The following is a 144,179-nucleotide window of genomic DNA, read 5'->3' as shown; positions in this document are numbered from 1 at the left end:
AACTTGTGTCGTGTGAACCAGCGGTTATTTGACTAAACATGACATCAAAGCCACCTCTTTGCAGAATCAAAGTAAGTATACGCTTTTACAATATGATTGCTAAGGTAATTCTTGACCTACCAATACATACATTTAAAAAAGGGTAAAAACATATCTAATACAGCGAGGTTACTATACATTTGATGAATTCTTTAATGACAAGGTAGATTGGAAGCAGCCAGCCTCGCTCTCATCTCCCGCAAGATAGAAATTGTAAATGTTGATGTTGGAAAAATACTACTGAGTTTCTTGCCGGCTCTTCTCGGTAGAATCTGCTATCCGAACCGGTGGTAGAGTCACTACAAACATACATACTTGACGTTTCAAAAGCGCTTATAAAGCCTACTTGAAATAACTGAATTTGTTTTTTTTTCTTTTTTGAAAAAAATCTTCATTGAATCTATCTTTCTTTGAAACTTAGATTATGACGCAGCCGTTCTGTCGCTCTAAGTAAACGAACAGTAGATATAAATAACCGCCTTACTCGGAATGGACATAAGAGCATGTGAAAGATGCAGAAGTAATTTGTGGGATTGAGAATATGGTTTGATTCCAAAGGCAATTTCGGACCAATGCATAAGTTTAAACACTGTGCTTAAACAAATGTAATAATAATTCGTGGTTACTATACAATTGATGAATTTCTTAACAACAAGGCTGCTTGGAAGCAGGCTCTTATCCCTCTAAATTAAAAGATTGTAAACTGTAAAATGATGTTGAAAAAGAGCAATCTGCTAAGTTTCTTGGGGCCTCGTCTGGGTAGAATTTGCCTTCCGAACTTGTGGTGGAGTCGCTAAAAACAGACTGACTTGACGTTTCATAAATGCTTATAAACTAGACCTACTTGAAATAAATGAATTTTAACTGGGACGTCCCGCGCTCAATTTCCGGTTATTTGGGAATGTTTGCGAATGGGAGGGTTTGCTATAACTGCCATTCCCTCTATCAGCTTAGCCTGTTACCATGTTAGACTGCAACATCAGTGACCACCAGGTGAGATTGCAGTCAAAGGCTAACTTGTAGTGGAAATAAATGATTAAATAAATAAATATACTACGACAACCACATCGCTATCTAGTCTCAAAGTAAGCTTAGCTTGTGTTATAGGTACTAAGATAAGATAGTTTTATGAGAAATATTCAAAAGTACTTATAAAAACCGAGACTACAAAACATTTATTTTCATCACACACACATTTTCCAGTTGTGGGAATCGAACCTTTGGCCTTTGACTGAGAAAGCAGGGTCGCTGTCTCCTGCGCCAATCGGCCGTCACTAAGGGTGTGTCATTAAATAAATAAATAAACTACTACAATACACACAACGCCATCTAGCCCAGTAAGCGTAGCTTGTGTTATGGGTACTGAGATAGCTGATGAATATTTTTTAATGAATATAATACACATAAATACTTATAGAATACATATAAACACCCAGACACTGAAAAAAACATTCAGGTTCATCACACAAACACTTTCCGGTTGTGGGAATCGAACCCACGGCCTTGGACTCAGAAAGCAGAGTCGCTGCTCTCTGAGCCACTCGGCCGTCATTAAGGGTACATTATGGCCGCATTTTGTTCCAAGACCAACTAAGAAAAAGCTCCATCCATCCAAAATGGCCTAGTAAAGCAAATAAAGGTCCGCATCATCTTTTCTTTCTTATCATCCTGAGCTTTTAAGGGTCACACTTCTGGGCATATGCTTCTCTCTCATAAAAGAGGTATTGGCGCAGGTAAGAGCATAAAGATTGCACCCCAGTATCCGTTTTAGTTAAAGATAAATAACTAAACAAAAACTTTAATAACACCTTAAAACTATGCGCCAATTAGCACGGCCTCTATCCACACGCACGATCCAACCAGTTTGTATACAAATTTTCAGGGTTTCAGTACAGGGTTCCAACAATCAGCTATTACCGTCATCAAGTGACATCACATACCCTTCTCCGCAACACGCAAATATGTTCGGCCTTCGATGAGATGCGTGTCAATTTTTATTAGAGTTCCCTATCATATTTCACGGGTCAATAACAGCACTAAGGCTACAGAAAATGGATTTATAAGCAGGAGACAAAAATTATATCCCATGCTAGTTTCTTCCAGCAAAGAAACTGCTGCTACTGGCGGCAACCCATAATTGCTGGGTGTTCTAGACAGCGGAGTCACAACAGATCGTTATCGATCGACGGAACACCAAGGACCAGGCGTACATAAGCAACAAGCAGCAGACGAAGTATATTATAACCCCTGACAAGGTATGAAATTAACGAGCCCACCTGCCAAAACATGGAAACGCAGTAGGAGAAGTTTAGCCCCGTTTATTATTACATGCTTTTTATTTGGATATTATATTCTAACATGTGCGATGTCGGAGAGTTTATAAAACTATGGGAAAAGATAAAATTTTGTTCTTCGAGAACACTGCTGAGAAATCGCGTCATTTACTTATATTATTTACTTCATTTATTTATTGACATTATTAACTTCTCACGTTATTATAGATTTTACTTACTTACATTATTTACTAACTTTATTTTTGGCCGTTGTTTAATCACATTATTTACTTATTCTATTTCCTACCGCGTTTTATTTTCTTATGTTTATTATTTACTTACTCACATTATTTACTTATTCTAAATACTAACGCGTTTTATTAACTTTCTTATATTATTTACTTACTCCCGTTATTTACTTATTCTATTTACTTACGCGTTTTATATACTTACGTATATTTTTTACTTACCTATATTATTTACTTACCTATATATTTACTTATTTCATGATTTACTTATTTTATTAACTTTTTTATTTATTGACATGATTACGAACTCACGTACATTATTTACTTACTCACGTTATTTACTTATTCTACACAATTACACTTTGAGACTTTACTGCCAAATTTCTTGTGATACCAGCACAGTTGGGAACCAGAGCGAGAAGAAGTCTGTTGTCGTTGCGAGCAAGAGCGAGAGGACTACCTTGGCTGTCTATAAACTCAACCATTTTTTTCATAAGGTCATCCATTTTCCGTAATAGTTGCACATCTGTATGTGCAACAGCTGCATTTACAGAGGAGCAGGGAAAACAGGAGGATGCTGGTGTCTGCAATCTCAGGTACCTTATGTAAAGGTAAATCCCGCTGGGCCATTAAGATCCTCTGCACGTCTTGGAGCAACCTACGCATCGACAACTCTCTTATAATGCCCTCATCATTTTTTGACGAGCCAAAGGGCGTGCGCCAATTAGACTTGTCGCACTCAAATAAACAGTTTCATTGACGAAAAAACTCACGCGTCATTTTAAAATGGGCAAACAGCTCTTTTTCAACCGCAACGGCGAGTACTAAGATACTACTTATCCCGCATGAGTAATAAAAAAAAGTTATAAGACAGAGTTAAGTAATGAAAATACAATCTTGAATTTAATACTAAGCTGGAGAAACAAAACTATAAATTCCTAAAATTATACATAATAACACACACAATAGACGAAATACCTATTAAATTAGTTAAATAGAGGAAAAATGGTTAATTAAACAGTTTTACTGATAAAAAGTCAAAACAGCAAATTATAATTAAGTATTAAATTTTCAAAAAAATTCAAAATTCAAAATTCATTTATTTTAAGTAGGCCTAATACAAGCACTTTTGAAACGTCAAGTCTGTCCGTGTGTAGTGACTCTACCACCGGTTCGGCAGATTCTGCCGAGAAGAAGCCGGCAAGAAACTCAGCAATTGCTCTTTTCCAACATCAAAAATTTACATTTTATATTTTGTTACAATACAATGTTGTTACAAATATATTGTGAGGCTACCGTAAGGATACTTATTTCTTTAAATTTTTCACGGAGGGATTCACGTGATTTAAGTTTATAAATATAGTTTATATGTTTATATAATAATCTTTTAAGTGAAAGAAATGCAAATTGCTTTGTGCGAACGCACAAACGCTACACGGAATGCAACGCTATACGGAACCCACGGAAAGCTTAATCATTTCACACTTCGCCGGTAGTTAAGTAAGTAAGTACCTATCTATTATTTTACAGCTGTTTGTGTAACTTGTTAATGCACTAACAAGGCTTCTTGAGACTAAGAAGCAATGAATAAAACAAAAACACACAATGAACATATTTGAGAAAGTTAGCATGATATAATAAATAAGCGCGCATAGATATAAAAATAAAATGTTAAAAAAACTGTTGCATTATAAAAACAACTGTAGGACAGTATCCGGGTTTAGTGGGGAGTCTGGCATATCATATACACTCATCCAGAATCGGCGAAAACAAATGTTTTACTGTCTATGTCTATCCGAGTCATTCAGTCAGTCATGTTGACCTAGACAATATTTATAGGCTACTGAAACCCAAAATCGCTACACAACTATGGCCAAATCCTCGTCAGACTAAATCTGTCCAATTTACTAATTAATCAGTCCTAAATTGAACCGCTGTGTTTTATGCGTTTTATGTAAATAAAATATCACTTGCCTCAACTGTGAAGGAAAACATCGTGAGGAAACCTGCATGCCTGAGAGTTCTACATAAAGTTCTCAAAGGCGCGTCGAGTCCACCAATCCGAACTGGGCCAGTCAGGTGGACTACAGCCTTAACCCCTTCTTATTGTGGGAGGAGGCCCGTGCTTTGTAGTGGGCCGGAAATGGGTGATTGAATTGACCCGCGCCTGAAATCTAACCTAGATCTAAAGATCTTACTGTCATGGCACACACCGATGTGTCAGGGAGATCCTCAAATTATGCGTTGGACACGTCAAGGGACATACTGTGTCTTCACAACTTCCTTCACAGTAAAGCCGAGCGCACATTAGCTAGCACCGTGCAGTGCAAATAACGAAAAAAAAAAAAATGTTGTATTTTTTAGCGGTTCCTCTTTTTCCTCTTTTTTCTCTTTTAAATATGTAGATCACTGTTCTTCACTAGTATCATATCTGGTGGTGGAGCTCTTAAGTAAGAGTACACAACGAAGATGGGGAAAACCAGAGGCTAAAAGTACTACTAGATAATTGAAATGCGTTAGAATGGAGAAAGCAATGCGCTTCATACACATCCATAGGTTTTTACAACGTAACTAACTTTTTCGAAATACATCTAGTTAAATACAAAGATTAGAACGAAGAGATGGCTATACTCTATCTAACTTGAATATTTATTCTGTGATACACAGAAAAAATATTCAAGTTAGATAGCCAAAGAGTATTGATTCATTCTGTCATTATTCAAAATTCAAAATTCATCTATTTCAAGTAGGCCAAAATAAGCACTTTTGAAACGTCAAGTATGTCTGTGTGTCGTCACTCTACCACCGGTTCGGAAGGCAGATTCTACCGAGAAGAAGCCGGCAAGAAACTCAGCAGTTGCTCTTTTACAAAAAAAACAATTTACATTTTACATTTTAGCATTAATTTTTCTATCTTGTGAGAGATGAAAGCGGAGCAACCTTGTCATTAAGAAATTCATCAATTGTATAGTAACCTCGCTGTAATTAATGTGTTTTAACACATTCTTTAAACTTATGCATTGTTAGGTCCAAAATCACCTTAGGAATCATATTATATACTCAATCCCACAAATAACTTATGTACCTTTCGCAGACGATATGCAGATGTCACTAATTTATGACCATTTCTTGTAAGTCAATTACATATTACATAATATACACCGCTTACCGCTCAGGCAGTAGAAGTCAATGGTGCTAAAGATTTAGCACCATTAGAAAAACAGAGTTTCAGACTATGTAAAAGGCTTAGCTGTACATTTTTTTCGAAAACTGTAACGGATAGCCATAAATAAAAAGTCAGTTAGATAGCAAGAGCTGCTTTTGCAGATGCAGGACAAGTCTGAAACTGTGATATAGCAAATTTCTAAAAGTCGGCTTTTTTATACTTCCGGCAATGTGCAACTTCACAATAGACAACGAGTATACACAAATATCTTTCCTAAAATGACAAAATAAAGCAGAAGTTCAACAGGAAAGCATTGAAAAACCGGAGATCGGGTTGCAAAAAGTACACCTAGCACCACAGAATTAAGAGCATACCGAATCCTCATTCAGCGATTATTGTATACAAAGCATTTTTGTATGATCTGTATACAATATGTTCTACACCCACGGAATGTTGCCAGCGCACAAATTTTTCCATTTTTCCCTTTTCTGTAAACGTTTCGAACATTAGAGGTAAAATAATTACTGTGAACTGCTAAGTGACCTGTTAGAGAAACACTACTAAAGTGGAGTCGTTTTTGATGCTTCAATATAAGTCGGGTACACAGTTTCTGTATGACCTTAATTCTGTGCCTAAGGACTACATTTACACCTGTTATTTGGGTTGAGAGATGTATAAAGTTTTTTAAAATAGTTTTTTTACCCAAATAAAGTATTTTATTTATTTTTATTACCCCCCATGTGCGGCCAACCTCATAGAGTTTACGTTTGATTTATGACGGCACATCATAACTTGATTGTTTGATAGCCCCTTGAATCAATTATCGTAAAGGACACGTGCGATGTCTAGAATTGGACATAATTTACACCAATATAGAACTGCCCTTGAACTCCTTTTTGCTAGTAAACAATATCGTGGTTTCAAAACACAGTATCTTAATTGAATAGAATAGAATAGAATAGAATTTGTTTATTCACCAGAACAACACAATGCATACGTAGAAACTTAAAATTTTGTACTTAATTAATAATAGCTTAAATCTAGTCTCTGATGAGTCGTGCCAATAAAAAGGTTCTGACTCAGCTTAATGTTCCGGATACTAATGTACCCACAACGCTGGTAGTCAGTACCTATTGAGTTGCGGGAAGTCCAGTTATGAAATCACATATAAAAACAAAAAGTATAAACTTTATAAAAGAAAGTAAACTTCATTATGGAAAAGAGATGAAAATTCATTTTTATTTAAGTAGTAATGGAAAAGTATGTTAGTCAGATAATAATTTTTAGTTTTTAGTATTTATTATTGTAAGATAGTGCCACATTAGATTTTGAATGTTCAGTAGATAATAGCGATATGATTTTTTAAAGCAAAACTTTGGATTGGCATTTCTAAAAGGTGGTGGGATGTCGTTCCAGCATTTGGTGGCAAGATATGTAAAACTGCCACGAAATGTTGCAGACCTGTGGCGAGGCATCGATAGTGGTGGCGCTATAAAATTGCTCTATTGCGTTTATATTTCATGGTTCTGTTTGGTTTATTAATCATATATTTATCTCACAATAAACTTATCAATTTCCTTATATTAAATTAACTTTGTCAAATTTCCTTATATTAAAATTTTCCTCATAAAAAATGTTAAACATCATTAAAATATAAAATTATTTATTCATTTTTATACTTTATTTGTTATATTTTTAGGTACGTAATGGCGGTTGAATATTTATTCATTTGCATTTAATTACAAGTATTGTTGTATATACATTACATAATATGGGAAAAAGGTATTGAAATATTTTCTACGGGGATATGTACATATGCACCTACCTACCTGTTTTATTTATTTGTTTCCATTCGCCATTGGTTGCCTGAAAGAAAAAAAAAGTATCGTAAAATAAGAAATGTACCTTTCAATTTTCACACACGTAAACAAAATGTGTAATGTATTCTATCTAATTGGGAAAGCGTGGTGGGCTTTAACTATAGATACCCTTTTGTTCCGTAAAAGGTCTGCAGTGGCACATAAATAAATAATAATAATAATAAATATATTTTGACAGTAGACACATGGCTATCTAGCCCCAAATTAAGCGTAGCTTGTGTTATGGTAACGAAAATAACTAGAATCCCTATCCCTACTAATATTATAATTATAAATGTGAATGTAAGTTTGTTTGTTACGTGTTCATACGAAAACTACTGAACCGATCTTCATGAAACTTTTAATACGTTTAAATAAAAAAACCTAATACCTTCTCATTGATCACTCTGGGAGGAGACCCGTGCCCTGTAGTGGGCTGGTGATGGGTTGTTGATGATGATGATGATACATAAATACTTATAATATACAGATAACTAACCAGACACTGAAAAAAATTCATGTTTATACAAACATTTTCCAGTTGTGGGAATCGATCCCACAGACATGACTCAGAAAGCAGCCCACTGCGCCAATAGGTCGGAAATAGCTCGAGGGTGACGAAGATGAGTATAGGCAGAATAAGAGAGACTACGCAGTAACTGGCTGGACTAATTAAGTAATTCGCAAACATTTTCCATCACAATATAAAGTAATCGATATAATTAGATTGTGGGCAATTATCGTTGAGCGCACATGATCCCCCACCCAATGCCATATGCCACTGGTTTCGCGTTACACTCAATGACAACCGGTCACCGGAGACGTTTAATGCTGCTCCCACACACGCACGCCGTCGGCGCCGCAACTTACGTATTTTTAACGGCATTATTTTGCGGTGGGCAGTGAACCTTTCTGAGTCCAAGACTGTGGGTTCGATTCCCACAACTGGATATGTCTGTGTGATGAACATGTATGCTGTTGAGTGTCTGGGTGTTTATCTGGATATTTATATATATTATTTAAAAATATTTATCAGCTATCTTAGTACCCATAACACAAGCTACTATTTTAGGGCTTCATCAGAGATGACTGACATGGGTAGATGACTGATGAATATTTTTATCAATAATACATATATGAATAATATATGTAAATACTTAAAATATACATAACTAGCTGTTGCCTGCAACTTCGTCTGCGTTTGATTTTGTTTTAGATGTTGCATTAAATTTAGTTGTTGATCTAAAAAAAATTAAAGTATTCAGTATCGCTAAGCCTTAAATGAGTGGTTTGCTGCTGTCCGCTGAGGAGTTCTGTCCTTTATCTCCAACCACAGTTTGGGCAAAATTAAACACATATTATAACCTCTATAGTACAAAAATAATTATTTAAATCGGTTACAATTTGTCGGCGTTATGGTGTAAAACCGTCAAACACCCTCTCCCAAAGGAATCGAGCTTAATTTCGGGATAAAAAGATCCTTTATAACTTCAAACAGTTCCAAGAATATGTGTACAAAGTTTCATGAGGATCGGTTAAGTAGTTTTTGCGTGAAAGCGTAACAAACAAACTTACATTGACATTTATAATATTAGTAAAGTAATAATAAAGTAATAATAAGTAAGTATATATACATAATTATATTATAGTAAAGATATACTATACTAATTTATAAATCTATAGAGTTTTTTACGGTTGTTCCGTTAAAACTATTAAACTATACATCCGATTAAATTGAAATTTTGCATCCATGTAGAGGATACATTGACTTAATGGATAGGCTAACTTTTTTATAAGTGTTAAGTCTCCGAAGTGTATAGTGGGGGCGTTATTGATTAGAAAAAATCAAAAAAAACTAAATTTTGAATTTTAACTCTTTTAGACATGAAATTTGGACAGAATTTCTCCACACCAAACAGACCTTCGACAATGTACCCTCTACGCACGTTTCGCTCTGGAACCGGAGCATCCTCAGAAGATGTTGACTTAACAATGAATAACTATTCAGTTTAGCAGGTTACAAAAATTTTGGATAAACCGGAGCATCCTCAAGAGTTGTTGACTTTACAATGAATAGTTATTCATTGTTAAGTCAACATCTTCTGAGGATGCTCCGGTTTATATATCATGGATTTCCACAAAGTAGCTTCTGCTTCTATCCAATATCCAAAATATTTGTAACCTGCTAAACTGTAAGTAATAAATTATTTGTTTGTTTAACCTTAGCTAGTCGCTAGGATACGCTAGGATACGATATGTTGATATTTAATTACTAAAGATATGTTTAAAACAAACAAACCAAACTAAATTTAGATGTAAAAAAATACCTCTTGATTTTTTGTATATTATTCGTCTTCCCCAACGATACCATGTTCACGCAAACGACATGGATTCATTATTTACCTTGTTTGGCTACGATATAAAACGAAGAACGTTCGAAGTTAGGTGTACGACCAGCTTTAAACATATGGGGTGAACAGTTAATACGTCTGTATTCACATGTAGTCTTTATGATTGGTTGTTCCACCGACCCCGGCCAATTAAGTTTTTTTTAAATCCCACAGGAACCGTTAATTTTCATGGGCTAAAAAGTCTTCCAGAATGCAAGCTAACTCTGTGCAAAACATTGGCCAGATCCGTTTTACTGTTTAGCCGTATTTGCATAAAAAGTATATATTTTTTTAAACATCGTATGCTTTTCTTGTATTTCAAGTATCCATCGTCCATCATGCAACTGTTTCGTGCTATGAATTTCTTAAAAAAGAATTGCTTGTAAATTTTATCTTTAGGTGCAGAATATCATAGGATAACGCTTAGCTATTTAGCGGTTCGATGTCGCTTAGACTCCTATACTCCTAACTGGTTAGCCTGTTACCATCTTAGACTGAATCATCACTTACCTGAGATTGTAGTGAAGGGCTAACATGTAGTCGAATAAAAAAAAACCTAGCGAATAGGTACGTTAATAATTAACTGTAATCTCGATGCAAACGCGTCGGTAACCACCCATTTCCGCGTTTGTGCAAAAACAAACAGTTTTTTTAGGGTTTCTTAATAATGTCGAGAAAACTTATAACTCTTTAATATATTTATTTATTCGATTAGGCCCATAGATGGCACTTTAGTTGTATGGATTACAGAATAAAATGTACATGGTGGCGATAACTACGAGGTCACGAGTGCTCCACATTATATTATATGAGAGCGTGACCGACAACACATCATACAAAATGGTTGGAATTGTCTTGAGTATCCTTCAGCAAAGGAGTCAACTAAGAGTTTGGGTTCATACCCGTATTCACTAAACCAAGGCATCGCCTAAATGGAATGCTTAATGATGTAGGCGATGTCTATTGAAAAAAAACGTTACACCAACTTTAAGGTTAGGTGACATAACTATTGGTGAAGGCTTGAAAGACGCCTAGGAATTTCCCTAGATAAGGCGTTACTTATTTAGGCATTACCTTGTTATTGGTTAGTGAAAACTGGCATTAGACTCTTACTTAAAGACTAAGATAAGATGAGATTCGTCTTTGGAGATAGAGATAGAGATTCCAAATGTACCGTCCAAGAAGTTCAGACATAAGCGCTGTGGCATTTAAATGCGAGGGTCAGGTTCTCTTCCCGTGGTCAACATAAGAATTTATTATTTCTATATTTATTCAGGTTCGGTCTGATATATTGGGAAGCTTCTATTGGAAAATATTACAAAAGAAAAGTCCAAGATCGAAAATGTTTTGCCTGACCAGGGAACCGAATCCAGGAACGACTTAGTAATCAGTAGGTGATCATGCTAAGATGGACGTACTTACTTCAAGTTCTCATTCAAACGAACGAGGGTTCCAAATGTACCGTCTAAGAAGAAGACTTTGGCGCTGTGGCATTTAAATGCGAGGCTCAGGTTCTCTTCACGTGACTCGAATCCATTCTTGAATTAATATTTCTAAATTGATTCGATTGTGGTCTGATCTAATGGGAAGCTTCTATTGGAAACTATTACAAAAGAAAAGTGCATTATCGAAAATGTTTTGCCTGACCAGGGAACTGAATCCAGGAACGACTTTGTAACTCTTAGTTGATCATGCTAACCACTGGACTAAGAGGAAGTTATAAATTATACTTGACGAAGTAGTTATGAGGCCTCAACTGACTGTCAAATAGCTTAGCATTATTTATATCAAGCAAAGTGACCTAAATTTAGTTTTCCTTAAGTGTCACAATATTTTTATTGTCTTTCCTGATCAGATTATAACTGGATTCCTTGGAGTTTTTCCTTCCTACAAATGAAGGTATTACTAGTAGGTAGGTACGATTTTAAGATTCTTCATCTCATAATGGCTATATCCTACTATCTCTGAATATACTGGATGGTATACTGTTAAGTTGTTCGCACGCTTCAATATTTCGCTCAATGCTTGAAACTGTTTATAATTCAATTAATTACAAAAATTAATCTTCTTTTATAAATATTGTTGCAATATTATTCTGATATAGAATATATTATTATTTGAGAGTAAAAGAACAACACCAGCTCTTTCCGGTCTTGCTAGGGACACTGTCGTGTTTGTTAAGTTAATTTGGCTAATATACCCTATCAGTTCGTGTAAAGCGATCAAGCAAACAAATAGCTTGATTCTTACACACCTAATTCCTATAGAAACATATACTCTAAGTCAAACTCAAAAATTCTTTATCCAAGTAGTATAAATATTCAGAGAAACAATTTCTAAACGTCGACGATGGGAACTCCCCAGGCATAGAGAAACACTTCAAAGATAGGAAGTGTTCCAAAATCAAACGAAAAGTTGATTGTTGAAGTTGAGGAACGTCCCATGAGGCTTCTGAAAAAATGTATCACTATAAAGAGCTCTTTTAACCGAGCAACAATTTACAGGGTATGCAAGGAGCACGTGTCCATAAATTTATTTATTGTTATTAGGTACACAAAACAGGTATTAACTAAAGGTAGATCTAAATATAAGTAATAACAAGTTTTGTTCTAAGCTATAACCGAAAGTATGTGAACTTGGAATTAAATTAAACAAAAAGTAAAAATAAAATCAAAGTTTAAACCAAAAAAGAAACGCTAAAAAAAAACATAGTGGTACGTGTTTGTAAATTTTGTGTTAACTGTCGCCAACGTCCATACCATGTTGAATACACCGGTTCTCGTCCGATCACCGAAGTTAAGCAACATCGGGCGCGGTCAGTACTTGGATGGGTGACCGCCTGGGAACACCGCGTGATGTTGGCTTGTTTTGCTGACCTATTGTTTGAATTTTCTTACTTTCATCTAAACTCTCGGTTCATACGGTTAGCGGTTCATTTGCCGTCATTTTTCTCTCGGAGTCTCCAAAACAATAATCAGCACTAAGAAATTTAAAGAACCTGTTTCGAAATAAATCCGTTTCACAAAATAATTTTGCAAATCCGTTTTTATCCGTCCGGATTGCTTGGCGTTTAAAATTCTTTGGCCTTTGACAAAATAGATCTATATTGTTTTTTGCGCGAGTAAGATCATTATAGACACGACTTAGGCGATTTAGAGCGGCATTCCTACCCAAATTCGTTCTACCGCTGTTTACATAAAAAGTTTTGCGCGTAGCAACTCTAGGTAATTTCTTCTTAGCAGACAATGAAAGGGTATGCAAAAGTTCAGGAGCTTCCAAATTACCAATTATTTAACTAGATAATGCGTTATAATAAAACTTTCAATATATTAAATACCTTTTTTCTATTGTTAGTGCCGTTTTTCAGCAAACGCGAAAGGCGATACATTCAATTTTTAGAAGGTTTTATCTTGTTACGCCCAAGAAGTATAACTTATAACGCGTGTACATAAGTACACACAGGTTTTTTTTTATTCAATTTATCCCTGGTGATGATGCAGTATATTACTAAAAGCAAATTCAAAATTCATGTTCAAAATTTCTTTATTCATGTAGGCCTATCACAGGCACTTATGAAGCGTTCATACATATTTGTTTACATAATTGGAAGGGGATAACTTCGTTCGCCAACTTAAACCTAAAGCTGCGAGGGTTCCAAACGCGCCCTGGTCTAAGAAGAGCCCACAACAAACTTAGCCGGGTATTTTTTTTTTGTTATCACCATCTCACAGTAAATTTATATTAAGCTATGAAGCTAGAGCAAATCACACCCAAGCTATTTTATCGTTTAAGTAATCCTTAATATTATAATAGGATTTTTCTGTAAGCTTACGTTTTATATAAACTTTGAACTTATTGAGAGACATCTTAAAGATTTCATTTGGTAATTTGTTATAAAATAATATACATTTTGCCCTTGAATGAATTTGTAATTTTGCGTAGCCTAGTAAACTGCACAACGAGTTTATTTTTGCTTCTAATATTAATATTATTAATGCGCCTTAAATAACTCAATTGTCTGATGGGTAAGCTTACGAAATACCTAGGTCTAAGTAGTTATATAATTGGCAATTATCATATTATTGTCTATTATAAAGGTTGCACCTTCGATGCCGCTGGGATGAGCAAAATGTCTACAAGGATGCGACCGACTGGCATTTAGTGACCTGATTATGATGCAACTTCGCGAACACTAATGAGAAATAATATAATAATATTATTTTATTTTATATTTATATTAAGCGGTGATAGCCCAGTGGGTAGGAGATGCTCGACTTCACTTTCGGGGGGGCCGAGTTCGACTCCAACTTTTCTAAGTTACGTGCGTTTTAAGTATTTAAAATATCACTTGCTTCTAGGGTGAAGGATAACATCGTAAGCAAACTTGCATGCCTGAGAGTTCTACATAATGTTGCCAAAGGTGTGTGGAGTCCACCTATCCACACTGGGCCAGCGTGGTCGACTACGGCCTACAAAATTGTAGTTATTTCTTATTTTTTAGATGTTTTAAAATACTTTACTACTTTTTTAACGTGTATATTGAGATAGGTTTTATCTGAATCAAACTAAAATAGACAACATAAGCACTCCCGCTATAAAATTAACACTCCTGGAGCCCATGATTTTCCAAAAATTAATATTTTTCAGTAAGACGAGAAATGTAGAGAAAAAACTTATTTTACCAATTTATGCATTGTTATTTTTATAACGCAATCAAGAGTGAATACTGGAGTGACATCGCGTCGACACAATTAAGAACAATGCGTGAAAGCGAAGCTGAGGTCACAGGGACCCGCAAAAACTGGCAATGTTACTGTCTCTAGGTTACAAGAACTTCGACTGTCGCCACACAATGGAATTATAGATTATCTTCTATGTTGTATACTGATAGTGAACTTGAGGCTAACATAGCTCAGAAATCCCCATCGTACATATAGTTACTGCAAGATATTTCCCGCCTTTGTCCGCGTCTGCAAAAGGCCTTTTAAAAAATCAGCATACTTCGTAGAGATATAGAAGTGTTGTTGTATAAGTTATTACGTACAATTATAAAAGATTTAGTTTTTGAAGTTCGAGGCAAAATAACTTGACTGGTTGAAGTGTTATTAGTCTGCAAATGAATTCTTTGCCATGACTTAATACGTCAGTGCCACGAAACATTAATTCGGAGTTTTTTTTTTTCTTATTTTAAATTCTGACATACAACAGATACTTTGTATATGACATTCTTATAACTATTTTTTTATTATTTTTAACATATTTACAATTGAGTGGTGAACATGTATAATAAACCGAACCGAAAAGCGAAAATATCAATCACAGAAAATGGCGCGCCGGCTTTTTTTTCGCACGCCAAGGTAAATTCATATACAGCCAGCGACGTGCGCTTTTTTATTAAAAATGTAATAAAGGCAATATTTTCGTATTTAAAACATGTTTAAAATATAGCTAGTTATGAATTGTGAATAATTTGATAAAATTAAACGTTTATTTATTTTATTTATACTCTTTATTTGCACACTAATAAAAATACAGAAGAAGAATAAAATAAAACACAGACTGAAGAAGTATACAAAAGGCGGCCTTATCGCTTTGTAGCGATCTCTTCCAGGCAACCTTAGGATAAGGAAAACAAAAGGAAAGCATACGTAAATATTAAATAAGGTTGTGCATATTAAAAAAAAATACTAATAACTACATACTAATACTTAAACTAGACTACACAAATAAAATAATACATACTTAATATACAAAATATTAAAAAAAAAAATAATAACAAACTAATATATGCTATAACATATCATAAATACGTTAACAACAGTAAATACTATTACAAGTCGTCTTCAATGTAAACTATAGTGGTTTTGACAGCTTTCTTAAAAATACAAAGTAATAATTGAGAGGGTAAAAATATTTAAATTTATATTATTTACTTACTTTCGATGCAGAATCATTGTTCTATCTTGTGTGAGATGAAAGCGGAGGGGATTGCTTCCAGGCAACTTTGACATCAAGAAATTCACCAATCGTCACGCAATTAGGTTTAAAAAAAACTTTATGCAAGCTGTGCTGTGCAATAAAAGAGTATGATAAGAATAAGTATAATAAAATAAACTTAATGGCGTATATACACCTGGACCTGTGCTTCAAAGTTAATAAACATATTGTTATTATTTTTGCCGCTGAATTTTTATTAGAGGCTTCTTCTCGGTAGAGCCTGCCATTGCCTGTAAAACCAATGGGAGAGTAACTCCAAACGGACGGACTAGACAAATAAAAACTGCTCATAAGACCTATTTGAATTGAATTTAAATTTATTTTTCATATCACATTGCTTTTGTCGCGTTGATATGATAATACAGTTCCGGCATTAAATAATACAAATAATTGGTTATGTAATTAATGTGAATGTAAAATGAATTGACATTGTGCGAGGCCGGTGACCGGCGTGCGCTGAACGGATGTGACGTCACTAGTGACATGTGCAGTACGTACCATGAAACAAAGCACTTTATCCTTAGGGGTCACTGTATTACCACCAGACCATGTGAACTAATAAGAGCCCTGCAATATATGTATATTTCTGCCTTGTTGGTCTATTGGGTCGTATGTTCGATGCCAAGCAGTAACCACCAACGAGTCTGCGTGCTTCGGAGAGCATGCTAAGCTGGTCGGTCCTGCACCTGATCTCTCTCCGATCGTGTCGGAGCTGCCGTCCCATCGGACTACGAGAGTGAGGGAATAGAGGGCGCACCTGAGATTGCGCAAACAGTAAAATGTCTCCCGCGTAGTCGGAAAATGTATACTGCTTCTATCTGTTTTTTATTATTCTTCTTCTGATTTTTTTTTTAATTTTAGTGTGCAAATAAAGAGTATAAATCCCTCTCTAGATTGTCCACCGTGGCCAAAATCGGTCAGGGAAAGTTAAATATAGCTAACGATGTTATGGCTTCTACGAAGTCACAATTGATAGTGTTGAATAGCCACCGTATAATCAACACCACTATGGTGGCCACCGACTGCGCCTTTTTGTTAAATATAAGATGTTTGTTTATTTATCAGGATTTAAAAACTGTTTATACGTACTTATTTATTTTCAGCTTTTATATCACTCTGTATTTGTAATATTTACTTTATTTAGTGTAATAATATTGTTAACAAAATTATTCTTTTGTTATATTTTTAACAATTGTATACTATGCCATAACTACTGAATATATATATAAGAGAGCCATGTCATTTTCTATAATGGCATACGAGTTGGTTTTACAATGGCATATAGATGTTTCACATAAAAAGTAATTTTAAAGTTTGTAAAAATTAATAACATTGTTCAAGGCTGGCGACCGTCATGCACAGCGGATGTGACGTCACCAGCTCATGTCAAGTGCAATATAAAACAAAGCGTTATAGCTAGGGGTCACTGTATTGTCCCCGGAGGTCTATGTGATAATAATATTACGTGGTCGACTTTAACTATCTAACTTCATACGCTTCAAGAAGTAATAACAACCCGGTTTTCTCAGTGGCCAACATTTTTTTTAACCTTTATCGGCCCCCTACAGAGCACGGTTTTCCTCCCACAATGAGAACGGTTTAGGCCGTTGTTCACTACATAGCCCAGTGCGGATTCTTTTGAATTATAAATAAATAAATGTACTATGACAACAATAATAAACGTAGCTTATGTTATTGGTACTAAAATGACTGATGGATATTTTTATGAATAATATACATAAATACTTATAATATACAGATATATAAGTATATATATTGGTGGTTTGTTTTTGTCGCTATGGTGGTAACTAGCCACGGCCAAAGTATTCGTACCGTACTGTTACCCCCAACTTTCAATATGGTGCACATTATTCTACTAGTCAAGCCCTTCCATTGGTTACCGATATTGAGGGTGTTGTGAAAGATAAAAAAATTACAAAGACACACACACAAACACACACACGCAGACACGTCAAACTTATAGCACCCTCGTCGTTTTTGCATGGAGGGTTAAAAATCAAGTTGATCGTTTGCTTGCTTAGGGCGTGACAAACAAACAAACTCAGTTTTGCATTTATAATATTAAGAAAGGTTTGATGAAAATAAAGAGCAACATACATACTTAATGAAGTTTATATTGTAGTGAAGTAAGTAAACAGCGAGCGTAGTCACGGCGACCTCGACGTGACCGTCACGGTTGGTGCGCCATTGTTGGTCCATTTGTAACCCGAGAAGTGTTATTACAGTACTTAGTGCACAATGGCTAACGACCAGATCACTAAGCAAATTGTTATTCAACGGAATTGATAATTGACACCAAAACGAATAGTAATAAGCACAATATTAGTCTTTAAATTAATAATACGATGTAAAATAAACTCTCTCATGTTCGCAAAATTGGCGTTCTTAATCTAAACTGCGAGTGGAAAACACCTAATTACAAAAGCATTTAAAAAGTTGTTTTTTCATTTGTACGTTTTAGGACAGGCAAAGATTATTGACCATACAGCCTTTTCAGTTGTATATCTACCTACTTATATTTTTTTAGTAGGTAGACCTATCATATGAGTTTATTATTATTTAATTATCTACTAATATAAAGTTTGAAGAGTTTGTTTTTTTTGTTTCCTTGAACGTGATGATCTCAGGAACTACTGGTCCGATTTGAAAAAATCTTTCAATGTTCGATAGCCCTGTTATCGAAGATGGCTCGTCACGCTACAAAAATAGGAGCATAGCACCTATGTAGAATGTTTAAAATTGGGGGTTTTTTTAGAGCTTTCGCTGCGTGCGCTGCGTAAACGGTTAAAGTTTTGATAAAATCATGTATGACAAAGTTGTTCCCTTTAAAGTCCTTAAAAAAAGTCCGCGACAGCATATATCTATCGTTCAAGTTTGACTTATACGCGGTAAAAGTCGCGAGGGGCTAGTGAGTTATAAAATTGTAATAAACTTACAATCTACAGATTTAACGGAGGTTCGAATAACATTGTCCATCTCTTCTTCAAGTCGATTGAAAATTAAGTATGTACCTTCACATAAAGTGCGCGTCGTGTGAGCTAAATCTTCGCCTTCCGTAATCTTAAATTGTATCACGTCTCATCGCGATCGCTTTGCGTTACTTAGATGCATCGGTAAAATAACTCCGTCCTTGCGCATTAGGCCATGGATACATGCTTGCGATTTACAACAAAAACGAAACTAATGTAAAAACGGTATATAAGCGGGTAAAACTTGCTGTTTCCTCGTTTATCGTATGTTTTTTATAGTTTCAGAGATATTCACAGTACCTTTTCATTTCCTTATATTAATAAATAAATTAAATATACTTACCAAGACAATACACACATCGCCATCTAGCCCCTAAGCCAGTGTAGCTTGTGTTAAAGGTACTAAGATGAATGATTAATTATTTAATGAATTATACTTGTACATAAATAATTATAAAATACAGGTAAACACCCGGACACTGAAGAAAATTCATGTTCATCTCAGAAACATTTTGCAGTAGTGGGAATCGAACCCACGGCTTTGGGCTTACATAAAATTTATAATTCGTTTAAAGGAAATTGCATAAAATTCTACAATAAACTACCCATTGACATCTTGGAGATGTCTCCTAAAAAGTTTAAAGTTTTGTATTAAACGTAAGCTAATAGAAAAGTCCTATTATAGTATAAAGGTCTACGTAATCGATAAAAAGCTTGGGTGTGAATCATTGCTCTAACCAGGTTGCTCTTCCAATAATTTTAAATGACAATGTGATAACAAAAAAAACACCCGGCTAAGTTTGTTTTGGGCTTCTTCTTAGACCAGGACACGTTTGGAACACTCGTAGCTTTAGTTTTAAGTTTACGAATATGGTTATCACCATCATCTCACTACCGTGTAATTTTCATGTGCCACCTATGGGCCTACTTGAATAAAGATATTTTTGACTTTGACTTTAACTTTGACTTTGATTTAGAAAGCAGGGTCGCTGCTCACTGCGCCAATCGGCCGTTATATGGTGCTATTATATATTGTTCTCATATAAATTTAACTTAATATATATAAACTATAACTTAATATATATTTCATATGCTGTGTTTACTTTTAAGAAAACATTACACTTAAATATAATAGTTGAAATTAAAAAAGAAACGGTTTTATTAACTATTAGTGTAAGTGTTTGTAGGTAAACCTAATAAATAAAATAAAAATAAATAAAACAAACAATCTTTATTACGTAATATTTGACGTACATACCAGCTCAACTGATAATTGGAAAACCATCGTCTATATTCCTAAAAAGAGCAAAACTTCGTAGGTAATTGAAGGAGAGGAAGTATACAACGGGCTCCCCGGACGTCTCCTAAATTCAACGAGAGGGACATGCCGTAGTGGCTTTTATTTTGGGCAAACGACCACATAACCTCTGTCCTGCCCAAAAGGACAGAGGTAACCATAAAGCCACCACGACAAAAAAAGAAAAAAAAGGTAATGGTAGGAGCACATCCTACATAGTTCCGCTCTGTTTACATCACCCTACAGTTAAATTGTTTGGTCTCATGTACCTGGAACGGTTTTATTAACTACTAGCTGTATCCTCGTGCTAGGAATTGCACGGACAACAAAAAAAACTGCCTTACTAGCATATCATGGTTATGTCTCGTCGATTTTACGATACGGAATATTAATGTGGGGTAATTCAACAAACGCATCAAAAGCATTTATTAAACAAAAAGCCTGTATACGATCTATCTGCCGAGCGGAAACTTTGGACAGCTGCAAACCATTGTTTAGAGACCATAAAACTTTACCGCTACCATGTCTTTACATATATTCAAAATTCAAATTCAAAATTTCTTTATTCATGTAGGCCTATCACAGGCACTTATGAAGCGTTCATACATAATTGTTTACATAATTGTAACGGGATGGTGATAACTTCGTTCGCCAACTTAAATCTAAAGCTACGAGGGTTCCAAACGCGCCCTGGTCTAAGAAGAGCCCACAACAAACTTAGCCGGGTAAATTTATTTTTTTGTTATCACCATCTTCCAGTAAATTTAAATTAAGCTATGAAGCTAGAGCAATTCACACCCAAGCTTTTTTATCGTTTAAATAATCCTTAATGTTATAATAGGATTTTTCTGTAAGCTTACGTTTTATATAAACTTTGAACTTATTGAGAGATAACTCAAAGTACATACGAAGCATTGTTATTTGTGAGGAAGAATCCTAATTTATTTCCTTCATTAAATGAAATTTATCCAAACAGGAGGGGCAGACCATATCCTAAATATAAACTTTGGGTACCAGCAAAAAGGTTGGCTGTCTTCTCAAACAATTCATTTTGTATGGCTATTACTTTGTACAATAAACTTCCGGAGTGTCACAAAAATCTACCACTAGTAAAATTCAAGCGAGCAATTTTTGACACTCTCAACAAAAAAAACTATTATAGTGTAAAATAATACTTTAGTGACAGCAATATACCTACTTAGTTAACTTTTATAACTGTATAACAACATTTGTAATTATTACTTATTTCTGATTATTGTATTTTTATTCTTTAAATTGTAATGTAATTTATATATTTTTTTTTATTTCTATAAACATTTGCACACTGTCTGTGACAGTCAAAGTCAAAGTCAAAGTCAAAAATATCTTTATTCAAGTAGGCCCATAGGTGGCACTTTTGATGCGTACATAAGAATTACACGGTAGTGAGATGGTGGCGATAACCACATTCGTAAACTTAAAACTAAAGCTACGAGGGTTCCAATCGCGTCCTGGTCTAAGAAGAAGCCCACAACAAACTTAGCCGGGTGTTTTTTTTTTTGTTATCACCATCTCACAATGTCGATTGTGAAGGGTCTGTTTAATGAAATGTGTTGTTGTTATGTACCCACAATTTGGCAAATAAATAAATATTATTATTATTATTCTTATATTATTATAACAATTTCCTTCAGACCTGAACACACATGGTTGGATGGACATGGACCTGAAATGGTTGTATTTTCCCGGATGAGCACTGTCACAAGAAACTCTACTTTTTCTATAACTCACTTCCGTAACAGCACACAAGCGATTAAAACGATCTTTACACTTCTTTTTTTTTTTTTCATTCCTCTACAAATTTGCACTTGACTGCAATCTCACCTGGTGGTAAGTGATGATGCAGTTTAAGATGGTAGCGGGCTAACCTGTTACGGAGTAAGGTAGTCATACCCCTAATCGACGGCCGAGTGGCGCAGTGGGCAGCGACCCTGCTTTCTGATTGATTCCCACAACTGGAAAATGTTTGTGTGATGAACATTAATGTTTTTCAGTGTCTGGATGTTAATCAGTAGTTTATAAGTATTAACGTGTATTATATTCATAAAGATATCCATCAGCTACCCATAACACAAGCTATGCTTACTTTGGGGCTAGATGGCGATGTGTGTATTGTCGTTGAAAAAAAAAAAAAATCGGTTTCTACGCGACATCGCACCGGAACACTAAATCGCCAGCCACGGCCAAAGCCCCCACCAGACAGAGAGAATTGCCAGGAATCGAACCCGGAACCACCTAGTTATATTAACAGCGCTCGCCGTTGCGCCAGGAGGTCGTCGAAAACACTTATGTCTAGTCTATGAAGTAGTCAACATTGTTTTTCGAAATGATTCCGCGGCCTCCTTGTGTTGGAAAACAATTTAAGAGAAGAAACTATGATTAATACAGCAAATCCATCGCAAAGAAAATACCACGTTACGTTGAAAATCACTGCCTAATGTAAACTAAGGTTAATGCAATTGATATGCCGCGTGTGTTACATTGCGACCTTATCGAACGAATTTGTAAACTCCAGCCTCCATATTTTAAGGCAGCGGTCCCCAAATGGTGGGCGATTTATATATTTCTCGTGTGGATATGATATCAAACAAACCTATACGTGCAATAAATAATATATACACATTGGATTGAAATTTTAATTCAAAAGACAAAAAAAAACAATAGAAATTACATATTAATACACTGCTAAACCGTAATACTTTAGTAAATAACCTAAAACTTTATTACTCTTTATTTGTACACAACATGAAGTAAAAGATATATAATACAAGAAAACAGAATCATGAAAATATAATAAGCAGAATACAAAAGTCAGCCTTATCGCTTAGTAGCGATCTCTGCCAGGCATCTTTAGAATAATTAGGAAAAAAAAGGGGAGAACAAACTGCAGCTGATACAAAATATAAAATACATACATACGTATAACTAAATTGTAATACATAAACAAATATAAACCTATGCATCTAACATATAGTAAAAATGTAAGAAAAAAACGAATAATATATACTTTAGTTTTAATTATTTTATTTTTTAGTTTTTGGAATTTGTAATTGTAGTTGGATATTTATTTAAATTTTAAATTTTACTAATGTTTTTATTTTATTTTTTTTCATAGTTTTTTCTGTATTTTTGTCATTTTTGTCATATGGATGTTGGCCTAAATTAAAAGCATTTATTATTATTATATTTAGTCTTTACCATATAATAAATACTTAGATAAGAGTAAAGAAATAATATTGAACATCGTCATAGTCTTTTCTTAATATTGCCCGTGATTTCGACTGCTGTATGCAGTTAGCGCATTTCACAATTCGATTGCTGGTACGGTAAATGAATGTATATAAAATTTCGTTTTGTGTAAAGGCATAGGACTCAGTGTCAGGGCACGACACGATCTTATATTGCCCTTCAAGAAAAGTAAACTTATCTTTCTAGTATGAAATAGAAGTATACTAAACAAATTCAGTATGCAGTGCATTGTGTCCAAGAATAGCGATAACGCCCCGCGCACGTCTCACTTCACACCCGCAGAATGTTGCTAGCTCACGAACTTTTTCCCATTTTCACATTTCATGAACAGAACATTAGAGGTAAAATAATTACTGTCATCTGTTAAATGACTAGCAGTTTGTTTGAGAAACCATTTCAAAGTGAAGTGGTTTTTGATGCTTCAATATTCATCGTGTACACGGTTTCTGTATAGTCTCAATTCTGTGATCGAAACAGACAAATAATGATCCTTAAATCGTTTCTTAAAGGTGCCGATAGTCTGTACCTCACGTATTTTCCGCAAAGAACTTAAAGAAAGAAGTTTTATGACAAGAAACCTTTAACATTCTCGACGAGCAAGCTTTCTCAATGATGATATATAAAAACGGTTAAACTTGGCAGTTGGCAGCAAATAAAGTTTAGGAACGATGCTAAAAATTATTACAGGTATTCCAGCACCGCTTATAAAGGAATGCAGTGTTTTAATATCCTATGGCGTATGGTTAAAATTCTAGTTTTTTTTTTATCGCTGACAGGTTGTACACGTAAATTAAGCCCTCAACTTACTGATGTGGAAGTGATTGATGACGAATACATTATGAATTATGGCGTCTTCCTTGCCTTTATCTACAGAATTAAAATCATCATCACAGCAATCGTTATATGAATTTATTAATAACAATATATATTCTTTAAAATAATAATTGTTTTATAAATATAACCTAAAATGAACTATTTAAAACTAAATAAAATCTAAAACGTCCTCGAAACCACCGCAGCGAGGCACAGTTCCTAAGATGCTGGCAGCATTGCCCCTTTGGATGGCCAAACTAATTCGTTGGCCAAGGCCAACTGCCTGCTCTAGGATCACAGGTAGACTTGATAACCCCTTTCGATAATTCTTTGAAAAGGGCTCTCGCCTCCGGACCCCACGGTCCCAAAGTCTCTACTCCAAAAGGCACAAAAATGAATCTGCTATCCAGGTTTTCATATTTACGCCTCTTGTCCTGCTTGGCACTGGTAGCAGCCGCACCTACCATTGACGAAATGGCCTGGATGTGTGATGCAGCTAGGGTATCAACACAAGTTGCATCCCACAGAAGTGGCCTTCCAAGCCTCCAAGGTATGAGCGTCATACCATCAGGTCTCTTGCCGCTCCGCGCCAAACCAATAGGTTCTAATACAGCTGGTACGTGAGCGGTATCGTTATATTGAAGTTCCGAGAAATTTCAGAAATTATAAAACGCCATATTTTCCCTGCCGGGGATAGAACCCGGGACCTTATACTTTAGTCCACAACGGTTACCGCTGCGCCACGGAGGTCATCGAACCACACAGTAAATTGGCAGTATGCAATACTGATGCTAAGGTCAACATCCTGATATAGGCTGGCGCTTCCGGCGACATGGCGTGCTGGCGCCATTTTTAATTAAACCTGTTAAACGATGTTTCTCACGCCACTTGCGTCCAGACGGTCAATAATCCTGTGTTATTACTACGTATGAATGGCCATTAATGCGAAATTATCTTCCTGTAGGAGAGATTCGAGATTAGAAGTTTTTTTTTTTCTTTATTCCGCTACACTGACTTGTAGTTCACTTGACTGCAATCAAATTCAAATACAAATTCAAAAATGTTTTATTCATGTAGACCTTATCACGGGCACTTATGAAGCGTTCATACATTTAACATGTTAACACTAATGTTAGGTGATGGTGGCACTGCATTCGTTAACTTTGAACTAAAGCTAGGAGAAGTTTTTTTCTGATCACCATCTGACAGTGTTCACTTTAGTGATAAGACCGCCTTTGCACGCTCTATTTTAGTTTGTAGTTCAATTTGTATAAAATGTGTGTGTGTGCAATAAAGACTTCAAACAAACAAACAGTCGAGTTAATGTTTAGCTTTTTAATATCCTCAGATTCACGAGCCTTTAAGCGATTAATAAGATCCAAGTAACAAGCCAGTGTAAGTAAAATTAAAAATAAAATACTACACAAGAAGCTTATAACTAAAATACAAAGAAGGACTAGGTATGCGCCATGGCGAACAAAATGTATAAAGGAAGTAATGAGAATACTTAAGGAAAGATCCAGAAGAAATTCCTTAGCCATTTTCTGTGAACGAAAAATGCCTTACCCCCCGAAAAACGTCATTTGAAACACGTGTGTGTTGATACTCACTCTCCGCTGTTGCGCTCGCCTGTGCGTAATACAGACTCACGTGTTATTAGCAAACATGTCACACTAGTATCACAATGTACTAACTGTGTAATTACTATTGTTCGTATATACTGGATAATCTGGAATCTCGTACATAAATATTAATAACAATAGAAAATAAATTAAACATTACTATTCCACATGACGATAATCTGATGAAAGCTGAAAAGGAAAAAGTATCTAAATACTTGGATTTTGCTCAAGAGACTTCCGCCATGTGGACTGTTGAGTCGACCGTTATTGTTCCGATCGTCGTTTCAGTCACTGGTCTTCGCGCGAAAAGCTTCGACCAACATCTTAAAGCTTTCGCTTGGCTGTTGGATCAAGGGTCGTATACAGAAGGCAGTAGTCCTTAAAACGGCGCGTATTGCGAGGAGGTTCCTCACTCTGGAGCCCTGACCGCTGGTTGCTTGGGCATTCAAAAGCCCCGCAAGCGGAGGGTGGATGTTTTTTCTTATAATTTTTTTAATACTTAGTATGTTTTTATTTTCAAGCATTGTTAAGAATTAAAAAAAAAAATAAAAATCAATAAATGATAGAGAATAAAAAGCAATTCACATTTGGCATAACATTTATTGTTTCTATTTATACAATGAACACGACACGATTATAACATGACGTACGTAATCTTTCTTTACACGATGTTAATTTTACCATATAATTTTTACTCATATATTTGCCGTTATAGGCGTGCACATGTGTTTGGCTACTCACCTAACTATTGGCTATAACTAACATGCTCCGATCCAATTGAATAATTTATTATATTTTTAAAATCATTGTAAATAGTTGCTAAGTACCAATGCCCGCTAACTTACATTGGGACAGCTTGGTGGCCTATATTCTATCTCTCGCCTATGTGGCGAGAGGTCTGTGCTAAGACAGCTATTATGATCTATTGAACACGTTTGGCACCGTCTCTTTGGTTATATATCAAATTCGTATAGTAATAAGTACGAGACCATTTCATGTAACATTCACTGACCTACCTACTACAGCCTACTCACATTTATCCAGTAGCCTTCGTGTAAATTTTCATATAAACAAACGCCACAGATGCGTTAGCGTAGACCTTTCATTTCATAATTTCATAATGAGGATAGAATTTTGGAGGAGACAATTTACTCCAAATTTATTCAATATACTTGAGCAAAAAAAAAAAAAAGAAACTTAATCAGTTACACTTAGACAGTGGCCTAAATGTAACAGCACTAATTAACAATATTTTTTTTTTAACGATTTTTTAATTTTGCTTTGCGCAAAGGATCAGCTTGGCTGTGCATCGACGAAATGCATCCGGCATTCTTGACACCATCCAATGCGGCATGACTTGTACATTAATAAGTTAATTTATATTTTTTATCGTTACATTATAATTAATTAATCTGTAAATATTTGGTAGAATTTCGTAGGCTTCTGAGTAACATTACGTCGAATTTGTATTGAGTTGTCAAATATTGACGTTTGTTCCCCAAAAACGACAGACGCTAACGTGGATTGAGAAGTTTGTTTACAAGATAACTTACACTGAGGCAACAGATTGCAAAGCGTGAAATTTGCCAGCTATGTTTAATTATTCGAACGCATGAAAGTTTACTACTATTTGTATGGTATCGAAAGAGCGACATCTAGTGACGGTACAGTTTCCCAGTAATGTCACTAGGTGGTACCTCTTCGATACCATATAAATCGTAGTTAGCTTTCACGAGATCGAAAGAGTTAACATAAGTAGAAAATCTCAGACTGCACTCTGATCTAAATTTAATACATACCTACCTTATATTTGACAATTCATAAGTTGACATTTTCATTACTTTCCTTCATTAGCTAAATAGTAATCGGGAATGCATACCCATAGGGGTGCTACACATATATACGGATCGGCACATTCGATTCAACGCTATTCTACGACCAATATAAGAACAACCGATAAATCGTGTCATTGTAGCTCTAGTGAATCCTACTTTACAAGTACGGCTTTTACGTTTTTTTTTGGAAATAATCGGAGCAGATAATTTCATGCAGTTGGCCAGGCTGATGGTATAAATACAATAAACTACCAATTGACATCTTGGAGATGTCTCTTAAAAAGTTCAAAGTTTGTATTAAACTTAAGCTTATAGAAAAGTCCTATTATAGTATAAAGGACTACGTAATCGATAAAAAAGCTTGGGTGTAAATTATTGCTCTAACCAGGTTGCTCTTCTAATAATTTAAAATTACATTGTGAGATGGTGTTAACAAAAAAAAATACCCGGCTAAGTTTGTTGTGGGCTTCTTCTTACACCAGGGTGCGTTAAGAACCCTCGTAGCTTTAGTTTCAAGTTGACGAATGTAGTTATCGCCATCAACTCACTTCTATGTTATATTTTACATGTATTGTACGCATCAAAAGTGCCATATATCAAATAGGCACACTATTTGAATAAATAAATATTTGACTTTCTTATTACCGGCTCTATTTGAGTTCTAATTAGCTTGGCACATTTCGGCTTTCGTTCGTGAGTATGCATAATTCATGTTTTACATATGGTTCCTATGATCTGGCTGGATTCAGTTACCACTATTCGGTTACCGAATTAGGCTCGATGTTGGCTAAGCATGTGTTTCACGTTGCAACTGGACTGGCACATTCGAATATATTTTATCTACATATATTGCTCCCACAGAGTTGTGCAGAGTAATGCCGACCCATATATGTGTAAAGCACGCCTTAGAAACGACAAATTACAATTACACCAGTTTATTTTACAGTATTTTTTCTATAATTATTACATTCAATTTTTTCTAATATTACTACTCATTACATTTAAATTGTGTAGGTAGCTATGTAGCGCATTTAAATTTAACTTTAACTTTTACATTCTTAATCTGTCTTTAATTACCTTATTTTTAGATTATGTTAAGGAGAAGGTTTCTGAATAAGATTCTCGCAAGAACCAAAGATTTCAATCATTGAAATGCCCTAACATCTTCGCCCAATAAAATACTTCCTTACCCTTATTTTTATTATTTGTCTCGAATTTAAGTTATTTTAAAAAAAAGCTGAATAAAAATCGTTTATGTAAAATATACATGTTTTTTTTAACATTAAAAAAAATTTATAAAAAACAGAGTAATAAAAAGGCTGTTTCCATAATAATAGACCGTTTGTTAAATATCGCACTCATTGTAATTCACACTCATAAGTGAGTGAGCTCGCGCAGTTCGCAATGGACATATTTCACTACAAAGAAATTAAAGCGACGGCATAACTACGATTTAAATCATTGGCAAGAACCTTTATTATTTAACTTTACAAACAGTGCCAGTTCCTACTTATTCATTGTCAATATCAATGGTCTACAAGAAGACAAATGTGAAAGAAAAAAGAAAGAACGTAAATATCGTTATTAATAAATTGTGCTACACATTAAAAAACCCAAAAGTTTAGCTTAAGAGGCTGCCACGTGCCAATTTTCTTGATTATTTAAAAAAACCATAGATCCATTCGGTCGTACACAGATTAGCTGAATCAAAATGACAAACTTATTAGTATCATCTTTTTATGTCCTTTGTGGAACACGAAAAAGCCCCAAAGTAAGCGTAGCTTGTGTTATGGGTGCTAAGATAGCTGATGAATATAATACACATAAATACTGATAATATACATAAACATTCAGACACTGAAAAACATTAATGTTCATCACACAAACATTTTTCCAGTTGTGGGAATCGAACCCACGGCCTTGCACGCAGAAAACAAGGTCGCTACCCACTGCGCCAACAGCTGTCATATTTATTATCATTTGACATATTTATACAAACTAGATAAATACGGTACACAGTGGTTCAAGATATTTTTTTTAATACCTTATACCGTCTACTATTGTGTTCAAGTAAGATAATGAAAATACATTCGTTACACTACATACTAATCCCGTTTACATCTTCCCACAACTAATAATAATCAAGTCGCAAGTCATTAAAACCACTGTGATCGCTTTGATCATATTCAATAAAATCTCAGTACCTTAAGTTCGACATTATCTTAAGTACATTATCTTAAGTTCGCCTACGCCAAAGAAGTGTAACTTCGAACGCATCGAAGATACACTTCTTTGGCGTATCATTATAAAAATCTTTTCAGAAATTTTATCTATCGCCTTATTCTACGTTTTAAGAAAAAACGACACTAACAATAGAAAAAAGGTATTTAATACACTGAAACGTTTATTACAACGCATTTTCTATTTTAATAAAGTTTATTTAAATATCACAAAAAAGTTTAAATTTCTACATAATTAAATTTGGAATACTAATTATTGGATTTTTTTACAATTGAATAAATTAAATCACCGGAACGAGCCCGCAGACTTGACAATCGAAAGTCTGTCAACCCTTATTTATTAGTCTGTTAACTTCAGGGTGTCTGTTTTCTGTAAAAGTGCGCGCGCGCATCGTTCAAATTTACACTCATAATTTTACCCATGGTAAAATTATGAGTTGAAGTTATACTTCTTATGGCGCGTTAGTATAACTTCAAAATTATCTGAGGAATGTAAAATATTTGTTAGTTTTCGCAAACACTTGATATATATTGTATATATCTCATGACACATACAACAGTATATATCTCACGACATATACAACAGAATTGGCACCAAATTGCTACTACGGCTTCTGCACGTAGAGACGAAATCTCACTCTCATAAATTAACAAATAAGATAAATATTTTTTTTTAATTTGCATCTGTAAGTAACTAAGCATAAGTTTTGGCTAGCTGTAAGTATACTATGGATATAAATAAAAAAAAATATATAAGGCAGTACAAAGTGGCATTAAAATGTCCGAACTGTGGCAATATAAGTGAAAATAATAATATTTTAAACTTAGCACCTTGAGCTTCTTGAATATAGCCCGATGTTAATAAGCCATCGAATGCAAGATTTTAACACTGATTGAAATTAGTAGTGCTATCCTAATGTACAGAGAAGAGTAGGAAAAGGATAACACTACGAAATTCAGTCAGTCATCGAAAGATTTTGGGTTAGATATTTTATTATATTATACAAAATTTAACTTAACTTTTATAATACTTTTCAGTCATGGGATCTAGTGTAGGGAGATACCCAGTTAGTAGTACAATACTGGATATTTTTAATAATATAACATTAGTAGAAAGACAACACAACATATTTAATTAACGAAAAAAAAAATTCGACTACATGTGTTGTTATATTATATTAATGATGATATATGTTGTATTGCTTTTTAATCATTGATATGGTTTTTTGTTTTAATTTTAGTATAATTGAATTTTTTTGGGATTAACAAACAATTTTCTTTCATTAAAGGTACAGAAGTAAGTTAAGAAATAGTATGACTAAATAACGATATAAAAGTCGTTAACATGTCCATTAAAAATTGCAGTAGGTGGTATTTTCAGTCTAGGTGGCGTAATTTCAGCAGTTCCGAACATTTCGTGTTCGGTTCCATCTGAAAAAAATAGTTGAATGTATCACAATGGCAGAGAAGTCGCAAATATTCCTCTTATTAAAGTTAGCACTGATAAATTAACCAAAACAAAATGTCGCACGTTTGAGAGCATCCTCATATCTATGAAATGCGCATCCTTATTTAATTTACCTCGTCTTGTCAGAGATGGGTGGATTACATCTATGGAGGGTAGAGGTAAGGAGAGTCATCTTATATGGGAGAAAAGTTGAAAAAGTGTCCAGTTGTTGCGCTAAATAACAGTTCAAAAATCCTCCACAATGGCGCTGGTGGATGCACAGGGTATGGTATGAATGTAGCAATCGTAGATGAATTGAAGTATGCCGAGTTAAAAAATTTAATGTCATTATCGACTAAAGTAGTTAATTATTGAGAATTTCAACAACTTACGTTGTACAAAATATTGTGGTAAATATAACCTTACTTCCTTGTATCTCCATACTTCCTTGTATATTTTTCAAGCCTACTCTAACAATATTTATATTTGGCGCTTCTTTTAAGAGTTACCCTGATGCAAATGTGGCGCCATCCTAATTTAATACATTTTGACGACACTTTTTCATATACACAGATGACTCTCCTTACCTCTACCCTCCATAATTACATCAAATACAGGTAAGATTACAAACCTTCAGCCCCTATTCAAGCCCTAGGGTAGGTAACCTTAGAGGTATGAACATTTGAACATAAAAGCCTTCTTCAAGAATTAAGCTTTCAATTGCAATGAATATTTTATAAAGAACTGGTAAATTCAGAGTTATACGAGTTCAAACAAAAAAAAAAATACAAACTCTCATCTCATCTTATTATAGTAGGTATGCTACGTAAAGGTTTATGCCCGTTTTCACTAACAACTTACAAGGCAATGCCTACATAAGTAACGCCTCATCTAAATCCTAGGCATAGATAAATAAATAAATAAATAATAAATAAATATACTACGACAATACACACATCGCCATCTAGCCCCAAAGTAAGCGTAGCTTGTGTTATGGGTACTGAGATAGCTGATGAATATTTTTTTATGAATATAATACATATAAATACTTATAATATGCAGATAAACACCCAGACACTGAAAAACATTCATGTTCATCGCACAAACATTTTAAAGTTGTGGGAATCGAACCCACGACCTACTCAGAAAGCAGGGTCGCTGCCCACTGCGCCACTCGGTCGTCAACCGCGATCAAACGTTCACCAATAGTTATCACCTAAGAGTTGGTGTAACGTTTTTTTTTATATAGGCATAAAATCATTAGGCATTCGTTTAAGGCGATGACAATGTTTAGTGAAAACGGGCAATAGATTCGCCAGGCACATAAGCATCTTTTTTTTTCTTTATTTCTTTTGTATTAGTTCTGTGACAGTATTCTCAATACACTGAAATCTATATTAACACATTGATTAATTTAGAGAAATGCGGGTATCGCTATTAAAAACGATATCTCGTGGATCGAATGAGTGTCGCTTACATATCTTAAATTACTGACACTATTAAGAAAAGATAATTTTCATTAAAAAAATAATAATAATAAATAAACACACTACGACAATTCACACATCGCCATCTAGCCCCAAAGTAAGCGTAGCTTGTGTTATGGGTTCTAAGATGACTGATGAATATTTTTATAAATACTGTACATAAATACTTAGATTATACATATAAACACCGAGACACTGAAAAACATTCATGCTCATCACACAAACATTTACCAGTAGGGGGAATCGAACCCACGGCCTTGGGCGCTGAAAGCAGGGTCGCTGCAAACTGCTCCAATCGGCCGTCAAAAATGTAATAAAAGAAAACTATTGTGGCGCAGGCAATCCATTAAGCGGCAATCGCTTGATTAAGTCTTATAGATTCTTGAGCCGCAGTATGATATAATTTGACAGCTTCGCTATTTCAGCAAGTCAATGATAGGTAGTATACAGTAACAACATTCTTAATTTTTCACACAGCATAACACATTCAAAATATCTCCTGGTGAACCAACAACCTTTCATATTTCAGTCCACCCATTCAGCCATAACCACTTAAAATAATTTGAGGTGGTGATAACAAAAAGAACACCCGGTTAAGCCTATTGTGGGCGACGAATACGGTTATCACCATCACCTCCCTACCACTTACACATTTCTCATGTAACTGAATAAAGGCTACTTGAATATGATATTTTTGACTTTGACTTTGGCTTTGACTTTGACTTTGACTTTGGCTTTGACTTTGACTTTGACTATGAAAAATAACTACCTAAAAACAACTGCATAAACTGCTGTAAAGCCATATTCTCATAACACAATATATTGTTCTGTGCATATATTGTAAGAGTAAGTGTTGGGAAAAATTCAAATATCTTCAGGTTAGGAATTCGCAGTGCATTTATTTACTTGGCCTTACATTTAATCACAATATTACTTAATGCTATATATGTACTACATTTTAGATTTTGAGACATTAAAATAGTTGTGTACCCCATTATTATTAAGTTATGTCCTCAGACATACCTTACATAATGGATCTACAGAAGTTAAAATAGGTAGACATAAAAGGTAGGTGGTTAACCAAGCACTATCCAATACATGAGAGTGTAATTGATGATACTATATATTTTATTCAATTAACTTATTACAAAATACTGGGGACTGATAGTTAAAAAATCACTAACACCATCAAACAAAACTTCCAAATACAATTATTTAAATTTGTATGGCCTATTTGAGGTGCAGTGTGGGAAGGCAGATTAGAATATTGTTGGACGGTGATTGCAGTCATCACCAACCCGTCTGCCATGTGGTTGGGCAAGCCCTCCCGTTGGAAGTTGGAAGAGACTTTAAATCTAGCAAAGGACTGTTATATGCTATTGATTATGTTCTGAAATAGCGCATAGCACACAGCACTAAGCAGTTTAAGGGTATCAGAAACAGTTGGAGCTGTGTTCTTCCAACTAAGTTTCTATACTACAACCATCATCCCGCTATTGTATTTATGGGTTTGATACTACTAACTGCTTTAATGCAAATATGAAAGTTTAAACTTACAGCATACTTCAGAGCACCTATGATAGATTATTAATCAGTAAAAAAAAGAAGGTGGTACCTCCTTTAATAATGCGTCCATATATTTAAAAAAATAAATTCTTTATTCAAACTGCAAACATCCAAGTTATTTGCTTAAAATTGAAATTCTTAAAAAATAAGATTCTTTATTTAAAAAAATCAACTTACCTGAACTGTAATCAAGAGTTGCCAGCTCCTTCGAATTTGGATTCATATTAGTTAATCAAAAGTTATCGCCAAAACCCTGGCACAGCAAGTCCGTTGTAGTCCGGTGTCCATTGTATAGGCCTCCATGTATCTCAACATCATCTTCAGGGCATAAAATCCTGAACATTATTGTTGTGAGGATCCAATTGAAGATACAAGAGCGAGGATAAGGAGCAAGAGTAAGGCCGCTTCTGAGAAAATTTATATCATCAACTGAATATAATCTAAAAGATTAAACAAGTTTTCAGCAAATTCTTCATAAATCCTCACGAGATATCACACAACTTTGTAAGGTTTTTCTTTATTAAGGCTACTTTTTATTTCACTGGACTCGATTCCCGGACTCATCACACAGGTTTATGATTTATTGATTGTTGAATATGGGTGCAGTCGATGTAAAATAAGATTTGCACAAAGCGCACGCAGGTCGAAGTTTGAACTGCAACTAGGTCAAAGGTCAATGACCGTACCGGACTGCACTCTACTACTTCCGACTCCGAGCATTGAGCACAGAGAGAAATAAGCTAAATGCTTCCTAGTTCCGTATAGTGATGGCAACAAAACATACTTTCATCATCTGAAATCATATTTTAATATTATGAAAGGTAAAAAGCTCTCTATAATAAAAGTGACTTGTTAACCAATAAGGCTAGGTAGGTAAAGCTACGAACCTACGACTTTCCATATTTCTTCCAAATTTTAGCGACTTTTAAGACTTGATGATGTAGTCTGTACGAGATCAAACTATATAATAAAGATATATTAAAAGGAATATTAGAAAGAAAAAGACCAAACAGTTTCAAGTTTTTAATGAATCCTTAAATAATGGGGATTCCCCAATTTATTTCATGTTTAGTATTTCCATAGACCATTAACTGAAGTATATCCATAGACCAATTGAACCAATAAATACTCTACAACGCGACGCTCAGCTGATTGTCAAATGCCAATGTTAACGTCATAACAAAATACCTACTCTGTCGTTCATGCTTCAAAAAACTGCAAAGAATTGTCAACAATTATTTTCCAAGTTAATTTTGTAAATATTTGCTAAAAAAATGCGAATCTTAACGTTTAGTATCCTTAAGAACTGCAAGCAGAAATTGTCTCTGTATAAACTTTACAAGAATTTAAGTCTTGACGTTACCCAGGCAAGAGTTCAACCAGTAGCGGAAAAATTACCAGGTAGGTATAGTTTCTTGGCTGAATAATAGATATATTTACATATGTAGAATTATTTGATCATATCTTGCTGTTTAATCGTATTTGAGTCTATATTTAGAGTATCTTTACGGCATATCTAAATTAACATAAAATAGGAACATCAAAATCATTCCTGTTTCTTAAAATTCTCTTGTTCCTTTTTCAAATATTTTCCTACACCCCTAACACCTTATTCTGATACAATCAACGGCTTTTTTTTGTGTCATTTTTTATAGGTCTTGAATTGCCATTGAACCTCCTTAAAAGATCATGTCAGAATCATTCCAACCTAAAATCAGTTTTTATTTTATATAAGTAATAAAATTAAAGTATAATGTATAAAAAATATCCGTGTTAGATATATTATACGCATGTGTTGTCTGTGCTGCCTTAGGTTAAGAACTAACTAGCTAATCACAACTATTTCTTGGTACATATTCAAAATTAACTTTTCATTAGTTTCACCGATCAATCTCCTTCGTGCCCTCTTCATCTACAAGACAATGGCGAAGTACCTTGTGGCACAGACAAAAGCCATAAACAAGAATTGAATTGAACTAGATGTGCCCTGCGGCCGCATAATTTTGGGAGGCATCGTAATGCTACATAGTCTACACCTAAAATAAAATAAAATAAAATAAAAATAAAAAAAAGTCTACACCTACAGTCATATAATATGAGATTTTTAGTTTTTTTCACAAACATTTTTTTACTTAGGTTTTTTTTTTTTTCAGTGAAAAGTATACTCTATTATTTCTTATACCTCCAAGAATATGTATAAAAAGTTTCGTGAAGATCGGTTCAGTACTTTTCGCGTGAAAGTGTAACAAACAAACTTACATTCACATTTATAATATTAGTAGGGATTTTACTTAAAGGCAATGGAAGCTTTACTTAAATGTATACTGCTATGTATGCTACACATTCTAGTAATTTAAATAGAATGCCCTCCAGGCCTAGTTAATATTTTATGTAAAAACTTAGTATTATCCAATCCCCATTATTATCACAATAATAAAATAGGATCAGGTAATTAAAGTAAATTCTCAATCCATATAAATAAACTAAATGGAGCTTCAAATTCATATCATTGATATTTTGATAACTTATCTATAAGGCTATCACTGTTTATAGTTTAAATAAATTGCCTTTTGTAAAGAGTACTATTTATATAATTGCAAATAATGTGGCACACGGTTAAGTAAATGAGACAATTATCTTATTGCAGGCAACACAAGTTATATAGAAATACTACCATCATGGAAACCAAATGAGGAGCCTGAGCTGCGTACCACTGTCCTGCAGCACATGCGTATCCTGCCTAACTTTGTGAGTGAGGATGAGGAAACTGCCTTGCTCGCAGAAGTTGAACCGGTGCTGAAGAGGATGAGATACGAGTTTGACCATTGGGACAATGTTTGTAATGCTTTTAATATACAATGTCTAACCAAATTATGAAATAATGTTGAAGGATGCATAAGTATATTTCAAAAGGAATCACGCTGAAAATATATGAAATAATATGAAAAGAAGCATATTTATTTTTCCATACAAACTAATTCAAAACAAGTGTTTAGTTAAGACAACCCTATTAAAAATAAAAGACGGACACTAATAGTACCTACACTATGCAACAGGTCCCTTTAGTTAATCAAGTGACAGGAGTCACTTGATTTTAATTTAGGATGAGATGTCAGGGCAGCATCTGATTTTTTTCAGTAAAAACAATGGCAGAGGTTTACTTAAAAAACGATTAGCATTTTGATTTCACAGATAAGTCTTGGAAATAATGTTCTTCTAAAGTCTGTAATGTAGTATTTTGGTTTTCATTTACACATTGTATTTTAAATATCCTACTAATGTTTCAAATGCAATAGATTGAATTCATGGTTGGCTAAAATTAAATATACACATGGATGTTTTTTAATGCAAAAACTACTAGACAGATTTTGATATAACTTCACAGTAATATAGGTTAGTATTTACAGTAATATCAGAATAAAACATAGGCTATATATTTATAATGATTTTCTAAAGCACCCCTTTCTTTAGAATATCATTAGCAGGCACCACTAATTTTCTTAATCAATGCTGGTAGTGACATTAATTTATACAATAGAACAGATCATTGCCTCGAAATCGACCCTAATTATCTCTTTTCCTAATTGTCTGATTTCTAATTTTAACATGCCAATCAAATAACTAGACCAACAAGGTTTAAATTATATAAGTATTTTATTATTAAAAATATAGAAATATTAATTATTAAGTTTTAGTACGTATAAGTATTTTACATTGGTGCAGGCAATCGAAGGATTCCGTGAAACAGAACGTGGCAAATGGAACACCCAGAATGAGGCTATTCTGTCCCGAATGAAGGAAGTTGGATTTGCCCCGCATACTGAGTTGTTACCCTACGTCCACGTTCTTGACTTGGCTGCGTCTGGTCATATTAAACCTCATGTTGATGCAGTTAGAGTAAGTTAGAATAACACCCTAGAATTTCATATTACTTATGTGATGCAAATGTTTTCCCGCAGTGCCTTTGTTTATTGCCTACTAGCTTCTGCCCGCGACTTCGTCTTAGTGGACTTCGGAATGGGGTCCAAAGCTATACTACATTTAAAAAATGAAAAAAATTATACTATGTTAACAATTTTTTATCTTACAACTGGAATTTGAGATATTGGTATAGAAAGTACATGACCTTTTCCATAGAATAGGTTACATGCATACCCAATTTCAAAGATGTCTGCCCACGGTTTAGCTCGTAATCAATTTTCAAGTTTCCCTCGTGAACCTATTTATTTGCCTACATGCATACCAAATTTCATCCAAATCCGTTCAGCCGTTTTTGCGTGATTGAGTAACAAACATCCATACTTACACATTTATAATATTTTATATTTTAAACTAGCGGACCCGCGCGACTTTCTCTGCGAATGAGTCGACTTCAAAAAATAGTCGTATGTCGGACTGTTTTATAGAACTTTAAAGAAACAACATTGCCGACAATTCCGATATACTTACTACATACTTCCGTCGTTTGGCGTAACGTTTACCGTTCACGCATCGCACGGATCTGAATCTCTTAAAAAGGATATTTTTTGCAGTTTTTGCAACATTTCTCATTAATGATAGTAGCGTGATGTTATATAATAGCCATAATTGTTACTACAAATCGAAAAAAAAAAAAACTGAGATTAGCGCGTTCAACCAAACAAAATTTAAAAGCTATATAATATTTCTACGTTGCCTATCCAAAAATCCACGTCCATCTAATTTTCCGTTGCACCGATTTTGAAAGACAAATGCGGAAAAAATAGTGATGCTATCCTGTAGAAGCCGTTTGCTTTTCCGGGATAAAAAGAAGCCTATGAGCTATTCCAGACTATATTGTAGGTATCTGTGCCAGATTTCAGCCAAATCGGTTAAGTCGTTGTGGCGTTAAAGCGTAACAAATATCCATACATACATCCGACCATCCATGCATCTATCCTCACAAACTTTCGCATTTATAATATTAGTAGGATGGTACGCATGCATTCGATCGTTGTCCCATATGCCTTGCGACTTGCTGTTATCTGTGCAAATTTAACGGAGACATGAAGTAAAATTGATAAAAAAAAATCATCCCATTTCCCAGAGGAAACTTGTTGTTTAAGTAGTATCGGGATCTAAAAGTATCCTATATGTTGACCCGGTATATCAGCTACCACTCTACCAAATTTAATTTCAATCCGTTCAGTAGTTTTCACGTGATGCCCGGGCAGACATACAAACAGACAGACAGAAAGACAAAAATTAAATAAAAATCTGTTTTGGACTCAGTATCTGTTATAACGCATCCCCCGGTCAAAATTTTTTAAATATATTAAATGTACAGAAATAATGTACATATATATATTATATATAGGTAGGATATTGACGACCGAGTGGCGCAGTGGGCAGCGACCCTGCTTTCTGAGTCCAAGGCCGTGGGTTCGATTCCCACAACTGGAGAGTGTTTGTGTGATGAACATGAATGGTTTTTCAGTGTCTGGGTGTTTATCTGTATATTATAAGTATTTATGTGTATTATATTCATAAAAAAATATTCATCAGCTATCTCAGTACCCATAACACAAGCTACGCTTACTTTGGGGCTAGATGGCGATGTGTGTATTGTCGTAGTATATTTATTTATTTAATATTTTGACCAGCTCCCTGGCGCAACAATGAGCGTTGTGGTTTTAAGTGGGTCTCGGAGTTAAATACAGGCAGATGTAATCTGAAAATTTCTCAATTGCACTCCTCATAAGCGCGAAGCGTTGAGGTGAGCAATGGTGAGGTACACATTTTGTATGTAATCAACGCAACGCGTCAAAAGTACCATCTATGTGCCTCTTTGAATAAATAAATATTTCACTTTGACTATTTACAGTTCTGTGGTGATACAATAGCGTTATTATGCCCAATTCAATTTTCTTCATAGTTTTAGTGTTCTTCCGAATTGACTTGTTTATCAGGCGAGTATTCGTAAACGAATGACGCAATTATTTCATTTTTCGGATAACCACCTGAGGGGTTGCTACGGCGTCACCGGGGAGTGGGGCGAGCGCGAAAGCACGCCATGAGAAGAGCCCCAGGGCTCGACGACATCGGGGGGAGAGTGGGAGACGTCGACCCGAGGGTGCCTCCTGCGAGGACTCGGACCTCGGCTCGGTTGGCGTTAATTTGACTGTTGGTGGACTTTTGGACTAATAATTGTATAGTCCGTCCCGTGACCGTGGTGAGGATCCACGTCCGGATGACGTCAGAAATCGGGGCACACACATACACATACACAGCGTCTTCGCCGGCGAAGACGCTGTGTATGTTGCGTGTGTGTGTGTGTTGGGACACATTGTCGGTAGTTATTTGATCGTCTTGGTCGTAAAGGACATGTTTCGGACGTCGCCGCTTTGGCTCGACGTCGGGGACGGGGGTATAAGTGGACGCCTCGACCACTAGGGGGTTGGGGTGTCGGACTGCATTTTCAAAGTAGGTCTTTGATAATGATTTCATGTACTGGGCTATGGTGGGAAGATCGAGGTCTCGGTGGAGATCTACGTTGCGCATGAACCACGGACTGTCCGTGGTCATACGCATAAATTTGTTCTGCAGGACTTGAAAGCTCCTGTAAGAGCTGTGAGGGCGATGGGCGAATACGACGCTGGCGTATGTAATAATGGGACGTATGCACGTTTTATACAAGGTTACCTTGTGACGGAGGGATAATTTGCTTTTGCGGCAAATCATCGGATAGACTTACGCAATTAGGCTGAAACTCAGCTTATATACTAATGATTGAATGATGACAAGCATCCCTATCCCCACTCCATCCCCTCCATTCCACGAACTTTTGGACCTCCCCTCGTATGTGCCTATTTGAATAAAGAAATATTTGACTTTAACTTGAGATTGTTTACAGTTCTGTGGTGACACAATAGCGGGGTTATGCTTAGCGTCCAGTGCAATAATGAGGTTAGCTCATGAGAAGAAGCCCCACTTGGCACTGGATGCTTTGCTGGAGCGCAGGTGCCTGTATATCATGAGGTACTGTACATTTCCATTGTTATTGTCATTTGACCTCCCTGGCGCAGTGGTGCGCGCTGTAAATCTAAGTAGGAGTACCCGGGTTCGATTCCCGGCAGGGGCTTTTTGGAAATTTATAATTTATGAATTTTCCCTGGTATGGTCCGTTACCGTCCTACCGACAAAGACGTGTCGCTTAACTATTTAGTGTTCCGGTGCGATGGCGCGTAGAAATCTATTAGGGGTATGAGTAGATCCCTCACAGGTTAGCCCGCTACCATCTTACACTGCATCATCACTTACCATCAGTTGAGATTGCAGTCAAGGGCTAACTTGTAGTGGAATAAAAAATAAAAAATTCAAAAAGCTGCCTCAAATATTCCATATGCCATACTCATGACACCAGGTTTAGTTGACCTCTCTGGTGAGCGCTGTGGCAGGTGAGCGCATATTTGAGGCAGCTATTTAAAAAAAAAAAAATTATAAGTTAGCCCTTGACTGCAATCTCACCTGATGGTAAGTGATGATGCAGTCTAAGATGGTAGCCGGCTAATCTGTTAGGGAGTGTGGTAGTCATACATAATAGGTTTCTACGAGACATCGCACCAGAATGTATCTTAACGTTTTCATACCTTTAATCACACATTCAAATAATATTGTATCACGAGCGCCGGGATGTCGTGCGTCGGTAGAGAATACGCACGTATATTTTGTAAAAATATTAAATCAAAAGAAGTTTAGTTATTCTTCCATACAAACTAACAGCTCCGTACCTCAGCTAACAATTTGGAAGGCTACATCAATATTTTGTCTTGTAATTTCGATCTATTTGGAAACCATACACCCACCATTCCGAACCGATACTTTAATTCAAATAGAACTTTTTTTTCCCGTGCATTTAACGGGGTAGATGGGACTACATCTTTAAAACTTTTTTTTTACAGCGGAGTGGCCCGTTATGATTTTTCACACGAAGTGCTGGGAGGCGAGCGTAGTATGTGGAGGGGAGAAAAACTACCTCGGAAACGACGAATAGCCTTCATATGCCGCGAACAGCCCCGACCGGAGCATAGACAATAATAATTTATAGATTCAAGTATAGTAATATGTAGTAAAATTTTTGGAATGTGATATTATGACAAAATCTTTACCATTTAATACAGTGCTGTGAGTAAATGTCAGAAAATACTAATCGCTTCAGATCAATACATCGAATTATACATTCATCGTCTGGTAAGAGGCTTCGGCCGTGACTAGTTACCGCCTTACCGTCAAAGACGTGCCGCTAAGGGATTTATGACGTTCCGGGACGATGTCAAGGTAACACAAATAACATAATAGAGAGAGAGAACTAAAAATAAATTCATCACTTGTATGGTAAACTTTACAGCAATGAGGTAGGTCCAGAGTTACCTTCGGAATGATGTTATAAAAACATATACTCAAAACCCCCGGTATTGAATTCTGTATCTTTTACACACAATATGTAGTTTTCACTTTAATATTATTATATACTACATTTTGTTTAAAAACCCTAATGTTGTTTTTGAAAAATTCTCTATTATTATAAATATTTTGGATTGTTATGGATATTTGAACTTGGAAACATTAGCGTATCAGTGTAACAAAACAAGTATTGCGTTAACAAGGGCAGGCAGTGCTTTCACGCATGTATGTCGTGCCGCAGCTGAACCTCAGATCGGCGACATAACCTTCGTAGCTTTAGTTTTAAGTTGAAGAATGTAGTTAGAATGTGATAGGTCTACTTATAAAAATTGTTGAATTTTACATTGAAAGAAATTACAAAAATAAATCTAAATTATTTTTAATATATTTATTTTATTAATTAACAAAACTCTACAAAATACTTAGATCATTACATTTCTTCCAATGCCTCCATTTCAAGATACTCTATGTCTCCTTCCAAAGGTTCTATTCCGTGCATACTGCTCAAAGCCTGGTCAATATCTCCGCTGTCCCAATCTGCTTCCTCCTGTAACATATCAGTCTCAGCATCATTCACCATCTTGAGCCTATTAAAACTGCATTAGGATTATGAACATTAAGCTTAATTTGCTATACTCCGCGAAAAGCAGGGGAATCTGTTTGGTGTAATTAATAATTTCTTTAATCCTAGATCTTCGGCAATGTACCCTCGACGCAGGTTACGCTCCGAAACCGGAGCATCCTCAGGAGATGTTGACTTTACAATGACTTAAGGATTGAAATTATAAATTACACCATACAGATTCTCCTGCTTTTCGCGGAGTATAGGAAATTATACTTAATTTTCATAATATATCATGCAAAGTAACGCCTACTTCTATCCAATATTTAAAAATGGCATGAGAGGTTTTAGAGCAGTGCCGTTATTGACCCACCATGATGCTCCAATGTGGGTCGGCGGGCTTTATCAAGTAATAATAGTCGTAAAAAATATGGCTTAGCGTGCTTTTCGCATGGGCTTAGCCTACACCAATTTCCTAACTATGGGCTTCTACTCAGTCGTACAAAAAAAAAACAAAAATATTTGAAAATTTTGAATTGAAAAAACAGCATTTAACTCCGAAAAACTAGACGTGTGTAAGGAGTATCAAACTCGGTACCCCTGAAATGGATGCTGAAGTCTTAACCTGGCTATATGACAAAAATTCATATAACATACAATTTCTTAGTGTAGTTGTTTTTAATTAGGTGTTTACCTGCGGTATTTCCCGCCGATGCACTCTCGAATGTCGCTTCAGAGCAGCCACTGAGGCGAATCTGTGGGACAAAGTATATTTCAATAACGCTACGGACAGTACAATATTATTTTTCTATATGCAATCAAATAAAACAAATAATTTAGATTCTTATAGACATATGACGGCCGATTGGCTCAGTGGGCAGCGACCCTGCTTTCTAATTCCAAGGCCGTGGGTTCGGTTCCCACAACTGGATAATGGCTGGTTGTTTATCTATATATTATAAGAATTTATGTATATTATTCATAAAAAATAAATAAAAATCAGTTAGCTTAGTATCCATAACATAAGCTACGCTTACTTTGGAACTAGATGGCGATGTGTGTTTGTCGTAGTATATTTTTTTTTTTTTTTATTCTTATAGACACCACAATATAAAGTTTCCGGGATAAGTTTTAATGTACAACAGTTGAGTTTTTAGCTGTTGCGTGTATAATTGTTTAGTTTTTAACCCAAGTATGTATCATCTTTTCTCAACGTGTAAAAGAATTGCGAAATAATATTGAAGGATGCATAAGTATTAAGTATATAAGGAAGTGTTTCCTTATGAAATATACTGTAAAAAATTTAAATCCAAAGAAGCATATTTATTTTGACGTGACAGCGTCTTATAAATTGGTTTGCCGGGTGACACTTCAAGAAACTGCGTTACGCTCCGCTCACGTTATGCGCTCACAATGAGAGCGAGTGAGAGGCACGCGCCCGCCTAAGAGCGAGAGAGACAGACATAAAAAGTGAAAGGCACGCGTCCCTTTGTAGTAAACGCTGTTTCATTGTACGCAAATGTATTGCAAGTTATTGTATGTATATTTGTATATAAATACGTATGTATGTGTAAAGGTAAAAATAAAATTTTGTTAATATGAAATTCAGTGCAGATTCTTTGTATAAATTAATGTTTTAAATATAATTCTTTGTATAAATAAATGATTTAAATTGTTACTATTATTTCATCCTTCTTCCTACTATACGAATGAATATTCACATTAAAATTATTTTACCACTCAAAGTCGTTGTCACGTAAAACTTTCGCCCGTATACCGACTTTACAGGCAACCAATTTTTTTCATACAATAGAATTCAAAACATTGTAAGTGTTTATTTATGACAACCTTACCTACCTACGATAAGCGATGCGAGATTTTAATTTTGCATGTTTAAGTTAAGGCTGTATCTGATTCTTTCAGTAAAAACTTTGGCAGTGGTTTACTCATTAACTATTAGGTTTTCGGTTTCACAGATAAGTCTCATAGACAGTACATAATGGACCTCTAAAGCCTATTCGTTATAATTTCGGTTTTCATTTACACTTTGTATATAACCTTTGAGTATAGCCATTGAGTTATAACAGTTGCGTGTTTAACCATTGACTGTACACAGCCATAGAGATTGAACCATTTCTTGTATGACGGTTCGAGTGTTTAATTGTTGCTCTATTGAATGTATAACTATGTCCTATAAATATATATATTATGTAACCTTTGAGTCTATAGCCATTGAATGTATACTGTATACCAGTTGAATGTTTATTATTAACTGTATGACTGTTGAGTGTATAACTGTGCAGTCTGTGACTATTAAGTACATATATTTGTTAAGTGTTTCACCGTTTACTGTATGACTATTGAGTGTTTAATTATGAGTGTATAACCGTTGAGTCTAGGACCATTGAGTATATAAATGTTGAGCACTTCACCATTTACTGTATGACTGTTGATTGTTTAATTGTGAGTGTATAACTGGGGAGTGGGGAGTCTATGTCTATTGAGTATATAAATGTTGAGTGTTTCACCATTTTCTATATAACTGTTGAGTGTATAACTGGGGAGTCTATGACTATTGAGTATATAAATGTTGAGAGTTTCACCATTTCCTGTATGACCGTTGAGTTCATAACCATTTGCTGCATTACCACTGAGAGTATAACCAGTAAGTGATAAGTTTACGTACGTTCGCCCGCAATGGTCGCACGCGATTGGCGGGGGCGGCTGTGCGGGCGGGGCGGGGTCGGGTACTTCCACCAACTCCCCCGAGTGACACTTGCGGATGTGAGCCAACAAGTCGTTCCTGCAATTATAATTAATAATCTTATTGCGAATTCTCTATGCAAATAACGATATATAAAATATGACGTTACTTTCCCCCTAGCCTTAGTTTTAAGTTAACGAATGCAGTAACCATCACAAACATTAGTAATAGAATATTATAGATTAAATTTTATTGCTTTAACTGTGTACATTTTTTTTTTTTAGTGTTGTCAGTGGGAATAATTCCAACAGTTTGCCACTTTCTTATATATTTAGTGTTTGTTTTACATATGACTATTATGTTAACACTTTAATTTTAAACTTTAGACACTAATTAGGAACAGTCACAAAAATATTCCTTAATAATATAATATGCCTTACTTATTAACCGAATTCTTAACCCATTTTTAAAAAATATTTCAGTCTCATTTTTTTACCATGACCACATTTTACCATGGTCAATGGTTAAAAAAATTTATACCACAAGCATTTTTCAACAAGTACTTTTCGCAAATACGTAAAATATATTTATTTATATTAATGTTAAATGTATGAACGCTTCATAAGTGCCTGTGATAAAATCTACATTTATTTAAGGTGCAGGCAAGCCAGTTATTTCAGGTGAATAACAATCGCACTTTAGGTTTAGCGCTATGAAGCGGTGATGGCCTAGTGAGTAAGGCTTCGGCTTTCCTTTGGTGGAGTCCCAGTTCGAGCCCCGGCACGCCCCTCCAACTTTTCGGAGTTATGTGCGGTTTAATTTAAGTAATTTAAATATCACTTGTTTTTAACGGTGAAAGAATACATCATACAATAATACATACACCTGAGAATTCTCCATAACTTTCTTAAAGGCATGTAAAGCCAATCGATCCGTGCTTGGCCAGCGTGATAGACTACGGCCTTAACCCTTCTCATACAGAAAGGAGACCCGTGCGCTGTAGTGGGCCGGTAATGGGTTGAAGTTGATGATGATGAAGCCATGACCACGAGGCTAAACGGTATAGGCATCATCTAAAACTCAACTTGTTATTGGCGGCTTTACATGCCCACTCCGGGCCATAGATAATCACCTGGTAGCAAATCTCAGTATGCACGCGTCGTATCCGCAGACGAAGCGGTCCGCCTGGCGGTGAGTGAGCGCGTGCGCGGCGCTCGAGTCCAGGCTCGGCAGCACGAGGAAACACTGCGCGCACAGAATGGGTGCGGCGCGTGCGTGCATGCGGCGTGCGTGCGTGGACAACGCACTGCGGGTGCCGCAACGCATCGAGCACACGGGACAGGTCGCCGCGCAAGACGCCTCGTGGCGACGCATCTCTCCGTTGCTCTGTGGATTTAAATTTTAATAGGGTTGGCAGAGAGACCGTTATTGCCCGAGTTTTCAAGACAACTGTTTGTTCCTTCTAAACTGAGACAACGTGAGCGGCATACCATTATATTATATATAATGAATAACAGCTATGCATTATTCATTATATATAAGTATGTGTTATACTAATACCGCAATGTGCATATGTTAAGTATAGCGTCAAAAATTTATTTTAAAGGCGGAATTTCGCATTCCAGCGCCGATTAGATCGATCGAATTTAACTTGTACTTCGTATCCCTCGGAGGGATTCCTTTTTAGCTCTTCTAGATAAAAAAATTTTAGCTCTGTGGATATTTACACTGTGGCACAACTGGAATAGTGAGATTACATGGACATTATCTGGGTGAATGCATTGTAGGGATTCGTGTTATAATTTTAAACATTGTAATCTGCCAAACCAGCCAGTTTATAAAGAAAATGATTAGACATCTGCATTAATACTCTGTATTATTTACTAGACTGTGAGTTCTATTTTCAAAAATAAAAATAGCCACTATTGGATTTGATATAATATCGCTTGCTTTCATACATAGTTTAAATAGCGATAGGAGTAAACATACCTGGAAAGACATGTTGCACAGATTGCACATGAGACTCTGTGCATCCAGGGCGGTGGCATGCAGTATGGAGTGGTCTTTGAGGGCATCCTTGCTGGTGAACTGTGCGCCACAGGTCCAGCACGAATGGCGCGCGCCGCTGGGATGTGTAGCGATGTGTTCACGATACTCGCTTGCATGCTGGAGATAATTTGAATTAGGTAAAACATGCAGTCAGAAAAAATGACAATAAAGATTACTCTGGCTCACACACAACAAGGTGTCCAGAGACCAAATTAAGTTTTTATTTAATAACAATAATTGACAGATCAAGCATATGACCCACCTGACGGTAAGTGACAAACCATTGCCATAAACTGAGCAAAAATATGCACAACATGCAAGAAACACATCAAACCTGATACTTTTACCACTGAATAAATATTAAAGTTACATAAAGTAAATAGAAGCAATGATAGCACAGCCTTTTCGAATCCCAGCACGCACTTCTAACTTTTCTAAGCTATGTGCTTTTAAGTAGTTAACTAACTACTGGCCTACCACAAAAGGAGAGTGCGGTACCGAAATACAGTTGAGCTTAGACTGGCCTAGACCTACGCCTTGTTTTTCATACTATTAGTTTCAAATATACTTGATCTTTAAAATTTGGTATTCTTTATTTTACTCACTCGTCAGTATTGGTACACTATGTTACAATTGAACAAAAAAGAGGAGCCTTAGCATTGCTTACCTGAAAAGACATCGGACAAATTGTGCATTGATAAACACTATCCCCACATGCATTCCTTGCTTTCTCCAGATCCTCATCATCAGCTGCAGCAGCCAAGGCCAATGCGTCTTTATCCACCATAATAATATCATCCTCACTATAAACACCGCCAGAGTTAGCACTTGGACCTCCCACAACAATGAAGACATCAATTTTCTGCGTTAATTCATGAAGTTTTCGTCTTAAAGCACGTATTTTTTCACTCAGTGGAGGCGCTGTTCGGGTGCTTAATGCTGTGCTAAATTCATAAGCTTCCAAGGCACGTCGAATGCAACTTACGCATAATTTGCCATCGGGTAGAACCTAAAAGTGAATGTAAATAATTGAGATGTACAAACTAACTCTAAGCTGAAGAGAATGTTAATTTTCGACTAAGATAAGAAATTGAATCAGAGAATGTAATTTTTCGCCTAAGATAAGGAATTGAATTTGTGGTATGAAGTAAAATTTTACCTTGTTATTGTTTAGATGCAAAAGCATAGTTCGCAAAGGGACTTGCATAGGGGGCGACCCGGCGTCATGCTCCTCCGGGGTGAATAAATCACCCCCGCCGCCGCAAACAGAGCAAGTCTCCGTTTCAGTTTCCACTTTCATTACTGTCGTAGTCATTGTTTTGATACCAACAATATCAGTGGCACTAGTTACACAAATTAAAATAAATAGGCAGTAAACCTAAGCGAAACGAGTTTTTTATATTTGACATTGGCACTGCCAGATATTTGTGATTTGACAGATTGAAACAGATTAAAAATACAAAATCATAGATGTTTTAACCACAGAGTCAGTAAAAATCGGCACTTATTGTAACTTAATTTCATTGTGGATAGTGCAAATGGTAGCTACTTCATAAAAAATATTGTTACTCTATGACTTTTGTCTTTGGTCGCCCGCCATTGTTTGTATTGATAAATTTTGGCGTCGGTGAAAATTGAAATTTTTATCTTTTTCCATCTGGGGATTACCAGATATTAATTAAAATTTATTGACGTAGAAATCAATATTGGCATTTAAAATGTCTATCGGTGTTCCTATTAAAGTACTTCACGAAGCTGAAGGCCATGTAGTGACCTGTGAAACTAATACCGGTGAAGTGTATCGCGGTAAATTGATAGAAGCCGAGGATAATATGAATTGCCAGATGACCCAAGTTACCGTCACGTACAGAGACGGCCGGGTAGCTCAGCTGGAGAATGTGTACATAAGAGGGTCCAAAATACGTTTCCTTATATTACCTGACATGTTGAAGAATGCTCCTATGTTTAAACGACAAGGGAATAAACCGACCGCTGGACGCGGAAAAAGTGCTATAATACGAGCTCATGGTTAGTTGTGAAGTATTTACTGTTTGTAATCTTGTTTACAAACAAATGCCATGCAATTTACTCGAGTAAGCTGATTCCTTACTCGATTTAATGGCATTTTGTAAACGAACTAGGTTATCCTATTCTTAATGCTTTTGATCCTGAGCGTCGTTGAATCCCTCTAGAATATGTTCTGAAACACCAGAAACGTTCTAAACTACTGAGAATAATGACTTTTATACCAGCAATATAAGTTGACTAGTATAACAGCAAAACGGTATATATTCTAAATGAGATCATTATACATAAAACTTAATTTATTAAACACTACTTAGTGTCAAAAAACAACTTATTTTCGAAGTATAATCAAATATGTTTTTGTTCAAATCGGCACATAGTTGGCACTTTTGATGTAAACACTTAAAAATATTTATACAGTGTGATGTTAGCAATAGTTACATACATAAACTTAAAAGTAAAGCTTGTGAGAGTTTGAAATGCACCCTGAGGGACCAAATTATATCCCCTTTAAATCCCCTGACGGGATATAATTAACCTGTCCACCTTCCAGGACAACATCAAGCACAGGAAAATGAAATAGGACACATTAGTTGGATATTATTTCCACTTGTGCTCCTATGCACTGGGAGTTGATAAGGCTGTGGGAAAAGATACATTTTTATCCTTTGATCATTTTTATTCCTTGAGAAACTTGGAGCAATATTTCACACTTGATCTACTATAATAAGACTTTTCTTATAAGTTAAAAGTTTATGTTAAATACAAATTTGAAACTTTTTAGGAGGCATCCTCGTTTACCTTTTTCACAGTAGTCAGTAGATATGGCACTGATTTATTTGTGGGTCAAATTAGTTTTAATATATGTAGCAGGATTGTATCTATTGATTTATAGTGTTTAAATAACTGTTTCTTTTTTCAGCGGCTGGTCGAGGAAGACCGGGCGGAAGAGGAGGAGGTCATCGTGGTGGTTGGCAGGGTGGCTCTGGACCCTCCCGGCGATAAGATTAGATCTACACTTAAATTAAATCTAACTTTACTATACTCCTTTCCGTATGTAAGAAAGAAAATTAGGAACATATAAAAACAAATAGAAATTAGTTGCATTACTCAATACATGGGCTTACCCAGTTACTGGTCGAGCAGGGGGCAAGTGAGATTTTTTTAAGGTCAGTTCATGGGCTGCTGTTTTGTGAAATTTTTGTTTAAAGGGCCCCTCATAATGAAAAAATATACCTTTTTGGCTTCAATATCAATTATTAAACATAAGCTGCCCTCCCCTGCTTGTGTAATCCTCGTATTTTTTGGATATGCGCCTAATTAATTAATTTGAACCAAACCCTACAAAAACTAGTATTAAGCTATGTCCTACATGTATAAACAACAGTTCTGTATGTGTTGAAAACATTTTCTGGAGTATTTAAATGATAATATAACTTGTAAGTTGAATGGTACTGTCCGATTTGTGATAAGGTTTCAATAAAATGATAGTCATGTATAAGTATTTTTTTTTAATTCCCTTAACTTTACCTTTCGTCTTTTAGTTTTACATTCACACGTTTTCTTCTTATTATATTAACAACAAACTTCTTATTATAAAATGTGTACATCTAAATTATTAATGTATTTGTTTTCGTATATAATTATTATCATGCTAATTTTGTATCTCAAAAACCAGCAGAATTCACTTAAATTCTTTAATTTTATTCTTTTTGTCGCGGGTAAACAAAAATTTATCGAGACAGATAATAAACATCGGTTTTTCTCTGTGGACTGCACATAATATAACTGTGGTATCCAATGCATGGATTCCAAAGTTATATAATTTATACGGAATTGATAACAGATAATCTAGGGTAGTAGACTATTTAAAAGAGTTAAGCTAAGGTTAAAACGCACCTGCAGCGGCGTAGTAATTTACGACTCATCAGTCAAGAACGCCTGGCGTGCTAATTCACAATCAAACAAGAGTCGTTTGTACAAGCTAGAGTAAAAGTCGCGAGAGACACTGGTTGACACCCCTCTTGCCTTGTCGATCCGGTTTTAGTTTTTCAACTTAGTTCTAGGCGTCTATCTAAATCTTGTTCTACTATGGCGTTTTCGTCAGCCAAACGCACGTATCGCCCATATAAATCTAGTCTTAGACCTAAATATCTTCTTAAACGATCAGCTATTTGTCCTGTTACATTGTGTGGGACCCATATCAGTCTTATCCATCCCAGTCTTAGGCACCGGCGCCGGTTTGGTTAGCAGCGCAGTCAGCTCCCGATACAGTCGCTGCGCAGGAATTTCTACCAGCAACGCGAGTGGCAGCGCAGCCATGTACGAAACTACTGCTACGCCGAACCATTCAAAAATCTATGGGAATAGAAAATAAGACATGATTTCTATACCTCGGTAGTTATTTCCATATCTCCGTGAAATCTGAAACGATTTCAACATATTTTTATAATTTCTGAATTTTCTCTGGTCTGGTCTTGCGGCAGGCTTGCCGTGTCTAGTTTAACCACCTTAAAAGCGTTCCAGTAGAATGTATCATTACTCACCAACACGTGGGATTGTAGTCGAGCACAAAATTGTGATGAAAAAAAGCAAAAGCAGAAAGGTCTGCCGTTAGCAATGGAAACTAAAAACATGGGAATTACAAAAATAGAATCAGGAGTTTTTTGGCTGGTGGGCTTTGGCCGTGGCTAGTTACCACCCTAGCTACAAAGACATGCCGCTAATCGATCTAGTGTTCGGGTGCGATGTCATGTAGAAACTGATCAGGGGGTATGACTACCATTATCCCTAACAGGATAACCCGCTACTATCTTAGACTGCATCATATCTTACCACCAGTTGAGATTGCAGACAAGGGCTAACCTGCAGTTGAAAAAAAATCCCAAAATACAATATTTAACCCATCCAAGAACCCGGTTACATCCTAATGATAGGAGGCTAGATACCGCATAAAGATAGCAGGTCGGTTATATGCGTTTACTTGTACGCAGGCCGCTATACTACACGTCGATAGTCTGGCGCAATACGTCACGAGCATGTCGAGGTCATCGGTAAAGCGAAATAACTTTTCCCTACCAAGAATTCAAAGCGATTAAAGAACGGCCGACAGGCCCAGTGGGCAGCGACCCTGCTTTCAGAGGCCATGGCCGTGGGTGCGATTCCCACAACTGGAACATGTTTCTGTGATGAACATGAACGTTTTTCAGTGTCTGGGTGTTTATCTGTATATTATAAGTATGTATGTATATCATTGATAAAAATATTTATCAGTCATCTTAGTACCCATAACACAACGTACGCTTACTTTGGGGCTAGATGGCGATGTGTGTATTGTTGCAGTACATTTTTTTAAAGAAGTTTTTGATTTAAAAAAAGATAAATAGGCATATGCTCACAGCGTTCTGCCTGTCGAGCTGAACGGGTGCTAGTCTGGCAGCCAGCAGACCCTTGTTGAGTGGCAGATGCAACAACAGCGCTCCAAACGACAGCCGTGCCAGCACCGCTCCGCCGTGAGACAGCCACGTCCGCCAGGGTGCTGTGTAATGAAAATTCAAAAATTCAAAATTCAAAATACATTTATTTCAAGTAGGCCTAATATAAGCACTTTTGAAACGTTAAGTCTGTCTGTTTGTAGTGATTCTACCACCGGTTCGGAAGGCAGATTCTACCGAGAAGAAGCCGGCAAGAAACTCAGCAGTAGCTCTTTTCCAACATCAACAATTTACATTTTGCATTTTAGCATTCATTTTTCTATCTTGTGAGAGCTGAAAGCAGAGCCGGATGCTTCCAAGCAACCTTGTCATTAAAAAATTCATCAATTGTATAGTAACCTCGCTGTAATAAATGTGTTTTAACAAATTCTTTAAACTTCTGCATTGGCAGGTCCAAAATCACCTCTGTGTGTCCAATCAACATTATATTAGGTACTACTGTTGCCCGCGTTTATTACACCTGTTATACACTATTACAGCTATTATCTATTATATATATATACTTATAATAAATCTGTAACTGGAAGACTTCTGTACATTTAATATATTTTGAAAATTTTGACCGATGCTTTATAATCGAGACTGAGTCGAAACAGATTTTTATTTAATTTTTGTCTGTTTGTCTTTCTGTATGTCGGTCTGTCTGTCCGGGCATCACGTGAAAACTACTGAACGGATTCAAATAAAAATTTGGTATAGTTGTAGCTGATATTCCGGGTCAACATATAGGATACTTTTTATCCCGATAAACAGTAAATTTCCTCTGGGAAATGGGATGAATTTTTTTATCAATTTTACTTCATACCTCCGTTAAATTTGAATCGATTGTAATAATTCTTTATTTATTTGAAAGTGTAGTAGTGTGGTATTACTTTTAAGCATGTATCGTCTAATTTTAATGAAGATCTGATAAATAATATCAGAGATAAAAGATATAACTCTTCACTGATAACAGCACTTCGCAAGGCATATGGGCCAACGATCGAATGCATGCGTACCATCCTGGAATGGTACGCATGCATTCGATCGTTGTCGAAACGGTAAACGTTACGTTAAACGACGGAAATATATAAAAAGTATATCGGAATTGTTTCTTTAAAGTTCTATTAAACCGTCCGCGACAACATACGACTACTTTTTGAAGTTGACTCATTCGCGGTCGAAGTCGCGCAGTTCCGCTAGTATAGTACTATAACTGTTATTGTTTTTTACAAAGCCAGTGGAGACCGTTGGTTTTCCTGGGATAAAAAGAAGCCTATGTTACTCTCCTTCCAACTAACTCTATGCCAAAAAACATGTCAATTGGTTGCTTAGTTAGTGCGAAAAGTAAGGACAAAGAAACACACTTTCAAATTTATAATACAAGTGTGGATGCTCTTTAAAGTAACTTCAGTAAAAGTGTTATAGTAGTAGATCTTTTTGTAGCAGATCTCGTTTGGGAAATGAATGAATGAATACACTTTTATTGTAGGTACACCAAAGAAAAGTAGTTACAGAGATATAAACATAGAGCAAGAGAGTAGGTACAATTTGGGGGCCATGTTGCTACAGAGCGATTTCTTCCAGGCAACCAAAGACGCAATGTGAAAAACTTAGAAAAGAAGTAGGTGGTGCAAAGAAATAGATGTATTTATATCTTTGTGTAATGTTTATACATTACACAAATATATAATGTGTATGTCACGTAATCTCTTATGTTTGTACACGAAGCAATTAATAAACAATAAGCATTCGTTCCCAAGCATCAGGATCATTAACTCCCAGCGGGACAGTTGAGTGAGTTACTCACATTCGATGCCATACATAGCGCCAAGTAATGCCAGCGCCACTAGCACCGTGAACACGGGTCGCTCGAGCGCGGCCAGCGTCGCAGCAGTGGCTCTGCCCGGAGGACCCTCGCCCAGCGTGAGAGGCGACAGCGCGGCCCACCACAGCGCGGCCGGCGCAGCGGTGAATGACGCCCAGCGGAACAGCTGGAGAGAGGTAGTAGTAAAAATCACTCGATTGTCCATCATTATATCAAATTAAAAAAAAAAAAAACAAGAGTTCAAAATTCATTTATTTCAAGTAGGCCTAATTAATAAGCACTTGTTTGTAGTGACTCTACCACCGGTTCGGAAGGCAGATTCCACTGAGAAGAGCCGGCAAGAAACTCAGCAGATTGCTCTTTTCCAACATCATTTTAAAGTTTAACAATCTTTAGAATTTTTGTTTTGTGAGAGATGAGAGCGGAGGGGCCTGCTTCCAAGCAGCCTTGTCGTTTAGGAATTCATCAATCGTGTAGTAACCACGATTTATTAAATGTGTTTTAATATTGACCCATTAATGGCCCTCTACAGGGCATGGGTCTCCTCCTACAATGAGAAGGGTTTAAGGCCGTAGCCACGCTAGCCCAGTGCGGATTGATAGACTCTACACACCTTTGAGAATACTATGGAGCACTCCATAGAATTCTCAAACCTTTAATTACTTAAAACATAACTTAAAAAAGTTAAGTGGTGCGTGCTGGGATTCGAACTCGGCTCTCCGAAAGTGATGTCGAGCTCCTACCCACTGCGCTAGCATCGCTTCCGCTTCTTTTTTTCTCTTTGCACAACCAGATTTCAGCTCACAAAGGCGGACTTATAGGCGGATAAATATAGATATCAGTAGATTGTGCATCAAGTATTGCATTTTACAGTCGAGGCGGTATTAGGCGGGTGATTTAAAAGCAAACGCGCCAAGCAAGCCGAGAGTGTGACAAGTGATGTACCATATGTTTTACATAAGACGATTTTCATCATACTTGCGGGAAAAAAACAGGATGAACTTCTATGTACGTTTTCAGAAAATAAGTGACCCTTTTTGCTGTTTCCACTGTATGAAATTTTCGTAGACTACTCTCTAGTTCAAACAAGCTATTCCCTAGCGATTCATGGTTCGATTATTATTAAAAGCTACTATTGCTCTACTTATTATATACACTAATAAAAGTCCAAAAAGCGAAAACTACATACGCACATAAAACAGAGATAAGAGGGAAACGTAGATAAGAAAGTGCTTACGCCGCGGAGAATGATATCACTTAAACTTTTTCAAGATCCTTAACTACTCTTTTAAACAACGGCCTAAAACTAAGAACAATTAATGTCTTTTGATCGGCTCCGGCAACTCGTTCCACAGCCGAACTTCGCCGTCAAATCAAAGTAGACTTCTACTAGAGTAGACATGTCGCTATCGTTTCTCCCATGCAAAGCTTATTAAGATGAATGTACCAGTCTCAAACCAATAAGTGATATCTAGTTTTTTACTTAAAAATTGTTATAAGCGATGAGTCCGTCAATTATTACTATTAAAACATAGGTTCCATCGGTAATCACTAGCTGATCACACACGGTTAGTTGCAAAAAAGATATTACCATTTACCGACTAAACAAAGAGGAAGTGACTGCAATTCACTATGATTACGTGATACTGCAATAACGGGTTACGCGATTTAATTACCGCCTTATAACTCTCATCTCCACTAGGTACTTCAACTAACTACATATTTGTTTTATAGTCTTAAAGTCTTTATTCAAATTTTACTACTTCGAAATGTATTTATTTATTAGACTTTAACAAAAGAATTTATTTATTTATTTACTTGCCTCCATGCCTAAACGTAGTCATGAGGCCATGTCAGGGCGTAGCAATAAGAAACCGTTTGACTCTTATCAAAGTAAGCGTAGCTTGTGGTATTGGTACTAAGATAGCTAAAAATAGATACATAAATACTTATAATATACTTATAAACAGTTGTGGAAATCGAACCCACGGCTCTTCCTAAGTCCCAAACTCAGAAAGCAGGGTCGCTGCCCGCTGCGCCAATCGGCCGTCAAATATAGATTATAAGGATTTTGTTAGCCCGTTACAGTATGTTGGTTGGTCGCATAGTTACGAAGACATTGAGATAACCTTCCATACGGGAGAGGTCTAAGGTCTAAGGAACTCACGCGGGCCACGTCGCCAATATAACAACGGGTACGTTACGATTTGTAATTAACCTTGGACCAACGTGGCGGGTTTCAACTCTAAATTTCTTCCATGAGAAAGGAAACGTACTGGATGATGACTGATAAAGACAGAAGACACATAAGCAAAAGCGGATAGCAAAAAAACTATGTTTAGGTTAATTTAACGTCGCGTTTCCTGTAAATTTCCCAATACATAAACGTTGGTAATTGCTTAGATCACAGCAGATCTGGCATCCGCGTGGCGCAACAACCTGTACTGAGTGAAAGTCTAGTTACGACTCTACCCAGCCTAGGTCCTTAGCGAGCGTAGGTACCTAGCTTGGTTAGGAATAGCGACCTAAAGTGGGTCAAAATTGTAAAGGATTAGGCAACACTTGAACAAGGAAATTTAGGCTGTGATAATTTCAGTCACTAATAAATAAATAAATATACTACACACGTCGCCATCTAGCCCCAAAGTAAACGTAGCTTGTGTTATGGGTACTAAGATGACTGATGACTTATTTTTATGAATAACAAACATAAATACTTAGAATATACAAATAAACACCCAGATACTGAAAAACATTCCTGCTCATCACACGAACATTTTCCAGTAGTGGGAATCGAACCCACGGCCTTGGGTTCAGAAAGTAGGGTTGCTGCAAAATACACTCAACTACTACTATGTCAACACTGTTTATAGCATACCAATGTTAAGTGGCACAGTTCGTTCTTGATATATGGTGCTGGAGAAGAATATTCAGAGTACCCTGGAATGCGTTACAGATCAACAAGTCCATTCTTGAAGAACTTGGCATTGCGCAACGTCTATACCCCCTATTGTACATGCTCGTATTCTCACTTTCTTTAGTCCATGTATCAAGAAGAGACAATGAGTACATTGAACGTCTAGTTGTCCGAGGTAGAATCGAGGGCACAAGATTACTTAGTGACGACCTCGACCGCTCCGACAAGAGTGAACCGACTGAGAAGAAGAATGTTTACTGGAACGGAGTTCCTAAACGGCAGAAGTTAAGTGGTAGAAATCGTCACGTAAGGAAACCGCGTTATGTGTATCCACGAGGGTTCCGTCCAGTGTAGTTCGGATAAACTTATTTATTTATTAATACTCTTTATTTGCACACAAAAAAATACAGAAGAAGAATAAAAAAAACACAGACAGAAGCATTATACAAAAGGCTCGCTTAGTAGCGATCTCTTCCAGGCAACCTTAGGATAAGGAAAACAAAAGGATAACAGACTGCAGGTTGTGCATATTAAAAAAAATACATAGTAATACTTAATCTAGATTACACAAATAAAATAATACATAATATAACAATTATTAAAAAAAAAACTAATATATACTCTAGTATGGTGAAAGCATGCTTTCCTGACAAATAGCGATTTCCAATCTTCGGATAAGTAAAATACCTTTCATTCTACGTAGTATCACCCGACAAAGGGTCGTAGAATGAGGTAAGATAGCCCTATAACTTTCCTTAAGAATAGGTATGAAATTCAATAACTAATACATCCGGTCCAAAAATCAACGCACTCTATTAATTCGAACCAATCGACGCTCCAGATTTATTGTTAGTTCCTTCAAAAAAGATTTATCATTAAATTTGGCGTAAAACAAAGAGCTAAATTTTTACTCGGTTGTTTCTTTAAAATTGTATTTTAAATCATCATCTTCATATCAACCCATTACCGGCCCACTACAGGGCACGGGCTCCCACATTGAGAAGGGGTTAAGTCCACCACGCTGGCCCAGTGCGGGGTGGTGGACTTCACACATCTTTGAGAACATTATGGAGAACTCTCAGGCATGCAGGTTTCCTTACGACGTTTTCCTTCATCGTTGAAGCTAGTTATATTTAATTGGTTACATCGAACATAACTTAGAAAAGTGAGAAGTGCATGCTGGAATTCGTACTCGGCCCCCCCAGAGTGTAGTCGTAGTTCTCTCACCGGGCTCTCTCACTCATGTAATATCCCAAATCTCTTTCATAAGAAATGCGATTTGTGCCTGCCAGTGGATCATTTATAAGAATTGATATATGAAATGCCATAATTTCTAAACTAGAGATTGCAATGCAGGTTATATATCACGATTGCGCCCACGCAGCGCGAAAGGCCGGTAAATTATGCACTTAAGGCAGTTGGTAGGTCGCGTGCGGTTACCGAGTTTTGTAATACTCAGTTATTGCCTGCCTACAAGATTATGGTCTTTGCGTCTATTAGGCCATAAGTAGTTAAAAACAATAAAGAAACATTGCTTACGTTATACACACTAACGTTTCTGCCGTCACAGAGAACGGCACGACAGTCTCTGAATGTCATCACCTCTGCGCCCCCGCATATTAATGGATGAATGGATTGTCTAGATACAAACGAATTAGAAGAATTGGATTAATTGTAAAAAAAATAACAAAATAATAATTATTAATCTACATCAGTAATTATTATTGTGTTCATTTTTCTTTTTACAATTAATCCAATTCTTCTAATTCGTTTTTTTTCCTTTTTTAATAAGTGTTTTGGCTTCTGGCCTTTCTAATTATTAGTAATAATAAATAATAAAGAAATAAATAAATTAACTCCCTTTGTATTCGTACTCCGTAATTATTTTATCTATCATTTATTGATTTTCATTTTTTTTAAACTCTCACCAATGTGCTGAGTGTTGTCTTTTTATATAATTTATATATAAAAAAAAACTCAGCGTGCGGAACTTTTAAATGCACAATAATTGTGTGAGTATATGATTATATAAAGTAATTTAGAAAATAATGAACTAATGTATGAATGAATACACTTTTTATAGTACTTTATTTAACTAGATACTATAATAAAACTTTTAAATACTTACGTATCAAATACTTTTTTTTCTATTGTTGGTGTCGTTTTTTCTACAACCGTACAAAGGCGAAAGATAAAATTTTTGAAAATATTTTTATCTTGTAAGTACACGCGTGTACATAATTACACACACTTTTTTTATGACGTCATTATTGATTTTTTTATAACTTACTTTGTTGTCAGCGATGCGCAACGAAGACCTTGTCAAGGCGTGGTGGAGGTGGGCCAGCAAAAGCCCGGCCAATGCACCCGTGGCGTTGCCCAGGGGAGACTGGTAGAGCACATTGAAAGACGCGTCGCCGCTATATGCGAGCCTAACCGATCTGAAAAAATTTACTCGTCTTAATTATTGCACTACAAGTAAGCCACAAAACATGAATGTTTAAGATTCAAAGGGAGGAAGAGAAAAAATCTCAATAATTTGTTTTGTTGATCTTAAAACCTTTAAAAGTAGATAGACTGAGAATGATAATTCTCGCAACTACAATCAAACCTCTCAGAAAGGCTAGATCATTTGGCCAAGGGGTATTCACACTACCACGTCCTATAAAAAGTATTACTTGATATACTCAATTTAGAGAAATGATAATTTATCGTAGCCTTTGGCGTGCGAAATGAACGCTACGATTTTTATCAACAATAGTTATTTTAAACTGATTTTTATAAATCCTTAATCACTGAATTTAAAACCTGAGGGGTGATGTTCTGCCAAAACAAAAATAGGATTAAACGCACGTGCTGTTGGCCATCGCAGCCAACAGTTTACTCGCTGGAGAGAAAAACTAACAGAAACCCAAGGTGAGCTGTTCGATTTTTAAAGGTTCTCCCTGTTCATATCAGTCTCTACCCGTTTTCAAACAGCTCCTTATAAAACACTTTTTATAACCTTAGTAGTATGTGTATTTATTTAAAGTTTCCTTTTTATATTGTTTGACTTTTTCCCCATTTTTTCAGCTTGTTTTTAAACAGTTTCTTTTTTTATTCTACTCTTCCTTTCTGGCTTCTTTATGACATATAAGTATATATTATATATATTATAAAGTATATTCTATTATAGTTTTTGTATTATATGTGCACGTATGTGAAGTAAGGTTTAGTTTTGTTTTATTTAATTTATTATTTTGTTATTTATGTTTTTTATTTCAATAATTTTTTGTGCACATTCTAACCCTTCTTCCTAACTTCGTGTACTTTGGTAGGTTGCCTGGTGGAGATCGCTTTTAGGCGATAAGGCCGCATATTGTACCTTTTCTTTCTTACCTTCGATTGTGTTTTTTTATTGCTTTGTATTTGGTGTACAATAAGAGTGTATTTGATTTGATTGATTGATGAATAAGCGCTGTAATTATAGGCACATGAGTTGGCAAGATCTACTTTCCCTGTAGTCTAGGCCTAGCTCTCCAGCTCTAGCTCCACTCGTACACTACGTACGTGGTGCCACACTTATACCGACACCAGACATAATATGATGACCTGGTGCTCTCACTTACGAGTATAGTGTGACAAAACACTGCATAACTATTCTGACGTTACCTATGCAACTTTAAATGGTTTTTACCTCTCGTGTTATTTTGCTTATTTTATTACATTCTGTGTAATTGTACATTTTACTGTTTTACTTCATTATTTTGTACCTTTTTTGATTGTTTGTTATAGTTGAGTAATAAATGTTACAATTTTAAACAAACGTGTGACAATGAAGATGATTTTCCTTAATTTTTGTCATTTGCAACGCCATATGGCTTTGTTTACTGGATGGAATGATGGTTCAAAGTGCACTCACTCGGGTCGATGCACCACGTACGTGGGCACCAGGTGCCACGCGTACGCCACAACCAGGCATATAACGGTTAATAGCAGGAACAATGCGCCCAACACCGGCACGGCTACGCGACGTCCACGTAACGCTAGCGTCAGGGCTAAAGCCGCTGCGTACAGCTGCATGTCAGCTGCTAGATACCTGCGTTGACAAATTCACATTCAAAATTTCATTTATTTCAAGTACGGCTGCTTCATCATCTTTAACTGGGCCCAGTTATATGCACTTTTGAAACGTCCAATCAGGCTGTCTGTCAGTCACTCTACCACCGGTTCGGAAGGCAGATTCCACAGAGAAGAGCCGGCAAGAAACTCAGCAGATTGTTTTTTTTCAATATATCATTTTTAGTTTTTAGTTTTTTTAGTAAGGCTGCTTAGAGCGTTTGAAACCTCAAGTCTGTCTGATTTTTGTAAATTGTGTCCCTACCACTGATAAGGAAGGCAAGTTGTATTTTATTTATTAATTCGCTTTTCCTGGGAAACAAACAATACTTTTACACATAAGAGGCATATCTACGTTTTTCTTTAATCAAATTAACCAATGAAGTTACCACAACTTATTTATACATAAACGGTATCAATATATAATATCTAGTATGCGTCCAAGTTTGCTCCCTGTGGGTGACAAAGAGTGTGTCTTTACAGACAACTTTATTGACAGGACTTACAGAAAGAGCATACTGATATATATCTAATGCTTTGCTATGTACACATACCATCATAAATAGAAATAAATTCATATGATAATAATCTCTACAGTCATATAGATTTGTCCCGACTGACTGATCTATCAAATTCCTAAACTATATGAGTTAGAAACTTAAAATTTTAATTTTAATTTAATTTTATCTTTTATGACGTAAAAATTAACTTAGTTTTAAACGGGAGAGGATGTTTTTTTAATTACTACCTGAGGGGTTGCTAGGGCGTCAACGGAGGAGCGGGCGAGCGCGAGACCTCGCCATGAGAAGAGCCGCTGGCCTCGACGATATCTTGGGGAAGTGGTGGACGTCGACCCGAGTGTGCCTCCTTCGAGGACTCTGACCCCGGCTCGGTTCTACATTAATCTGACTTGGTGGACTTTTGGACTAATTATGGTTCCCACATTAATCGCCGGGAATCAAACCCGGGACCTCCTACTTAAATTCTGAGATAGTTAAAAATAATATAGTGGGCAATTCTCACCAGGTCTGTATCAAGCACTTCTCGTCGGGGTACACGAGGTTGTTGAGGTACAGCAGGTGGGTCCACCACTTGCGTCGGCACACCGCCGCCTCGGCGCGCACCTGTGGGCTCCACTGGGGGCCGCCGCCCAGCCGCTCCCACCACGACGACGCGAACCACAGCACAACGAAGTAGCTGGGGCTAATCCTAAGTGAGTGCACAAGCAATAATAATATAATTTTAAGCATTACTTGGAAGGCCGATTGGCACAGTTTGCAGCGATCCTGCTTTCTGAGTCCGAGGCCGTGGGTTCGATTCCCACAACTGAAAAATGTTTTTGAGATGAACATGAAAGTTTTTCAGTGTCTGGGTGTTTATCTATATATTGTAATTATTTATGAATATTATTCACATAGTCATTTTAGTACCCACAGTACAAGCCACGCTTAATTTGGGGCTTGATGGCGATGTGTTTATTGTTGTAGTACCTATAATTATTATTTATTTATTTATTACGTAAACGATAAAAAAGCTTGGGTGCCAATTGCTCTATCTTCATAGCTTAATGTTGTTGAGATGGTGATAAAAAAATAATTACCCCGCTAAGTTAGTAGTGGGATCTTCCTAGACCAGGGCGCGTTTGGCACCCTCGTAGCTTTAGGTTTAAGAGGCGAACTAAGTTATCACCATCCTCTTATTTTATTATTACACGAATTTATGACCATTTCTTGTAAGTCGACTATTTATATACACATTTTGTTTATATGTAAAGAAGACAACATTCGATACCCATTGATGTCTTCTTTACATATTATAAAACAAAGTCGCTTCCGCTGTCTGTGCGCTTAAATCTTTTAAACAACGCAACAGATTTCAATGCCGTTTTCAGAAATAAATAGAGTGATCAAAGAGAAAGTTTTATTGGTGGTCAACATGATGTTACAGTAAACATAAGCGAAGAAATTCAAAGATTTGTAATGTGATGTCGTAACAACACTGGCTAAACCTTACGAGATAGATTGAATTAATGTACCTACTACGGAATTGTATAATTAATCATTCCAAACTGCCCCACATTAGTATTTACAAAGCAGCCGTGCGAAGCGGGGGCGGGTAGCTAGTATGTTAATGTAGTATAGAAGTAGTGCGTGTAGTGATAGTACGTATGACGAAGTCGTCATAGGTACGCTCGCTGTTGCGCCAGGTAGGTCCCTGGAGCAACAGCGAGCGCTGTGAATTTAAGTAGATTTTTTTTCCCGGGTTTGATTCCCGTCATGTAAATTTAAATTTCTGAATTTTCTCTGGTCTGGTCTGGGAGGCTGTGGCTAGTTACCACCCTACTGACAAAATCTGACAAGGTCGGAGAACTCTGCTTTCTGAGCCCAAGGTTCGATTCCGAAATTCGAAAATGTTTGTGTGATGAACATGAATGTTTTTCAGTGCCTGGGTGCTTATCCGTATATTATTAGTATTAAACCTGGGGCTGGCTGGAAACCAGTGCTGCGCGTTTTAGTTTGCAGCTATACTGAGCCAGCTCCTTTGTCACACATTTTTTTTTTTTTAACTTTTATACTTTAACAATTATTTTATTTCACAAATGTAACATTTTACACAAATGTGTGACATTAAATACGATTTTTCTTTCTTTCTTTCTTTCTTTCTTCTTTCTAATGTATGTTATTCATAAAAATATTTATCAGTCATCTTACAAGCCGTAACACAATCTCGCTTAATTTGGGGCTAGATGGCAATGTGTGTATTGTCGTAGAATATTTATTTATTTATTATTTACTATTATTTTTATTATTTTTTATTATTTACCCACAGTTTTCAGTTCGAATCTATCATCTGTAATGATTATACCTGTCCGTTTTAAAATTAACTTTTATAAACGGGGCTAAAATTTTGTCCGACAAGAATTCTTATTTGTTTGGCCCGAGCCAGAAAATAAAAACAAGTTTAGGTATGTGTGTGTATTGTTGTAGTATATTTAATTATTGACAAATCTGGACCTCATTAAAAGATCAGCCTAGCTTTTTAGCATGGAAATACAGCACCACTCAACACGGGCAGGATTTGTATGATACCTACGCTACGCCATAAACATGTTGTGACGTCACTAGAAGATTCATTAATATAGAATTGCTTTAATAGTACTATTTTGCTTTATATAAATCGTTATAATACTTGTGTAAATAATTAATGTTTTCCAAATAGAATAATAACAATATATTTTGTGAAATAACTTACCGGAAACTAATATCGTAAAATATTATTATTGGTTCGTTTTGTTGTCAACATTGTAAACGGTACCTGAGCCGTATAAAAGTAGAAGCATTACCTTCTCGAACATTCATTCAAGTAGTTGTAGGGGGAAACGATTATATGTCAAATGTAAAAAGTGAAAAATAGTATTATTCCAAGTCCGTTCTTACGTGCGTTCTTCAAAATTAGTATATTTTAGGCTTTATTGTAACATTATCTAAAGATGCATTCAAATATAAATTCTTTTAATATGCATTGCAAAGCGTATTTTCCTACTTTAATCCACACTCGCCACTTGCTAAAACCCAGGTGATTTTAGCAAGTTGATCCGATGATCTTAAAAAGTAGGTACAAAGATAGCACGCACGATTGATTAAAAAAAAATTACTAAAACTAGTGATTTTAAATCCGTGTCTAGTTTATAGCCCGAAACGGGTACAAATGTTTAAGTATGAATAATGAATGAATAGAATTTTATTGTCAAAATTAAGCTTAATTTGCTATACTCCGCGAAAAGCAGGAGAATCTGTGTGGTGTAATTTATAATTTCTTCAATCCTTATACCCCACACCAAACAGATCTTCGGCAATATACCCTCTACGCACGTTTCGCTCCGAAACCGGAGCATCATCAGGAGATGTTGACTTTACAATGAATAATTGTTAAGTGAAAAATTCGCTTCGCTTTTTCGCTTCGCTTTTTCGGAAGGACACTTGCCGATAACCACCTAAGGGGTTGCTACGGCGTCACCGGGGGAGTGGGGCGAGCGCGAAAGCTCGCCATGAGAAGAGCCCCAGGGCTCGACGACATCGGGGTGGAGAGTGGGAGACGTCGACCCGAGGGTGCCTCCTGCGAGGACTCGGACCTCGGCTCGGTTCGACGTTAATCTGACTGTTGGTGGACTTTCGGACTAATCATTGTTTAGTCCGAACGCCCCCGTGACCGTGGTAAGGATCCACGTCCGGATGACGTCAGAAATCGGGGCCCTCGTCTTCGCCGGCGAAGACGCTGTGTATGTTGCGTGTGTGTGTGTTGTTGGGACACGTTGTCGGTTGTTATTTTATCGTCAGGGTCGTCAAGGACATGCTTCGGACGTCGCCGCTTAAGCTCGACGTCGGGGACGGGGGTGTAAGTGGACGCCTCGACCACTAGGGGGTTGGGGTGTCGGACTGCATTTTCAAAGTAGGTCTTTGATAATGATTTCATGTACTGAGCTATGGTGGGAAGATCGAGGTCTCGGTGGAGATCTACGTTGCGCATGAACCACGGACTGTCCGTGGTCATACGCATAAACTTGTTCTGCAGGACTTGAAAGCTCCTGTAGGAGCTGTGAGGGCGATGGGCGATACGACGCTGGCGTATGTCATAATGGGACGTATGCACGTTTTATACAAGGTTACCTTGTGACGGAGGGATAATTTGCTTTTGCGGCAAATCATCGGATAGAGACGACCCATCACATACGCAGCCTTGTTGCGGGCCTTGCGAATGTGTGCGGTGAAGCTCATTCTATGATCGAACGTTACTCCCAGGTATTTGGCTTTGTCTTGCCAGGGTATGGGACGCCCGTAGAGGGTGACCTCTGCGGGGTTTACCGTGAAGCGGCCGGTGTAAGCGGCCTCTCGGTTTGCCCGTGAAGAGCACCGCTGCGCTCTTCTCGGGGTTAACCTCGATCCTCCAGAGGCGGAACCACTTGCCCAGCAGGTGGAGCCCCTTTTGGAGTCGACTTGCAATGTTGCTCTTTGTGGGATCGGTCGCAAAGAGAGCGGTATCGTCGGCGAATTGGGCCAGTTTGACCGTCACCGGTAGGTCGCGGGGAATGTCGCTCGTGAAGAGCGCGTATAGAAGTGGGGAGAGCGCGGAGCCCTGAGGGACTCCCGCTCGTATAGGTCTAGGGGAAGAGAGCGTACCGTCGAGACGATAGCGAAATGTGCGATCGGTGAGAAACGCTCGCAGCAAACGATGAAAAATTCGCCAAATGTGTCGCCTTTTATACCTTTCTGACCCCCACCTCATTAGTGCCTCTGAATATGTTCAATAGAGGTGAAGTTGATAAATTTATTTGTTCGTTTAGTAATTCGAACCTCCCATTCCTATGTTTAATAATTTCTAATTGTTCCCTCAAATCAAGTCTCAACCCTTTGTCGCAAGCATGTAATATTATTGATATGTAATAGAATTTTATTGCACACCGCAAAAGTACATGAGAAAAGAAAAGTATAAGAAACAACGTCTATAATTTGGCGGTATTATCGCTTCAAAGTGATTTCTTCCAGGCAACCAATGTAAGTATCGTTAAGTAACTCGGTCAAGTTTTTAACATGAAAGTTCGTTAAGATAAGAGAGTTGATAGACTTCATAGAAGTTGATGTAAATGCTAGCGGTTCCCCACGACTTCTACCGTACATCTTGTTTTATAGTATATAAACCTAACTTCATAAACAATTTATAACAAATTACCAAATACTTTAATTGACATACCTCTGCCTAAATTTAAGATTAAAATTATTGAATGGCTTATGTTTGGTCAGTTTTATTCAGTAGACTAGACGATGTCTAAAACTAAAGGTTTAAATAAGTGTGTTTCTTGCTTTATATTTTGGTTTACTTTATATTATTTAATTTTAAGTTGATATTCTTTTTTAATTTCACAGTTTTGATTCCTTAATTTTCTGACATTTTGTATGAAAAGGAAAAATAATATATAATTAGGGTGTTGTTATAACTTGAATGGCAGATTGAAGCACGAAACTTGTTATGTTTTATTATGCTCGTAAGATAAAAGAAGATTTGAATTTTAATTCAAACTTTAAACCTACTACCCATCGATTTGCATCGCCCGCTTAAACTTTTACTTCGTTTGCTAGGCTGACCGTTTTCCCTAAAACTAGACATCGCCTTATTCCACTAAACCTAGGAATGCCTACTGATTTTTTAAAGTTAATTATTATTCGATTAATAATTCAAATTCAAATTCAAATTCAAATTCATTTATTTCAAGTAGGCCTACTTTATAAGCACTTTTGAAACGTCAAGTATGCATGTTTGTGTGACTCTACCACCGGTTCGGAAAGCAGATTCTACCGAGAAGAGCCGGCAAGAAACTCAGTAGTTGCTCTTTTCCAACATCAACATTTACAATCATTTTGCTATCTTGCGGGAGATGAGAGCGAGGCTGGCTGCTTCCATTCTACCTTGTCATTGAGGAATTCATCAAATGTATAGTAACCTCGCTGTACTAGATGCGTTTTTACACATTTTTTAAATGTATGCATTGGTAGGTCAAGAATTTCCTTAGGAATCATGTTGTAAAAGCGTATACTCAACCCCACAAAGGAGTTCTGCACCTTTCGCAGACGATATGCAGATATCACTAATTTATGACCGTTTCTGGTAAGTCGATTGTTAATTTCAGCTTTTGATTTATAAAGATTAATATTTTGCCTCACAAAGACTATATTACTATAAATGTATTGCGAAGCTACTGTAAGAATACCTATTTGTTTAAATTTTTCACGAAGCGATTCGCGTGATCCAAGTTTATATATTGATCGTACGGCTCTTTTCTGTAGTATAAATATACTTTCAATATCTGCAGCTTTTCCCCACAGCAAGATCCCATAGGACATAATACTGTGAAAGTATGCGAAATAAACAAGCCTAGCTGTTTCAACATCGGTAAGCTGTCTAATTTTCCTGATTGCATATGCAGCTGAGCTGAGTTTACTCGCTAGGCTTTCTATATGGGTACCCCACTGTAGCTTACAATCTAGGGTCACTCCTAGAAAAACAGTGGAGTTTTCTATTTCAAGTGTTTCTCCATTTATTATGATGTTTTTATCAATTTTTTTTACGTTAGGCAAAACAAATTCCAAACACTTAGTTTTTTTTGCATTTAAAAGTAAGTTATTAACAGTAAACCAGTCTGACACATGTGACAAAGCACGGTTTACGTCGTCAAAATTATCTTTGTTTCTATCAGTCTTAAAAATGAGAGATGTATCATCTGCGAACAGTACAATCTCACAAGTGCCCCTGACATGGTGTGGCAGATTTATATACACCAGAAACAATAAGGGACCCAAAATTGAGCCTTGTGGGACACCCATTAAGGCAGATGATCCCTTAGACTTTATGTCTTTTACGCATACCCTTTGAACTCTATCACTTAGATAAGAGGCAATTAAATTGAGTGCAACGTTTTTGATGCCATAGTGGCTTAGTTTTAATAACAACGTTTTGTGTTCAACGCAATCGAATGCTTTGGACAGATCACAGAAAACACCAATGGCATTCTGCGAACGTTCCCAGGCATCGTAAATATGCTTTATGAGTGTTGCGCCTGCATCCGTTGTACTACGACCTTTAGTGAAGCCGTACTGCTCCGGATGAAGTAAGTTATTTACATTAAAATGATTTAAAAGTTGATAAAGTATAATTTTTTCAAAGACCTTACTAAGAGTTGGCAAGATTGAAATAGGCCTGTAATTGTTAAGGTCATTTTTATGACCGGATTTAAAAAGGGGTATTAATTTACTACATTTCATTAGGTTCGGAAAAATACCCATATCAACACATTCATTAAAAATTACAGCTAGATAAGGGGCAATAACATAAATAATAAGGGGTAATATAAACCTTTAAAAGTATAAACATAAAATTATTTAAAGCTAAGTTACACTTAATATTTCGTATTACTTATGAGCCTGGAGTCATAAGTAATGCGCTAGTGCATAGCTGTCAAAAGTTATTAGTTAAGACTTTTGACAGCAAGGTCATCATCATATCAACCCACTACAATGAGAATGGGTTAAGGCCGTAGTCCACCACGCTGGCCCAATGCGGATTGGTGGACTTCACACTCCCTTGAGAAAACCATGTAGAACTCTCAGGCATACAGGTTTCCTCACGATGTTTTCCTTCACCGTTAAAACAAGTGATGTTTTAATTACTCAAAACTTACATAACTTCGAAAGTTGGAGGTACATGCTGGGATTCGCCAATGTACACTTTACGCACGTTTCGCTCCGAAACCGGAGCATCCTCGGGAGATGTTGGAACGGAAGAATTCTTCAAATGCTTCGCCATTTAAACCTCCACCTTATCTATCTAAGCCCCTCCCACTTTATTAGTGCCTCCGAATATGTTAACATACATATAGGAAAAGAAACATTAATAAAACAGTAAACAATGTACACATGCAAAAGCGGCCTTATTGCTGCAAGAAAGCTCTTACAGGCAACCTTTGTAGAAAGGACTTAGAGCAAGAGAACGGGATAGAAGTGAAGTTGCTAAATTTATTTAACGTTTAGTATTTCGAAATTCTTTTTTCATAATATAATCATGGAATTCCGCAAAGTAACGTCTGCTTCTATCAAATATTTGCGCGAATCTGAGAAAAAGAAACTTCGCTCACCTGATAATCCTATTGATCATAGTTTTGAAGAAAGTGCTGACAGCTGACGCGTCCTGCCGTTGCGTGAGGAGTTTGTGAGCGAGCAGAAAGCTGGCCATTAGGAAGAAGATCTGCACCACCAGGGTGCTGTTCGTCATCAGGATTACTTCGCCAGCGCGGCGCATCTACCAGGAGATGTATAAGTTGGAGTTAAATAAATAAGTAAATAAATATACTACGATAATACATACATCGCCATTCAGCCCCAATATAAGCGTAGCTTTAATTATGGGTACTATGATGAGTGATGAATATTTTTGAAATTACTTATAATACCAGACACTGCAAAACATTCATGTTCATCACAAAAACATTTTCCAGTTGTGGGAATCTAAACTTGGACTCAGAAAGCAGGGTCGCTGCCCACTGCGTCAATCGGTCTTCATTCTAATATTTAAGAATATTGAAAAGTCATTTCAAAAATATTATTGTCTGGGACAATAGGATCATAGGATCTGGGTTTACTAAGTTTTTTTTACAAATACCGTTGAAACCGTTTGTTTTTCCTGTATTAAAAATAGCCCTTTTTTACTCGCCTTCCTTCTTTTTATTGAAAAAGATGGAACAAAATTGGGCATTTCAATCTGTTTAATGTGGAGTATAAAGATTGCAGTAATTATAAATTACAGCATACGGATTCTACTGCTTTTCTCCGTGTATATAGTATATCATGGAATTACGCAAAGTAACGCCTTGTTTTATCCAAGTACTCCACCTGTTCGTATGAGCGCGTGTCCGCGATGTAGGACAGCGTGCCGAGCCAGCACACGTGCTCGATGATGACGCAGAGCATGCAGAGCACGCGCAACCCGTCGAAGGCGCGCAAGTCCACCGCGCTCGTCTGCGGCGGCGGGGCGGTGAGCGAGTTCCACGAGGATCTGACAGACCAGGACAAGGCCCAGCCGTAGCCTGTTCAAAAAGGCTATTACAGACATAATATACATATTTTTTTTAATTATCTTTAATGGTGTGTTTTTTAATTTAATTTTAGAATATCAGAATTCCATTTGTTATGATATTTTAGTGATCTTAAATATATTTGCACAAAATGCATGTTGTGTTTACTATTATATGATTTTACAAGCACTGTCCATGCTCGAAAAATTATTGTATACTACAATGTTTATGTAAAAGTCACTAGTAAACCTCAATGAATAAAATTAATTAAAAATAAAATAAAATAATATTTTATATAATTTAACATTCTATAGATATCTCTAGGTATCTCTGTCCATTTACGCTTGTTAGGACATCTACCAGTTAATTTTCTTGAGGATTATTTATGCATGGGGAATACGTTTCAGAGTTGTAATGATAATGTACAAGCAACAAAAACCTTACTTATAAAATCAGGATTTTCAATAAATGATGTTGAAAGTCAAATTTACCCACATAACAGATGTTTATTTTGGGTTTTATTTTTGATTCATCTAAAACGTATTTGACTTTACCTGATATATAAAATTATTTGCATATAAATTATTTAATACAATACAATGCATCATCAGAAAACTGGCTAGTTATGTTGGTTTGCGAACGTCTGTGTGTCCCTTATGGGAGAAGTATAAAATTTTCTACACTTATAGTTTATATAGAGAAGGAGTAAAGATCTATTCGATCTCGTCCCCTCCTCACCATTCTACTCGTACCATCGCACTGCAAAGCACCGGGCGGGTTTTCACCCCCATGTTTTTAATATCCCAAAATTTTCTTTTCTTATACGCATGGCTGGGGTTTGGAACACCCTTCCGAGTTCTGTGTTCCTAATTCTTACAACCTGGGTCTCTTTAAAACAAAGTAAATAGGCATCTTCTAGGCAAGCGCGTCCCATCTTAGGCCACATCTACACTTTCCATCAGGCGAGATTGTGGTCAAGCGCTAGTCTATTATAATTTTATTAAAAAAAGAATGCTAATATTTTTATTATTATATATTAAACTAACATTAAATCAATTTAAAATTACATTACACAATACCATGCATTGATATTGTAACAAAGTCACACACACATACAAGCATAGATAAATACCCTCTTTTTATCATTTTTTGGATTATAATTCATTGAAAAAAAAATCGTGTGTGTACTTATGTACACGCGTTATACTCCTTTAGCGTAAAGAGATAAAAATTTAACATCTTTTCAAAAATTTAATCTTTCGCCTTTTTCTACGTTTGTAGAAAAGGTATTTAATACATTGAAAGTTTTATTATAACGCAATATCAGTTACTTCAATAAAGTTTATTTAAATATCACACAAAGTTTTTTCTATATAATTAAAGAAATGGACATAGTAAAAATAAATAAATTTGGAATACTAATAGACTCATTATCGGACAACCAACATTATAATTTGAGATTTTTGTTCAATTGAATCACCGGAATGCGTCCGCAGACTTTGACAATCTTATAGCTAAATTCAGGGTGTCGGTTTTTTGTGACGGTGTGCGCGCGTATCGTAAAAATTTACTCTCATAATTTATCCCTAAAGAAAAAAAGAAAAGAAGTATAACTTCAAAAATAGGTAAATTGACATTGTCATCATCATCATATAAATCCATCTCTGGCCCACTAGAGGGCCCACAATGAGAAGGGGTTAAAACCGTAGTCCACCATTCTTTACCAGTGCGGATTGGTAGACTCTACACGCCTTTGGAAGCATTGTGGAGAACTGTCAGTCGCGCAGGTTTCCTCACGATGTTCTTGTTCACCGTTGAAGCGAGTGATATTTAATTTTTTTTAAACGCACATAACTTATAAAAGTTTGAGCTGGGATTCGAACTCGGCTCCCCGAAAATGAAGTAGAAGTCCTACCACTCCCTCCCTACTCCCTACCCTCCCTACCTACTCACTGAGCTACAACCGCTTAAATTTATAGCCTCGCCTTTTGCGAAATCTGTGATTAAAAGAAGCCTTTGACAATAGAACCTTAATAATTTTCAATCTTATAATTTAAATTAATTATGGTCCACTAGTAAAACACTACAATTCTGGACTATGGCCGATACCCTCCTCATTCTGAGGGGAGACCCGTGCACTGTAGTGAGCCGGCAATCAAATGGTCTGATTACTTTCAGCTGATCAAATTCAAATTCAAAATTCATTTATTTCAAGTAGGCCTAAATAATAAGCACTTTTGAAATGTCAAGTCAGTCAGTTTGTAGTGACTCTACCACCAGCTCGGAAGGCAGATTCCACTGAGAAGAGCCGGCAAGAAACTCAGCAGATTGCTCTTTTCCAACATGATTTTAAAGTTTAACAATCTTAAGATTTTTTTCTGTTTTGTGAGAGATGAGAGCGGAGTGGCCTGTTTCAAAGCAGCCTTGTCGTTAAGGAATTCATCAGTCGTGTAGTAACCACGATTTTTTAAATGTGTTTTAATATGTCGTTTAAACTTTGGTAATGGTAGATCTAATATTACCTTCGGTATCATGTTATAATAGCATATACCCATCCCCGCAATAGATTTCTGTACTTTTCTCAGACGATATGCAGATATCACCAATTTATGTCGGTTTCTAGTTAGTCGACTGTTTATATCGACTTTTTGTTTATAGTTACTTATGTTTTGTTTAATAAAGATTATATTATTAAAAATATATTGCGAGGCTACTGTAAGTATACGATTTCTTTAAATTTGGTTCGAAGGGATTCGCGTGATCTAAGTTTATATATCGATCTCACAGCTCTTTTTTGTAGTATAAATATAGTTTCTATATCAGCAGCTCTGCCCCATAACAAGATCCCACGACATTACACTATGGAAGTATGCAAAATAAACAAGCCTAGCAGTTTTATGACAGCATAAGCAGCTGAGCTGAGCTTACCCGCTAGTGTCTCGATATGGGCACCCCACTGTAGCTTACAATCCAAGGTAACTCCAAGAAAAACTGTGGAATTCTCCATTTCTAATGATTCTCCATTTATCATTTTTTTATTTTCATGGGGCGGCGAAAATAATGCAGCCTACATTGTAAAATATAAATCCGGCAGTGATTCGGGTTAAACGTGTAGAATAGCGGATGAAAGTTTGTATAATAAGATACTGGGAACCGCTGGTTTCATTAAAAACTTAATTGAAATCCGTTATAGTGAAAACAATAAAAATAGCAACAAACGTCAAGTGTTATTGAAACAAAACGCGGCCAATGTGTTATTGGGCCATATAACTAGTTATTAGCTCACCAATTATGTTTTTTAAGACCTTCCTGGCGCACAGTGGCGTGCATAGAGGGTATGCACAGGGTATGCAGATTATATAAAATGATAAAAATCTCCAGTACGAGTTATAAAAAACTTAGGGATAGGCATTGTGAGAGTTACAAAAAGCCTAACCTTAAGTTTTTTTATAACTCGTACTGGAGATTTTTATCATTTTATATAATCTGCATACCCTGTGCATACCCTCTATGCACGCCACTGCTGGCGCAGTAGTGAGCGCTGTTGTTTAAAGTGGGAAGTCCCGGGTACGATCCCCAGCAGGAGCAAATTGGGACTTTTTAATTTTCAGTTGCTCTCCGAGCAAGATCGCGAAGGCCACTATGTACTTTAAGGAACTTGGTAGTTATTTTGTATATCACATTAGGGTAACCTAAAAGATAAACTAAATGTTGTTATATTTTTGATAAATAATTGTGCTTAATAAATAAATAGGAATAAAAAGGATACTTAGGACGGAGTAAGATCGACTTTATTCGCATTTAAATTAGAGCTCAAATTTGCCTAAAATGCTGTAGCTCAGGCTTTTCATAGAACGTTTATTAAACAAGAATTAGAAGTACAGGTTTTCCGACTCTACAACGAGCGTTATTAAGTCCATTTTATTTTGGCGATACAGATTTTGATACGATTGAAACAACTCCTAGATGGCTAACGAGCAAATTTCGTAATAAGACAACTGGTCTGGTGGGCGGCTGGGTTAGCCGTCGCTAGTTAACACCCTACCGAAAAAGACGTGCCGCTAAGCGATTGAGCATTCAGGTACTACGTCGCGTATAAACCGATTGGGGATATGGGTTTAAATAAAATGCCATACCCTCTAACCAGTAAGCCCGATGCCATCTAAGACTGCATCATCACTTAACAACAGGTGAAATTGCAGTCATAGGCTATGTTGTAATAGAATTAAAAAGAACCACTTAAAAAGAACTGCCAAAAGAATGAATGGGTATATCCAAAAGAGGACATAACGCGTTGATGTCTTTTGTATGAACGAATGCGTTTTCATCTAGATTATTGTAGGGGAGTGACAAACGCCTTAAATAAAACTTCCCTTATAATTGACTAGCTGTTGCTCATGTTTTTCGTCCGCGTTTATTAATTTTTTTTTTTTTTAAATAATTTATATATTTATTTTATAATACAGTATCATATTTATTTCAAACGAACACATAAAAAGTAAGCCAAAGAACACAGATAAAGTCTATGATTTCCAAACTAGGATTCCCTATGACTTGGCAATCACTTGCTTCTAGGTTGAATGTAATAAAAGTTTCTTTGGAACCTTTCGCTTCCCAGGATAATTTAATTTATTTTTTTCAAGTAGGCCTACTTTATAAGCACTTTTAAAACATCACGTATAACGTGCTTGTAAGATTTTGCTATGTGTCTTTGCAGAAACTATACAAAAAACGCTTACTATTTGACACTTTTAATAACAATTTCTCAAATGTTGACATCTTCATTCCGTCTAAAGGTAGCTACAAAAACTATTAAAAAAATCTTCAAGAAAATTTAAATATTCGTTTGATTGTATTATTATTTATCCATTATTTATTATAGTTATTTTCTCTTATTAATGATTTAGTCTTCTAAGTTAAAAGTGTTTTATTTATTAAATTTTTCTTTTATATCAATTAATTAGTTTTCTATTCTTTTATTTCTTTTTTATAAGAGATAAGATATTTTTGCATTAACTTGCTATGAGAGGTAATTAAAATTTTTAATGAGTACTTCAGGTGCGTTCAGGTGAGATTATCTGTCGTAGTAATTATCTAAGTCGTAAGATAGCTGATGAAAAATTATGAATAATGCACTGAAAACCATTTTCCAGTTCTGGGAATCGAACCCGAGGCAGCAGCGTCCTCAATGCTACTACCATCTACTGGGATAGGCAAATCATCCAGTTGGGAGAGGCCTTTAGTCCAGCAGAGGACTGTAATAGACTGCTGATATTGATATATAATTCCAGAGTTTGTCCAGTATGAACTTCGAAACTATTGAACCGATTTTAACTTTTTTTTTAAACATGTGTTTTGTTGCTATTTCAATGATAGTTCAGTATATAATTATTTTATAGTTGGAATAATTTTAATTGCGAATTTTTTGTTTAGTACCTAAGAACATCGGAGCAACAAGTGGCCGGGGCTGCTAGTTAGACTATAAATCAACAGTTCTGCGTTCACGAAATATGCGTTTAACCTCGTTTAATAGTTTAACAACTGGTTATGTAATTATGGCAGTGGGTCAACGGCCGACGAATACGTTTTCGGATCATCGTTGCATCTATCTGTCTATAAATATGGTTATTTTTCTTAAAGTCAACCTAAAATTATTTAGGAAAACGCACATATATTTCTCCACAAGTCATGCAATAAGTAAGCATAGTTTAGCAACGAATATAAAAATATCGATATATTAAATAAATTAATAATTAAAAGACAATACACACATCAACATCTTGCCCCAAAGAAAGCGAAGCCCGTGTTATGAATAATATACATAAACATTATTTACGCCAAACTATATACGTTTGTTATACTTTTCTTTTTTATTTACTTTTTGTGGTGTGCAATGAAAGTATATTCATTCATTCATTCAACACCCAGACAATGAAAAATATTCATGTTCACCACACAAACATTTTCCACTTGTGGGTATTGAACCCAAGGCCTTGGACTCAGGAAGCAGGGTCGCTGCCCACTGCGCCAGTCGACCGACTGTATTATTTTATGATTACGGGTGAAGCGATGATAGAATAGTGGTTGGGAATTCAGCTTACATAGATCTGTTTGGTGTGGATCATAAAAATGAAGAGATTAAAAATTACACCATACAGATTCTCCTGCTTTTCGCGGCGTATAGCAAATTAAGCTTTATTTTCATTATATAGCATAGAATGCCGCAAAGTAACGCCTGCTTCCATCCAAAGGTTCAAATCCGGTCGGTCCCGAAAATGTTTTCAATTTCAATTTCTTTATTTCCAGATTGAGTTACATAGTTGATGGGTACAATAGTGGTAAATTTTTAAATGCATTTAAAATTTATAGGATTGTGGATGCATTGAATATTGAAAGCGGACGTAAGTAAGTAGGTATACATGACAGTTCTTACTCCTCATTTCTGTTTTGTTTTTCGCTTACTTTTAAATATGTATCAGTTACGTGATCAAGCTAATGGATGTTTGTATTGATCTCATATGTTACACCTGTAATTGACAATCATACAGTACTTATAGTAATTTTACTATAATTAATAATTAATTGATAAACAGTGTATGAATGTTGTTGGTGTAAATAAATAAACACTATGGCTTAACTTTCGGCGATCGAGTTTGAGCACGCACCTTTAAGTTTTTGTGGTTATATGCATTTTAAGTAATTAAAATATAACTAGTGAATCATGAGTAAACCTGCATGCCTGAGAGTTCCCTTCCTTTTCCTCAAAGGCGTGTGGAGTCCACCAATGCGTACTGGGCAACGGCGTGGAGAAATACGGCCTAAGCTCTTCCGATTGTGGTAGGAGGCTTTGGTTTAATGTAATGAGGTACATAAATGTATTTAACACTCGTAACTACCGGCTAAAAATTCGCGAGCGTTAATTCCTAACCTTGTTAGATCACAATAACCGCTTTATATTCATATTAATCAATAAAAACCCGGATGCACTAGAAGCACAGATATTTCATCTGTACTGTCTGTCTGTATGTGATGATACGTATCATGATATTAATCCTCGTCCAATTAAATAGTTTCAAAATTATGATTAACAATAATACACATGCAAATTCCCCTATAAATTATACTGATCGGACATTTCGTTTAAAAATTACGATGTTTATAAAAATGCTAAATGTCAAAATGTAGTTTCCTAATGCTACTGTTTATATTTCATAAGCGGTGATAGCCCAGTGGATAAAGCTTCGGCTTTCCTTTTGGATACCAAGTTCGAGCACACACCACTGACTTTTCGGAGTTATGTGCGTTTTAATTTAATTTAAGCAATTTAAATATCACTTTAAACGGTGAAGGAAAACATCGTGAGGAAACCTGAATGCCTGAGAGTTATACGCAATCTTTTCGTTTTTCTTTTTAGTTTTCCTAATCCTAAGGTTGCCTGGCAGAGATCGCTATTTAGCGATAAGGCCGCCTTTTGTATCCTGCTTCATTCTTCATGTGTTTGTTCCATTTTTTTGTCTCGTTTTTCTGAGTGGTGTTCAAATAAAGAGTATAAATAAATAAATGTTCTCAACGGTGTGTGAAGTCCATCAATCCGCACTTGGCCAGCGTGGTAGACTACGACCTAAACTCTTCCATTCTTAGAGGAGACCAGTGCCCTGTAGTGGGCCGGTTATGGATTGATAATAATGACTGTTCATTACGAAAAGTAATCGATGTATTAATTACAATTTATACATAGCATTGCATTTGTATTAATGAGTTTTACCCAGACTTTTTACAGGAACACATATATTATTGACGGCCGAGTGGCGCAGTGGGCAGCGACCCTGCTTTCTGAGTCCAATGCCGTGGGTTCGATTCCCACAACTGGAGAGTGTTTGTGTGATGAACATGAATGTTTTTCAGTGTCTGGTTGTTTATCTATATATTAGGTGTATTTATGTGTATTTTATTCATTAAAAATATTCATCAGCTATCTCAGTACCCATAACACAAGCTACGCTTACTTTGGGGCTAGATGGCGATGTGTGTATTGTCGTAGTATATTTATTTATTATTTATTTGACGGCGTCTGGCGCAGTGGCAAGCGACCCTGCTTTTTTGAATCCAAGGCCGTGGTTTCGATTCCCACAACTGGAAAATATTTGTGTGAAGTTTTCAGTTGCTGAGTGTTTATATATATCATAAGTATTTATTATTAAATATTCATCAGTCATCTTAGTACCCATAACACAAGCTACGCTTACTATAGGGCTAGATGGCGATGTGTGTATCGTCGTTGTATATTTATTAATATTTATTTATTTATTTAATATAAGATTGATCTATATGATGCGTGCTATGTAGTACAAAAATATTAGTCTCTAATTGATCTACGAAAAAGTGCTCCATTCCAAATACCTATCTCATATCTCGACTCATCTCGGTTTTCTTTTTAAATTAAAATATGTCTTTATAATCCATTTTTAGGCATAAAATCTTAATCCTTTAAAAGAAAGGCAGTTTATTATCATATTTACCTTATGTAGAAAATTGCTATTTACAACACTATTTTATTACTACAATGTTTTTATATTTGGACGCATGCAATGAAAAATTAAAACTGCGTAGCACGCACATAATGTTTTATTTGCCTCATCTTACTCATATACCCCTTTTTATGCGTAAGATGAGGAAAATAATCGCTACGAGATAAATAAAAGTTAAACAATCGTTTATTCTAGTAAAAAAAATTTACAGCTGTTTCACAAATGCATTAATTTATTGGATATTGATTTGCTCACATTTTATGCCGTTTTATGGAGACGGACCGAGGAAATTGGATTTATATGCGGGTCAATAATTAAGAGGATTAAAAATGAAACGAAACCGATTTCCGTATAACAAAATATATTGCGATAGTAAACTATTGCACTTATTGCGAGTGATTTTCTGTTATTTTCGTTTTCTTATAAATGAAACTTCGCGGTTTCACCTGCTTTAACTATAGGTTGTAACGTAAGGTAACAATGTGGCCTATATTGGCATTTATTATAATATTAACAACAGTAAACTTTATCATCTTAGGCACTCGCTGCGTTGGTTTCAAAGACGTTTTAGAATTTATTTTTGTGTATAGGTTATGGTATACTTTTACATACTTTCTTGGGTGCGAATGGGGACCTATTATAGAGCCTCTTTGTCCATCTGTCTGTCAGCGCGATATATTGCACTTGTTTGAGTAAAGAGTTAAAATTTTCTGACGGATCTCGTCCAGAAGCGATATTGCCATGCTTATTTTTGCTGCTGAGCAGCATTGCTGTATTGCGATCTAAGTTCCGGTTTCCGGTGTAATTACAATTTCAAGAGTCTTTGCATCTATTTCTCACATTGGCTTGTTGCTTGCATGCCCTACGAAATGTTGCTCTGTTTATAGGACATGGGCTTAGCATCAGGTAGGCCCTGTTTATTATAATAATTTATAAAAAAAAAGAACGATGGAGAAAGCTTTGTGGAGTATCTTCTCTACGTGATCAAATAACAAATGAGGAGATCCGTAGACTAGAGTTACCGACATAGCTCAATGAGTCGTGAAGCTGAAGTGGCTATGGATGCGGCACATAGCTCGGAAAACCGATGGCTGTTAGGATCCAAAGGTGCTGGAATATGACGCCGGAACGTTAAACGCAGCGTTGGTCAACCCCTAACGATGTTTACAGACGGTATCAAAGAATTAGCTGGAAGGCGTGTGGACTATGGAACGCTCTACAAAAGACCAACTAAGACTATGCCCAGCTGTGGACGTAAATCGGTTGAAGTTATGATAATGATGAAAAAAAGTATTGAAAACTAGACTAAATACTCACCCTTCTTAGCTTGGTCAGTCAAAGTCAAATCCAAAGCGGTGCTTATAGTGGCGAGTCCAAAGATCACGGCCAGGAGGACAGCGAACCCTCGTTCGTTCGCGTTGAGGGGCACTGACCGTTCAGGACCTCGCCTGCAGTAGTCCAGCTGGTAGAGGCGAGCTGACAGGTTGTACGCCGACATGGTGCTCGTGTTAACGCACGAGGCAAACCTGGTGGAAAGATAAAACTTAGCAAGATTCTCATACCAGCGGCAATACACATCTTGCCTGAAAATAGAACCCGGGACTTCCTACTTATACTTAGTTACAACTTATAATGTAATTTATTTTATGACAAGGTTGCTTGGAAGCATCCGGTTCCGCTTCCCTCTCTCACAAGTTAGAAAAATGAATGTTAAAATGTAAATAGTTGATGAGCATCTGCTGAGTTTCTTGCCGGCTTCTTCTCGGTAGAACCGGTGGTAGAGTCACTACAAACAGACAGACTTGACGTTTCTGATCATTAAGCCTACTTCAAATGAATGTCATGAAATACAGAATCTCCTGCTTTTCGCGAAGTATAGTCGATTTAGCTTAATTTTCATAATATTGGCATTAAGGCTGGTACAGTTATGATGGTACTTACCATGCCTCAAGAGCCGGCAGCGTCAGCGCTGAGTGGTGGTCAGGTGCCGGTAGGCAGCTGCGTTGCAGGCAAAGACCTCGGTGGAGGCGAGTATGATTGTAGTTGTCCACCCAGTTGGCTGAGTAACGCTATGACATACGAACGTTGTACATTTTAATGAAACGTTGTACAATTTGAAGACCTCCTTGGTATAGCGGTGAGCACTGTGGTTTTAAGATGGAGGTCCCAGTTTCGAATATGGTTATTTATAATTTCTGACTTTTCTCTGGTCTGGTCTGGTCTTGGTCACTTTGGTCGTGGCTAGTTACCACCCCATCGACAAAGACGTGCTAAGCGATTTAGTTTTCCGGTGCGATGTGCGAGAAACCTATTAGGGGTATAACTACCATACTACCTAACAGGTTAGCCCGCTACGATCTTAGACTGCATCATCACTTACGACCAGGTAAGATTGCAGTCAAGTGCTAACTTGTAGTGGAAAAAAAAGACTTAAAAGTCGTCGTAATTCATTTCATTTGTCACCTAGCTATTGTGGTGGTGTGGTGGTGTGGTGGTGTGGTGGTGGGAACCAGACAAAATTATTTAACGATTCTGATGTCTAAATCCCCCGCCCCCCTCGAACCTGGTGGTTAATGGACGGCCTCCTGCTTGTAACTATGTCTCCTAGTAACAAAACCGAGAGAGATGTTGCATTCTCAAATAGTCCGGCACATTATTCAAACGGTTGGTAATCAAATTTGGCGCGAACGCATCGATAAGCATTACAAGTTTCTGAACGCAATTCCTCTAATCGGAGCGGAACTACAAACGAAAATGATGAAAGCGGAATAGTTTTCGTATGACGATTCTTTTCGAAAAAAAAAAGTAAATAGACAACAAAGTAATGATAGTGCTCGATCCATTAGGCGTCAGCCATCTTGCGCAAGAATAATATATTGGTATTATTCATATCAAACGTAACACCAATATCGCGATATAAATGTAGGATAACCATATATATCACACACAATCGGGACATGTTAAGCGAGTAGGTAAGACTGTGTGTTCCCGAGGTGTATTATTATTATTTAACTCTTAATTTAATCATCGATAGTCCACAACGTCCACTTCTCAACATAGGTCTTTCCAAGACGGCATATGGCCATAGGCCTTTCTCATCTTGCGACTCTCTGGCAATCGAGGCCTGAGCGCTTAAACCAATTAAGCTACGGCTCTCCTACCGTCGATGCCGAAATTAGTATATGCCTATTACATCAATCTTAAAGCGACTGTAGCACCATAGTAGGAAACATTGCAGTTTCGATCTAGTTCGCGAATGCCAGAGTCACAGGCTCAAATACTGTCGGTTCCGAATTTTTTTTAATGTTGTTAAATTTATAAAATACCTAATACATTTTGACATATGACAATAATTTACTAATAGGAGAAAAAAAACGTGTGTGTACTTTTGTACACGAGTTAGAAATTATATTTCTCTGGCGTAACAAAATAAAAATCTTTCAAAAATTTTATCTTTCGCTTTATTCTGCGTTTGTAGGAAAAAACTACTCTAACAATAGAAAAAGGTATTTAATACATTGAAAGATTTATTGACACGTTGAAATTATCTAGTTATCTCATGATCGGAAAACCAAGTTTCATCATTAAAATTTGTTTGTACGATTAAATTAACGGAGTGAGCCCGCAGACTTTGACAAATCAAAGTGTACAGTGTCAAACCTTTTATTTAGATACAAAATTGTTGACTATAGCTAACTTCAGGGTGTCAGTTTTTCGTGACGGTGTGCGCGCGCATCGTAAAAAATTACCCTCATCATTTATCCCTAACGCGCCGAAAAAGTATAACTTCAAAAAGCCTTTTACCTGTAGCCACGACGTAAAAAAAACAAGTCAACTCATTAATCGCTTTCTTAAAACAGGTTATTGCTAGTATAGGGACAGCGGGACGGATAGTCTGAAAACGGGAATAGCCCGCCCATAGTGAGACGTGTGGTTACTCTTGTGTACATGTATGCTTGACCGAGAAAAGCGAGGTCTCTCAGTACACTTGGTTGAATTGTACTTGATACGTCTTTACGCACGTTTTTAGTGCCGCACGCTCGTTAACAATTTTTAATCTTGCCGCGGGAACTATTTCAAAGAGCGGTATAGAAAGTACATGTCCTTTTACATAGCTGTCTGCCCGCGGCTTAGTTCGCAATTTTCAATTTTCCTTCGGGAACTCCTTAAGGAATCGGGATAAAAGGTAGCCCTGGTTCTTTTCCATGTCAAAGGCTACATGCATGCCAAATTTCATCCAAATCCGTTCAGCCGTTTTGGCGTGATTGAGTAACAAACATTCACATTTTTAATATTAGTAGGATAGGATTAGTAGGAAGTAGTATTTTCAACATCCTAAATATTCTTATTCCCACATATCGTAACTAAATTGAGCTAACCGCTTAAAGTTCAATGTCTGCTAATTCTAACGGAGATCCAGATAACTAAGCACCCAAATTTAGAATGGAGTATTGCCGGGTTCGATTCCCGGCTGGGGAAAATTGAGAATATAATTTCAGAATTTTCTCTTATCTGGTTTGGTGTGAGGCTAGTTACTACCCTAGCGACAAAGACGTGCCGCTTAGCGATTTAGTGTGCCGGTGCGATGTCACGTAGAAACCGACTAATGGTATGACTACCATACTCCCAAACAGGTTAGCCCGCTACCATCTCTAACTGCATCATCACTTACCACCAGGTGAGATTGCAGCCAAGGGAAAAAAAATTGTAGTGGAAAAAAATGTTTTTCTGACCATTTAATACATTTGATCAGTTGGAAAATAATAACACTAAATAATAAATAATAATAATAAATTCATTTATTTACCTTTAAAAGGATATCACTAATATAATAAATTCAATATGTTAATACTTTAGATTACATTTATTATTTATTTTGTTCGTAAACTGATTATTAACATAAGAATACATATAGTGGCGTGCATAGAGTATGCAGATAATAAAAAATGAAGAAAATCTCCAGTACGAGTTATAAATACTTAACTTTTACGATGCCTAATCCTTAAGTTTTTTATAGCTCGTACTGGAGATTTGCGTACCCTATGCATACCCTCTATGCACGCCACTGCTTGCATCCTGGACACGGATACCTATATATTATATTATATGATCCCAGGGGAAATAAGGGTTCCCGAAGGATTTAAAATAATCAAGTTTGTATAATTAAATTATACAAATTAAATTTTAAAAAATGTATAGGCTATTGCCGATAAACAGAGTAATACTACTACTACATGTAAGTAACACGTCCTGCAACGTGCTCGCTGTGCCCATCAACCGGCTTAGGTGCTAAACCTTGTGACACCAGCAACCAATAATAGACTTTTTAATAATGCCCTAGATGCGTCTGATCTACTTTACAAAGTTTCTGTCAGAATCCCAAGGCCGTTCAGTCGTGTAAAAAATTATATGCCTTTTAAAGCTGCCGTCTTGAAAACAAATCTGGGGGTCTCAGCGCCTATTAATAGGTTGTTAACTTTGTATAACAGCATTAATAAAGTGCTTGACATAGACATAATAGGGGATAGTCTTCCTATATTTAAAAAAAACTAAAGGACCACTTCCTATCGCAATACGGTGGTACTGTTTAAACTTAGTTATTATTATTATTTTCTTTTTTTTCCTTTACTCTTTTTCGTGTTAGTTTAGCTAGCTTATGTCTCTCTTAATCGTTTTTTCTCCTTCTAACTGACAATATAGTTTTTATTTGCAAGTTGTGGCAGTCTTTGAGTGGGTCTACAATATTACATTTATATGTTATTTCATTTTTTGTTTAGTTTTTAAGAGTTGTTGTTGTAACCTGTTGATTGTCCCTTAAATAAATAAATAAATAAAATAAATAAACCAAGTATTCATACAAGCAGACAAATCATTGCAACAATGCTGCTTAGCGGCAGAAATAAGCATATTTGTAATACTACTATATCAATAATAATAATAAGCTACTACTTAAGCAATACGCTATCAGAATGGATTAATTCATCAACATCGTCATATCAACCGATTGACGTCCACTGCTAGAAAGAGGTCTTTTGTAGTTACAAATACCACAGTCTTGTGCCGCTTGGGTCCAGCGGTTCCCTGTGACTGGTTTGATGTCATCTAGTCGTCGGTCACCATTCCAGCACCTTAAGACCTCAACGTCCACCGGTTGCCCTGCCCATTGCCACTTCAGCTACGCGACTCGCTGAGCCATGTCGGTATCACTAGTTCTTCTACGGATCTCCTCATTTCTGATTTGATCACGTAGAGATACTCCTAGCATAGCTCTCTCCATCGCCCGCTGAGTGACTCTGAGCCTTCTTATGAGGCCCATAGTCGGCGATCGCATTTCGGTGCCAAAAGTCATTACTGGCAACACGCACTGTTCGAAGAAGATTAATTATGTTGTTTTATTAGATTTACTGTATATCCGCAAAGGTTCAAAATTCTACATTACTTTGCAAGGGGCAATAGAAAATTTATGAGGAAATTTAATTGTATTCCGTGTAATTACTGCAACTTGCAACAGTAAGATATTACCTAGTTTTACCTTCAATAATTACTAGTATAAACATAAGACACGGAAGTTATTATAGTTTGTTTAGATACAGTTGTGTTTTGTAACATCTCAACTGAAATAGGATACAAGGTAAAATAAATATTAGCTGATGTTCTCAGATTACTGAAATTAACTGTTCATTACAAAGGACTTACAAGCCGGAGCTTGTGAACAATTATCATAATATTACCACGACCTTTACACGCGAGCAATAAAACTGGGCCTAATTTACACGTTTTATTATCAATCTACTTTAAAAGAGGCGGTTCACATATCGGCTTCCCTGTTAAGGGAGCCTTTGGTTCCCTGTATGGCAGCTCATATTAAATCCAAACCCCTAATCGGTTTTAACGCGACATCGCGCCGGAACGCTAAATCGCTTGGAGGCACTTCTTTGCCGTAAGCGGGGTCACAGTTTGACAGCCGGTTGGTGCAGTGGGCAGCGACCCTGCTCTCTGAGTTCAAGGCCGTGGGTTCGATTCCCACAACTGGAGAATGTTTGTGAGATGAACATGAATGTTTTTCTGTGTCTGGGTGTTAATCTGTATTAAAATAAATGAAAGAAAAAAAAACAATTAAAAATTTTATGAATTAAAATATTCATCAGTCAACTCAGTACCCATAACACAAGCTACGCCTACTTTGGGGCTAGATGGCGATGTGTGTGTCGTCGTAGTATATAAAAAAATTGATTATGATGGATACCAGTGGAGGCTTTAAGCACTAATTGTCTCTGTTGAAACCAAATCCCACTGTGCCCAACAGTGGGATTGCTTACCTGCATGGTGTCGAACAGGGGGCTATACCCAATGGGGGAGAGCTCGAAGCTGCCGAGGCAGTAGGAGCCCCGCAGCGCCAGGCAACCCACGTACTCGTCCAGGTGGAACAGACGCGGCATTTCGTAGTACGCCTCATCTGCAACCAATTATTCATGAATGAGTGACTGAAATAATGAATGAAATAACTTAATGAATAGATTTACATTGTACACCACACAAAAATAACGTGTGTGTACTTATGTACACGAGTCAGAAGTTATACTTCTTTGGCGTAACAAGATTTCAATCTTTTTCCAAATTTTATATCGTACGCCTTTTTCTACGTTTGTAGAGAAAACGACACTAACAATAGAATAAAGGTATTTAATACAAGTTTTATTATAGCTCATTATCTAGTTATCTCATTATCAGACCACCAAGTTTCACTGAACATTAAAATTTGAGATCTTTGTACAATTGAATCAATTAAATCACCGGAATGAGCCCGCAGACTTTGACAATTGAAAGTGTACACTGTCAAACCTTTTTTTTTGTAAAAATTAACATGTCTAGTATAGCTAACTTCAGGGTCGGTTTTTGTGACAGTGTGCGCGCGCATCGTAAAAGTAAGCTGGTGGACGATGAATTCCCCTCTCAATCGGTATTTACAACAACCTTCATCCTGTTAAAATCTTGTAACCATGGGCGCGCACATTTCGTTACATCGTATAAATTCACTCCCATGATTTTATCTTAACGCCGTTAAAGAAGTTTGACTTCAAAAATGCAGAAAATAAAATACAGCACCAGTCAACAAAATGCGTACAATTTATTGACCATAAAGCTATACATAAGCCAAATTCGATATGAAATGTTTTCCAACAAAAGATGTTGAACCAATTGAAAAATTTTGACATTTTTTTAAAGAATACTTAAAAAAAAAAAACAGGTTATAAGAAATATTTATAATAATAATAATAATTGTTTAATTCAGGTAAAACCCATCTCAATTTTAATAAAGTATTTTAAAAGATCCAAAAAATAAGAAAAATGTTTTAAGTCGAATTTTTTGCAGATTTGGGGGCTCGCTCTTTTCCTTTGCCACCCACCCAACCAAATGTTACAATTTCACGGATTAGGAACCAAATGTTACTAATCCTTGAAATTCTATGATGATTAAGTACTATAATAAAGGGTTATTAGACATGCAGTAGTAATAACACAATTGGAAAGTTCTTACGAATTTGTATTAATTAAATTAATTAATATGTGTTCATCTATTTTTCACTGGGCAGTTAAGTTATCTTACAGAAAACAGTGTTGTTCAATTTTTTTTAATGTTTAACCTAGAAATGTAGATATATTTACAATATTTGTTTATTAAAATTGTTACAACCCTATACATCGTGATTTTTTATTTGTTTACGTAAATTCCATATCGAGTTTTGTTATAGTATACATAGCTTCTCTTCCGGGCAACCAATAGCGTTAAAGACAGCTACAGACCAGCAAACAACTTCGTTACTAATAAATTGAACAATTGTTTAGTCACCCTGTTTAAATTTATACATTGGCTCCAAAATTACCCTGAGAATTCTACTAATATTAGAAATGTGAAAGTGTGGATGTTTGTTACTTAATCACGGAAAAACGGCTGAACAGATTTGGATAAAATTTGGCACGCATGTAGCCTTAATATGGAGAAGAACATAGGCTAACTTTTATCCCGACTCCTTAAGTAGTTCCCGAGGGAAAATTGAAAATTGTTTACGAGCTAAGCCGCGGGCAGTCAGCTTTGGAATTTTGGTACGCATGTCACGTATGCTACGAAAAAGTACTTGTACTTTCTATACCGATCTCTCAAGTAGTTCCCGTGGTAAGATTAAAAATTTTTAGCAAGTGAAGATTTAGTCCCAATTCTGAAGTCCACTCTAATGAAGTCACGGGCAGAAGCTAGCTATAAATTTTATTATTGGCTGGCCGATGCAATATGTTAACTTGGATCACGCGAATCGCTTCGTGAAAAATTTAAAGAAATAGGTATTCTTACAGTAGCTTCGCAATACATTTATAATAATATAGTCTTTGTGAGGCAAAATATTACTCTTTATAAATCAAAAGCTGAAATTAACAATCGACTTACCAGAAACGGTCATAAATTAGTGATATCTGCATATCGTCTGCGAAAGGTGCAGAACTCCTTTGTGGGGTTGAGTATACGCTTTTACAACATGATTCCTAAGGAAATTCTTGACCTACCAATGCATACATTTAAAAAATGTGTAAAAACGCATCTAGTACAGCGAGGTTACTATACATTTGATGAATTCCTCAATGACAAGGTAGAATGGAAGCAGCCAGCCTCGCTCTCATCTCCCGCAAGATAGCAAAATGATTGTAAATGTTGATGTCGGAAAAGAGCAACTACTGAGTTTCTTGCCGGCTCTTCTCGGTAGAATCTGCTTTCCGAACCGGTGGTAGAGTCACACAAACATGCATACTTGACGTTTCAAAAGTGCTTATATTAGGCCTACTTGAAATAAATGAATTTTGAATTTGAATTTTAAATTTGAATTTAGACGAAAAGTTATAGATATTTGTTCTACTAATTAACCTGACTTACATTTTAGTTTATTAAGTTTAAGTTTAATTTTATTAATTACTTTTAAGACATTAATATTAATTATTTTAATCCGATTTAATTCATTTTTGTTTTGTTTTGTCTCCTAATAATTGATTAAGTTGAATTTTTTATTTTAATTTAGCTTTAAATATTTATACTTTTAAAGGTTTATATTAACTGACTAATAATTAATTGTAAATAATTTATAAGAATGACTTTTTTACATTTTAATGCATGCTGTGATAACCTGTAAATAGTTGAACATTTACTATGTGACTCATTCCAAAAAAAAAAGCAAGTTTTAATGCATCTACTGTTGGTTGTCCTTTATAAATAAATAAAGAAATGATATGAAGATTTTACAAATTTTTGCCCATTTTCTAGTAAGTCTATTGTGTATCTATATTCTTTTAGTTTATAAAAAAACCGACAGGATTCAATTTATAAACTTGATAATTCCTCCAAGTGTATGTAAAAACACTATAAAAAATTACAAGGTTAATTTTATATTCCGTGGAAATTGCTCTCTAATTTTTTCTGTTTTTCCGGACTTTCGTATCCTATATGCATTTCTTAAATGCAAGCTACTATAACATATATGCAAGCGTGTCTGTTCAGGGTTTTTTTGTTTGTTTGTTACTGACATTAGGCTTGACGATTGGACCACTCATAATGTCACTTAAAAACTTTGCTCTTATTAGATGGAAATAGGATTTTTTTTGCCGGGAAAACACCTAGGAAACATTCCAGCGGGATTTCTAATCTACATGACATTTGCAGAAAGATGGCTGGCATCCTGGAACTTACAGCATCAGAAAAAAGTTATAGGCATCTCGTACCTCTTTTTGGCGCGTTATTGAAATTAGATGAGATAATCCGAATGTACTGAATGTAATGAAATATCTTCACCCAAGAAATACTTTGAGAAAATGGTAAGAATATTGTTGGTTAGTTGGTTTTGACAAACACAGCATGTTTTATCTGAATAGTTTGAAAATTTAATACTCGTTATTTTTTTGTTACTTTAAAGTTCTTTGATAAATAAAAACACCATCCATTGTCTGAGAATATCTGGTACGTTTTTCGTTCACATATTTGGACTGTTGGTTGGACTCACTTAGATTTTGTAACAGTATGTTATATTTAGTAAATAACTACTTAGGAACTCATTCGGGGCTCAAAAAATCTTTTTTTTCATTGGGTCCGAAAAATATTTCTTCTTCAAACTTGAAAATATCCATTTTATGACCGTCCTAGCCTATACCTACGGTAAATGTTCCCATTCCTACTAGAACACAACACAACACACAACTAGTGACATTCAAAAAATAAAAAATAAATATTCTTAAATTATTTATTCTTGTAGGCCTTATCATATGCACTTATGAAGCGTACATACATATAATATGTTACCATGATTGTGAGGTGGCTACATTTGTTAACTTAATTTTAAGCTACGAGGGCTTTTTGTCAAGGTCGTGGGTTCGATTCCCACAACTGCAAAATGTTTATGTGATGAACATGTTTTTCATATCAGAGTGTTTATATATAAGTTATAAGTATTTATGTATATAATTCGTAAAAAAAATATACATCAGTCACCTTTGTACCCATAACACAAGCTGCGTTTACTTTGGGGCTAGATGGCGATGTGTGTATTATCATAGTATTTATTTTAGTTATTTGGATAACAAACTGATATTATACATTTTACATAGTTCCAACCTTAGATAAGATAATTCCAATAAGCCAGAAAAGTTTCCACAAATTTGTAGGTACATATTAACAAGGCACATTTCCCGATCGGGTGTGTGTGTGTTTATTTTGGCTTAGTATATTAATTTATTTATTTTATTTTTCCCAGTAGTTAAAATTAATCTAAATCCTTTTAAGAGTAGAACTAATGGGACAAAATATTTAAACTTAGTTAGCTACATGATAGTGCTAAGGATTAAAAAAAAATCGCATCTAAAAAAGCTACCTACCACTCAATTTATAAATAATATTATCATTGGTATCCAAGCCACCAGCCGCTGCGTTCAAAAAACCAAAATCGTTGACTAAACCATCGTTTTCAAAACCAAAACCATTCGTTTCACTCCGAGGTGTGCTGTTAGTGACAGCGTGACTTTTTAACTCGTAAAAAATATCGTCTTTTTCGTCAGCACTATATTCGTTTTCGGGTGCGGCCCGACTGTCGGCGTGTGCGCAGGCGCATAGCAGCGCGAAAGCGAGCAACCTCGCCGGCAACATGGTGCTCACTACGATGCGCCTGCGCCGGTCAGTTGCATAATCCGCCACTCCAACTTACTTGTACATCGATCTGACGTGAAAGTAGGAAAGTTTAATTAGGTTTTAGGCCTATTGCAGGCCTATGCAATACGTTAGGAGTTTTGAAAGTGTTTTTGCTTTTTTGAGACTACCTACTCTGGCGCTGAAGTCTTATGTAATTTTTACGATTCAAATGTACAGTACCTGTTAAATTTAAACTACAAATTTATTTAATAATATATATCTATATACCTTGTCTCTTTTAGACGGCTGATTGGCGCAGTTTGCAGCGATCCTGCTTTCTGAGCCCAAGGCCGTGGGTTCGATTCCCACTACTGGAAAATGTCTGTGTGATGAGCATGAATGTTTTTCAGTGTCTGAGTGTTTATATGTACCTATATTTTAAGTATTCATGTATGTTATTCATAAAAATATTCATCATTCAACTTAGTACCCATAACACAAGCTACGCTTACTTCGTGGCTAGATGGCGATGTGTGTATTGTCGTAGTATATTGATTTATTTATTCTTTATCTTCTATCTTTATAGAATTGCGTAATAAACCCGCCAACAGCACACCTCATAATATAATCTAACTTCTCTATGATTCTTGCCACAAGTTTTTATATTTTTAAATTTTCATATAGATTTAAGAATATTAAAAAAAAAAAAATATTTCCCTTTCATTCTTGGCACCTGTCAAGTGTCATTTTACGAATTCCCTAAGTAAACATTATGCTTTGCGAAATCGACGTTGTAAATTTAGATGGCGCCTATAGTCGTTACTCATCATATAATCGGTGAAAGGTTTTTTCTCTGGGCATCACCTAAAAATTGGGCATCCGATTTAAGCGTTTCCTACGTTTAGTAAAAACAGCCATACATTCAACATGTTCGACCAACGAGCTAATACGTCTATAACCTAACAGTCCGCTCCGAGCTGGAAGGTTTACCCATAATCACGCTGGACAGACGGGTTGGTGATCGCGGTAGATTGTAGTAATAGCACAGACGTTGCTGCCCGATCTTCGATACATTATACATATACGATGTATAAATGAGAACCGAAATACTTCAAAAATCTAGAAGTAAGTACGTTATTTACTCTCTGTGAGATTTACCTGTGAAACCGAAATCCTAATAGTTTAGAAGTAAATCATTGCCATAGTTTTTACTGAAAGAAATAAAATACAGCCTTAACATCACATGCAAAATTAAAATCATGTGAATCCTGTCACTGTATAAGGTATGCGTCGCATAGAGTTGGTACTATGCGCGTGTCGGTATTTTATCTTCAATAGGGTCGACATAATTAAACACTTAGAATGTTTTGACTTCGTTTGAATCGAAAAAAATATGCTTCTTTTGTTTTAATATTTTAAAGTGATTCCTTATGAAAAATGCATCCTTCAATATAATTTCGTAATTCAGTAACACGTTGTATTCTGGTACTATATATTTCCGCGGGTATAGTACGAGACCACTAAGGGAATATATATATTTCCGCGGGTGTAGTACGAGACCACTAAGGTATATATCCCCCCAGCGCCATCTGTCGGGCTGATTAGTGAATCTAAAACATCCAGGGTGCCACCCAAACGCATACCAAAAAATTCATTCAAATCGGTCGAGCCGTTTAGGAGGAGTTCAGTGACATACACACGCACACAAGAAATATATATATAAAGATATATCATCTTATATATAGTAGAACTTTTTGTGACAGTGCTCATCTGGGGAAGTAGTAGACACCACCCCTCTACTTCGTCGTCTCGTGAGTGAAGTAGAGGGGTGGTGTCTACTACTTCCCCAGATGAGCACTGTCACAAAAAGTTCCACTACTACTGTCTAAAATCGTATTCTGATCTGTCATCACCACACGCCCTATACAAGTGTTTTGAAAATTTACGAAACACATAGGAAAGATACAGCATCTTTTACAATATGATGAATATTACACAACCAAAATAGAAGGGTTCGGCATATACCTCATTAGAACGACTTATTTCCCTTTCTATACACAAAGTGGCGCCATGAAATGAGCGGGACGATTAGAATTTTTTTTTTAAATCTAAATTCCTCTAGTGAAAAACGACGACGAACTCCCTGGCCCAGCGGTGATCGCTACGGTTTTTAGTCGGAGGCACCAAGTTTGATTCTCAGCAGAGGCAAATCGGGATTTTATTACCTAGAATTTTCTCTAATCTGGTCTCGGTCGGTCTGGTGGGAGGCTCGGCTAGTTACCATCCTACTGACAAAGACGGGCTGCTAAGCGATTTAGCGTTCCGGTACGATGTCGATGTACGATGTAGAAACCGATTGGAGGTATGGGTAAAATATAACCCGCTACCATATGCGACTGCATCATCACTTATTACCGTTGAGATTGCAGTCAATGGCTAAACAAAAAAAAAGATAAAACAGTGTTTGCGTAGTAAATAAAACACTGTTTTTCTTTGGCGCGACTCGTCTACTAAAAGCAGTATTGAATAAAAAAAAGTCCTTAGTTTATGCACCTAAGACTATCATGAGCGTATTAAATGTATGCTAGGCATAAATCCCGGGTTTATCCTACTTAATAATTTATGTGATAGTTTATCTATGATTTGTGGAATATAGTCAAAGTTAAAGTCAAAGTCAAAAATTTCTTTATTCCAATAGGCACTTTTGATGCGATGATTATAATATACAAAATGTGTAGTGATGGCGATAACTACATTCGTAAACTTAAAATTAAAGCTACGAGGGTTTCAAACGCGCCCTGGTCTTATAACAAGCCCAACAAACAAAAGTCAACAAACTTAGCCGGGTGTTCTTTTTGTTATCACCATCTCACATTGTCATTTAAAAAGCAACCTGGTTAGAGCAATTGTTCCAACCCAAGCTTTTTATCGTGTACGTAATTCTTTATACTAAAATAGGACTTTTCTATAGGCTTTCGCATACTACAAACTTTGAAATTTTTGAGAGACACCAACCAACCGGTAATTTATTGTAAAATAGTATACAATTTTCTTTAAACGAATTGCTTTGTTTTTGTTATTTAGTGTACTCTACTGCATGTTGCTTCTGACCTTAAAATTATTGCAGTCACATTTTCTCTTAAATTTTGATATATTTATGTGAACAATACATTAAATTTTCTAGGTATGGCATGGCAATAATATGTAATCTCTTAATGAATCTCTCGGCCCCATTTTATATATCTATGATATATTTCTACTACCACACCTGCATAACAGCCGCGTTTCTCGTGGCGCCGAAACCCGTTATGCGGCTGTTAGGTCAGTTAACATTGCAACCTATTGCCGGCATCGACCGCAGCCGGCCACCCGCACAAATAGTCCAAACAAACAACTAATAAACTGACGTCCAATGACCTGACGGGGATCTTGTGATTTTTGGCATATTTTGATTTTGGTAGCTTTATATACAAGCGGACCCTCGCGACTTTGTCCGCGTATTAGTCAATCAGAAGCTAGAATAGATCTCGTGATCATCGTGGCTAACAATGTGCCTACTATTATTTTACGTGCTATACCGAGTTAGTCAGTTGTCATTATTTTAGTTGATACATACATACATACGTCCATCCTCACAAACTTTCGCATTTATAATATTAGTAGGATGCTACGCATGCATTCGATCGTTGTCCCATATGCCTTGCGACTTACTGTTATTTGTGAAGAGTTATGTCCTTCATCTCCTTTTATCAGATCCTTATTAAAATAAGACAATACATGCTCGATAGTCGGTTCAAATTTACACAACAGAGATATGAAAAAAAATTTCATCCCACTTCCCGGAGGAAAATTGGTGTTTATCGGGATAAAAAGTATCTTATATGTTGACCCTGAATATCAGCTACTAATATATTAAATTTTATTTAAATCCGTTCAGTAATTTTCAAATGATGCCCGGACAGACAGACAGATAGTCAGACAGATAAAGATTAAATAAAAATCTGTTTTGGACACCAAAATAAAAGGAACAGAACGGCGTTTTGCGGAAATAACTAAAAATAAATTAAGTGCCCACTATTTAAAATTAACACTTCACAAGCAAAGTCCATACGCAATGTCTATAAAAGTATTTAACCATTTGCCAGATTTTATGAGGAAAACTGAAAATAACAATGAATTTATAGGATTGGGGAACTCAAAATAACAATCCCATTTCTAATATTAAATACAGGTTACATTAAATAATAGCCCAGTGGGTAAGACTTCAATTGCGGGAGGCCGAGTTCGAAGACGCACCTCCATCTTTTCTAGGTTATGTGCGTTTTGAGCAATTAAAATATCACTTTCTACAACGGTGAAGGAAACCATTGTGAGGAAACCTGCATGCCTGAGAGTGCTCCAAAATGTTCTCAAAGGCGTGTGAATTCCACCAATCTGCACTGGGCAAGCGTGGTGGACTACGGCCTTTATCCCTTCTCATTGTGAGATGAGACCCGTGCCCTGTAGTAGACCGGTAATAGATTGACATGATGATGATGATGAAAGAAGTAGTCAAATTGGGTCATAGTTTTATTGATTAGTTACCACTAGGACTGGGATAGACAAACGGACGGGCGACTAGAGGGCCTAAATCCAATTTCACCCAAGTAATCTCTGAGGCCTCGCCTCAATCGATCAATTAAACGGAAACAGTGATTATCAACACGAAATATTATGTGCGTATCTGCTCTGAACTTCCAGTTTCACTAAGTCCATTATAACATTAAACTATATAAATACGCACTAAGTGTCTGTGATTAAACATTTTGCCTGAAAAACAATTGGGTTGATATGAATACAGTTGTTTTGATTGGGTACGTAAGTAACACTTTGGGTCGACTACCTTAGATAACTTTTGCATTATATTTTGATAACATGTTTCCAATTTTCGAAATACAGGGTTGATTTAGATGTAGTTTTTTGAATTACATACGAATAACCATTTTGATTTATTTTTAAATTATGCGTCTCTTCTTAGCACACACTTACCTGTATGTAAAAATGAAGACAACAAAATACTGCCTGCAAAAATATTATAGCAATAACTTCAATCAGCAAATTGAATATATTTTGTATGAAGGAGTTTGTTAAGTTTTAGTGAATGAAGTGTTTTTAAGGAATCAGTAATCTGATTAGGTTCTAATTTCTAATTTTAAACCATAAAGTGGAGACATTAAGAAGTTATTTGTTTGTATATATGAATCAGCGGCGTAACTATGGCATGAAGGGCCCCGGAGCAAAACTTAAAATATGGAACTTTTTAACAAAATGTTAATATTTTAAAATATTTTTTGTTAGGTAGGGTCTTACTGTTACTACTAGCCTGCAGAAATTGACGGAGCCCGAACCCGTGTCTCCGAGATCAGGTTAAAGACAATGCCTAGCAGCGTGACTGGTGGCTCTGTTAGACTGACGATGATTCAAATGTTTGTGATTTCAGTTTGAATCGTTTGAGGTTTGGGACAAAAAGTTAAAAATGGTAAATTCTTCATTCAACTCTATTTTATAACTTCTTTAAAAGTAATTCCTAAATCCAGAGGAGGAGAGCTAAAAAAGGATTTTAAAAATCCACTCCTGCAGGGCTAGCACGGGCAGGAGAAAAAATTGTATCGAATTGTAATTGTATTGGAGGTGGGCACGTTAATTATATCACAAGGGAAATACTCGTAATTAACGTGCCCACCTGCTAAAGCGCGGGAATATGTAATAGGAGAAGAATAACAACACATTTATTATTTGGATATCATTTCAACATGCTCGCTGAAGAAAAAAAAAATATCCTTTCCTCCTTGCTGACATTTTTATCCTTTCCCCGGGAAATTATATATTATAATTCCCCGGGTAATTTATATAATTAATTATAATCTTGCCCATGCTAGCCGTGCTGCATTTGCAGGAGACAAGTATCTCCCCGGGGAAAGGATAACCTATAGGAGAAGTAAGGCTGTAGGAGAAAATATATTTTGTATCTTCTCCTACAGCTTTATCAACCCTCAGAGCATTGACGCACAAGTGGAAATAATATCTAAATAATATATGTGTAATAATAAACGGGGGTAAACTTCTCCTATTCCATGTTCCCGTGCTTTCGTAGGTGGACACGTTATTTATATCCATTGTCAAGGTGGCACGTCTGATGCGTACATTACATAAGAATAATGGCGATAACTATAATAGGACTTTTCTATAAGCTTACGTTTAATCCAAACTTTGAACTTTATAAGAGTCATCTCCAAGATGTCAAGTAGTTTATTGTAGAATTGTATGTATACAATTTCCTTTAAACGAATTGTGTATTTTGATGCACCCTAATTTTATTCTTACTTCTAATGTTTAAATTATTGCATTAACATTTTTTCTTTAAAATATGACATAAGTACATTAAATTTTCAAATATGTAGGTACTGACTTACTGTCATTATTTTAAAATCTTTAAATTAATCCCTCAACGACTCTCTCGGACCCATATTGTAAATCGAACGAACATCCCTCTTCTGCAGCACGAAAATAGTGCTAATATCAGCAGCATTACCCCATAGTAAAATTTCATATGCCATAATGTTGTGAAAGTACTCGTAACTAAAAATAGACCAGCCTAGAAGTTTCTACGTCGGTCATATGGCTTATCTTCTATAGCGCATAGGCAGCAGAAATAAGCCGTTTCTATAAATTATTTACATGAGGGCCTCATTGAAGTTTAGAAAAGAAAATTGCCCAAAAGATGGTATAAAACTTCTTTGTTTTACATAAAATATTTTTGTCCATCTAAGGGTGTCGAATAAGCAATGAATATGTAAAAAAAAAATTGTACACGGACGAAATCGCAAGCACCTGCTAGTATTTTACAAGCCTACTTTTATAAAAATTAGCTTTTAGAGAAGTTGACGTTTTTATAAATGAAGCTATTTTGAATGACGAATTAACCCGAGGTACCCACTACAGCGTAATAATAAGTTAAAAATAAATCACTATAAATAACAAACAGGTAAGTTTTCTAAGCGAATCGATTTATCGTGACTTGTGACGTCAATAAATACAAGTTTGGTTAAAATAAGAACTAGGACCTTTGAAAAACATCAGTTATAAATTAAATAACTTTGATGTGGGGAACCTTGATTTAAAATAGGCACATCCTATGTTAACCTTATTAACATTGTTTAATGCAAATATTTAGCAACGTAAAATGATAAATATGAAATCATTGGTCAAATTTTTCGTCTTCACTGGTCTGTACCACACATATATTTGGATATTATTTCCAGTGCTCTGAGAGTATATACAGCTGTGGGAGAAGATATATTTTTATCCTATTATTTCCAGTGCTCTGCAGGGCTAGCACGGGCGGGAGATTAAAATGATATCCCCCAATTATATCCCCTGACATAATTAACGTGACTCCCCCCCCCTCCCCGTTTTTTATTATCTGGATATTATTTCCACTTGTGCGCCAGTGCTCTGAGAGTTTGATAAAGCTGTGGGAGGAGATACATTTTTATCCTTTCCCCGGGGAGATATTGTCTGCCCATGCTTAGCTGTGCAGGTTGATGGAAACACGGCGGCACCTCGAAGGACCTGTTTAGAGCATGATTTATGCGCCTGCGCATTGTAACTCTGTTTATATGTGACGGTTTTCCACTTAACCATCTCCCATCCGCTTGGTCCGTCAATAATAATTACCATAAAAAAATACCGATTCATTGGGTGATCCGTCAAGAATGTTCAGTACACTGTACAAAGGTGTTAAAAATAAAACACGAGCAATGCCTGGTTTTTTCCTTAACGTTAAAAATGTATATGTCGTAAATCGTAATAGGTATGCAAATGTTTTTTTTTTATATTTATATCTGGTGGGCATATTATGATAATCGAAGTAGACAAAAACTACCGCTATTGTTGTGTAATTATCATATTTGCTGCGAAGTAAGTGTGTTTATAAGTTTAATATATTAATATCTAGTTATAATTTTTACCTTACTTTCAAAGACGTAGATTCCAACATGAGAGTGTTTTATATTATATTTTTTAAGTACGTTTTTTGGCCGATTCATTTTTATTTTGAATAAGTTATGCTCTTACTATATCATGAATTTAATTGATTTTAAGTATTTTCAGTAAAAGGTAGACCAAATTAAAAAATTAGGCGCAAGTAGGATAAAGTTTACAGTAACCCGGAAGTTCACGGAAATGTCTTCATCTTTTTTTTATTTCTCTACAGTTAGTCCTTGTTCTAGTGTTCTCTACAGTAATCACCATACTGATAAGTCATGACGCAGTCTAAGATGGCAAGTAAAATACCTTTTAGAGTTATGGTAGTTATATAAAAGCCCACATCCCTAATCTGTTTCTACGCAACCTCTTTGAAGCTAGCGAATCTTGGCGGGATGTCTTTGCCAGAGGTTACAAGCATTGGCGAAGGAGGTAGAGTCACTTCAAACGTTTCAAAAGTGCTTATAAATTAATGAATTTTGGATTTTGATTTTTTTTTAATTTCAAAGTCTCTCACCTCTCTACTTTTTGTGGTGAAAAAAGTATATTCATTCATTAATTTAAGCAACAAGCAAAAAAGCAACAATATTAGTTTTATCTTTTTAAATATTTATTCTTGACCGACCATGAACCTGAAGGTGTTTAGCCTTATCATAATCATATAAACCTATAACCATCCCACTAGAGAGCACGGGTCTCTTCCCAGAATGAGAAGTCCACCACGCTGGCCCAGTGCGGATTGGTGGACTTCGCATTATGAACACATTAAGAACATTATGGAGGACTCCCAAGCATGCAGGTTTCCTCACGATGTTTTCCTTCACCGTCGCAGCAAGCGATATTTTAATTGCTTAAAACGAAAAGTTGCGGTGCGTGCTGGGATTCGAACTCGGTTCTCCGAAAGTGAAGTCGAAGAAGAAGTCGTAGCTTTAATATAACCCGCTATAAATAAATAAATAAATATACTACCACAGTGCACACATCGCAATCCGGCCCTAAAGTGAGCGTGTATTGGGTACTAAGATGTCTGATGAATATTTTTATGAATAACTAGCGTACCCAGCCCGCTTCGCCGGGCTAGATTTGAATTATTTTATTTAAACAATAAACTTACATCATTAAATTTTTAATTTAAGTCTCATAATATATTAAATCATTTATTTCTCTCCGTATTCATTCTCTTCTATTCTCTTCTTGAGCGGGTGAAGATCATTATCTACACACATGTACACCCAACAATAGAATATCAACATAGTAAATAAAAGATATATTTGACAGTTTGACAGTTCAAAAATAGGAGTGCTCCGATCGTCACCAAACTTTACAGGATTACTCGCCAGGTCAATCCGGAGATTTCCTGAAAGTTTCATTGAAATCGCTCCAGTCATTTCGGAGCCTATACGGAAAATACCCACACACTTTCTCTTTTATATATATATATATAATATACATAAATACTTAATATTACAGGTAAGCACTAGACACTCAAAAACATTCACGATCATCACACAAACATTTTGCAGTTGTGGTAATCGAACCCAAGGCCTCAGAAAGCAGGGTCGCTGCCCACTGCGCCAGTCGGCCGTTTGCAACCGATATCACAGTTAAACTTCATGTGCTTTTAATCATACCAACCACGCCCTTCGGAAGCCAGAAATAAAAATGGTGGTAGTATTTCCCCGAATGAGCTCTGCCACATACAGCTATACTACTAGCTCGCTAAGGTTACTCGCTATACAGTTTTTCTAAATAATCCTACTATCCTACTAATATTATAAATGTGAAAGTGTTGATGTTTGTTACTCAATCTACTCAAAATTACAAAAACTCACTACAAAAACGGCTGAACGGATTTTGAAGAAATTTGGCATGCATTTAGCCTTTCGATCTACCATTTCTCTGCCTTGATTTACCCTATATTCATGTACGGAGTTGAAACGTGGACCATCAAAGCAAGAGAAAGGCAAAGGATAGACGCGTTCGAGATGTGGTGTTGGAGGCGCATGTTGAGAATACCCTGGACAGCCAAGCGCACAAATGTGTCTATCCTGGCGCAGCTAGGAGTTAGTGTTCGACTTTCGAAGGCCAGTCCCCAACAAGATGGGCAGACCAGCTGAAAAAATCAAATTCAGACCGCTTCTATCAAATCGCAAAAATGGCCTCCAACAGAAGTCGATGGAGACAGTTTACCAACGCGAAGTTGAGATCTCACCAGGACCACGATCTTCAGTGATGAAGGAACGACCATAGGGAGAGAGAGAGTAGCCTTTCAAATGGAAAAGAACATAGGCTACCTTTTATTCCGATTCTTAAAGAAGTTCCCGAGGGAAAATTGAAAATTGTTAACGAGCGAAGCTTAAGACCCGATTCTTCGTCCACGCAGACGAAGACGCGGGCAGAAGCTAGTTATTAATATATTTTAAAGCAAGAATGATAGCAAATATTTTGAGGTTAAGGCTAACTTTATTTTACGATAACTATCAAGTTGATAGCTATTTTAATGAATATGATTAAGAATTAAAATAGAGATTCTTATCTGCGAGTAGGAACGTTACGATGTTTAACTGCGTGTATTAATATTTAATTAAAGAAACACAAAGTGCGTTTTTGTTTTATACTCGTAGTAATAGTTAACGGACCAAGAAGATGGCTTACCTGATGCTAAGAGGAAAACCACCCCTTATAAACAGACCTACACTACATCGGGCATGCCTAAGTAACAGCGGGCGTCCAACAATTACCACCTTTACCATCAACCTTAGGTGTTGAAGAGGTTATAATCTGGAGAGAGTTCATAATATATAAAGATAATCTGAATGGAAGCTCTGGTAGCGCAGGGGGTAGGACCTCGGCTTCTCTTTCGGGGGCCTGAGTTCGAATCCCAGCTCGTCTAACTTTTCCGGCCGACCGGCCTACTACAGGACACGGGTCTCCTCCCACAAAGAGAAGGGGTTAAAGCCGTAGTCCACCGCGCTGGCCTACCATACCTTTGAGAACATTATGGAGAACTCTCACGCATACAGGTCCACACGATGTTTTCCTTCACCGTTAAAGCAAGTGATATTTAAATTGCTCATATTAAAAACGCACATAGCACCGAATAGTTAGTGCTGCATGCCGGGTCTCGAACTCGGTCTCCACGAAAGGAAAGCTTAAGCCTCAACCACTAGACTATCACCGTTTCCGCCGATTTAATACAGCTAGGGATTATGACAGATATATTTTTACCTTATCCCAAATCGGTTTCTACACGACATGATAGCGGAACGCTTAATCGCCGAGCGGCACGGCACGTCTTTGTCGGACAAGACCAGACTTGACAAGAGAAAATTCGGAAATAATGAATTCCCAAATCTCTCCTGCCGGTATTCGTGCCCGAGACCTCAAACTTAAAACAGCGCTAAGCTCTGCGCCAGGGAGGTCGAATAATGAAACAGTTATTGCAATATATATAATTCAATTGTATTTATTTGAATAGATTTATAAAGATAACTTTGACTACTTCCGACCAAAACATTGCCTATTTAATAACGTGTTTACTTGACTTATTGGTATAAAAAAATAATAAAACTTACATCTTTTAATTTTTCCCGAATCCCGACGATGTAACAAATAATTGAGATCTGAAACATTTTTTCTGAAGTATGATAAAAAGTTTAGATGTTTATTTTATTTAATGTTTATATGTGTTAATTAGTTTTTGTATTAGTATGTATTTATCGCTTTATATTCGCATAATATATCGCGTAATTTATTGCACAAACTGCAGTGTGTTCTCCTCTTTTTTTCCCAATTCTAAGGTTGCCTTGCAGAGATCGCTATTTTAAAATAAAACCGCCTTTTGTATTCAACTTCTTACTTCATGTTTCTTTTCTTCTTGATGTTGAGTACAATTATTTTGACGGCCGACTGGCGCAGTGGAAGTGGGGAGGCGTCCCTGCTTTCTGAGTCAAAGGCCGTGTGTTCGATTCCTACAACTGGAAAATGTTTGTGTGATACAATTTAATGTGTTTCCCTGAAACACATTTAATTTTATCATAAAAATATTCAACAGCTACCTTAGTACCCATAACACAAGCTACGCTTACTCTGGGGCTAGATGGCAATGTAGTATATTGTCGTAGGATGTTTATTTTTATTTTTTTTCTTTAATATAGATCATATCTATACTTATAATAAAACTGTAACTGGAAGATTTCTGTACATTTAATATATTTTGAAAATTTTGACCGGGGCATGCTTTATAATCGATATTGAGTCCAAAACAGATTTTTATTGAATTTTTGTCTGTCTGTCAGTCTGCTGTCCGGGCATCACAACGATAAAAACTACAGAACGGATTTAAATAAAATTTGGCATAGTGGTAGCTGGTATTACGATTCAACATTTAGCATACTTTTTATCCCGATAAACAATAAGTTTCCTCAGGGAAAAGGGATGAATTTTTTTATTAATTTTACTTCATAGCTCCTTTAAATTTGAACCGATATTAATAATTCTTTTTTTATTTAAAAGTGTATGCTATCAAGCATGTATTGTCTAAATTTAATGGAGATCTGTCTGATAAATATTGTCGGAGATAAAGGACATAACTCTTCACAGAAAACAGCAAGTCGCAAGGCATACGGGACAACGATCGAATGCATGCGTACCTACTAAATACTAATATTATAAATGCGAAAGAAATAAAATAATATAAATATTAAGTTTGAATATATACCTGCAAATTCATTTTTAAATTATTCGAATTGAACCTATCGCTTAGAAGTTGCGACACGGGTATAGAATAACACGTACGGCGACGACGGGCCGCGAATAATATAGTTTGGAAATAAAACTTGACCGGGTAGCGCTGCAATAAGTTTCTAGGTTTTTTTAAGATATTAATTAATTTGGTGCAGACGAAGTTGCGCGGGTCAGCTAGTATATTGATAAGACTAAAAAAAATTGATAATAGCTGTACGGAATATTCATGTTCAATGCGACAACAAGCATTTGCGAATTGTCTTTGTGTTTAATTTTGATTTGTTAAATTTTAATATCATTACATCTAGTTTTGCAACCTTTTAAAATACGCAAATATTACATTGATACTAATTTAATGTATACATGTTGCGTCAATTCACCCGGTTCGCCTTGTTTCCCTTCCGGCTTTCTGCCACACACGCGATAAAACTGTAGCAGGAAAGGGCAGCCATTTTTATTGTATTTCTTTGTCATTCCACTCGCATGTCTCGAGTGACGTTTTTTATTTTAAGTTAATTTTAGATTTCGTACAGTACAGTACAGTATTTCATCGAGTACCTTTCCTTTTTTACCATAGAACTGCGAGCAGTCGCGTGCACTAGGTTTCTTACCAGGAAACACAGCAGTAAAACTGCGTAAAACGGCTAAAATCCCCCTCCAATACGAGTTATATATCAATTTTAGGTTAGGCAGTGATTTCGTGCATGTATGAAGTGCACGCCACTGACTGCGAGGCATCTGCACCATTATGGAATTCATTTTCATGTACACGTATGAATCGCTTTCTTTCTTTATCTTTGGTACTCATCGCAAAGATCTGGGATTCTCTAAAGGTATGTACACGTATGAATCGCTTTCCTTCTTTATCTCTGGTACTCATCGCAAAGATCTGGGATTCTCTAAAGGATTCTAAAAAGGTCCGTTTTCTACACTACCTTACCTAAATACGAGTAATAACAAATTATGCTTAAAAAAACGCTTTTTAAGATTATTTTAAAAAAGCGGTCATGAACTCTCTATCCCACTGGACTGCGTCCCAAAAAGGCTTAAAAGGCTGATGATTATGACGATGAAACCAATAATTGAGAAATGAAACATTTTTTCTGAAATATGTCAAAAAGTTTTCATGTTTATTTTATGTATGGTTTATTTGTGTAAATTAGTTTTTGTAGTAGTTTTTGTATTAGTATATATAATTCATCGCATTATATTCGCATATATCGCGTAAACTTTTTGTACCACCTGTATTTTGTTTTCCTCTTTTTTTCCTTATTCTAAGGTTGCCTGGCTGAACAAATTATGCGTGAATAGAAATTTTAAAGACAAGCACGCTACGTTGGGATACATCGCTTACCGTCCGGCGGAAAATTAGCGTAAAAAAATGTTGAAGCACCTCAGATGGTTTGACGACCTCGCATAGCAACGTGCACCGCTAAAGCATTGCTCAATGTTCATTCCTAACCCGGTTTTTCCATCCGACAGTCAAAAACTCTAGTGTTTGCGGCCTCCCTGTACCCACGCTAACGCTCTTTTCTTCAAAATACGTCCATAACAATCCTCATGAAAATTAAGCTTAATTTGCTATATTCCGCGAAAAGCAGGAGAATCTGTATGGTGTAATTTATATTTTCTTCAATTCTTTGTTAACGTTTAACAATTATTCTTTGTAAAGTCAACATCTCCTGAGGATGTTTCGGTTTCGGAACGAAACGTGCGTAGAGGGTACATTGCCGAAAATCTGTTTGGTGTGGAGTATAAGGATTGAAGAAATTATAAATTACACCATACAGATTCTCCTGCTTTTCGCGGACTATAGCAAATTAAGCTTAATTTTAATAATATATCATGGATTCCCGCAAAATAACGCCTGCTTCTATTCAATACATAACAACCCTGACGTTTCGTTAACTACGTGCCACTTCTCTAGACATTTCACAACGTCCGATCTCTCTTCCTCCCAATTGGTCATCTTAGCCGAGGTTCAGACTTGGGCCGACGATATCCTTTATTAATATTTATCTTAGTTAACTCTTTATTCTATTCGTATTCGTAGAAACCGATTAGGGGTATAACTACCATACTAACAGGTTAGCCCGCTAGCATCTAAGATTGCATCATCACATACCACCGGCGAGATTCCGGACAAGCTAAAACCACTCTTACTCATGCAATAAATAAAATAGGTTAAATTGCTAAGAAAACATTTTTTTATCATGCAATTGCAGTTTATTTATTTATAGAATAAGAATATTTATATAAAATAAAGTCAGTAAGTGTAGGTACAAGGACAGCATATATCAGAAGAGATTTCTTCCAGAAGCCCCTATTGTTAAAATTATTGAAGCAAATATAACAGAGAATGCTAAGTTGGTACCACAAAAAATAACAGATAACGACGTAAAAAAAAATTCAGATAAAAAGTATTATATGAATATAAAATAATATTAGTTTATAACAGGAATATAATAGAATAATTATAATATTAAGTTTAATTATAATGATAAGAGAGCTGTTTATTGTTCCTCCTAAAAACTATGCTAATTTGACTTGCGCGCCTAAATAACGATAAAGGGCTTATTTTAATATTCTAAAATAGATTTTTAATTCGATTATAATGAATAGTTTTTCTCAATTCCATCAGTTTAATCAACTTCTTACAATATTTATATAAATATTACAAAAGATGACCCATATGGACACAATATTTAAAAAACACTTTCGGAATGAAAGATATGCTGTCCTAATCAAAAAGGATATTGTTAGATTTGATTGCTAGGCGATAAAATAAGTGGTTTGAAACAAAGATTGGACTTTCAGCCAATAAAATTAAATCCCACAATCATGAATGATGATTTAAGAGCTTCAAAAAACAAAAAAGGGGAATCGAATTCGCCCGATTGGCGCAGGGGACAGTGACCCTGCTTTCCGAGGCTGTGGGCTCGTTTCCGAGATTCGAGTGTTTGTGTCATGAACGTAAATGTTTTTCAGAGTCTGTATATTATTCATAATAATATTCATCAGATATCTTAGTTCCCATAATTCAAGCTACGCTTACTTTAAGGATAGATGGCGATGTGTGTACTGTGGTTAAAAAATTATATTTATATTTTAATCAGGTAAGGAACTTTAAAAAAAATACTTTTTGAACTTTTTTTTAAATTTTTTATTTATTCGGGACTTTCCCTTTTCGAACTTTAAGCAGCATATAAGTGTGCGTTGTTCAAACTTTGACTTCATTTCTTCAATGTTGAGCTAGCATGCGTCGTTGAAATTTAACTGAATTATTTTATTAATCCTCAATACGTCACTCCTTTTTTCTGTACAATATTTAACGGTGCCATAATTCACATTCCTTCTTGCGCGTAATATGTTTTAAAAGGGTGAACCCTCGCAGTATAAATTTTGAGTTTACGAATGTTCTCGTAGTTATCGCTATCACTACTCATTACTATGTACGCATTTTCTATGTAATGAACGCATTAAATTGGCACCTATGTGCCTATTTGAATAAAGAAATATTTGACTTTGACGCTGCTACCCGTCAGCCATTATATTACGGTACGACACCGGCGGGAAGAGCAAAGATGGATAAAACTATACTCCGAATTGCCGTCAGTTGTTTTAAAGTCAACGATAAAATTGGATTTATATGAGGGCTATAAATTGCTAGTTTCTTTCGTTTTTATGTTACTCTGGTACTTACATAACGAAAGTACCCTGTTAGAAATGTACAGCATAAAATTGAGGGTTCTTTGCTAGTTTACCCGCTTTAACTTGATATCTTTGACGTGTCGACTGTCGCGTCTAGAGTCTGCAGCGAGTGAGACAGTTTCAGCTCTGATTATTTAAGGCTGGCGTTTTCGCGGCCGCGAGCAGTAATGATAACAGATACCCGCGGGGGTTGACGCGATGTGGCGAGTGTTTTTGTGCACACTAGTGGCGGCTGCGGCTGCTAGAGAGTTCACTGGTACGTTATGATGACTTGGTACCTGAAATGTGGTGTCGGAATAGTTCATAGCTCTTGCCTTTCAGGTTACGTGTTTTTATGTTACCCTAGTACTTCCATATGCGAAAAATAGTAAGGAAGGTACAGGATAATATTGGGTTTAGAGAGTTCACTGGTACGTTATGACTACCTGAAATGTGGTCTCGGAATACCCTAGTTTTAGTTGTTGATTTTCAAATTTCAAACTGACGGACAGTGTGTGCAATACGCTCCTTTGTTTTTATGTTGCCCTGGTGCTTTCTAGTATGTGCATACTTCTTACACTTGTGTTATGCTAGTATGACAGTACATGTAATCCTAATATTCTTCTTCTTCCTACTTCCTCCTTAATATTATAAATGTAAATGTAAGTTTGTTTGTTACGATTTCGCGCGAAAACTACTTTACCGATCATCATCCAACTTTATACAAGTATTCTTGGATGTATCAGAAGTAACATGGGATAGATTTTATTAAAAAAAATATGTATTATTTATTTATTTATTAATTTATTATATATTTTTTACGAAGGATAAAAAAATGTTCATAAAAAAACTCTTGTATGACTATAGGTGTAGACTATGAAGTACGCTGCGTCCCGAAATTTACGCGGGCAAAGCCACAGGGCATAATCTTATAAATGTGAAAAAGTGGTTGTTTGTTACTCAATCAAGCAAAAACGGCTGAACGGGTTTGCATGAAATTTGGCATGCATGTAGCCTTTGACACGGAAAAGAACATAGGCTACCTCTTATCCCGATTCCTTAAGTAGTTCCTGAGGGAATAATTGAAATTTTTTTACGAGCTAAGCCTCGGGCAGACAGACATGCTATGGAAAAGGACATACACATTCTATACTGATCATTCAAAGTGTTCCCGTGGTATATATTAATAATTGTTAACGAGCAAAGCTATAGACCCAACTCTGAAGTCCACATAGGCGAAGTCGCGGGTAGAAGCTAACACATTAAGTTTAATCTCTATCTCTAAAATATTTCCCGTGGGAATAGCATACATAATTGTTGCACACCAATAATTTGTTCGTAATGTAATTGTCCCTTTATAACATTCTAGCTTTCCGTCCGCGACTTCGCCCGCGTGTAATACGGTTATCACGTCTAAACGTGTTTACCCGTAGGAAAAAGATGTTTTTCCGGGATTTTTTATTACTGTCACGTTTTTCATTTCTTTTCGGACCCAATTCTGAAGTCCGCGCAGATGAAATCGCTAGCTATCGCTAGCTAAGCTAGAATGTAAAGGCGAAAGTTTGTATGTTTGCTACTCAATCGCTTCGCAACGATTGAACCGATTTGGCCGAAATTTGTTACAGAGCTGAATTGTGGTCTGGAATAGCACATTTACGATGCATTTAGATTAGACGGCCGAGTGGCGCAGTGGGCAGCGACCCTGCTTTCTGAGTCCAAGGTCTTGGGTGCAATTCCCACAAAAGGAAAACGTTTGTATAATGAACTTGAATGTGTTTTAGTGTCTGGGTGTTTCTCTGTATATTATAAGTATTTATGTGTATTATATTGATAAAAAAAATATATTCATCAGCAATCTTAGTACCCATAACACAAGCTACGCTTACTTTGAGGCTAGATGGCGATGTGTATATTGTCGTATTATATATATTTATTTAGTACTATTATAAATGCGAAATTATGTTTGTTTCTTAGTCCTTTCTTTACTCCCTAAATAAGTAAACAATCGACTTGATGTTTGGAATAGCGTTAGTTGGAAGTATGGAGAGTAACATAGGCTATTTTTCATCCTTGATCCATATAAAATTCCCACGGTTGGCTTACAGAAATATTCGTATTTTTATAATTAATAACAACCTTCCTTCACGCCCATATAAAGCAACCAAACGACTTTTTCAACACGGGCAACACCACGGGGTGTAGCTAGTTGTATATAATTGTTAAATAATAACAAGGAAAAAAGTTACATATAAAATAAAATTACGATATGAAAGTCAAGGTGAATTTCGTTTCAGAAGGCCACGTCGAATAACTTCTAAAATATTCATCGTTTTTAATATTATTTACATATTAAAATTAACAATATTGTTACACCTAACTATTTTTTATAAGCACATATATACGGCGACCATCCCAGACCATGGAAGCTGCATTTCAATGTAGATTTGGACCGCACCTTTTTTTGTTTAATGACAAGGTTGTTTGGAACCATCCGGCTCCGCTTTCATCTCTCAAAAGATAGAAAAATGAATTTGGAAATGTAAATGTAAATTGTTAATGTTGGAAAAGAGCAACTGCTGAGTTTCTTGCCGGCTTCTTCTCGGTAGAATCTGCCTTCCGAACCGGTGGTAGAGTCACTACACACAGACAGACTTGACGTTTCAAAAGTGCTTATATTAGGCCTACTTGAAATAAATGAATTTTGAATTTTTAATTTTTAATTTTTAAATCCTCACATTAAAAACAAGAGAAAATCGGTATCCAAATCTTATTTTGAATTATTGAAACACATTTGGGAATTCTATCCTTAGACAGGAAGTTTCATGACTCTGGCAAAGTCGGGTACGCAAGTACTGCATTACCAGTTAGTGTGATTCTGTGGTTCTATTCTTTAGTGATGAGACTTGAAAGAGCCCAAAAGTCAGTACCTACTAAATTTATTACTGCACAGTGCAATAAGCCTATGTATTTTCCCACTGCTGAGCTGGAGGGTTAACGGTGAGGCATCTATTTGTTATATATGCAATTCTTCGTAAAAAAAAAAGTAAGCATCAAACTTTGGGGCTAGATGGCAATGTGTTTATTGTCGTACTATATTTATTTAAAATTTCTGTCAGGGACCTCACTCTTCCATAGCAAAGACAAGATAAAATAAGAAAAAAAAAACGATTGAGTAGTTGTGCCTGATGGTGGCTGGATGATGTATGGTGTGTTTATGTTTATTACTCTTGTAATTGTAAGCGGAGACCGTGCCCTGTAGCGGAATGATAATGTGTTGATATTAATAATAATATCTATATACTTATAGTAAAAATGTAACAGGTCGAATTCTAAACATTAAGGATATTTTCATAAAAAACTGTTAAAATAATAAACCTTCCTGTGCAATGAAATTGATTTGCTTTGTGAAAAATAATTAATGAACGAATGGACGATGATCACTGTAAATGTTTAAAACTGCTATACAGTGATTACGCCCACCTCCAAAACTTACAAAATTACCGCTGGATATTTATCAAAAAAATATTAATCGAAATTAAATAAATTAAAAAAACAATTATCGATACGGATACGATGCATGCTAATTTTAAATTCAAGTGTTAGAATAAGTGAGGGAATGTGACTATATTTGTTTGTGAGTACATTATAATTCGTGCGTGTGTGTATATGTGAGTGTGTGTGTGTGTGTGTATGTGTGTTCGCGTGCGTGTGTTTTTGTATGTGTCTCTCCGTGGCACCATAGCTTTCGAACGGATGGACCGATTTTGATTTTGTTTTGATTGAAAGTTAATGAGTCCTTGTTTGATGAAACACGGTCTAAGATGGCCGCCACTACCAAATGGCAAACTACATTATGTTTTCACAACTCTCTTAATATGGATATCAATATGTCTGTGGGTTTGATAAACTTTGATAAACAATTTAATTTTTTTATAAACTGTCGTGTATTAGTACTTATTTGAATATGGTAACCTTTACCCAAGCTTGTGACAACTAGTAGGTAGCGAAAGATGTGATTAGGTACAACCTACCGAGTGATGACAGCATTTTTTAAAATATTTTTTTATTTTTGTAAATACACAGCCAAAACTAGTTCCATTTAAACATAACCGGAAAAATGTCTCGCATGATGAATATGTATTGCACATATAAATGTCCATAAGTAATATTTTATTAGCCATGACATTGACGCGAGCATATGTTTTCCCATTTCTATAACACTTCTTCATCGTCATCATTTCAAACAATGAACGTCGAATGCTGGACATAGGTCTTTTGTAGGGAGTTCCACAATCCACGGTCCTGGGCCGCTTGCCTCCAGCGGCTTCCAGCGACTCGCCTGATGCCTTCTATCCACCGAGTTGGGGGCCGACCTACGCTGCGTTTACCGGTGCGGGGTCGCCGTTCCAGCACCTTAAGACCCCAACGTCAATCGGTTCTCCAAGCTATGTGCCCTTCCCGTTGTCACTGTAGCTTCGCGACTCGCTGAACTATGTCGGTAACTCTACTACTAACGGAACTATGTCCTACGGATCTCCTCGATTCTGATATGATCACGTAGAGATACTCCTAGCATGGCTCTCTCCATCGCCCGCTGAGTGACTCTGAGCCTTCTTATGAGGCCCAAAGTTAGCGACACTAACGCTTCTTAAAGAATATATAATTTTAGAATGCATACAAAATTTGGAAAAAATTAAATTCAAATTTAAAAATGTTTTGTTCATGTAGACCTAATCACAGGCACTTATTAAGCTTTCATCCATTTAACATGTTAACACTAATGTTAGGTGATGGTGATAACTGTAACGTTAACTTAAAACTAAAGCTAGGGTTCCCAACGCGCCCTGGTCTAAGTCTTAAGAGCCCACAACAAACTTAGCCAGGTTTTTTTTGTTATCACCATCTCACAGTCGAGTAAGTGTTTAGCTGTACAGTTACAGCAATTCATACCCAAGCTTTTTACCATGCTATTTTTATGTAGCTTTATTGGCAAAGTACTCCAACCGCGATTTTTAGAGTGATGCGAATTCAAACCCTGGCGCATTAAAATCGGTCTACTTTTCAAGAAAATGTTAATAAACCAGCGAAAATCCGTTCGTTTCATATCGGACATATAGTTATATGAATGTACTTTAACACCATTTCTTTTGTCACTTCCTAATGAAGTTCGTTCACCTTAACAATGCAGCGTTTAAGCCCACAAGGTCAAAATTGAAATCAAATCCCACGCGTAGGTAATTCTCAAGCAATAATTATAATTAAATTAATATCCGTAATATATAATTACGTTCCGCAGCATGAGTATCACGTAATCGTAATGTGTCCTGCTAGGCATTTTTTTTTAATTCCGCTACAAGTTAGCCCTTGACTGCATTTATACCTGGTGGTAAGTGATGATGCAGTCTAAGATGTTAACCGGCTAACCTGATGGGGTATAACAATTATATTAAAACCCCTTAAAACCAGACCAGACCAGAGAAAATACTTTTGGTAATTGTGGGGGTAAAAGTTTCATACTGCTACCATAGCATAAGACAGCCATTAGCCGGGTATTTTTTTTTTTGTTATCACCAGTAAATTTATTTAGCTATGAAGCTAGAGCAACTCACACCCAATCTTTTTTAATGTTTAAGTATATTATAATAGAATTTTTCTGTAAGCTTATGTTTTATATAAACTTTGAACTTATTGAGAGACATCTCAAAGTCTTCGATTCTATCCACTGACATGGGATACAATTTACTTGTGCCAAAGCATGGCAACAGGTAAACAAAGAATTTTACTCTATGTTATAAAGTGGATAAAACTGTCGGAGGGGATATGTGTTCTGTCCTTTCCCCGCGGAGAAAATGTCTGCTGCCTTGCTAGCCACGCTGGCCCGGGTACACTTAAATGCAGCTGGTATTAATGCTGTATTCGTGCTTAAGAGCGAGTTATAAAATGGATAAAAGTGTAATGAAATGGATTGTAATTGAAAAGGTGACTGTCTGTGAACTGTGAACAATCGGCTGTTAAGGCTGTAAAGATTGCAAAAAAATTGCTATTTCTAAGCTCCCTATGGAATAAAGTATGATAATTTTTTTTTCAAAATTCAAAATTCATTTATTTCAAGTAGGCCTAATATAAGCACTTTTGAAACGTCAAGTCTGTCTGTGTGTAGTGACTATTCCACCGGTTCGGAAGGCAGATTCTACAAAGAAAAAGCCGGCAAGAAACTCAGCAGTTGCTCTTTTCCAATATAAACAATTTACGTTTTACATTTTAAAATTCATTTTTCTATCTTGTGCGAGATGAAAACGGAGCCGGATGCTTCCAAGGAACCTTGTCATTAAGAAATTCATCAATTGTGTAATAACCTCGATGTAATAAATTGTGTTTTAACACATTCTTTAAACTTATGCATTGGTAGGTCCAAAATTACCTTAGGAATTATATTATAAAAGCGTATACTAAATCCCACAAATGACTTCTGCGCCTTTCGCAGACGATATGCAGATGTCACTAATTTTTGACCAGTTCTTGTAAGTCGACTGTTGATATCCACTTTTTGTTTTTAAAGACTAATATGTTGTCTTACAAATACTATATTGTTATAAATATATTGTGATATAGAATAGAACTCATCGGGTATTTGTGCAGGTAATAGCAAAACAGTTGTTGGATAGAAGCAGGCGTTACTTTGCGGAAATCCATGATATATTATGAAAATTAAGCTAATTTGCTATACTCCGCGAACAGCAACAGAATCTGTAGGGTATATTTATAATTTCTTCAATCCTTATACCCCACACATAACAGATCTTCGGCAATGTACCCTCTACGCACGTTTCGCTCTGAAATCGGAGCATCCTCAGAAGATGCTGACTTTACAAATATTCATTGTTCCGGTCTAATTAAATTGTGAAAAAAAGATTTTTTTGCAAAAAATATTCGATTTCGTTATACAACTAAAAAGCAAGAAAGAAATATTTTTTTTCTTTTTTTTCTAATTTTTTTATGAAATGGTCTAAAATCTAAATAATATAATTTCCGTGCGACACCTTTAATTTGTCGTGTTTTTGCTAATAGAAGATTTTGATTAGGATTACAATAATGGAATATTTTTATTTTAAACAACTTTTACTTTATAAAGGGCTTTATTATGATATAGAAAATGATTCAGCTCAGTATTTTATTAATTAATAATGTCATGCAAAATTTTGACCTTAGTGGTTCTTACCTCATATTAATATTTCTTTCAACGGAAAGTCTTGAATTACCTTCGAAATCATGTTATTCAAGCAATTATCTACTCAAACTTGCACTGGATTTAACAATTCGTTTAGTTAATAGTTATTTAAAATTTTACGGAACAGTTGTTTTTATATAAAAAAAATATTTAACATATTATATGGTTTAGTACCTACATTATTCAAGTATGCAAATTTCGCTATATTCTCACTATTAATTGTTTAATGTGTTTATAGGTATATTTCTTTAAATAACATGTTACAATAATAAAAAGTTATTGCATTAATATATAAAATTATTTGCCTCGTTACTCTAGTTAATACGTTCGGATGACTACGGATCACGAGGTCTTCGGTTCGATTCTCAGTGAGGCCGAAAATTTTGCTCACGTTATCTACCCCCGTACTTACGTTGATTAAATAGTAAATTTTAACTACATAATGGTTTTATGTATCTGAAATATACAAACAGTTCCGACACCCGTTCGCATTTATAATATGTTTAAGGATTATAGCGTCCGAAAGAACTATACGGAATAAGTAGGTATTTTTAATTAAGGACCGCTTTTGTTAATTTAGTGGCATTGAAATCTGGTTAATAGTTTTAAATACCCATCACTATTTAAGGAAAATAAGACAAACCACCTTTACACTTGTAATTAGACAATGTGTATTTACCGCGGACAAATTCATAGCCTCTCTGAAAACGAAAATTTGCAAAGGCAATGTTTACGTGAGCAAAGCTCCAAGAGCAAGACATTTTATTTCAGTTTCACCTCGTTTGTAAAAATATTTTGAAAGCAATGCAACTGCTTTCAAAATATTTTTTACCTTTAATATCTTTACTTAATATCTGGCATCTGATTTATTTAGGAAGGTTGCAGAATGCAGATTATACAGCTGTACGCGACCCGTACCTATTTTGCTCGGTTGAAGCTGAACGGCATATCTAGTTACTGATCACGGATTACCAAAATACTAAGTAAGGGAGTGTATTGTGGCGATAAAACTTAAGTGCCCATAAATATTTATATGTTCTAGTCTAACCTTTTTTGCTAGAGGTCGGAGGGACGCGCGGAGATCTCCTTTCTCGTCTTCGTTGTCCGGGCATGGGCTGACATATACCATATAATAATAATAATCTTTATTTACAGCAGGCATTACATCCATTAATACAAAATAATCTTCTGCACATCAACCCATTACCGACCCGGGCACAGGTCTTCTCCCATAATGAGAAGGGGTTAGGGCCTTAGTTAACTACGCTGGCCCAGTGCGGATTGGTGGACTCCACACACCTTTGAGAATATTATGAAGAGCTCTTAGGCATGCAGGTTTCCTCACGATGTTGTCCTTCACCGTTGAATCTAGTGATATTTTAATTACTTAAAACGCTCGTAACTCAAAAAATATAGAAGTGCGTGCGGAAATCGAACTCGGTCCCCCGTAAGTTAAGGCGAGCTTCAACCCAATGCGCTATCACCGCTTCATAAAAATTATGTTAAATGAAAATTAAAATAATTAAAAATTTCATTACTTAAAAAAACCTATAAGCTGTCAGTATGCTATTTGGCATACGTTCCACCTACAGTGCACTGAGAAAACAAGCACTGGGTGCATAAATGGATTTTCTCGTTTTTTGATAGCATATTCATAATACCGTTGGAGCTTCCGCGCATTCTGCTCATCACTGACGCTGCCCTTTTCCTCATAATACGATACAAATCATTTCTTCCAGCTTCAGCAAACATCAGAGATGCGCTACAGAAACGCGGCTACCTCTTCAACACTCTGAAACCATTATAATACTGGAGGCGTAGGTGGTTGTAGGCACTTCGCGTATATGTCATGTGCTGAGGCCGGCCACCGAGGGGGTTTTAGTGGGTAGAAATCCCACATAACCCAATTAATTATTTACAATTCGCGTATCTCGTAATCAGGAGACTTCTCCCCAGTCAAAAAAAAAAAAACAGTGGTTGTAGGCCCTTCGCGTATATGTCAATAAGCCAATAAGTTAATATAGTAAAATGTTAGAGAATAAGCCTTTAAAAACGTGAGTTTTACTACGTTCTGTTTGGTTAGATATAAAAGTATCTCATTAGCGGTCAAATCTCGCAATATAAGTTTTAATTGGCTCGATTTATAATATGCGATAAAAAATTAAATAGCGGTGATGGCCTAGTGGGTAGGGCTTCGGCTTTCCTTTCGTGGAGACCGAGTTCGAGCCCCGGCAAGCACTACTAACTTTGCGGAGTTATGTGCGTTTTTAATTTAAGCAATTTAAATATCATGCTTAAAAACGGTGAAGGAAAACATCGTGAGGAAACCTGCATGCTTGAGAGTTCTCCATAACTTTCTGCAAGGCGTGTGAAGTCCACCAATCCGCACTTGGCCAGCGTGGTGGACTACGGCCTAAACCCTTCTCATTCTATGAGGAGACGCGTGCCCTGTAGTGATAATGGCCTAATGATGAATAAAAAAATGCTTTAATGCAAACCATCGAATGTTAAAAGCTGAAATTTGATATGGTTATTAAAACACTTAAAGCCAAGTACAAATCATACCCTTGAATTGCGTGATAATCTCTGGCGGATATTGAAATAGTAAAAATTACATTAATTAGAGGAATTTTGTGTATATAATATCTCAAAAACAATTTTGCCTCAAAGGCTGTATGTAACTTTTGTCATATCCTGTAATTAACAAAACAGTACCTATACAATGTCAACTGTATTAACAGAAATACTTAATGCAATCATATTAGGTAAACGTAAATAATAAAAATAGACTTTGATAATTACAATTAATCATAAGTGAAAACATCGTCATGTTTAAAAGTAGTTTTTTATTTAAATTACTATCGAAGTACCCGCGTGTCGCACACTTACTCTTCTCGGAATACAAGCTAGGGGTTTCATCGCCGCACCAACTCGATAACTTCTAATAACCTCTCAGCGAAGGTGATCTGGGAGAGAACGCTTTAGCAATAATGCCATCTTTGTATGCCTTAAGAACCAGTTAAGTATGTTCTGTTTTAACAAAGGTATCTGTTCCAGTTTGACTGGACACACCACAACTGACCCCAGTTCTTGATGCAGGTTTGTGTCACAAAAGACGAGACCACAGTAAATGTTATCACCATCATATCAACTCATCACCGGCCCACTATAGGGGACGGGTCTCCCCCACGAAAAGAAAGGGTTAAGGCCGTAGTCCACCACGCTGGCCCACTGCGGATTGAGCATATTGCAGGCTGAGCCCCATGCATGCTCTGTGAAGTGTTGTATTGTTTAAAGGCCATGGTTTACCATCAGCACGGCTAGCATGGGCGAGAGAAATATCTCCCCGAGGAAAAGATAAATTCAAATTCAAAATTTCTTTATTCATGTATCACAGGCACTTCATATCATCATCGGAAGCGTTCATACATATACGAATATTTTTACATAATTGTAAGGAGATGGTGATAACTTTACGTAAAGCTACGAGGGTTCCAAACGCGCCCTGGTTAAGAAGAGCCCACAACAAACTTAGCCTAGTAATTTTTTTTTTGTTATCACCTAACAGTAAATTTATATTAAGCTATGAAGCTTTTTTATCCTTTAAGTAATTCGAAATATTATAATAGAAAACGAAAGATAAAAATTTATCTTCTCCCATATCAGACTTTAAGTTATAAGAAATAATAATTACAAACTAAAATTAATATTTACAACAAATATGAGCCGTCCAACTGTTCACTTATGGGCATGGTACCCAAAATGCTGGCGCTATTGCCCCTTTGAATTGCTAGACTTAGCGGTTGGCCTAAATAAGCGTCAGCTCTTGGGTCACCAGACTTACAAATAACGGAGTATGTCTTCTCCCACAGCTTTATCAAGAACATTGGCGCACAAGTGGTATATAATAGTATATATATATATATATATATATATATATATATATATATATATATATATATACAATAGTAACCAAATAATATATGTGTAATAATAAAACGGGGATAAACTTTTCCTATTCAAAGTTCCCGTGCTTTAGCATGGACGCGTTAATTATATCTAACAATCGACGGCCGATTGGCGCAGTGGGCAGCGACCCTGCTTTCTGAGTCCAAGGCCGTGGGTTCGATTGCCACAACTGGAAAATGTTTGTGTGATGAACAAGAATGTTTTTCAGTGTCTGGGTGTTTATCAGTATTTATGTATATTATTCATTGAAAAAATGTTCATCAGTTATCTTAGTACCCTTAACACAAGCTACGCTTACTTTGGGGCTAGATGGCGGTGTGTGTATTTTCGTAGTATATTTATTTATTTATTTATATACCTTGCCAGGGGATATTATCGGGGGATATAATTTTTGTCTCCTGCCTGCACTAGCCTTGCAGGTTCGTCAATTATGAGCTGAATATTGTATTTATAATATTAGTACGGATTAAGTTATCTTGATTGCATAGTGCATCAGCGTAAAGTGTTGCATCTCTCGAAACATTATCGACATACCGATGTTAATAATAATAATAAAAACTTGATCTAGTTAAAGAATCGCTTACAAGTGGCGTGTGCAGTTAACACAAGGTTACGATCATGGTGCAACTGGGAAGCGCTGAACAATGATGTTTCACAACTAATCAGAAACAATTAATTGTTACCTGCGCATCTTTGTATGCTACGTTTTTTCTAGTGTTCATTTCCTATCGAATTGTTGTAAACTACAGTAATTTTATAAAGTGGGTAAATAATTAAACATTTGATAACTATAAATTCACATTTTCCAGTTATTTTATTAAATTAAATATTTATTAGTTCATAGTTAGTTTTCAAGAAATAATTAAAATTATATTTGATTCATAACCAATGTTCATGACATGGAATTGGTGGGTATTTTGATATAAATACGCCTGCATTATCGATACACTCCAGTTTTACATGGAATCGAACGATGCAAAGATACCTCCCGGTGTCTTTATCACTAGATTTTACATGCGAATTCATGTGCATTGCATACGGAAATATTCAAGGACTGAATCCTAAAAGGAAACTGACCTATTATGAGTATTAAGTTTAATCCTACTTTCCTACTAATATAAATGAGAAAGTGTGGATGTTTGTTACTCAATCACGCAAAAACGGCTGAACGGATTCGGACGAAATTTGGTATGAAAGTAGCCTTTGACATGGAAAAGAACATAGGCTACCTTTTATCCCGATTCCTTAAGTATTTCCCGAGGGAAAATTTAAAAATTGCTTACGAGCTAAGCCGCGGGCAAACAGCTTTGAAATATGGTACGCATGTCACCTATGCTATGGAAAAGGACATGTATTTTCTATACCGATCTCTCAAATAGTTCCCGTGGTTCCTACCACTTTTCGTCTGGGTGGACTGCAACAATTCTGAGGTCCACCCAGACGAAGTTGCGGGCAGAGTTGCGGCTAGTTTAATATATTCCGTGAAAAGCAGGAGAATCTGTATGGTGTAATTCGTATCTTCAATCCTTATACTCCGCACCAAACAGATCTTCGGCAATGTACCCTATTAATTTTCATAATATATCATTTCGCAAAGTAACGCCTGCTTTTATTCGAAACGAAACTTTAATAGAGATAGCTTGTATCCTACAGGTCTAGTACGACCCACGTGATATGTCTAAGATTATTTCGTCCTCTTTATTGAACAGCGGTTCAAACTTTGACTTCACTTCAGGGGGCCAAGTTTGAATCCCAGCACGCACCTCTAACTTTTAGTTAAGCTAAAGTTATGGCCGTTTTAATCAATTAAAATATCACTTGCTTTAAGGGTGAAGGAGAACATTGTGGAAACACATGCCTGAGAGTTCTCTATAATTTGACGGCCGACTGGTGCAGAGGGCAGCGACCCTGCTTTCTTAGCCCAAGGCCGTGGGTTCGATTCCCACAACTGGAAAATGTTTGTGTGATGAGCATGAATGTTTTTCAGTGACTGGGTGTTTATATGTATATTCTAAGTATTTATTTTTAAAAATATTCGTCAGTCATTTTGGTACCCGTAACACAAGCTACGCTTACTTTGGGGCTAGAAGGCGATGTGTGTATTGTCGTAGTTTATTTATTATTATTTTATTATCTAACGGATGATCGCGAAGCGGCTCGGCGAACGTACCGGGATGTTTACAAAAAATTATACTTGAAATAATAAAAACAAAATAGCTTCATGCTTAATATATTTAATAGCGGCTGTAATGTAAATATAGTTTTAATTTTTTTACCGGTTATCATTATTTCCGCTCGTTTTCACGTCATGATATTCGAATAATCTTTACTTAACCGGTTACTTAACACATAGCTCGGAATTGAATCAAGATACTTAAAAGTAAAGTTTAAAAAAATATACATAATTAATTTTTTTTTTCTATTAAATAGAAGCAGCCTTTACTTTGCGGAATTCCATGACATTCCTTACGATGAATTATTAATTTAGTATAAGCTTAATTTGGTATATTCCGTGAAAGCTGCACAATTCATAAGTTGAGGATTGAATCAATTATAATAAATTGCAATGCCGACAAAGACGTGCCGCGAGCTCTCAAAGGTGTGTGGAGTCCACCAAACCGCCAACATGGCCAGCGTGGGGACTACGGCTTTAACCCCTTCTCATTATGGGAGGGGACCCGTGCTCTGTAGTGGGCCAGTTATGGGTGGATGTGATGAATGCAAAGGTATATGGAGAATCCCAATCAATATTATAATTGGCAAAATTACTTTCTTGGTTAGCTATACTAATAAAGTCGATATGCGTGTTGTAACGCTCACTTGACCAGTTTTTATAATGGGATAGGAAATTTAATTTGAAACTGGTCATACAAGAGTATCGATTTAATTCAATCAATCCTAAAACAGCATCTAACACAAATAATATTAGCATACCGACTTTTATTACACCCTCCCATAAATTATGCCCGCCTTCTTAATTACCTGATTACGGAAGGGTTTTATTCATAGCAGATGTATGACTGTTTGTATGTAAATTCATCTGTTTCCTCATCACATCCTAACCACTTACTAGGATGGATTAAAAAAAAATAATAATAACTTTGTCTTGCCAATTAGAATTTTTGAATTGAATTATTCAAATAAGCTTATAAAAGGCGTATTTTGATGTTTACATATTAATTTTGCATCCTGAGCTATAGGTATATCAATTTTAGGGTAGGCAGTGCTTTTATGCATTTATGAAGTGCACGCCACTGAGTGGAGTTGATGGTGATATAATTATATTTTATGTAATTAATAAAAACTAAAAAAACATTTTATTTAAGGCCATCAAACGAATATGGCCAAGAGAAACATATATATCTTTTTTCGAAATTAAATCATTTATTTCTGTCCGTATTCATTCTCCTCTATTCTCTTCTCGAGCGGGTGAAGATCATTATCTACACCCATGTTCACCCAACAATAGAATATCATCATAGTAAATAAGAGCTGTATTTGACAGTTTGACAGTTCAAAAATAGGAGTGCTCCGATCGTCCAAACTTTACAGGATTACTCGCCTGGTCAATCCGGAGATTCCCTGAAAGTTTCATTGAAATCAGTCCAGCCGTTTCGGAGCCTATACGGAACATACCCACACACTTTCTCTTTTATATATATAGAAGATATTCGTCAGTCATCTTAGTACCACGAGCCACGCTACGCTTACTTTGGGGCTAGGTGGCGATGTGTGTATTGTCGTAGTATATTTATTTATTTAATTATATCTCCAGATCACGTCAAGAAAATCAAAAAAGTAGGATGCAAAAGGCAGCCTTATCGCGTAGTACCGATCTCTGCCAACCTTAGCATTTGGAAAACTAAAAAGAAAAAGAAAATGTGGGGTACACTGTTAAAAACATACATACGAATAACTACATACTAATACATAAGCCAGACTACACATACAACAATACTATTAATAAATATTAAAACCACTTTCGAAAAAACTTATTACCTACTCGTAAATACGAACTCGGGCGGTTTGTTTACAAAAGAGCATTTATTTTAACTTAGAATGTAAACGAAACAATGATACTTATTATAACCAATTCCGCCCGATAACATGCAATATTATACAGTAGCGATTAAGTGATATTTAATTAATATTAAACGTTTAAAATTAACAATACGTATTACATCAATTCTTATATACAATTAAGCAATAGTTAATTGATAATAAACGTTTACAACTTCATTATTAAGACTGCTATCAATGATAAATTTGTAAGTGAAATTTTAACTTATAGTCATCCTTATTAATCTTTAACGGCAGACAGGGTACGGTCCTCTGGCCAAGAGCGGATTGGTAGACTTCACACGCCCTTCATTTCAAAGTCAAAGTCAAAAATATCTTTATTCAAGTAGGCCCATAGGTGGCACTTTTGATGCGTACATAAGAATTACACGGTAGTGAGATGATGGCGATAACCACATTCGTAAACTTAAAACTAAAGCTACGAGGGTTCCAAACGCTCCTGGTCTAAGAAGAAGCCAACAACAAACTAAGCCGATTTGTTTTTTTGTTATCACCATGTAATTTTAAATTATTAGAAGAGCCACCTGGTTAGAGCAATAATTTACACACAAGCTTTTTTATCGATTACGTAGTCCTTTATACTATAAGCTTACGTTTAATACAAACTTTGAACTTTTTAAGAGACATCTCCAAGATGTCAATTGGTAGTTTATTGTAGAATTATATTATTTATTATGATAACATTTACAACCGATCTTACTTTTCGTTATCCTAATTTGAGTTATATTTTCGGTGCAGGAAAACATCGTGAGCAAACCTGTCTGCCTGAAGGATCTTCGAATCTTAATGTTTTAGAAGGCGTGGCCAGTGCGAGTTTAAGTCATAAAATCAGCTAATAAATGTTGACAAATATTGTTAATAATTAAAAAAAGGCGTACTGGACGCACAAAATAAATTTTGCAATATTTGCCAAAATAGACCACCTCGTTGTGCTCAAGAATATATATTATATGACCTTCGTTTATGAAAACTTCGATATCGCGATGTAAATACTTGTGGCGCCATCTAGTTTGGTAACAAGGAGAACGTCGCACTAAATACGTAGACCAAAGCGCTCAACGCTACGCCAGGAAGGTCTTCAAAAAGCCTGCATCAAATTTAAAGCGTTTTTCTTAATTTTCTATTAAGAAGAATTGTATCGTTGTACAAGAAGACCATGGATACTCGCAGGAATTGAATTGAGAGGTCTTAAAAGTTCGATGTCGTTTTCCATAGGGATATTGTGAAAAGGATATCAGTACTTATACAGCCCTATAAACCTGAAACACCATTACTTACAAGTCATCATATCAACCGATAGACGTTCACTGCTAGACAAAGGTCTTTTGGGAGTTCCAAATTCCACGGTTTTGTGCCGCTTGAATCCAGCGGCTAATGTCGTCCGTCCACCTCGTCGGGGGTCGACCAACGCTGCATTTATAAGTGCGGGGCTGCCATTCCAGCACCTTCGGACCTCAACGCCTATCCCTCATTCGAACTATGTGCCAAGCCCATTGCCACTTTAGTTTCGCGACCCGTTGACCTATGTCAGTAACTCTGGTTTTTCTACGGATCTATCTCCGAACTATCATGTAGGTACCATAAACTATAATCATTATTTCAACGGATAGACGTTCACTGCTGAACTTGCTCCCTCCCAAACTTTCAAATCTCTCGCTGTTAAAGCGCATGTAAACAGCGACTCCCTGCGATTTAATTGGTGACGTCTTATCACCTTGTGAGGGTCTGCCAAAATTGCACTTTACAGTGCAGAGTTTCAACTCAATCATCATGCCAACCTCTGGACATAGGTATTTTGTATGCAGTGCCAAATACCACGGTTATGTACCGCTTAGCTCCAGCGGCTTGCTAGATTTCATCCGTTATGCGCCTCGTCAGGGAGTCAGGGATATACCAACGCCGCGTTCATTGGTCCGAGATCGCTCTTTCAGCACCTTGTGTCTATTGGATCTACGAGATATGTGCCCCGCCCATTGCCATTTAAGATTCGCAACTCGTTGAGCTATGTCGGTATTTCTGTGATTTGATCACGTAGGGACATTATAGCTCTCTCCATCGCCCGCCAATACCTGGAATTCGTTAATTACATGATTTCTTTAAACTTTGAACGATTGTATTGTTGCAGAAGAAGACCAGTTCCGACAGCCGAGGCTGTTTCACCTGGATAGCTACGAGCGCTGTCTGGTACCTCGAGACGGCCTCTATTGCGTCGGGACCTTTCGCCTGTCCGCCGACAAACCCAATGCCGCCTATAACTTTATTAAGGTGAGCTATTATTGCATCATCTTAGGTCTAACTGCCTTTTTGGTCAAAAGGCTGGCATTTCCAACTATGGAGTGAAATTATCAGATATATTATTCTATAATTTTTATTAGTGTTTTTACCTACACTTGGATCAATTTTATAAATTGGGCCGGAGTGCTTTAACCAATTAAGCTACGGCTCTTCTTAAAGCGACTGTAGCGCCATCTTACTAGATTCATTGCATCGGAAACATTGCAGTTCTCGATCTAGTTTTTCAAAAGTCCATATTACAATGTCACGATTGACACTATTACATTGTTTGAATTAGTAGGGAACTATGATCTAATAAAAGATTAATTCAACGATAAAAAAAACTTGAGTGTGAACTATTGCTCTAACCAGGTTGCTTCTTTAATATTTTCAAATGACAATGTGAGATGATGATTTGTTATCACCATCTCACATTGTCATTCACCCGGCTAAGTTCGTTTGGCTTCTTCTTAGACCAGTTCGTTTTTGTAACCCTCGTAGCTTTAGTTTTAAGTTTACGAATGTAGTTACCACCATCACTACTCACTACTATGTACACATTTTGTATGTAATCAACGCATCAAAAGTGCCATCTATGTGCCTATTTGAGTAAAGAAATATTTGTCTTTGACCTTTACGGGCTTAATCCAATGTGCACGGCGATTAGTTTAGTGTAGTGTGTGAAAGTTAAGAATTAATATTACTTGTTAGTGATAATTCTAGAACAGAAGACTGATTAATTAAACGGGCAATTTCTTTATCCAGGAATACTCTTCAGACCCTCAGAACTTCGACCGCACGCTAGTCCATCGAGGCTACTGTCTGTCATCGCGCTGCCCATCCAAGGAGTCGAATACGACGCTTCGCTTCGAACGATGCATCGAGCAGCACGCCCTGTCATCTGGCCTCCGCGCCTCGTTGGAGAGCTCTTCCTGCAAGAAGCACGAGGATCTAAGGGTCAAAGAGCTCGGAATGGACATACCGCAGCGTATTCTACTTGGCGTCGTCGCTGTACTACTATTTATGAATCTTGTTGGCACGCTGTATGACTTGGTTATGAGTGGAGAAGGCAGTAAGTTCTTGACTTTTTATAACTAACAAAGATACGCCCTAAAACATTTCCAAGCGGTGATAGCATAGTGGGTAAGACTTCGGCTTTCCATTCGTGGAGACCAAGTTCGAGCCCCGGCACGCACCACTGACTTTGCGGAGTTATATGCGTTTTCAATTTAAACAATTTAAATATCACTTGCTTTAAGCGGTGAAGGAAAACATCGTGAGGAAAGTGCATGCCTGAGAGTTCTAAATAACTTAATAACGGCGTGTGAAGTCTCCCAACCTGCACTTCGCCAGCGTGGTAGAATACGGCCTAAACACGGCTTGGTCTGTCAATGATAATTGATAGGTCACCTAATGTTCCATGCATGCCCTACGATTTTTTGCTCAGGCTATATACAATGGTTTCCACTTGACATGGTTGTTGATGTTCTTAATGACAAGGTTGCTTGGAAGCATCCGGCTCCGCTTTCAGCTCTCACAAGATAGAAAAATGAATTTTAAAATGTAAAATGTAAATTGTTGATATTGGAAAAGAGCAACTGCTGAGTTTCTTGCCGGCTTCTTCTCGGTAGAATCTGCCTTCCGAACCGGCGGTAGAGTCACTACACACAGACAGACTTGACGTTTCAAAAGTGCTTATATTAGGCCTACTTGAAATTAATGAATTTGGAAATTTTTTTTTGAATTTTTTTTTTGTTATCAGATGAGTCATCTGCTTGCTCCGTCAATCTTAGATAACAAAAATCGTCTCATCGGCTGCCATCACTTTTACCCCGTATATTGTCATTTCTTTTAACCGTTTTTTTTTAATTTTGCATGGCTCTTTAAGTCGTAGGCGTGGCAACGGAGGTTGTTATCAATAATGGTGCCTAAAAAAAGTTTATCAGGGTTCATCAGCGTTTATCAGGGTCTCTCGTATGTATTTATGTAAGTCCTATATTCCACCATTACTTCTGAATACCTGAAAAGATTTCCCGAGTGGACCAATTAGATGTTACTTTTAAATAAAGAGTATTAGGTAAGGACGCTTGAAAGCCAATGCAATAGTATGTTAAAAATTTAGTAATAAGTTTCATCGTTTTTTTTATTAGTTCCCTATAGAGCAACATTCCAAATCGGTCTGTCAATAATAAATAATTGGAACGAGTTTAACGTTAAAGATCAACATAAACCATGCTAAGCTTATTGACTTTATTATTTACGCTGACGCTGATATTTTATAACCGTGCATTTAAACACTCGTAAATATTTGCTTACGGATATTTTCTTGATGTCCGATCACCTTAATTAGTGACTTTAATAAAAAAAAATACCGACAAATTGCCACTCATTACTTTTTAGATTAAGTATTGTTTTTTTATGTAACCAAAGCACGGGCGCAAGTGTGTATTTGGCAATGGTATCAATTCTGTATTGATATCAAGAGATTTGTTGACAACAGTAAACAATTCTGTCTTGATATGAAATCTTGATATACTGAACTTTTGACGACCTATTTGGCACAGTGGTGAGCGCTAAGGATTCAAGTGGAAGGTCCTGGGTTCGATCCCGACATTTAATTTTATCTCAAAATTTTTATGAATAACTTTTATATTTTTTTTATTTTAGGTCTTTTTTAAATATAATTATTGAGTAACAATATGTTTAAATAGTTATTTATGGTATGTTATAGTATATATCTTTATTTTATTAATGCGTATTGTTACACGGGCGCTGTCTTGTTTATGTATAAGTATGTAGTTATTCGAATTTACCTACCCATGTTTTTATGCGCCCAACCCTTTTGTTTTTTCATTCGATTTCTAATCCTGAGGTTTCCTGGTAGAGATCTGGCATCAGAGATCCGCTTTATATTTGATGTTCATAACCCTTTTTGAAGTGCAAATAAAAAGTAGGTATATAAATAAAATATATTACGACAACACATCGCCGTCTAGCCCAAAAGTGAAGGTAGATGTTATTTTTAAAGAACAATATATATAAATACTTATAATATATAAACAGCCACACAAACATTTTCCGGTTGTGGGAATCGAGACCACGGCATTGGACGCTGAAAGCAGTGTCGCTGCCCACTGCGCGATTCGGCCGTCAAATTAAATACATAATATATATTTAAAAATCACATACAAAAAGAAATTAGGTCTCGTATCACTGTTTATGTGTTGATTAATGAATGTGTAATGTAATGTGAACGGAATGCAGAAAGAATATCCTCCTTTCCGACCCCCTTTTAAAAGTCGGTTAAAAAATAAAACTATACAAACAATAAGGTAGAGTAGGTTACATGACATTCAAGAGCAACCTTGAATCGCAAACAGAAAGTTTTTTGATATTGTTCGTTATATTTTTTTATTCTTACCTTTTAATAAGCCCTTTTATTTTTGTTCTTTTTGTTTACTTTTTTTGTTCTTTTCGGAATTCCAAAAGCTGGAGGCTTTATCATTATATCCTCCGTGGCGCAGTGTGAGTGCAGTGGTCTTTTAAGTGGAGGACCCGGGTTTGATCTCCGCAGAGGTAAATTGAGAAATTATAATTGCAGAATTTTTTCTGGTCTGGTCTAGTGGGTGGTTTACGCAAAGGGTAGTGCCCCTTTGCGTAGAAACCGATTCAGGGTATGGGGCAATGAAATCACTTCTAGTCACTGTTAGTCCGTTACCATCTTCGATTGCATTATCACTTACCACCAGGTGAGATTGCAATAAAAAACAACTCGTAGTGGAATAAAAAAACCATTTATACTATTTAGCAAAATAGCGCATTTTTTTCTGTTACTAAATTGAGACTATTTTCAAAGTAAAAGTCAAATATTGCTTCATTCAAATAGGCACATAGATGGCAGTTTCGATGCGTTGATTACATACAAAATGTGTACATAGCAGTGAGTAGTGATGGCGATAACTACATTCATAAACTTAAAACTAAAGCTAAGGGTGTCCGCGCCCTGGTCTCAGAAGAAGCCCACAACAAACTTAGCCGGGTGTTCTCTTTGTTATCATCATCTCACATTGTCCTTTGAAAATATTTAAGAAGAACCTGGTTGGAGCAATAGTTCACACCCAGGCTTTTTTTATCGCTTATGTAATGATAAATTAGTGTTTGTTTTAAATGTTATAAATCAAAAAATCATATAAAAATGTCCGAATGAAGATTAACTGTGAGATCCGAGATGTTACAAGGTAATGTCCGGGAAAGACAACGAATAGCTCGGATCACGCTGGTAATTTTCGTCGCTTCCAAGGCAATTCTACAAGTTCAGTGAACCAGTTCGCCTAACCGGTCAGACATTAGTTTCAATTCTTATATTATGTGCATAATAATATAAATTGATTACCGACAACGCAAAAGGATAAGTCAGATCTTTTGTCCTAACACCTTGGCTGGTCTAGATGAACCGTTCATATCATCAAGCTTTAAGAACTACATTTTTTTAATTTAAAGACTAGGTTAATCTATTTTTATAATTTTTATTAGTGTTTTACCTCGGCGACTCTCGGGCAATCGCGGCCTCAGCGCTTTCACCAATTAAGCTACGGCTCTCCTACCTTCGATGCCGAAATTAGTATATGCCTTTCACACCAGTCTTATAGCGACTGTAGCGTCATCTAGTAGGAAACGTTGCAGTTTCGATCAAATTTTTCAAAGGTCCATATTACAATGAGACACGTTTGAAACAAGAGGTGACACATTGCTTATTTTATTTATATTTTTATAATTTTTATTAGTGTTTTTACCTACACTTGGAGGAATTATCAATTTAATAAGTTTAAAATGCATATAAAAATGTTCGGAACCGACTGGATTTGAACCTGCGACTCTCGGGCAATCGCGGCCTAATTAATAACAATGTAAACCTGCAAAAAAGGGCGGTAAACTTCGTACATGGCGGACGCGGTTTTTTCAAATTTTTCTTTGATTTTATTGTAAACTCGTCTTGAAAAGGATTTGTTTCCCTAACTTTTATTAAACATATGGACACCTGACATTGGCTAATCTCTGTAAAGCCAGAAGAGAAGAAAAAAAAAAAAAGTCATGCAAGTAACACGTACTACAGAGTACCTGTGTCCATCAACCTGAAGGGTAGGAGTTCTCATGTGAGTGGTGTTTATAACACCGGCAACCACGACCTTTAGACCGGAACACGGCACTGCTTTGAGCCAGAAATAAACATGGCGGTAATATTTCCCCGGACGATCTCTGTCACATAAAACTCTACTGCTTCTAAAAGCTGCCACATGCTGAATGTTTATTTTGTTGTTTCATAGAGAGTAAGCTGCTGACATCCTGGTCGATACGCTCCAACTGGGCGCGGTTGCTCGCCACGCACGAAGACGGAGACCCGAGGCTGACTGCGCTAGGGCCCGTGCAAGGGATCAGGTATACTCACTGCCATTTACGTCATCAACCTCCCAGTAAAGTGACCCACATTTAGCTGCTGGAGCTCCGACCCAATACAAGGAACGAACTGAGAAGGGTTTATGCCGTATTACCATACTGGCAAAGTGCAAATTGGTGGGCATTTTTTTAATATTAATAGCGGACAAACGAGCAAGTGTGGCAACTGATATTAAGTGATCAGCACCGTCCATTAACATCACATGAAACAAACACCGACTCGTTGCCGGCTTTTAAAGAGTCTGTTTATCCGCCGCTTGAATAGATTGACCCCTAGATTGTGTTTTGTAGGAAACACATCAGATGGGCGATCGTTCAACAATTTGCAAGTGCGCGGTAGTAATAGAGAACCTGGTATAACGAATAGTAGAAGAATACCAGGCATCCAGATGATAAAACAAAACATGTCTTTGAGAATACTACGGAGAACTCCCAGGCATGCAGGTTTTTTACCAATGTTTTCCTTCACCGTTAAATCAAGTGATATTTCAATTGTTATAAAAACGTATGGGGCTAAAGAAGTAAGGGTCGTACGCCGGGGATCTATCTGGTCACCCCGAAAGTGAAACCGACTTCCTAACCACAAAACGAAAGCTTCAAATATAGTAACAGCAATTGTGAGAAATGTTGAAGGATGTATAAGTTTTCATAGATTAAGTTTAATAAATTCATACAAAACAAGATTCCGCGCTATCTAAAAGTCTTATTATTTCTGACCAAATATTTTTATTCGATACAACAATAAATTCATACCTATTATTTTTAATGACTGTTAATTTATTTTAGATTTTTTTTTAAATATTAATTAAAGAATTAACCTACCTAATATCTCTTTAAGTATTATTTACATATATTTGATTTGCGAGAAGAAGCTTCGAAAAGTGCTCTTATGATGATTACTTTTTACCGTCTAAAAAGACCTTTACGGTTTTTCTCTTATTTAGATGCACTTAGGCGAAATCCTATGACAAAAACAAAACATTTTCTTAAACCGATACAGCCTCGTCCATCCACTTTTATCAATCTACCGAATGTCCACTTCAATCCAATGACAGCTCTTTAGTTTCAATCCAGCACGGATTTATTTATTTATATGGATAATTTATATCCTATTTATGTCCTAATAGCTGTTGCCTGCGACTTCGTCTGCGTTTAATTTTGTTTTTTGATGTGGCATTCAATTTAGTTGTAGTTCTTAAAAATAATTAAAGTATTCAGTATCGCTAAGCCTTAAATGAGGGATTTGCTTCTGTCCTCTATCTCCAACCACATTCATCAGATCTACACAAAGTTTAGGCAAAATTAAATACATATTATAACCTCTATAGTACAGAAATAATTATTTAAATCGGTTATAATTGGTAGGAGTTATGGTGTAACATCGTCAACCACTTTCATCCCACTCCCAAAGAAACCGAGCATAATATCGGGATAAAAAGTATCCTCTACTGCTTATAACACTTCAAAGAATATGTGTACAAAGTTTCATGAGGATCGGTTTAGTGGTTTTTGCGTGAAAGCGTAACAAACAAACTTACATTGACATTTATAATAGTAGTAGGGATAGGGATATGGATTGTGTCATTAGGATGGATGATTAACATCTTGCTGTGTTAGTAGTCAGATTTTAGCAATGCATTCAACCCTGTTGATTTCATCCTCTCAGTGAGCGTGTCTTGTTTATCAACGTATCTCCGTGAATGGTTTGCTAGTTGTAGAGCTATCTTAGAGACTGGCAAACTTATTGCGCATTGAAGATAAACTCTCACGTAGTTTTAAAGTAATGTGAAGTATGAGCTGGAGTGCCTCAAGGTAGGTTGTTATCACCTTTTCTCTTCTCTTTCTCCATTAATTCAATGGAGATAGACTAGAGTACCTACTTCTCATAAAAGGTGATATCTTGCCATCATGTAAGGTTCCTTAGAAGTCTTTCAAATGAAGTAACATAACGATGGGCGATGTAAAGCGGTGTGTCGAAGTATTGTGTAAAAATAACAGACTTTGCCACGGAAACTACTAGTAATCATGGTAATCAAGATTACTACTTATTTCCAGGGTTCTGTTGCTAACGCTGGTGATGATGACGCACGCCGCAGAGCTTCAGCACAAAATACACCTCTACAACCCTGAATACTATGAGCGGGTAAGCATATTCTGCTTTGACATATCTTTCACAAAAATATATGGATATAAGAAGATATAAAAATATTTTTGTAGGCAACCTTAACTTGAGCGTTATTGGAGAGATTCTTGCCGCCCTCTTCTCGGTAGTGGTAAATCAAGTGTTTGTATATTTGTTAGTTTGTTACCTGTGTTTTTGAATTTTGTAATAATTGAAATAATAATAATAATTACGGAAAAATAAAAAGGCGACCAAAAAAAACCGTACTACTTAAAAAAAAACATTTATTTCAAGTAGGCCTACTTTATAAGCACTTTTGAAACGTCAAGTCATTCTGTTTGTAGTGACTACCACCGATTTGCAAGGCAGATTCCACTGAGAAGAGCCGACAAGAAACTCAGCAGATTGTTACTAACTAACATTTTGAAAAATTTAAACCGCCTGATTGTTCACTTATGGGCATGGCCCCAAATGCTGGCGTTTTTTCCCCTTTGAATTGCAAGACTTAGCCGTTTGACTAAATAAGCGCCAGCGATTGGGTCTGTTGTGGACCAGTTTTTGACACAGCTTTAATGAAATGTTTCGTGTCTGAAAACCATGGGCCCAAAGTCTCAAACGCAAGTGCAGCAAAAACGTAGTTATTAAAAAGAGAGTGATGTAGTTTAAACCATCGATAATGCGTGTTGAATTATTACAACGTTACTTTACTCTTAGCCCTTACTTTAGCTATCTTTTTGTTTATTTCTATTCACTTTATGCCATTGGTTTCCCATTTAATAAATAAGTAACTGAGTATTTACGGCGCTTAAATTAAATTTTGGAGTTGAATTTAAACTAATTCTTGTTACTTTCCAGATCCTCCAACACCCAATAACCATGCTTATAAGGAACGGCTCGGCGCTCACCCAAATCTTCATCGTCATCTCTAACTTCCTCTTTGCGTACAGCTTGCTGCTGTACTCAAAAAGCCGACAGCTCGGATTAGCTCAACTGCCCCTTTGCATACTGCACCGACTTGCTAGGTAAGGCCGAATATGAATAAACTTGTAAAACTATCACGAGTGTAGGGTTATTAAATATCGGTCTTGTTGATTGGGAATGGCTATTGGCTCTCCAACTTGTCGGAAACACTGGCCATTATCACTGATCATATTCTGCAGGTCAGACATCCTTTTTTGGGCCAAATATCGGATTATGTGGGAATGATAATCAAATCAAATAACCAAATCCCGATATATCCGACAATCTAGCAGTGAAAGTTTTTGCTTCAGCAAACTATTGTCTTTATCAACAAACCGCACTAGGCAGTCCACCAATCCGCACGGGGCCAGCGTGGTGGACTAATTTAACCTATCGCATCGTGGGAGACAACCCCTGCCCTACCGTACCCCTGTATTGGGCCAGTAATGGGTTGATATGTGGATGATGATGATACTAACGAATACTGCCGAATAATTGAAAATTGGTGGGAACTGCTCTCGGTCTGCAACATCGAGGTCTCTCAAGGTATGGACGAATCTAGCTTATGTAATATATTGCAGAGTTTTTGACCAGAATTCGCCATTGAAGCAGCAAGTCAAAGATATAAAGATCTTTATGTATAATCCTATATCTCTTTCCCATAAGAGACAGGAAAGGAAATCTGTGCCCAGCACTGGGTAAATTTTTGGCCTGATAATAATTTCCACTGTTTGCAGGATAACACCAGTACATTTGCTGGTAGTGGGTTTCGCGGCGACATGGTGGCGACATTTGGGTGATGGACCGCAGTGGGCGATGATTGTTGGTGCAGAGAGTGAAACCTGTCGCAAGAAGTTCTGGACTCACGCACTGTTCCTGCACAACGCCTTCTACGCTGATGAGTACTGCTTGCTACCCACCTGGTAAGATAACAAATTTCCCTATGTACTGCAGAGGTGCAGTATGTCGTACTCTTACCGACTAAACCCCACTGTCTTCCAACTATTCGCCTGGTGGCTAGGTTACGAAAACGCTTTCGCACACATAAATAGACAATCGTTCAAAGAGTTATTTGTTTAAATACTTTATTTTAGTGCATCAATAAAAAAACAAAAATATATAATATTTGTAATATTTGAAGAACTGTTCTGTATGCAGAAATGGGATTATTTCTCTAATGGGGACAACTATAGTATTTACATAAACACAAATAATGAGAAATATTTAGAGTTGATAAACTCTATATATTTCTCATTATATTACAATGTTCTTGATTATTTTTACATCAAAGTATTTAAAATGTGCTTCTATACCTATGCCAAAGTTAATCGAGAAGAAAAAAACTAAGAGGATTCCCCCATATAATATTATGTTGATCAGGCCCGAATCTTGAAGTATTTTTGTACGATGTTGACAAATTGATGATACAAATCGAGAAAACTATCGAAAAAGGGTTATCGAGTCTACCGGTGATCCTAGAGCGGGCAGTTACCTTGGCCAACGAATTAGTTTGGCCATCCAAACGGGCAATGCTGCCAGCATCTTAAAAACTGTACCTCGCTGCGATGGTTTCGAAGACGTTTTAGATTTTATTTAGTTTTAAATAGTTTATTTTAGGTTATATTCATAAAACAATTATTTAAAGAATAAATAAATACTTAATGAAGCAAATCGATATTAAGTTATATTATTTCGCAGTGTAAGTAGGCCTGACATCGAGGTCTCATACCTTAATTGCCTTGAAAAAATAAATAGTTTATTTTATGACAAATATTTTATAAGTATACTTAAACAATCAATTCTAATTCTAATTCTGTTCGACAGGTTCCTAGCAGTCGACTTGCAACTGTACATCGCAGCGGCAGTCCTGACACTGTACCTGATGCAGAAGAAGAAACGCCAGATACCCATACTGGCGGCACTGTTCCTGCTCTCTTGCGTGATGAACTTCGGACTCGCGTATATCAACGAGTGGAAATCCTTGCTTTATATTATGGTGCCCGAGTAAGTCAACCTATGTCTTCCATTGCTCATTACATTTGACGGCCGATTGGCGCAGTGGGCACCGACCCTGCAAAATGATTGTGTAGTGAACATGAATGTTTTTCAGTGTCCGGATGTTTGTATGTATATTTGAAGTATTTATGTATATTATTCATAAAAATATTCATCAGTCATCTTAGTACCCATAACTCAAGCTACGCTGACTGGGGCTAGATGGCGACGTGTGTATTGTTGTAGTATATTTATTTATTACAGACAGGAAGATATAGTTTAAAGCGATTTCAAAGATTGAATTTTTTTCAAAATAAGAAGCCTTAGACTGCGCGCGCGCATATCGTAGTATGTAGCAGTACCGTTAGTAAAATATTTTGTATAAAATTTCTTAGCTTCCGTCATCAGGACGTTAACCGTCTCTGTACACTAAATTGCGTTTCTATTGTCAAACTGAAAAATGTTTGTTAAATTGTAAAATTACATTGCAAGAGAGCAATTTTCTAAGCGGCTTCTTTTCGGTAGAATCTGCTTTTCTTACCAGCTGTACAGTCACTAGAAACAGACAGATTTGTCGATTCGAAATAAAAAGTAAGCCTACCTGAATAAATTAAGTAAGACACAGAGTGCTTAAGTGGCACTCTGTTATTTATAGCACTGTCATCGTACTTAGCTAGATGTTTCATTGTTCCCGTGACGTCATCCGCCTGCGAACTGTCCCCAGGAACGTTCGGCTGACATTCCGTGGCATACCCTCGTTCTCCCAGTTCTACACGGCACCGTGGGGCAGTTTACCAGCCGCGTTGCTGGGGCTACTCTCCGCGCACGTCCACTTCGACATGCAAGAACAGGGCTATAAGATTACCAAGCACAAGGTAATTTTCAACAGCTCCATAATACATTTTGACGACCTCCCTGGTGCAACGGTGAGCGCTGTGAATTTAATTAGGAGTTCCCGGGTTCGATTCCAATTGGGATTCAATTTGGGAATTTATTATTTCTGAATTTTCTCTGATCTGGTCTGGTGGGAGGCTTTGGCCTTGGCTGGTTATCAGCCAAAGACGTGCCGCTAAGCGATTTAGTGTTCCGGTGCTATGTCGCGAAGAAACCGATTAGGGGTATGACTACCATACTAACCTGTTAGGTTACAGGTTAGCCCGCTACCATCTTAGACTGCATCATCACTTATCACCAGGGGATATTGCAGTCAAGGGCTAACTTGAAGTGGTATGAAAAATAAACATCCGAACATCGTAGAGCAGTTTTTAGAAGAAAAAAAAAAGAAAAGTTACTACAAACTTACAGACTTGACGTTTTAAAGTGCATATCATGTAAGGCCGATTGGGCCTCCGTATGATATAATAGCAATCAAACGTGCAGCAACTTTTGCTTAAGAGCCCGACCGGATTCGATTCCAGTATGCGACGTTGCAATTTTACTTTTTACATTTTTAAATATTTAACAGACCAAGGAGATCGCTCACTTATCTATCTATCTATATATATAAAAGAGATGGGTGGGTGGGTATGTTCCGTATCGGCTCCGAAACGGCTGGACCGATTTCAATGAAACTTTCAGGGAACCTCCGGATTGACCTGGCGAGTAATCCTGCAAAGTTTGGTGACGATCGGAGCACTCCTATTTTTTAAATTGTCAAACTGTCAAATGCAGCTTTTATTTACTTTGATGATATTCTATTGTTGGGTTACATGGGTGTAGATAATGATCTTCACCCCCTCGAGAAGAGAATAGAAGAGAATGAATAAGGAGATAAATAAATGATTTTGAGACTTAAATTAAAAATTTAATGATGTACGTTTATTGTTTAAATAAAATTAAGCAAAATCTAGCCCAGCGAAGCGGGCTAGGTACGCTAGTATCACTATAAACAAAGAAAAACTTCGCAGAGCATGCAAAGAACACTTCATATAAAGTGCCGCCCCGTGTAAATAAACCGGTGGCGTATTCGTTAAGTTCCTGTAATTACACCGACTGCCACACCAGACCGCAGCCCAACAATCCTGCTTGGCAGCAGAAATATACATGACGAGCTCTGTCACAAAAAGCTCAACTTAAACTATAGAACGTCCAGTTATCTTAATTTAAAAAGAAATGTAAAGCGACCATATTTAACCATTTTTCTTCAAATCCAAACAATTGATCTTTCAAACTAAATAAACAAAATCAAAATCGGTTCATCCATTTTGGATCAATGCCAGATGGATACAGACACGCACATACACACATCAAACTAATAATACCCAGTCGTGTTTGCGTCGGGGAGTTAAAAATGTTGTGTGGTTCCAGTGGTTCGTATGGCTATTCCACATGACGGTGCCACTACACATGGCATGGATCCTGGCCGGCAACGCGGTGCTCGCTCACACCACGCGAGTCGCCACCGCCGCCTACGTCGCCATCGAGCGGCCGTCCTTCGCCATCCTCGCCTCCATGACGTTGCTCGGCATCGCCAACAACGTCGATGGTAAGCTTGTATTTGTTATTAAAATTAAGCTTAATTTGCTATACTCCGCGAACAGCAGGTAATTTATAATTACTTCAATCCGTATACTCCACACCAAACAGATTCTCGGCAATGTACCTCTACGCAAGTTTCGCTCCGAAACCGTAGCATCCTCAGGAGATGTTGACTTTACAATGAATAATTATTAAGAACAAAAACAAAGTAAAGCCTGCTTCAATCCAATATTAAACCGCTTTGTGACACGTTTTTGACGGAACGATGCCATGTAACCAGACAATAAAAGTCAACCAACACAGACGGTTGAGGGAAGTAGAAAATGGGAGGGATATTAGCTGCCTTCAAATCCCTGCCTGTTTATAAATGGACTACACCAGAACATTCTGACTTCTTGCTTTACAAAAACACTCTAAAGACAGTGAAATTAGAAATACTAAAATATTAAATCAATGTCTCAACGTAGCTGCGAGGAATCAGATACTTTTTGTACCCTTGACACTACGATATAATCAAATGTAGCTAATCAAACTAGTGGCTGTACAAATGTCTTATTTATGTCATGAACGAATGAAGAGTTTGAAGAACTGCGAATTGGACATTCTTCAAATTAGTTCACTCAAGCATTTTAACAACCTATTATATATTATATTTGATGACTTATGTAGCCTTATGTAGTTATATTATTTCAAAGTAACATAATAAAAGCTCCACCAGTACATAATATGTATCTAAACTTTTCGTTCATTTGCTTTAATGCCTTCCTTACAAATATTGCATTTTTGTCCCCGACATTATCGTCATACAAACAATTTCGTTCCGAAATAGATGATACGATTTTCGAGCCTATTTTTAAATTTCTTATGTTGATTTTTATCAAAGATTTTAGTTTAAGATGTTCGTTGGCAATCTTATTGGCGACTGATCGACAATCCAAGGGAGTAACTACGATCGAAATGGTTCATTCAGTAGTATAGACGATAATATAGTAACTAATGTACAGTTAGTTCCAATTACCTTTTTCAGCGTTTTTGTTACAAGAATTGGAGTTGAACCTACCCAGAATTGCACTTCAAGTGGAGAAAAGCACTACAAAAACATACATCTTTTTTTTCCAGATTGGTTCCGGCGCGCGCTGTCTTGGCGCGGCTGGGCCATTATAGGCCGCATGTCTCTGTCCATCATGATGCTGCACTGGGTAGTCAACGTGCACCTGCTTGGGATACACCGGACCCTCACTGTAGCCTCCGTTCCGTCTATCGTGAGTCCCACCTTGTTTTTTTCCTAAATGCTATGTATTTCAGGAGATAGTCATGCTGGAAGATAAACTGACGAAATGAAAAACTGGGTGGACGATCGTCGCAGGGTTGCCTGCAGTGCATCGATATTTTGCTTGAAATATCTCGCACACTTATTCAGTTTTTTTAGTACGGATCACTGTTGACCTGGCACCCTCGATTCGAACTATTCCGTTAAAAATTCTAACTGTGAGTTACCTGTTGTTTGGCAATTGGTGGTGGATGGAAACTGTGGCAACACAACAAGTGAGATGATGATAACAAAAATAACACCCGGCTGAGTTTGTTTTGAGCATCTTCACCAGAACGCGATTGAGATCCTATTAGCATAGTTATAAGTTGAATGTAGTGATTACCATCATCTCAACGCCTCGATCTGCTCGATCCTACGCTGTTTTCAAGCTACACATTTTTTTTTTACTGTCTAAAAGTACCACAGAAGGCTTACTATGTTCAGATTACAATCTAGCCTCAAGATGAATTAATTGTCATACTAGTGTTGTATCAATACATAAAACCACTGCACTACAATACACAGTGGTACCACAAGGTCGAAATCGCAAAAAACAGCCAGCTCTGAACAAACCTTATATGTTTCCAGGCCGGTGATATGCTCTCCACAATGTTTGTGACGACGGTACTGGCGCTACCACTCACGCTGCTAGTGGAGTCGCCCATACAACGCTCCTTCACAGCGCTGCTAACCTAGTACCTTGTATAGGTTGCACCAAACTTCACGATTGTTCTGAACTTAGTACGACGAGTCGCAAATGAAGCGCTGCTAAACGTTTTGCGTTGCATTGAACGGATAACTTCGAAGCATTGACTGAAATCGTAAGCAGGCACGAATTTTGTACGGCTAGCATAGGTAGGTGACAAATATTATATCAAACATCCCTCCCCAAATATGTTGTTCTTTCCCCATGGAGAAATTTGTCTCCTGCCCATGCTAGCCGTGCGGAAGAGCTCAAGTGACTATTGACATTTCTGACTTACTCCTTCACTGGAGTTAGCCATTCAAAACGTCACGCTCGAAGTTTAGCTACGCGTTTTCATCCGTCATGTGCGTACAAATTTTTGAATGTACAACCGCTATCAAATAATGTATTAACGTTGACCAGTTGAAAACTGATAGCAAAATTATTAAATTAATGTACAATAACTGTCAATTAATGTATCTGTATGCTCAGTTGACTACTTGTAGCTAATTACAAAGCAAGGCAGAAGAGCGGTCGTAAAGTTTGGTTTTAACTAAACTACATACCGCGAATAGTTATTGTGGGTAGCTAAACCTTTTTGTCTTCTTTCACAGTCAATGAAAAATTTAATTTTATATATTTTGTTGCAGTAAATACATTCAGATAACAGCGCTTTTCAGACAATAAAATACGAATAAAGTTAGTAAGAATTTCTGAAAATTAAATTTTAAAGCAAAGTTGCCCACCTTGACTGTTCTTTAAGCCTGTGATATTTAGTCTTTAAATAGGGAGCGTTTTATGAAATAAGTACATTAGGTCACAATAAAATAGCTCTAATGTTTCCGTAGGACAAGTACAAACCAACTATGTAAATTTGGTTGTTATTCCCCGTTACAGTGTTTCGATACCACGTGAAAATCTCAAACTAAGAGTCTTATCTACTGACAAAGATCTGCAGAAACAAACACAAAACTAAATTTGGGGAAACCAATAGTAACTTTTAGAGAAGTATCTGTACAAAGTTGTCATTAACGATTACGCGGTGGCAATCATACCTATTAAAAAACATAGTTAAATTGTGCTTACATTAAAGCTCAAATGGAATCACAGTTTAATATGGCAAAGTATAAAAGATAAAGGTGCCATAAAATACTAAAACGATTACACCATATGACCTTGTACAGGCAGCCTCAATGGACACACGCAATCAGTCTATTCTAACTTCAGAAGATTAAAATAAAATATTTACATTCCAAAATTACAGAAAAACAGAATCATTTAAAACATATAAGTCGGTTTTCTTTAATTCTTTCAACAACTCCTAGAATTTCATATGTATCACAAAATGCAGAGAATTGATGAATTCGTTAAGGTAGGTATTTAAACTAGATTACCTAGAGGATATTCCGGGTGTATCTGTTTAGTTTTACAAGTTGTACAAAGATAATCTTATGTTTGGCTGTAGTTTAATTTTAAGTTTGAATATAATTCCAGGCCTGGAAATGTGTTCATTAGTAATTTTAAGAAGTTAAGTACATAAGAGAATTACAGGATATGCGCGTAGGCACCAGCAGGCCCATTTACTATGTCAGTTAACATTGTGCCGAACACTGTGGTGACCATCAAATAACGCCCAAACCATTATTATACATTGTCTAATTGTACCTGCCAACCGAGATGGCATTTTTTTAATGCTTTGTATTTGTAGTACAATTAGTGTATTTGATTTGAGATGTAATGAACTCAGTTGGAAACTTAGGTTAGTTGATGGCATATTTCAACAGTGATTAGCTAAATTTGGTGACAACTGAGACATTGAATCGGCCGGCTGGTCATAATGACAGGATATATCGTTGAAACAAGAAGTTGCAGAAAATGGCTTCACAATACCCAAGAGTTGGCTGAAATTGCGCCTGCCTCTGAACTTTTTTGCATCACATTTAATAGACGAAACGACGAAATTATTAGACATTGGATTTTGTACATAATATTCGAAGTCATTAGAATGATTTTTCGGCAGCCAAAGCCCTCGATGCTAAGAGACCTCGAGGAGGCCTGTAGTGGGGCATTAAAAGACAGAATGATTAGGGTTTTATGTCAAGAATTTCTCAGTTAAAATCCAGGGTTTATGGGGCCCGGAGAAATTGTTGATGTCTGACACTTTTCTCAAGTAAAGGGTTAGCCCTCGGACCTGATTATTATCACTAACATGTGATAATATTT

General features: G+C 36.4%; 5 protein-coding genes and 1 non-coding gene across 6 annotated transcripts; 4 read left to right on the top strand and 2 right to left on the bottom strand.

Moving 5' to 3' along the window:
• The first annotated feature begins 12,720 nt into the window (after positions 1-12,720).
• On the top strand, positions 12,721-12,839 carry LOC120628495. The gene has a single exon (XR_005658966.1). It is a non-coding gene; the product is annotated as a 5S ribosomal RNA (ribosomal RNA).
• A 22,917-nt stretch (positions 12,840-35,756) lies between these two features.
• On the top strand, positions 35,757-43,361 carry LOC120628202 (alpha-ketoglutarate-dependent dioxygenase alkB homolog 7, mitochondrial). Its single transcript, XM_039896455.1, has 5 exons — positions 35,757-35,958; positions 37,205-37,392; positions 38,281-38,454; positions 41,429-41,553; positions 42,477-43,361. The coding sequence occupies exons 1-5, from the start codon at positions 35,832-35,834 to the stop codon at positions 42,610-42,612; spliced, it is 750 nt and encodes a 249-aa protein (XP_039752389.1). The 5' UTR covers positions 35,757-35,831; the 3' UTR covers positions 42,613-43,361.
• On the bottom strand, positions 43,345-49,715 carry LOC120628201 (zinc finger protein 77-like). Its single transcript, XM_039896454.1, has 7 exons — positions 49,453-49,715; positions 48,961-49,302; positions 48,234-48,410; positions 47,377-47,630; positions 46,227-46,343; positions 44,235-44,295; positions 43,345-43,525 (listed from the first exon to the last, which is right to left on the bottom strand). Exons 1-7 carry the CDS (start codon positions 49,606-49,608, stop codon positions 43,409-43,411), a joined length of 1,224 nt encoding a protein of 407 aa, XP_039752388.1. The 5' UTR covers positions 49,609-49,715; the 3' UTR covers positions 43,345-43,408.
• Positions 49,716-49,875: 160 nt separating this feature from the next.
• LOC120628420 (small nuclear ribonucleoprotein Sm D3) lies at positions 49,876-51,819 on the top strand. The gene is made up of 2 exons (XM_039896782.1): positions 49,876-50,321; positions 51,241-51,819. The coding sequence occupies exons 1-2, from the start codon at positions 50,012-50,014 to the stop codon at positions 51,321-51,323; spliced, it is 393 nt and encodes a 130-aa protein (XP_039752716.1). The 5' UTR covers positions 49,876-50,011; the 3' UTR covers positions 51,324-51,819.
• Positions 51,820-52,039: 220 nt separating this feature from the next.
• LOC120627878 (O-acyltransferase like protein-like) lies at positions 52,040-92,956 on the bottom strand. The gene is made up of 12 exons (XM_039895995.1): positions 92,689-92,956; positions 88,101-88,237; positions 82,723-82,850; positions 82,099-82,307; positions 72,072-72,265; positions 71,318-71,481; positions 63,658-63,843; positions 62,438-62,614; positions 60,827-60,977; positions 55,602-55,785; positions 53,717-53,856; positions 52,040-52,676 (listed from the first exon to the last, which is right to left on the bottom strand). Exons 1-12 carry the CDS (start codon positions 92,954-92,956, stop codon positions 52,485-52,487), a joined length of 2,130 nt encoding a protein of 709 aa, XP_039751929.1. The 3' UTR covers positions 52,040-52,484.
• Positions 92,957-109,618: 16,662 nt separating this feature from the next.
• On the top strand, positions 109,619-141,967 carry LOC120628326 (O-acyltransferase like protein-like). The gene is made up of 12 exons (XM_039896643.1): positions 109,619-109,676; positions 126,802-126,941; positions 127,716-128,022; positions 132,275-132,386; positions 134,460-134,547; positions 135,382-135,548; positions 136,224-136,409; positions 137,311-137,490; positions 138,206-138,356; positions 139,789-139,966; positions 141,079-141,221; positions 141,860-141,967. Exons 1-12 carry the CDS (start codon positions 109,619-109,621, stop codon positions 141,965-141,967), a joined length of 1,818 nt encoding a protein of 605 aa, XP_039752577.1.
• The last annotated feature ends 2,212 nt before the right edge of the window (positions 141,968-144,179 follow it).

This window comes from Pararge aegeria, chromosome 12 (genome assembly GCF_905163445.1).
Source record: "Pararge aegeria chromosome 12, ilParAegt1.1, whole genome shotgun sequence".
Lineage (NCBI taxonomy): Eukaryota > Metazoa > Arthropoda > Insecta > Lepidoptera > Nymphalidae > Pararge > Pararge aegeria.
Note: the sequence above shows the minus strand (reverse complement) of the source record. Positions and strands in the feature narration are given on the sequence as shown.

Bases quoted from the DNA above. Each gene is read 5' to 3' on its own strand.
- LOC120628202 (XM_039896455.1), top strand. From the start codon at position 35,832: ATGCGAATCTTAACGTTTAGTATCCTTAAGAACTGCAAGCAGAAATTG. The intron at 35,959-37,204 runs GTAGGTATAGTT...ATCTTATTGCAG, and splicing joins AGTAGCGGAAAAATTACCAG to GCAACACAAGTTATATAGAA. The intron at 38,455-41,428 runs GTAAGTTAGAAT...GATTGTTTACAG, and splicing joins CTCATGTTGATGCAGTTAGA to TTCTGTGGTGACACAATAGC.
- LOC120628201 (XM_039896454.1), bottom strand. From the start codon at position 49,608: ATGACTACGACAGTAATGAAAGTGGAAACTGAAACGGAGACTTGCTCT. The intron at 46,344-47,376 runs GTGATTATCTAT...TTATAATTGCAG, and splicing joins ATACTGAGATTTGCTACCAG to GAACGACTTGTTGGCTCACA. The intron at 44,296-46,226 runs GTACGTAAACTT...TTTGTCCCACAG, and splicing joins TGCGACCATTGCGGGCGAAC to ATTCGCCTCAGTGGCTGCTC.
- LOC120628420 (XM_039896782.1), top strand. From the start codon at position 50,012: ATGTCTATCGGTGTTCCTATTAAAGTACTTCACGAAGCTGAAGGCCAT. The intron at 50,322-51,240 runs GTTAGTTGTGAA...TTCTTTTTTCAG, and splicing joins TGCTATAATACGAGCTCATG to CGGCTGGTCGAGGAAGACCG.
- LOC120627878 (XM_039895995.1), bottom strand. From the start codon at position 92,956: ATGTTGCCGGCGAGGTTGCTCGCTTTCGCGCTGCTATGCGCCTGCGCA. The intron at 63,844-71,317 runs GTGAGCGAAGTT...GCACTCACTTAG, and splicing joins ATGATCAATAGGATTATCAG to GATTAGCCCCAGCTACTTCG. The intron at 52,677-53,716 runs GTGAGCATATGC...CTATTCCCATAG, and splicing joins AGCTCGACAGGCAGAACGCT to ATTTTTGAATGGTTCGGCGT.
- LOC120628326 (XM_039896643.1), top strand. From the start codon at position 109,619: ATGTGGCGAGTGTTTTTGTGCACACTAGTGGCGGCTGCGGCTGCTAGA. The intron at 109,677-126,801 runs GTACGTTATGAT...GTATTGTTGCAG, and splicing joins GGCTGCTAGAGAGTTCACTG to AAGAAGACCAGTTCCGACAG. The intron at 138,357-139,788 runs GTAATTTTCAAC...GTGTGGTTCCAG, and splicing joins ATAAGATTACCAAGCACAAG to TGGTTCGTATGGCTATTCCA.